The sequence below is a fragment of the Lepisma saccharinum genome, chromosome 7 (genome assembly GCF_977018435.1).
Source record: "Lepisma saccharinum chromosome 7, izLepSacc3.1, whole genome shotgun sequence".
In the NCBI taxonomy this organism is placed as follows: domain Eukaryota; kingdom Metazoa; phylum Arthropoda; class Insecta; order Zygentoma; family Lepismatidae; genus Lepisma; species Lepisma saccharinum.
The window spans coordinates 19728933-19873111 of NC_139235.1; the positions used below are offsets into that span (position 1 = coordinate 19728933).

Consider the following 144179-nt stretch of genomic DNA (forward strand, 5'->3'; position numbering starts at 1 on the left):
GTGCTGCATAGCGTGGCTGCTTTGCAGGTCCAGCATTAACAGGTGCTTCATGCTTCCTTTTCAGACCAGATGTAGATGGTTGTGTTGATGACTGTGCAGAGCAAGTATCTTTATGTGTATATGTGAAGTATTGCATGCTATATTTTTTATGGCATTTGGGGCATATTTTTGTGGGAGTTCTGTATTTGTCTGGGTCACAAATCTTTTGGTGCTTGGCCCAATTGGAGCTGGATATATTCTTATTGCATTCATTACAATGTTTTTGATTCGGCATTTTTGTTGTTGTTTATTATATACAATTTCTTGGGTTTCAAATCAAAACTCTATGCTGGATAAAAATATCAGTTAGGTTCAGCACTGTGCTTTGTGTGTGTGTGTATGTGTGTATGTGTGTATGTGTGTATACACTTAATATTTTTGGCTTTGGTATTTATATACAATTTCTTGGGTTTCAAATCAAAACTCTATGCTGGATAAAAATATCAGTTAGGTTCAGCACTGTGCTTTGTGTGTGTGTGTATGTGTGTATGTGTGTATACACTTAATATTTTTGGCTTTGGTATTTATATACAATTTCTTGGGTTTCAAATCAAAATTCTATGCTGGATAAAAATATCAGTTGGGTTCAACACTGTGCTTTGTGTGTGTGTGTATGTGTGTATGTGTGTATGTGTGTATACACTTAATATTTTTGGCTTTGGTATTTATATACAATTTCTTGGGTTTCAAATCAAAATTCTATGCTGGATAAAAATATCAGTTGGGTTCAACACTGTGCTTTGTGTGTGTGTGTATGTGTGTATGTGTGTATGTGTGTATACACTTAATATTTTTGGCTTTGGTATTTATATACAATTTCTTGGGTTTCAAATCAAAACTCTATGCTGGATAAAAATATCAGTTAGGTTCAGCACTGTGCTTTGTGTGTGTGTGTATGTGTGTATGTGTGTATACACTTAATATTTTTGGCTTTGGTATTTATATACAATTTCTTGGGTTTCAAATCAAAACTCTATGCTGGATAAAAATATCAGTTAGGTTCAGCACTGTGCTTTGTGTGTGTGTGTATGTGTGTATGTGTGTGTGTGTGTGTGTGTGTGTATGTGTATGTGTGTGTGTGTATGTGTATGTGTGTGTGTGTGTGTGTGTATGTGTATGTGTATGTGTGTGTATGTGTATGTGTGTTGATATTTTTGGCATTGGTATTTATATACAATTTCTTGGGGTTCAAATCAAAACTCTATACTGGATAAAAATATCAGAAATAGGCCACAACTTGGCCACAAGTGGACCGGAAGTAGGCAAACCGGAAGTGGACCGGAAGTGAACCGGAAGTGGACCGGAAGTGGACCGGAAGTAGACCGGAAGTGGACCGGAAGTGAACCGGAAGTGGACCGGAAGTGGACCGGAAGTGGACCGGAAGTAAATATGTGTGGGTGGGTGTGGGTGGGGGTGGGTGTGGGTGGGTGTGTGTGTGGCTCTTATGAGCATTTTTGGCTTAGTTTTAAGTGTGGGCAAAAAAAATATGAAGAGGGGCATATTTTTAACACGTTTATGGACAACAATCTGACAGAAGTGCCTTTTATAAGTGTAGGCAAATCAATCTGAGGGGGGTCATACTTTCCGGAAAATTCCCGAGAGCATTTTTTACAAAAATCTTGGATTAGACAGGGTTCCACACTTGAGCAAAAAGCTCATATGGGCATGTTGAGCTTGTTTTAAGTATAGCCAAATCTGCTTGAGGGGGGTTCATACTTTCCGGCACTGGTTGTAGGGCCAATTACACTACAATTTGCAATAAATTTGACCATATGATACCCCGTCCGAAAATGAGTCGTTTTCGAGAAAATCGAGTTTCTTTTGTTTCTTTAAAAAATGACAATTTTCCACATAAAAAGATGAATTAAGAAAAAACTGCTCATTGTATGGAACTTATTTCAGCGTTTTCTGATAGCTAACAAATAAGCGGTTCGCTGAAAAAAAAGTTTTTCCCAAATAAGTGAGTAAGTAACGGGTGGGACTTTTACATTTGGAGCCACATGACAAGACACAGGTAAACTCGCAAGAAGAGCTCAGGGAGAGGATCTTAACAGCTGGTCAACACATCAAGGACACCATCACATCAGGAGTTAAGAGACCAAATGTCCTTAAAAACCTGCGTGCCTGCATTCGTAACGGAGGTGCCCACTTTGAGCAAGACGTGTAATGTTCTTTAATTGTTTAGTTCATTGATTCCATTCACATGAAGATGAATGAAGTATTATTTCTTGTACACAAATGTGAATGTTAGCAACATTTGTACCTTGTTGGATAGCAGATGTCACAAGGAAGTAATTTAAGTAATTTGTACGCTTCGTGTCATACCATCTTTGTTATTAATACGTTGCCAAGTAAACTAAGAGTGCAATTTTTTATCATCACTTGTAAGTTTAGACCCACCCGTTACTTACATGTGATTGTTATTTGGGAAAAACTTTTTTTCAGCGAACCGCTTATTTGTTAGCTATCAGAAAACGCTGAAATAAGTTCCATACAGTGAGCAGTTTTTTTCTCAATTCATCTTTTTATGTGGAAAATTGTCATTTTTTAAAGAAACAAAAGACACTCGATTATCTCGAAAACTACTAATTTTCGGACGGGGTATCATATGGTCAAATTTATTGCAATTTGTCTCTACTTTAACCCCTTTCAGGGAATACATCTAATTACCAGTCACCCTGTATATATTAACTTCTGAAATGTTTTGAAGTTTTTCCGATTGTGCTTTTGGCGTTGAATTATTGCTGGCCAGCTCCTCGAACGATATCGATACAATAGAGTAATGTTGCAAATAAAAGCCTCAATGCTCAGAAAAATAATTATAACAATACTCATAAAAGAAACAATAAGCATGCTGTGACTCAATTGATTCTAGCGCCCCGTGAGTTGCATATGACTCAAGCACAAAAAATAATTAAAAATAACAACTTTTCATCTATTCATTAAGAAACATATTGCTTTGAACGTTTTTATTATATTCTTGTAATAAAACATTGTGACCCTCATGGATTATTTTTATTCTGTTGTGGCAGTCAATGTGATGGCATATGTTTGTTGTATGGCAACACTGCGCTAAAAGCGCTACGATGTGTACAAGATAAAGCAAACCGGATTATAACTGGAGCTGGCAGACTGGTAACCAATATCCAAATTAGATAAATGTTACATGAGGAAACATTGGAGGCTGGTGATCGATCGTACCCCCTCGAAAATTCCAACTTTTTTCTCTCCAATCTGCACATTTCGACGTTTTAAGGTGCCTGAAAGTGATTTTAACATGCGGAAACTATAAACAAGCGACACATTTATCCTCGAAATGTGACAACGGCGCGTCCAATTCTTCGCATCTCGGATCACTTTCGCCATTTATTTGAAGAAATTTTCGTCTTACACTCAAGAAATAAACGGCGGATATCTAAGGATAACTCGTAATTGCAATCACCATGAAAGAAATTGTGCATTTTTAAAAATAACGTCTGCTGCACTTCGCACATTTCTTGTTCTTCGCAACTCACGAATGGACACGCACTTTACAAAGAGGTCTACAACGCGCCTTCTCCGCTTTTTATTCAGATTTTCCCCCAACCCGAGTGCCAGTTGACAACATTTGTATCTTTTTGGAGAGCTTATGAAATGAGGAAGTTTTTTCCGTAATTTTTAAGGTGTGTTACCATTTTTTTGAGTAATCCTCTTCGATTTAAACGATAATTTCCAAATTTCTTCATGACGTGTGCTCCAATGACTGTTTCTTTCTGTGGGTATGGGAATTTTGGGCATGAATTTTTTTCCCAGTAGTCACTCATTCGTCAGCTGTTAGCAACGTGTCGATTAAGTGCCCAGGGTGTAGTAGTTTTTTCACAATTAGTAGTTTTTTGGTCGAAAGTCGGAATATGTCACGAAAATCTACAAACTGCAATAACTCGAAACCCTTTGATTTCCGACCCCCGTTGCATAGGGTCAAATTTGTTGCAAATGTGCTCTAGTATTACTCCTTTCCAGGAATAGGTCGAATTTCCAATCACCCTGTATACGTAAGTGATAACGTTACGAGCAGAAGACTGAGCATGATTGAGTCTAAACATCGCAAGAGTGGATTTTTATATTGTGAAAAGCAGACTATTTATTCTAGAGATAAAATTATGGGAAGAAGAAATAAACCCAAAGTGAACAAAAGAGGAAAAATAATTAAATTTTCTGCATTGAAAACTTGGTAACCATTTATTTATTCGTAAGCATGTAAGCAATACAAGAATTACTCGTAAACGTGGTTTGTAGATAAAACTAATATTTTCAACTAAAACTAAATTAATTCTGGTTAGCTTCTCTCAGTGGATCAATTAATTTCATAATTTAAGTGGTGAAATTCCAATCGTCTATTACAAAGTTGAATCACTTGCGTTGGACATAACGTTCAATTACCATAATCAAATTTTATACAAGTACATTTTGAGCGTATTATATATGATGCATATTTAACCCTTAACTAGTAGGGACCGTCTGAATATTTCTTTTACTTTATTTCCCGCACCATTGAAACCACAGGTGGACCCTTCTTCATACCTTTCAGTTCGTATGCTGGCTACACTTTGTCAAGGTCACGAAGTCTTACCTTTGTTCCAATATTATTGATTGATTGATTGAGTTGGTGTTTATGTCCACTTTATGCAATGTAAGGTTAATTGGGACTGGACCTACAGTTAAAGTGGGTACCGAACCACTGTGTGCCTCCGCCGGGTATCGACATTGATTACAAGACGACGGCGCTACCAATACGCCATACACCTCCATATATATATATATATATATATATATATATATACATACTTTTACGAAATGTATTATTATTATTTGTATAAAATTTGAAATCGAGGGATCAATTGCCCCTCTGTGTCCCCCTGCAGGTTTTCTTGGTCGTCTGGAAGAAATAATGCAAGAAAGACGTGAAAACTAATTTCATCTTGAGTATCCTTTTGTCCTGCTACTCTTAGATTCTGCTAGTCTTGCTTTCCTTTACATTCATGTTCCCTCCCTAAAATTGATTCCCGTCCAAGTTTGGGGGGCAATGACCCCTGCCCCCTGTGCTTGCGCCACTGCACCCCCTTTCCCCTTAGTTGCTTTGAACTTTCATCGGCTTGAAGATGCTTCGTTTTCTTTAAGAGTATAATATCGTATAATAACGGCGATAAGATTACTATATCCTAAATTTCTAGGTGAAAATATAATAATATAGGGGCATGGACGTCTGGAAGGGGACTGGAATAACTGGAATGTCAACCTAAAAGTACATTTTCACACGTATAATTTGATTTCAGTCATAATAATTTACATTAATTATTATAATGGGGATGCAGGAATGCGATAAATTCAGATTCAAATGTTGTTTTCTGAAGTGGCAACACTATTATCAGGGTAATATGCCCCATGAAAAAATACCTTGCTTGTCCCTCTGTGGAAGAAATCTGGGGATGTCCATGATTAGGGGGGCATGTCCTGTGCGCAAGCCTATGTCAGATACAGTCCGGCCAAGGGAAACGAAACTAGCTGGAAAGTACTATTCCAAACGCGAGAGGGGAAGCAGGTAGAACACCACCCTGTTGCTTTTGCTTGCTAGGGTTTGTTTGCTGTGTTTATTACTGCTTTCTGTCTCTTACACCGTTTCGAAATGGAACAAAGAAAACTGTGACGTTTTGGTTCCTGTTGCACATTCCACAAAACGACCTCGACACAATACAGAATGCCAAAAATCATTCAGTTACTACATTTTCTTTATTGTATTTATAATACTTTGCATAATAATACTATTATTTGTGAATACTATCCTGATTACTGCTGTGTACATTTGTGCTAATTATACGATTTACAAAGGAGACCAATTTAATTGAATGATCCAAAATAAAGTTCCTGGTTTACAAACAAGTTTATCTACTAATGTGACGTAATGAATACTTTCCTGACATGTTCCGTTTGCTTATATAGTATATGGATTGTTTTGTTTTTTTCACTCTGTACCCTTACATAATTGGTAAAAATCTCTACGTATTTTGGCGGCGATGTTACTACGTTTGAAACTTCTTTGTTGTTTCCACAGCAGACGATTTTCTCGAAACCCGCTTCCTGAACAAAGTGCCGTCACCCCCATTTTTCCAATGAACGCGTCCAGTTGGCGCATGCGCACTTCCGTCCATGGTCTCAGCTAAGGCAGCCAGACAGTAGACGGGTCAAATTCTGTACCTGGGCCTTCCTTCAGCACCAACAAGATCCCTCGTTCGCACAGTGCATCGCATTTTCATGTCAATGGCTATGTAAACCGTGCGAACCACCGGTACTGGGGTGATACAAACCTTCACTGGTTCGACGAGTCCAAGAAAGTCATCGGTGCGAAGGTAATGGTGTTGTGTGGCACATGGAGCACCCGTATCATCAGTCCTATATTCCTCCACACCTCGCTCACTGCTCAGCGCTACCTTGAACTGCTTCAGAAAAATAGTGTTTCCGTCCCTTCTCACAGAAGACGGCATCTTCCCCCGTTACTTCCAGCAAGATGGGGCACCACCCCACTACGAACGAGAGGTTCGTCAGTGGCTAGATTTGCAACTCCCCAGTCACTGGATTGGGTCCCGTTCAATGGCCACCAAGATATCCCGACATCACTCACCTGGACTTTTCTCAATGGGGTTACTTGAAACAGCTTGTGTACTCCGAGAAAATCCGCGACGCACACCACCTTCGCTACCGCATCATGCAGGCCTGTGAGCAAATATCTCCACAGATGCTCATGCGGGTCCACGCAGAGTGGATCTCACGCCTCGAAGAGTGGTCGGAACGATGGGAACCACATTGAGCACATCCTCTAGGACATACAAGTGGGTACCGCAGCACGCGGTTGCCACCTTTCAGTGTCAACAACTTTTGAACCGTTCCAGCTATCACAAAACGAATTGCAGCATTGCATTTCTTGGAAAATTCTAATGTGTTTTGATGACCCGCATGACCCCCTTGCCATTTGAAGAAAATTGACCTCGATCCAAAGTTGTGGACTTCAAGATAGCGACCATGTCACGGAAGCACATCACAACTTACTCCGATTCACTCAGTTGAAGTTGGATCTGCCATTACCGCATCCGTTTCACAGAAAAAAGGTGTCCTGGGACTTTTGGCTCTTTTTATCTTTTATTCTCTCTCTCTCTCTCTCTCTCTCTCTCGCCCTCACTTTTGATCATTGTCTTTTCTCTATTCTCTTCCTTTTTCGTTCTTAATGTCCCTCTCTTTCTCTCTTCCTCTGTATTTCCACACTTGACCACTTTACCAAACGATCTTTTGCCTTGAGCCTCCACTTCGTTGCTATTGCCGCTCACAACAGGACAGGTTTATAACTTGAGAGATGGACAGTATTAATGGACACACCAAATTTTATCACTAATCATGGCAGCCTAATTTTATTATCAATCATCGTATACTGGTTTGAAAATCTTCTTCACTCCATTTCTCCATTATTGTGTCACTTTGTGGCGGCATGTCAGAGTATCCTTTGCTGTAAATGCGTAGATTCAGATGTGATTTGTAATTTTGCAATAGGCTCTTTTATATTTTTTTATTCTTTGCGTCTATGTGGCCTGGGGCGTCGAGTTCACTACTCATAATTGCAACGTGCCACCACTCGTAACTCCAAAGTATGGAGATCCGAATTGGCAACACACGGAGTACCAGTTATCACCCAGGGATCGGGATTAAGACGATCCACCCTTCCTCCAGGAAGGAAACCACCGAATTGCGACACGTGACAGTAAATAAAATTCAAATACTTTATAATTAAAATGTCCAAAATCTTTAATCACGAATCGCGCGCGTAGATACTGATTCGCACAAGTTAAAATTATATTTTGTTGGGTCATGCACGCTCGTAAGCAGTGATAAGGAACTTATTTAACACGAGAGTCCGCGAACCGCCTTCACAGTTAATAGCAAGACCTCAACTGCCTACCTCAAGCGCGAGGCGCAGCATAGCAGATTGTTCTATCTTACAATAATACAAACTCATACCATAAAATAACACAAGAAAAATTGATAATTTATACAACACATCAATGTTAATTAGCGATAGTAAGCTAAAGTTCAGGTTGGCAACAATTAAAAATGCCAACGTGGAGGTTTTTACATCGCCAAGAACACGAAGCGTGGTTCCCCCAATCCTAACGTAAACAGCCAATAGGAATACGATATTTTATTGAAAACGAGGGAGATATACCTTGCTATAGTATTACAATATTTAAAAAAAAGTGCTCCCCTGTGCTTAGCACTACGCCATGAAGGCGTATAGGGGGTGTGGGGGTAACGCCCTACACTTTCTTGATCCGGTCGTGAGTGGGGGTGATGATCAGCATCACGCCCCTGACCGCCTTTACCCCCCAGGGTTTCCCCCAGGTACCTATGTTATTCGATGCTGGGTGGACGCCGGGGCCGCTTCCAACGTTAGAAAAGTTCCCGGATTTGAACCGGCCGGGGATCGAACCCGGGACCTTGAGCATAGTAGTCAGACGCGTTACCGACTTTTTTTCTCTTTTAATATTCTTTATTTTATGCAGTAGTGACTACTTACATGATCCTATGATAACATTACACATATATCAGATCTAGATTACATAATTAGGTGTACTTACAAGAAAAGGGCCTGAAAGAAATTTGCATAGAGTGTTTTGCGGTTGGCTTGGTCCATCTGGTAATAATGCTCACTGTAGTGATATTGCAGCGAAATTTGCATTGACACTAAATTATTTCCTAAAATATAATAAATATATTGAGCTACTAAAAACTGGACCGCTCTTACTTTAGTAAGAGGGAAGAACACAAAATCTGGTAACAATAAATGATCTACAGTAAATGTATCGGGCGTTGTTCTACATATAGTACCAAGTCATTTACACAAATACTTTCATTGATCTACCGTTGCGGGACATGTTACGAGGCGATGTCGTAAAGTGTCTTCAGCTTGATGACAATTGGAACATACAGCACTGTCAGTCATTTGGTATCGCCACTTTCGAGCACCGGTCGCAATGGCATCGTGAACTACTAGGTACCACAAAGATCGAACGCGGTTAGAAAGATGAGAGGCAGATATATTTCTCCATACGTTTGACCACACTACATTAGTTCGGAGAAGCACAATTCGTGGCTGGTGGTGTAACCTGCAAGTCAATTGGTTATAGAAAAATTTCACTGTCATGCCATCGACATCCATGTGAGGTGAACCGATTAGGTGATAGCAAAACTCGACAAGAGTTGTCCTCAAATAGTTGTAGTGGGAAGGGATCTTCCCTGGATAAATGGGTGTTCGCAGTTCCACTTCATCTATCAGAGTATGTAGTAATCTTGCTGTTAAACTATCAGTGTAGTGCAGAAGCAACTCAATGTTCCGTTGTAGAAACAAGGCTGAGGCTCGTCTCTCCACTTGGCGGAAGTTCAGTCCTCCTTTACTTGCTGGGAGGCATGTTTCATGTGCGACATGAAACAAATGTGCATGCCATATGAAGCGCGTTATCATCTTTCGTACTTGCACCGCGACTTTCGCAGGGACAGGCAAAACTTGCGCAGCATACCACAACTTCGATAATGCAAACATGTTCACATACTGTATTCTAGAGCGTAAGGATAATTGTCTATAACGGTTCATGTTCAACACTGCCTGGATTTTTGGGAGAATAGTTGTAAAAGTTCTGGAGACAGTCTCTGTGATGGTCGTAGTGAAGTTTATTCCCAAAATTGTCACTTGATCTACAATGGGTATAGTTACAGGTTCAGTCCACAGAGTGGGGTTACACCCTAGGGGTAAGATTTTAGATTTCTTTTGGTTCAAACTAAGTCCCGTCTGCTTTCGTAACGTTTCAAGTACTGCCTCCATACGAGTCAAGTCTAGCCGATCTTTCACGATTACGGTCACATCATCTGCGTACGCACATATTTTGTGGTCTCTCCCAAGAAACCCATAGGACGTATCTTCGGGTTTCTCCATTTGACGACGTCGGGACGGACAGCTAACGTAAAAATGGTCACTAAGGTCACAGTGACTGCAAGTACGGTCTTGCCCGCTATATGTCACCCAGTATCGTCCGCCACTGATTGTGACGTACGATGGAATCGCACGAGTTAGATTCATTTTGGCGATTTTACGGCCAGTTCTTACCGGATAAATATGATCACTGGAATACCGTTCATCGTCCAAGGATATTATCTGACCGTACGCACTCAGCACCGATCGAATAGCGTCATCGGACAGTTCACTCGGTACAACGTGCACTCTAACTATCACGTAATTTGCATCCGACCACGTAACAAGCACTGGACAGTCCCCGTCTTCGTCACTATATTTATACTTTCCGTTTGACTGCAGCAACAACTGTTCACACTACTTTCGATAGTAGTTTCAGAAAGATACAACGTCTCTAATTGTCTACTTCAATACTTACTACTTGTTCCGGTTTCAATTTCATCGTCTTGCTAATCCAATTGTGTATTTCCGTCGAAGTTGGTTTCCTTCGCACTTGACTGAAGTTCAGTTTTAGTGTATTCAATCTCTTGATTACCATGTTGGCAGCGTCGTTGTGTTTCACTTCAACCGGACTCGCGAGTAATACGCGCTACGTGACTTCGAGCTATTACAGAGACGCGCAAACACAACCGTCTCAGACCACTGCTCGAGCCAGACTGTCCGACTGAGCCACCGCGGCCACTAATTCAATATTAAACTATATAGAAATAACTAAACTGATTTTATCAAATAATTCATATTTGCCCTTGCACATAAAAAAAATGATTAAATAAAGATTTAGTTTATAACAAAGACAAATTACTTCAATCTTTTGCATTGTTGAACAAAAATCGATATTAAGAAGAAATGTATTTAACATGTGCTTAAACAACAAAATTTGCTTGAAAGATAGTAATAATCCTAGCCATTTTGGATTTGAAAAACAATGAAAACGTTGCATATATTATTTGGGATAATTATTAGCCTATAAATTCTGAATAAATGTTGCAAATAAGCGAATAATATTATAACATAGGATAAAACGTAAATATATACATGAATTATAAAAACAAATAAATTTAGTATAAATAATTTAATCCAAGTTCTTAACTTGAAAGTATACGAATAAGATAATTGCCAATATACGACTGAAATCTGCCTAACATGGCGGTCGTTACATAATGTTCGTATCGAAAGGTTCTAGGTTCGAATCCCAGACCAAGCATTACTCGTTTTCCACTTCATTACCTTATGAACTAATTGCATATTGTGTATGGAGTCAAATGTACACTTTAAAATGATATATTACGATTTTAGAATATTACAGGGGGTTGAAAACATTAAAAATAATTCAGGGGCCAGATTTGATCTTTGCAAATACGGGCTAATATTAATCAAAGTAAGATAAAGCTACATATATCAAATGCCCCATATCTCTACCACGTAATTCTGCGTTTGGGATCGAACCAAAACCTTTAGATTGTATGGGATGATGTAGTTATTCCTCATTCATCTTTCAGATGGTTATCACTCGCTTGGCCTAAATGTGATAAATGCAAGAGGTTACATTTAAAGGAATGGCGATAGAAATTAACTTAAGTTATATATGGGTTTTGTACTCTCCATGACTGAACCGATATGGATTGGTTTAGAAAAGGATATTACTTGCCTTATAATTAGATGTAGATTATTCCCACACTTGTCCTCTCAAATGTCACTTGTCTGACCTCCCTGTCAGACATCAATCTCCTCACACACCATTGTCCTAATCGTTCTCCACTTCGCTTCTCTCTCACAATCTGCAGTCCTTACTCTCTCGCCAACTGATCTCACTCCCTGTCAATTCCAACACTCACAGCCTCCTCGTCTCCCAAGTCACTCACCTAACGTTTGCCTAATTGCTTATTCCGCATTCCCTTCTCTGCTTCCTGCTATGCTAAGACTTTACACTTCTTACCCAATACCTTGGGTACGATACGGAACTTAAAACCTAATTGATTAATTAATACAAGATTGAATTAATAGTAATTCGTTTTCTAAGAGACACTTCTGGAAATAGTCATCGGTCAGCTCCCAGTCATCCTTACGAAATTGCATTGAGTGTGTCAAGACGTCCCGGGTTCGATACCCGGTGGAGGCACACAGTGGTCCGGTCTCGATTAGCCTTCATGTGCATAAAGTGGACTTGAAACAAAAAAATAACAAAACATTATGTGCGTGTATCTGATTTTCCATCAAAATACAGAAAACACACAAACAAAAACATATCCTGTACTCCGCCAGGGGTCCCAGGCTCGAGTCCCGGCTTGAGCATGGGTGTTCTTTGTTAGTGTCCCTTCATCAATTTCATCATATCATCGCTCATCCTCATCTTTGCGATTAGTTAAAAAGGCAGAAAAACGAAGCAAAATAAACTTTATCAAATCAACATACTGTACCCATTGTTTCTTTAAAAAAAGTAATGAAAATTCCCATAAGCAAACTCGAAATATGAATGAAATATTTTTAGAACTGTATTTTTCTACCCCCGAAACACACCACAAACAGTCAATATTTATGTCGAAAAGGTGCGACTTCTGAATTTTAACTTGAGACTTTTGACAGGCTTTTCCAAAATTCACCCACTTTGGCAGAAAGCAGCTAACTTTCAAGAAACAAGCGTCTCCCCGTTTCCCCCGACGCTGACAACCCAACCTTTACAGAAATAAAGAACTTGGTGACGTGCATCACTTTCATTCCCATTTCTAACCCCGCAGGTTCGTGATTGACGACCGACGCGAGCTGCATTACAGGGTGGAAGTGCAGAACAGGGTCTACAAGAGAGAGATGGCGGCTCTCGACGTGGAGATTTCTCGCCTGGAGAGGCAGCTGCTGGAATCACCTCCCCACTCGTCTTCTGCCTCCACATCCTCCATCTGCGAGTCGTCCAGGAAGGTAAGGGCTGTTGGGGGTGGGAAAGGTCACGTAAATGTCAGGGGGGAACTTGTAGAGCATAAAGTTAGCGTGAATGTGTGTGCTGGAGATAGGGCTGTGGGCTATATCGTTTCGATGTCGTTCCTTTCTCTGTAGAGTCTTCCGTGAATCGGCGGCTAGCACGCTGGGCGATAGGAGGGCGTCTGCCGGCATTCAGACCCACAGGTGTACGTTGACCTTGGCACTCGACGCGACAGTGTTGCCACATGAAGGGAAACTTCCCTTTTGCAGGAAATTCGGACCGAAATTTTAGCCAAAAGGGAATTTCGATTCAAAATACCAGAATTGCAGGGAAATTTTAAGGTCATCTGACTAAATTATTACAGTTTATGTTAATTTTGAATTTCATATCCAGATTTTTATGTTATTTATTTATTTTGCTAATCCTACTTGTTTCTGCTCTTTTAAGTCTATTGTACGTTGCTTTTATGCATTTTTGGATAAATAGTAACGATGAGGATTAATGGTTAAATGAATTCCTGACCAGAATTCAAACCTGGGACATTTGGTCAAAAGTGAGGAAACCGAAATGTGAATTTTTAAAAAATATTTTTTATTCAAACGAATAACGAATTCAACGGAATACCTAACTACGTACTACTACTGCTTCCACCACCACCACTAATAATGCTGCTACTACCACTACTACTACTAATTATTATTATTATTATTATATAATTTGCTTTGGTGAAAGAAAAAATTGGTCCAAAAGGGAAATTTTGTCCCTTGGAAAGGGAAATTGTGCCCTCATATGGTGGCAACACTGCTTCAGTATCCAGGTAGCTGGTGTCCAGTGTGCACGTGTTTGTGAAGTGTTAAGGTGTTAACAAGTGTTTTGGATTGTTTTGTTTTAGTTTACGTATTACTGGTGCTTTTCTGCAGTCTGATAATGCCACGCTATACGTACAATTTGAAACAACGAATTTTTATGTACGACCCTTACGTAATTACGAATTCTTGTTGGGAAGTTAAAATACGTTTTGCAGCAGAATTCGCCGATGTTCATGTTTTACACACAGAGACAGTGTTTGGATACTTGTGAACAGGGGTAATCAGGAGTCTGTTCTTGATAAGAAGCGAAGGGTAAAACGTTGTTTGCTTACTGGGGAGACACTAGACGACGTTGGAGCACGATTGGTACACACTTTTCAAAAATTCCTCCGGCGCTTTGCACACGAAACAGACATTTGTATGACGTCTGCATAGCGAGTTACCAAACTTTTAAACTTGAAGCCATACATTAGAAGAATTGAAAGAAAACATCAGGAGAGAATTTGAAGTATTAGGCGCATCCAGAAAGTAAGTCTCCACTCGCCCACAGGTAACAGGCCATGCGTATTGAAACCGGTTTTGCGCATGCGTGAGAGGCACATGCCATGGCTAGTGAATGTCCTAGAAGACGTCTCCTGAAAGTCCTCAGTAGCGTCGCGGCAGCGATGAAACATGGCGGCTCTTATTCCACCTCCCGCAGCGTGCGAGGTTCGTTCGGTGATCAAGTTCTTGAACGCACAAAACATACAGCCGATGGAAATTCATCGTCAGCTGTGCCAGGTGTATGAACCAGACGTCATGGGCAAGCAGATGGTGCCTCATTGGTGCAGAACATTTACTGAAGGCTGGCAAAATGTGCATGACGACGAGCGCCATAGGCAGTTATGGACGAGTTTGTGGAGCAGGTGCAGCAGCGCATATTCGAGGATCGTCGCGTCACAGTGGATCTCCATGCAGGACGAAGTTCAAACAGACTGTGTCGGCGCGAAAAGTGATGTGCACGGTGTTCTGGGGCAGACAAGGTATTCTGCTCATCGATTTTCTGCCCAGAGGTGAGACTGAACGCTAACTGTTACTGTGAAACACTGGGGACATTGCGACATTCAGAATAAGCCACGCGGTAAGCTCAGTGCCGGCGTGACCTTGCTGCACGACAATGCGAAGCCGCATATGGCTAGGCGCACTGCAACCCTTCTGGACAGGTTTGGTTGGGAGGTGTTCTATCATCCATCGTACAACCCAGATCTCGCTCCCAGTGATTACCACCTGTTCTTGCACCTGAAAAAGTTCCTGTTCGGTCAACATTTTCAGTGACGAAGAGGTTCAGACGGCTTGTCACACAGTGGTTCGGCACCCAGACGGCGGACTTCTACGATGCAGGTATACAGAAGTTGGTCCCACGCTACGACGAGTGCCTGAATTCCGGCGGGAATCATGTTGACAAGTAACTGGACAAGTTTTGTATCTGTGGCAATAAATCATTGAATGAAATAATGACGACCCCATGCAAACTTACTTTCTGGATGCGCCTAATAATTTCGGAAGAGGACCAGCGTGTGTTGCCGAAAATTTCCTAAAATTATACCATAAACATGTGGATGCAGGAGGACATCATTTCCAACACCTCTTGTAACAAGGTACGATCTTATTTTAATTGTAACTGTCGATGTAATTGTACGAGCTTATTTCATTACATAGCTAGCGGTTCCATTTACGCGGATGTTGCATCCAGTTTGCCGGCAGACGCGCTCTCGCTGGCCGGTTTAATAGCCGCCGATCCGCGGAAGACTCGACCGTGAAAGGCACTGTATAAAAATCAATCAATCGAATCGATATATCGAGTATGGAAAATATCGATCGACGATATCTATGTAACCAAATATGAGGAATGACCAAAAATAATACAAAGTCTGTAAATTCCAGAAGGTATTTATTAGGTGAATACAAATGGACTCGCGTGAAAGGATACTTCATACACTACTTCTCAACAGTGTCTCCTCCCCGGTTCAGGCATGTCTCCCAGCGCTTCACGAGGTCCATGACTTCCACAGTAAAATGTCTTAGCTTTAGATCACTCAACCTAGAACACGAATCTCTCTCCACACACACCATATGTACGGAGTTATGTAGGGAAGGGAAAGAAATAGGGAGAAAGCCGAAAGAAAGAGGCAGGGAAACGTAGTGTGAGAGAAGACGAAAAATAACAAGAAGGCGAAACAAAGAGAAAGAGACAGTGAAAGAGTAAACCAAAATATTGGCAATATAAGTGATTAGCTTCCCGGAGCTAACATCACTCTTATTTCCAAGTATGCAAAAATGACGTTAGCGCCTGTAGGAATGGAAACTTAAGAGTATCTTCTTCAATACAGTCTAAAGATTTCCAAGAAAACATTGAGAACCAGGGGGATGTAACTCCAATTTATCACATTAAGAGAAGAAAGAAATAATGTATTTTTAGGAATATGTCTTGACTCTTACAAAGAGTCAGTAATTTGAAGATTCGTGACAACCTTACTGCTAAGGATTAGAAGTCTGGTTCTCATACGAGGAGTAATAAACCATTGAACTAACTGATGGCATAAGAAAATGCATTCTACTGCATTAATTTTCATAAGTGTTGCAACATTATAATTGAAATGCTCATGTAAGCCACAAAACCTCTCTAATTTCCTTTCAAGCGTACCCAGTCAACACACTAACGTTGCCACAACGTTGTATGCATGTTGTATTTATGATGAATGTTGTATGTAGGGGAACAACGTTTACAAAAAAAAAATCCACTGAATGCGCTTTAGTTTGGATGGTCACCACCATGAGCACCACAAGCGTCAGATCGGAGTGTTTTGTTTAATCTGAATTTGTGTGTTCACTGTTCACCAATGCTTATATTTCCTACAGCGTATACTAGATGGCAGTGCGACTCAAATACAAAACAAACATAAGTTTTAGTAACAGAAATAAAGATAACTTCGATTGTAATTAGTGAAAAAATGTGTTAAATGTGTTTCTCCTCTAAATGTTATCCTTCGAAACTGTGACCATACAAACATGTTTTTTTCCTGTTACGCATATGTATTATTCGTATAAAAATGCCTTGGCAAGATTGCTAATAGCTTATCACGCGAAATAACGATATTTTAAATATGCAAAGTTGTGGCACTGTTAACCCCTTACATACAGTATGTAACATTCTTATTTGTACACACGGATTTTCAAAGAAAATGCTTTAATATCTGAAAGGAAATATATTCTTTTGAAATTGTTTCTTTACATTTCAATAACTAATATCATTAGGAACATAAAATCTTACCCAAATTCTGTATAACCAATGACAATAATAAATGAAATGAAACTGAAAGAGAAACATGCCATTTTTTATACAACTTTTCTATTCGTACACTTAATAATATAAAAGAAAAAAAGTATATTCAGAGCAAATTGACTGACAGTTCTAATACTTTGATGCGTATCCTTTGGCTTTAATTACTGCTTGACACCTGTTCTTCATAGAATTAACCAGTTTCCGACATGTTTCAGAGTTTATTTTATTCCACTCGGCTTGCACAACAGTTTTCAACTCTTGTCTGGACTTGACGCCGGCTTTATGGACTCGTCTCTTCAAAATTGCCCATAAATGCTCAATGGGATTTAAGTCTGGACTTTGAGCTGGTGTTTGTAATAGTTTGGGCACATTCGATATTAGCCAATTCATGTTAACTCGCGCCTTATGCTTACTGTCATTATCTTGTTGGAATCTGTAGATAGGCGGCATGTCCATTTTTGGGCACTCTGCTTTACATTGTTCTTCAATAGGTCCAAATAGACATATGCATCCATGATACCATCAGTAAACTGGATGGTACCAACACCTTTGGACGACATACAGCCCCAAATCATTAATGACCCACCACCGTGTTTAACTGTTGGAACTGTGTTAATGTGATCATTGTCTTTATTTGATTTTCTGCAGACCCTATTTATCCCATCTGACCCGTATATATTAATCTTGGACTCGTCTGACCATATGACACTATCCCAAAATTCCTGGTCCTTGTGGATGTGCTCTTTCGCGAATGAAAGTCTATTCCTGCGATTCACCTTATTTGCATACGGTCTCTTTCGTGGTATTCTGTCATGATATCCATGCTTCCACAAGGCACGTCGGACAGTTTGATCGGACATCATCTTGCCAGCAACATTTTCTACTAACGGTCGTAACTGAGGAACACTTAGTCGGGGGTCTTCTCGCACTCTTTTTAAAATAAAGCGTTCATCACGTTTATTCAACCGTCTCTCTTTTGGTTTTCTCGGCACATTCTGTGTTGAACCTTCCTCTCTAAATTTGTTTACTATGTATTGAACTGTGGAGTTTGATTTATTGACTGTTTGTCCAATTTTTCTTAACGAATAACCTCTAAGAGCCAAATTTATAATAACATCCTTCAGATCAGAACTAAGTTCCTTCACCTTGCCCATTTCGAACACGCTGATAGATGGACGATAGGCCTTCAACAATACCTACGCAAGCATTCCGCTTGACGGGGAGCGCGCCTGCATGTTCAAACTTGTTACGAAGTTGCAAAGTGCACGAAATCCCCCGAATAGCGGTGGCGCTGTATGCGAGGAAGATTGAAACTCGTGCCTGTGCGAATAACAATGTTGCATGAAACAGCGTGTTTTAATCTTTTCACACAAATTATATGCTCTGTTTATACACTTTGAACATACATTTTTATTGACATTTGTTGGTAAAACCTTCATTAACATTAATTTCCAGGTACATATGAAAATGATTATATTTACTAGTAAATATGACATTTTTCCCTCGGAAATTCTATGTGTACGAATAACAATGTTACATACTGTACCTAATGTTGCTACATAATGTTCAGTATATGTTGCCACAACGTTGAAATAAATGACCCTTAAACGTTGACACAATGTTTTCACAACGTTGTATCAACATACACTGAACATTGTAACAACGTTAGGTATGTTAGGGGCTAACGTTGCCACAACGTTGTGGTAACATTACCTTGTTGTCTGGGTAGTTTTATCTGAGAATGTAATGGCTGTTTCCATATCATTCTTCCAGGCTTCGGCAGAAGGTTCCGTCACCAAGGGAGAGGCCCTCATCCACCAGACAGGCCCTAGGCGCTCGTTCCTGAAGGTCTTCCCTCCCATCCCTCGAGCCAGCTGGCCGTCGGCGGATCCAGGGATGCGAAGAGACGTGAACTTCAGCTCGGAGCCGAAGCTGGAAGACGCCGGAAGGTCGTCTCCTGGGACAACAACCAACATCCTTCGCCGCCTCTTGCAGCTCGCGGCCGGGCTGGAGCGTTCCAGGGACCGTGCCAAGTTCTGGAAAGCCAAGAAGGCCTCCGCATCCCCGCCTCCAGAGACCCCACCGGTGATCGCCGGAACTATAGCCACCGCGCTGCGTTGTCATATGAACTATATGACCGGGCTGGTCCCGAGGACGCTGGACATTTCGGACATCACCTCCGACGACCAACCCCGGAGGCACGGAAGCTGTGTGGCGTTTGCTGAACCGGTCATCAGCATCACTAGAGACGATGATGAAGGGAGTAGTGACGAAGATGGTGATGATGCCAAGTTCATCAAGAACTTCTTTTCCGAAGTGAGACGGCGAGAGTCTGTGGCTTCAGGGAGGAAACTGTCGTTGTCGACCGCCAAAGATGCATCGTTGTCCTTCAGGGAAAGAGCCAAGGGTTCGCCGAGGTTTCCTCACAAGATCGTGCCGGCAAAGACCAGCATCTGCAGCCTGAACGCACTGGAAGACAGACGCGGGTCATCGGCCTCAACTTCTTGGTATCCCTCCTTGCATCTCCTCAAACCGGGCGCCGATATAGGCAAGTGTCGCTCTCTTGAGGCGAGCATCAACTTCGGCATCGCGATGGCATCCAGCTGCCCCCGGTGCGACCTCAGGCGCAGGATGAGCACCAGCGGACACGAGGACAATGCGAGGTGCACGTGCAAGACCAAGCCGCGGGCATCCAGCCTGAGTCCCAACAGTGACGTGTGGTGCGTCGATTCGGAGCAGAACAAAAGCGACGGTGCTGCCGCGGCGGCGGTTCTAAGTGACAATTCTTCAATACCTCCGGAGGGAATCCCAGTGGGGCCACTGAAAATAACTATCGACAGACCAGAGTGTTCCTAACCTATGCATGAGTGTGCGTGTGGATGTCCGTGCGAATGTGCTGCACACTTGAGTCAGCAGCTTTTGGTGTTATAATTAGTAACGAAAAGTGGTTAAACCTTCAAAAAGAATAATCTAGTCAATTACAAAACCTAACACTGTTCATTTAGGTGAAATCACACTAAAGCAAATCAACAACAGAAGAAACATGTATAAAGCACCACATTGCTTCCCTTTGTGAAAAATAAGACTTCCACATTCAGTTTCAGTAATTCTAGAACAAAGATTGACTGATGGATTTTGTTTATTTTACTTCGCTTTTCTGCCACTTTTGGCTAATCACGAAGATTAAGATGATCAATTATAACATGAAATTGATGAAGGGACACACACAAAGGTGAAGATTCGACCTCAGGACCCCTGTTGTCATATAATGCTGTGCTTACCACTTCACCAAGAAGGTTGGCTACTGTAATGTATGTAAACATCAAGTGGCTGAAAGTAGTCTTAACAGAATGAAACAGATTGAAGGTAACAACACTGTTAGTACAGTCACGGACAATGCTGGGTTGAAACGACTCCATTTACTTTAGATAGGATCGTTACAATCCAGAAGTGTCCACGACTGTTCAAGATGTTGCAACATTTTTGCACTTATTATATTGTATGTAGTTCTGGGTTTATTCAGTATTGTCTGATAAAAGACAATGTACTTCAATCTGATTTTATCAGTCACATTGTTCCAAGCCAGTAGTCTGACAACAACGAGAATCTCAAAATGGACTTTTTGGCACACAATCATTTTCTCGAAAATAAGCCTTCTAATGAAGGGGTCCAATACCTGGTAAATGCATATTCATTCAGATCCTACTTTGAACTGTAGGTACAGTCCCGATTAGTTTAAGATTTGCTTAAAGTGGACTTAAAAACTCAAACACACTGAAATAGGATATATGGACGAATTAGAAAAGCATATTTTTTCAAACGAAATATTCTTCATTCATATTTGTGAAAAATAAACATTTGAATATCAAACAGTACAACGTTATCTATATTTTTGTATGCCATACTAAGAATTGATTGATGTTTATGTTTTAAGTCCAATTTATGTACAGTAAGGCTAATTGAGACTGGATCTACAGTTTAAAGTGGGATCCGAACCACTATGTGCCTCCAACGGGTATTGAACCCAGGACCCCTTGATTACAAGGCAACGACGCCACCACTTCGCCATCGGGGAGGCCCGCCATACCAAGAAAAATGTGTGCCTCCTCGATGGCATAGTGGTAATGTCCTCACCTTGTAATCAAGGGGTTCCCAGGTTTGATACCCACTGGAGGTATAAGTGGTTTGGATCATACTTTAAACACTAGGTCCAGTCCCGATTAGTTTTCATGTAGTGAACTTAAAAAACTCAATTCAAACTAGGATTGATTGATTGATTTGGTGTTTTTTAAGTCCACTTTATGCACAGGAAGGCTAATCGGGACTGGACCTACAGTTTAAAGTGGAATCCGAAACACCATGTGCCTCCACTTTGATAAACATATTTTGTAGTCTATCTACCAAATTCTTTAAAATTACATTGCAAGATGGTGTTTTATGGGTGTTAACAACATTGAAACAATGTTCTTAGCTGTCTACATGAACAAAAGAGGGTGCTGCTCTGTTTGGTGTGTTATTTGTCCATGGAATGTAAATTTTCACAATACTCTGATTTAAAATGTTTTATTTTTTCGCACAATTGACAACATTGGTTTGAAAATAGATCTTACGCTAGTTAGTTGTTAATTTATGCAAAGCAGAACAGCACCTAACCAAATTAGTATTAATTTCAAATAGTAATGCTCTCCAAAAATTTACTGAACAACAAACGTAAACATTTCAAAAGGGACACTCTCATTCGATAGTGACGAGTCCTCTGTGTGTACAGTTCGTGTCGTGTGTGTCAATTTAGTGTCTGCCCCCGTGTCCTCTTGTGATTTCTCAGTGCGTTAATGCAGCAGCAATAAACACAATAAATTTCTGAAGAAGATTATTTTCTGCTATAATGAATTTTACGATATAAATATATACTATAGCAAGGAAGAAGTATTCGATGACACTCCCCACCTCAAGTGTTTGTGAGTACAGTAGAAACAGATATTAAATATATTAAGTAACTTTCAGTCTCCGTTATTTGCCCAAACACATTTAGATTTGTAAGATGGTTTTACTATGCAGTTTTGGTACTTCAAATTGTTAAATTTTTATTCACATAATAATTTTGATTTCCATTCATAGAGATAATTGATATGTTAATGGAATAATAAAACAAAGCTAATTGAGCTAATACTGTGGTACTGGTATTGGAAAGTGTCGGTTAGAATTTATATAGCGATATCACCTGATAGTTTGTTGGCATTTTGGTCTTTCAAGTGCCGCATGACACTTTTGCAGTCTTATCGTAACGATCTATAAAAGCATTGGAAATATTAAGCACAAGGAACTCCAAATCCTAGACATTTAGCCATCACCTATCCAGACAGGAAATAGCTAGAAGCATCTGAGGAATGCCTTGTCAGGCATTGCCAAGCTTCCTTGATGGCCATCGTTGTAAACAGGTGTAAACAATTGCAATCAAGGAAGAGACAATAGGTATCCGATTCGGCAATATTCAATAAATTTGATCGGAATAAATGTCTAGGAGGGGAGAGATGAATGGGCAGTCAGTCAGTTACGAATATAGGAGAGAGAAACGCAGAGGCAGGATTTGGGCAAGGACGTGTTGAGCGAGTTGCAAGTCAGACACTATTGTACAGTCACAACCGTAACCACTCTTCGCAGAGCTTCAGCTACTATGCAGAGACAGGTATACCTTTTCCATTAGCCATGTTGATCCAGTCTGTAGGGGTTTAAACTCAAGTGTTGTCAGTGGCGAAGCGTGACATTTTTACGTAGTCATCGCAAGACTTGTCAAACGTCAGGGTCAATCTTTCAACCCGGGAAGGGGAAGGGGGCATTCCTACATTGATAATGATGATAACAGTGTTCGTACATGACGTGTGAAGTAGAGATGGCTAAATCTATTCAAAAAAAAAAAAAAAAAGATGGAAAAATTGTGAAACTTCTCTCTCCGAAATTCGGATTGCTTCCGAAATCCAGGTAGTAGAATTTTTTAATCGAGATTTTTAGATTTTCTGGAATCCTGATATTTTTGGCCATCCCTGGTGTGAAAGTAAGATATGTTAGGGAAAAGGTTCTGTTTGAGTAAGTATGTCTATCACCTAGAGAACAAAAATCTTGTCATTTGTAATCATAGTAAACACAAAACAGCAGGAAGTACTTTGTGTTTTGTAAACCAAGAACATTTTTTCCCCAAAAAATCGATATTTGAACCGCAGGATCCAAAAAAATTAAAAGAAGAAATACTATGAAGAAAATAAAATGGATCCAGAACTGCTTTTTTTTCAGTTCTTTCTAGCACTAACCGTGGGAAATTTATGCTTTTGCTTACTTATATTTTTTCTATGCACCATTACTTTTATCATGTATTCTGTGTAAGTTGTGTTGCGATGCTCTTCAATATGTTTTTTTTTTCTCTTAAAAACAAGAGCGTTGCATGCTTTACAGTGCTGGACATTCTGAGAAGTTTCATCTTGATGTCACAAAAACCCTGCCGTGTTTGTAAACAAGGAGGCTGAAAAAAAAAGGTATCTCATAACCAGACCTTCAAAAGCGGGGGAAAAGCGGTCGAAGGACCTTGGATTCGCAGACCTGATGCGATGAGCTGGCCCGCCTGACACCATTGCACTCAACGGAAAAGCAGCGGGACGGTTGGGCACAGGGGGAGGGGGGTGTAGAACTGGGCTCTCCTTTCGATGCGCTAAACTTAGCGAATCTCTTGCATATTTCTAGCTGTTTAATGGTGTTACCATGGGCGTCCAGAAGGGGGGGCAAGGAGGCCGTGCACCCCCCCTGGAAAATTAAAGTCGACCAAAAATTATATATTTCCCACATATAATTTCATTTTAGCCACAATAATATGTGTTAATTATTGCATTAACACCATAAATTCAAATTTAAGCAATGTTTTTTAGGGAACTACACTCTTTTGGGGGAAAATGTGACTTGTTTGCCCCCCTGGAAAAAAATATTTCTTGCCCCTCCCTGGAAAAAATCCTGCGGACGTCCTTGGTGTTACTTGACTAAATTTCGCTCAAATATGCGAATATTCCGATTTTTTTCTTCTTCCCTCAAATATTTAAAAAGCAATATTTTTATTATTTTGCTGTGTCATCGCCGCATCTCCCGATGATAGGATGCCTCGCCTCCGAGTGTTGTGTTTAGCCATCAAGTGTATAGTTGTTACCTCTCGCACCTTACCATCCAGCCTACCATAAACAGCGAGTACGCCAATAATCAGGATGAATGAGCTACATCACCCAAGCGTTCGATCCAGGGGCGCCAACTTGTCAAAATTATTGGGGGGGCTCTGATCACTGAAATAAATGAATGAACGACTCACTCCCTCCCTTTTTTAAAAATAAAAATTACGTCTTCGTATAGCAGTTTTTAAGCAGCTATTATATTTCTCATGCAAATGAAATGTAACATGAAAAACGTTTAGAAAATGTTTCAAAGTCTCTTTGTTTTTGTGTCTGCTCATTTGTATTTTAGATAACAATTAACATTTTTTATTGAAAAGTATGTATTTGCATTAAGAGGCCAACCTAACAGTGTTATGCCGGCCTCGGTAGCCGGCCGTGTTGGGTGGTCGACTCAACTCGCTTTGATCCGGAGGTCTCGGGTTCGAGTCCCAGTGAGGGCATGGGTGTGTTTTAATGTCTCCAACAGACCTGTAATGAAAGAACATGTGACGGGTGCAAATAACCTTAGTGTTGACGTACCCATAAAAATATCGAATATTTACAATATTTAACAGTTTTATTTAATTACTTACATAAATGCTAACACAAATCGCAGGAAAATAGTTTTACTTTTTTGTTCTTGCTACAATATTTTACTTTTTAAATGTAATCTTACAATAATAACAAAACGCATAGCATGTACACTAAGATATAAAGTGACATACACAAGAAAGACATATGTACATGATTTCAAAATAAAGCAAAAGTTGCTCTACGCACTGGGTTATTCTTTATGAACTCATTAACGAGCGGTCTCAGGTCCAAATTATCAAGCACAGTTTGATGTATGTGGAGTACCGCTAAGCTGCTTAGTCTCTTCTGCCCCATTGTAGATCTTAAATATGTCTTCAGTCGGCGAAGAGCACTGAATGACCTTTCGGCTGTGGCTGTCGTCACTGGTACAGTGCGGAGGAGCATCATGAATTTGGCAACTTCAGGCAGAAGCTCCTGGAGGGTGCTGTCTTCCAAAAGAAATTTCCTTGTCACGCATGGTAGTTAGAACAACTTTCTTCTGTTTGGCGATATCACCAAGCATGGACAGGTGTAAGGAGAGCCTATCGGGATCCAAATCTTGTCGAAAGAATTCTCGCGTTTGCTCAAAGTTTGTTGTGCAACTGTTCACAGCTGAGATGCATTCTTTCTCTACGGCTGTTACTTTTTGTAGTCCTGTAGATTCATATCTTTGTTTAACACATGATTTTACTGTGTCACACACGTCAGTGTATATTGATTTATAATACTCTTTTGGAGTGGAGAACTTGTGAGGTTTGGCAGCATCAGGATTTTCAAGTCTCTTAGGAACGTGACGTTGCCGGGGCAATTCTGGATCATCAACGAGGCTGGGTTTGCCCTCTGTGCATTTCTGCCAGAACTGCTCAAAACACATTCGCTTTTCTTGAAAGATGTCAGTCAAGTATTTTAGTTTTGATTCCACTTCTGTAGCACCAATCCGTGGAGACTGAATCTTACAGTTTATCTCTTCTATTGGACCCATCACATGGCAGTAGAGGGAGAGAAAGAAAAATGTCTTGAAGTGAAGCATTGTCTCCAGGTATCCAGCACATTTTGATGCTGTGTCAGTAGAATCTTCTTCAGAAAATTTCTCAAAAAAATTGAGAAGGTTTTCATAGTTCTTTAAGATCTGTTGGATACTGGAGGCTCTCAACGTCCACCGATGAGGGCAAAGTGGTCGCAGTCCAGTATGGCCAGTCTTCTCGTTCACGTCAATAATATTCCTAAATATTTGCATTCTTTTAGGGGATTCCCTAACAGTCTTTAGCAAGTCGTTGGCTAAATTCATTATGTCTCTGATACAGGAAATGTGACGCAAGCTGTCCTCAACTGCCAAGTTCAAGCAATGAGCTGCACAATGTACATAAATAGCCTGTTGCTGCAGATCTGTAACTAACTTTTGCAGCCCTTTAAATCTTCCCCTCATACAAGAGGCACCATCGTAACACTGTCCCCTCAGATTCTGTATGGGCAAGTCCAGACGCACCAGAATGTCTTTTACAACGTCAAAAAGAGTTTTGGCCTCAGTGTTCGGAATCTCGTAAAAGCCCATGAATTCCTCAAAAATATCAAAATTTTCATTCACAGTTCGAATGCAGAATGTTAATTGTTCACGATGGATATGTCACAAGTTTCGTCAACCATAATAGCAAAATATTCCCGACTTTTAATATCTGCTACCACGGAGCGCAAAACAGATCTCCCTAATATATCAATGATCTCGTTCTGAATGTCATGTGAGAGCCATCTGTAGCCCGAACGTCCCATCCACTCCCCTAGTTCATGCACATCGTCTTTTCGTAAGTGCAGCAGCTGCTGAAAATTTGAACTTAGGTCTTCATGTCCGCGGATTGCTAATCCCTGGCGACAAAAGAATCTCAACGTTGTGAAAATAGCCATAAGGGCCGAGCGTGCATTATTCATGTCACTGTTCAACTGCTCGTTTAACTGTACTGCTACACTTGGTTTGGAGAAAGTCGCCAGCTTCATTAAACCTTCCTTATGGGCTTTGGTATTTTCATGCGCCCGAATTTTTTCAAGGGCCTTTTTCCAGTTACAAAACCCAACAGAAATAAAAACATCCTCCTTCTTAGTGCTAAATTGTAGTAGTCCATTGGCGTCTGCTTCTTTGCATGTCTTGCAAAATACCTTGTCAATGGAGGAATCCCATTGCATCCAGGCGAATGACGCCATCCATGATTGTCCTACCCTTACTAGAGTCGTTTTCACGTTCAGAAGACACAATGGGCTCTTATGGGCAATGCTTTTCTTATGGGAAATACGAGCGCGCTGTTGTGAAATTTCTGGATTTACAAATTTAGCTTAAGTAAAATCGGTACCTGCAGTTTTGCAGGAAATTTTGTAGAGAATACGATGGTGAACACAAAAAACTGGTAACTTGCTTACATAATTTTAGATAAATTAAAAACGCAAATTTTCCGTGAAAACACAATTTTTACATTGTTTTCATTCCTAACGTTGAAACATGCCGTAAAATTGAAGCATTCATTATTAAAAAATTGACACTGTTTTTTAATTGTCATAGGTGACGGTGGTACTCAGAATTTATCAATACTTTAAAGCATATTCGCATTAAAAAATATTCAAATAAAGTATGTGGAGATTTTTTATATTCGTGCAGTAGAAAATGTCGTCGCTGGCCATTTTTTGTTCTGTAATTCCAAGTAAAAACTTCCAGCGACAAAGTTGTGGAGAAAATAATGAAATTATTTTTTATAACCACTCAAAGGTTCCCAGAAATATTACTTCCATGCATTTGGAGTTTCTTTTTAACCCGAACCGCACGCGAAGTAAGGAGACGTTGTCTGGCCATCTTGAGCCGACTCACCGCAGCATTCCGGCCAATCACCACCAAGTTTTCGAGTTGTTATTTTATTTCCATTCAGTAAAAATATGAACTTCATGCAGTTTGTTATAATAGAATTGAAATTACTTAAATTTAATAATTGACAATTATTTCCAATGCTGCTGTTGTGAGCAACTTTAGTGCTGTCGCAAATACACGTTGTTTTTGTTTACATTACTGTCGACATTAATACTGAAATGAAGATCACCTTTCAGTTTCCAACTTACACATAAATTCATAGACATCATATTAACCTTTGAAAGGCTTTCCAACACGTGACAAAATATGGGGCTTCAAGATAGAAATACGACATGCCTTGCTTGAGTCATTCACGTCTTATCAGTTCACGTGGGCCATAACTCATTTGTTTGTTTGGGTTGCAACTTGAATGTAACCCATGTGCCAGGTTCCCCTTACTTGAGTGAGAGATCTGCTTTGGTCTGTTTAGACTTTTCCCTCTCTCGAAAATGTGTTTTCAGTTGTGTGAGCGCTCAGTGATTTTTACTTCTTAAGTGATTTCTGAAGTGTCATATTCGTGCATTACACTCGCGTGTGTAGTGATCGCAATGGATCATAGTAAAAAGGGTAACTATAACGTTCACAGTACATGCGCGCCGACTACGTGGGTGCTCCGGGGCTAGAGCACCCACATAAATAATCTTGTGGGTGCGCCGCACCCACAAGATTTTTAGTTTCATAAAAACAAAATAAAATATTTCTCACTTGCCATTATCAAAAAATAATAAGCAATTAAAACATAGAGGTGGAAGTTAAAATGTCTAACCTCCAAAACATAATTGTTTCAAATGTGTTTGTGCAAAGGCAACCAAGCAACATATCCCCCCTTCCTTGCCTGTCTCTGGCCAAGTCAAAGGCAGTCCCCACAATAACAATGAAAGTATATTGTATTGTGAATAGAATTCCGTCTTTTCGGCTTGCTTTGATGTTTCCTTACAAGTGACACACTACAATACGCCCACTCCATTCGCCAACAATTGTTTTAAAATAACTACTTGCCGATATTGAGCACTAATAAGAATAATCCGAAACACAAGGAAGCCGATTGTGACCGACTACCTCAATAGTTGATTTGATAGTTGAATTGAACATTGATGAACCAGTTTTGCCTAGAAAAAGGAAGATGCCAAAACCCTACGACGAAGGTAGTGATCCTCATACGTATCAAACGCCGGAGGAAATGTACAGACAAATATTTTTTGAAATAATTGATGTGGCTGTGGATTCGCTAAATCGTAGATTTCAAACAAATATTTTGGAACTTATTTCACAACTTGAAGCTTTTGCTGATTGGTGCTGATCGAATTCTGCAGTTCTATGGGACAGACTTTGATAAAGACAAGCTAACATTGCACAGGGACATGTTTCTAGATGTTCAGAACGAACAAAGAAAAAGTGGCCTACTTGTCAGACATTACAAATATTTTAAGTAGAGAAAACAGTGGTCCCATGCGTGAAATGCCCACAGAATTTGTGAAGTTTGTACGGGTGATTTTAACTGTTACTTCTTGTACCTCTGAGCGGTCATTTTTAGCACTTAGACGATTGAAAACGTTTTTGCGGTCACCAATGACCCAAAAAAAGATTGAATGATTTGGCAATTTTGCATGTTCTTAAAGAAATAACTAAAAATATTGACATTACCAAAATTGCAAACAAATTCATAAGTGCAAATGACGTAAGAAGGAATGCGTTTTATATTGAAAGTTAACATGTCATGATTATTATTATTATTTGGTACATAAAGTTAGTCATTTCGTAGTTTCTGTTCACAACAAAATCCTTGCATAGTTCTTTCTGCAATACAATTAAAATTATTTGCATTTATGAAGATTTTTAAATTTTAATTTGTATGAATGTGGTATTTTCTTTTAGTAACGTGTTGATAATATCATTGTCTCTTGCAATCATTATGCATGTAAGTTGTTTAAAGTATACAATACTTGATAATTACAGATCTAACCGCCATTGTGCACCCACAGAAATTTTGGAAAGTCGGCGCCCTTGTCACAGTATAATATTAATATTAATAATTACACATAATTATCATTATATATACAAAACATGTAACACCTTCATTGTGAAGGAAGGTCATCATTTCCCGGCGACATGAGCTAGCGCTGTATTGGCAACACTGTGCGGTTTCTCCATAAGCGCCGTTGTCTCTTCTGAACGTGAAAACGACTCTATACCTGCCGCAAAATTAGTTTGGTATTGAGAGCTGAAGGAACACGCGTCACGGTGTTGCCATATCATGCGGTACAGTACGCACTGCAGCCGTCTGACGCCGTGTCGAGGAAAACGTGTTATGAAAAGGAACAACAATGATGAAATGTGTTATTGTTTTTCGAGGAAAATTGAATAACAATAATGACAACAATGATGAGTGTGTTATTGTTTTTTTCTATTCATTTCCATCTTCCTTACAACATGAACGAATTAACAAAACGAGCATTGTTTACAGGTTGCCTTTTCAATCCATTCTGTATATACACTTTCAATAATCATTTCTTTCCGAAGTCGCCGTTAAAGTCTGCCCGTCTTTCAATTACACCGCAACTGAAGTGCACAAAGTCCAGTTGGTGGGGCGTCTGACTTTCACGCGTGGGACCCGCGGTGGTTTGTGGAACTTTTTCCAATATCCCGAGCGGCTCCGGGGTCGACTCAGCCCAAGTGAGTACCTGGGGCAAACCTGTGGTAAAGCGGTTGGTTAACCACATCACCGCATCACCTCCATAATATGGCCTAGGTCGAGGTCGAGAATGTGTGGAGCTCTACCTCCACATCTCCATCCATTATTTTTTTTTGTATGAGAATCCCAGATATTTTATGACTGTCCTTAAAGATGTTTCCCCACTTTGAAAAAATGCCGAATCTTTCAACGAAACGCGCAGTTTCCCAACAGTGGGATGATCTTTCCTCCTATAATAAGAGTAAATATGGCGAGAATAGCATCTTGCTGAAAAGTATCTAAATTTGTCACGCATTTACTGATATTCCTATTCTTTCCTGGGGTTTCCAATTTTGAAGCCTCGCATTTATTTATTTCTACCACATTATATTTTTCTTTCCCTATGGTAACAATAGTGTTCTTAGACACGCCGAAAGCAGCAGCAGTCCTGTCCAGAACTTTGTTTACAGAAATGATTCGACCCCCCATTGTTTTTCTCTTGCTCAAATTATTTGCGCTCAGAACAAACCATCTCCCGCGTTTGTCCTTTGAGAAGAATTCCTTTTTCTTTTAGTGCATGGCCTCTTTTGTACATTGTCATCTCGAGTATTGCCTCCCGTGCTTGACATTCTTCACACAAGCACACGACACACTCAAGCAGAACACAGAAAATTATGTACAAAAAATAACACACTAAAACAACACGCTATATACAACAAAGAATACTCTAAATTCAATAAACACTAAACAAACGGACTGGTTAAAATATCACAGTAACGCAACGCAACAAACAAACAACACGTCCTCTCCCAACAACATGTAGAATCGCCCGATAAGCGGCAACACCGAGAAAAACGTTTTCTGTTGCTAGGTAACCAGGGCCTGGGTGAAGCACTGGGAAGATTTTGATTGGCTGGCATGCCAGCAACCCACCCTCCTGCAGTGACGTAGACCCGATTTCAACACGTGGTTCTCAAGTGTCAATACCAAACTAATTTTGCGGCAGGTATAGTAAATGTCTTCTTACCTGATTCTGAGCCGCTTGCAGTGGAGGTCGAAGCTGACAACGCGGGAAGAGCCGGGGAGGCTTCTACCTTCTTATCCTCAGGCAATACCAAGCGTGGTTTTTTAACAATATATTTATCCATCACGAAAGTTTTCTGTTAACACATAAGCAAGAAACATGTAAGAAGAACAACGCATGAAAATGCTCTGTGCGTTCTAAACTAGAGAACGATCAGTCAGTTGTGCCAGTACGTTCTCGTAGATATCATGCAATGCACAAAAGTCGGTCCTCAGTCGGCATGGGATGAATGGTGGAAGCGATTTAATTATTGAAACACTAGCTTTGCAACCGGCGGCATACTTTTTAGATTGAAACAATGAACCCCACCCCGCCTACTAAGTGTTGCGGTTCTCTGTCGATAAGCACAACAAATAGCGGCAAATTGTTTTTCATTCAAATGTGTTCGCCGTGCTTTAGCAATAATGCCTTTGATCATAGCCGTTTCCGCTTTCTCAATACAGACTTCTCATAAGCTTTGATTGCGTACTTTACTACAAGCCAGTGTTAAATAAACTCAAAGGCTAGAATTATTTTCCCCTTATTCTTTGGACTAGAGGAAGAGATTTCGAGGATAACTAAATATCGTACATATCAATATTGCCTGAAAGTCGTGTTTATGACCTCAAATTGTTCAGAATTCACTAACCAACATACTGGTATAATTGTCATATCACCTCGTTATTTTGAAACCCTTTATAGTAAAAATGTTAACAATACTCATAATTATATACTTAGTATATAGTAATAAGTTATGTGTTTTGCTGTCTCCGGTCATAGCCCCCCAAAGTTGATGGTTTAGCAGTCTCAGCCCTCCAAAGTTAATGGTCTAGAACATTTCAAATGTGTATTTAAAGTTAAGTTCATGTGGCACAAGTCAGAGTAAACTTTAGAAGAGAAGCAAAATAATACATTAGATCTTCTTAAGCAAAATTATTTTGGGGGGCTCTGCCCCCACATCGTTAACATTGGGGGGGGCTCGAGCCCCCCCAAGCCCCATGGAGTCGGCGCCTATGGTTCGATCCCACATACCGTAGGGTATGTTACATGGAAATTACACAAAATTCAAACTTTATTTTTATTTGCATCAATTTTGCATGAAAAACTGGATTTTGTAATATTTTGATGTAATTCTTGAATATTTTAAAGCAATTTTTTTGGTAAATTCATGCATTTAATAGGAGAAGAATACTTATATACTAATATTGAACAATTATGAACAAATCTTAATTATTACAATTTTGAAGTATTGGTATCAGTTAATTGATTGGTTTTAAGTTGCCTTTTATGCACAGATAGGCTAATCGGGACTGGACCTAAAGTTTAAAGTGGGATCCGAACCACTGTGTGTCTCCATCGAGTATCAAGGTGATTGCATTACCACTACACTATTGGGAAGCCCCAGTATCAATATCGTTGAGAATCTGTGAGAGTATGGCTATGTGATTTAAATTTTAGATTTAATTATTTAGTATTACATCAACAACAGTATTTTGTTATAAATGACTTCATGACTGCTACAATTCTGGTGTGTTCGGAAAAAGGCACAAGTCTGAAACTGTGATTTTCCTGTTGGTTTCATTTGTCACACTGAATAAATCACAGGAAATATTATCAATATAATTTTGTGTAAAGATTCTAAACAGTGATTATCCAACATGCATACGAAGATCCTTTTACCTTAGCATCCAGAGAAGACACATAGTTGGAAACAAAGTTGCCAAATTTAGCTCTTTGCCCATGTTACAAAAGTAACTGTAAAAACAACTGTTGACAACATTACTTCAATTGCAACAAGTAACTCTGTTAGAGGTACACCTACTTATTTTTCAAAGTAACTATTTGTAGTTAGAATTCCTCAAAAAGTAACTATTACTTGTAATGCATTACAGTACCTAGTTACTTCCATACACTGGATACAACCATCACTGAACTAAGTTTCAACATGAATAACATTCACGGCAATAAATATATCCTTGCACTCAACGGAAGAAATGGCACAGGAAACTGATGTGCACCGCATTACAAAATGATGGATTTTTATTTTCAACTTGCAGTTCTTATCACTATACGTGAAAGGTTTCTATACATGTGTTAATAACATATATTTTTCCATAATGTGTTGATTTCAACTTTTCTGTGTGTCAATCGCTTATATCAATTTTCTGTTGTATGTCAGTCATGTATATAAATTTTCCAATGTGTGTCAATTGCAATGTTCCTCTCGGCAAGTCAGCTGTGCTTGTAACAATGTCCTATCACAACAGAGTTTCGTAAGGTATGTACATTCGTAGCTTGTTCAATAAGTTTTACCTCCTGGTAAATTAATTGCGCGAGGGAAGTTTATGATTTTACATTCAAATGAAAGTTTGGAATATCCTCTTTTAAAAGGTAACATCACTTTTCGATGTAGTTCCCACCAGGGCCAATACCCTTCTGCATTCCATCAAAGATAAATGAGGTTGGATACCATTTGTCAGCTGACAAAGGGACCCACCTGGATCACACTTTTCTGAACCTAATGTCGTCCTTGATGATGTGATTCACTGTTCCAATTGACATGCACAAAATATCTAAGATATCCTTCTGCTTAATGCGGTGATTCATGAATTAGTTCATCAACATGCTTCACAGTCACAGTGTGAATGCAGAGACAGTGCACCATTGCGGTGTTTGTCTTTAAAGTGGCCGTGGATGGGTTGTCCTGTGTGTATATTCCGCACCAATCTCCTGATCATGCTTCCCCACATACAGCATACATCCAACGGTGGATTTCGATAGGTGGAACATCTTCCGCAGACAGAAATTCAATCACAGCACGCTGCTTGAACCGTATGTTCACGTAGTCCAGCATCTTTCAAGCTACTGCTCAGACCTCAGTGACACTAGTTCAAACTGAAAACATCCTCAAGGGCAAACATTCCAAATTTTTATTTAAATGTAAAATCATAAACTTACCTCTCAATAAAGAAGTTCTAGGCCAGGAGGCAAAACTTATTGAACATCCCTAGTATATATTTTTCACTATCCCATGTAACACATCACAAGAGACATCCTATATACCATACTAACTGTTGCACATTTTAATGTAATTGGATTCTCTTTATACTTGGTTGAACTTGTAATTATCACTGGTGAATGACTTTTGTCATTGTCTGGTTTTTTTTGGCATATATGAGAGAATATGTAAAATAAGAATGAGAACTAAATTCTTTAATGTAACCATCATAAATGTCTATGCACCTACAGAAGAAAAAGAACAATTAATAAAAGATGACTTCTATGATAAATTAGAAAAGACAATAGACGGAGTACTATTCAGCCATGCAAAGATGATAATGGGGGACCTGAACGCACAAATAGGCGAAGAGGAAATTTACAAAGAAACAATTGGAAAGCACAGTTGGAAATTCTAACAATAATGGTCAAAGACTCATTGACCTGGCAATTAGTAAAAATATGATAACAACATCCACAATGTTCCCCAGAAAACAAATCCATAAATATACATGGAGATCACGTGATGGAAGAACCAACAATCAAATAAACCATGTTTTGATAGATCGAAGGAGAGCAACAAGCATTATAAATGTACGATCATGCAGAGGGGCCAGTTGCAGGACAGATCATTACCTAATCAAAGTAGTCTTCAGAGAACGAAAAACAAAATCACAAAGAAACAAAACAGAAACGAATCAGAAGTATGATATTAGGAAACTGACAGAAAAGATACATAGTGAGAGGTTTAATTAAGAATTATCACACAAACTAGAACAAGTAGGCACAAACAGCATGCAAATAACAGAAGAAGCAGAAGTGGAAGAAATATGGAATAAGATAAAATCAAATATTGAGGATACAGCAAAGATGGTGTTAGGACCAATGCAGTACAACGAAGTGAAGGAATGGTTTGATGAAGAATACAAAAGGGCCATCCAAGAAAGAGATACAGCATATCAGTCATATCTAGATAGACCAATAAGAGCAAAGAAACAACAACTGGAAGAGCTAGGAAAAAGAGTATACAACATATGTCGTAGGAAGAAAAGAAAACATGTAACAGAGAAAATAAATAAAATCAATCAAGACTTTAAACAAAGAAATACATACATGGAGTACAAGGAAATAAAGAATATAAGGGATGGATTTAAACCAAGAACAAACATCTGCAAAGATAAAGAGGGAAAACTACTGGAGAATGAAAGGCAAATATTAAATAGATGGGCTGAATATTTTGAAAAGTTACTGAACAACACGGAACCCCAAAATGAGACGAAGGAGGGAAGAAGAGTCAGAAGAACCAGAACAGCCACTCACACTAGCAAAAATTTGAAAAGCTATTCGGAACCTAAAAAAAAAAACAAAGCACCAGGGAAAGACAGGATACCAGCAGAAATATGGAGGGAAGAACTTGTTAGAATCCCTGCACTTACTCCTATGCAAAGTCTGGAGCCTAAAACATGTGCCAGATGACTGGAAAGAGAGTATAATTTGCCCCATATTCAAGAAAGGGGCAGATGCCCTGGGAGACATTGCGCTTTTCGGCGACCTCTCTATTGTCTGGCAAGACCCTGTGAATGGAACAGCACAGTGTACGAGCGACGCATGGTTTATTGAAACTTTCATCTGTGGTTTAAACCTGAAACAACATAATTTGTTCAACACCAGGAAGGACAGCAACCTGGATTATGTTCTGCCCACCCTACACGATATTAGTATCATGCCACGTAAGAACCTCCTGACCTCCGACCACGACAGTTTGGATGTTTCTATTCTCATCCCCCCACCCCCTAGAAGAGGTCATCGCCCCTCCATCCAGAACAAACGCTACCTGTGGAACCGAGCGCCGTGGGAGGAGATAAGACTTTCCCTCGACTCCTTCCCCTGGGGCTTTTTGGAAGATGGGACCGTCGATGAGGCAGCTGACCTATTTACAGGTGTTATTCAAGCAGCAGTGACGGACCACGTGCCTACAGGGAAAATATCTTCTCATAAATTTCCATGTTGGTTAGACTCCGAAGTGCGGTATGTACTGGCCAACAAGACACGAGCATGGCAACTTTGGAAGGACTTTCCGAGTGAACACACGCACAATACCTTTGCTGCTCTGCGACGACACTCAAAGTATCTCCTTCGAAAAAAATATAAGGAACATATAGACAATATGACTGCAACAATCCCGGAAAACCCAAAAAACTTTTTTAATCTAATAAACTCAAGAAAAAATAACAGTAGGATTCCAGCTGAAATTAGACATGATAGTGAAAGTGTGATAGGCGACCGAAGGGCAGAACTCTTCAACGCTTATTTTCATGGTAACTTCTGCGTGCCGTCTTCCCTTGCAGTGTTGCCAAATGTAAGACCAGTCTGTTCCTCCTCTCTAACAACGCTTCTCACTACACCCGATGAGGTGAAGAATCTATTGTCATCTCTTTCAGCTCACCGTGCCCTAGGACCGGACGATATCAACACCATGTTCCTCAGGAAAACTGTGCAATCCCTGTGCTATCCCCTCCCCATTCTCTTGAACAGATGTTTTTCGGAAGGCATCTTTCCTCACGCTTGAAAACAAGCTAACATCTCACCGATTCACAAAAGTGGTAACAAAAATCTTGTTTCATCTTACAGATCAATCTCCTTACTCTCTCCTCTGTCCATCATCTGTGAAAAAGTAATCAAAGACAGACTGTACAAATTTGTTTCTCCGTACTTAAGCTCTAAGCAACATGGTTTTCTTCCTGGTAGCTCCTGTCTTACAAACCTGTCTGTTTTACTCTCACATGCTATGAAATGCATTTCAAATAATTCACAATTAGATGTAATATAATTTGATCTGGTCAAAGCCTTTGATACTGTTAGTCATCATCTTGATTCACAAATTATGCAATAGATTCAACATTCATGGCAAATTTCTAACCCTTCTCACAGATTATCTTAGTGATCGCCAACAACGTGTCGTTCTCCCAGGAACTGTTTCTAACTTTCTTCCTGTCCTCTCTGAAGTTCTACAGGGTAGTGTTCTAGGACCTCTCTTGTTCATATTATTCGTCGATGACCTTGCCGACCATCTCACAGCTCCCTCTAGTAATTACCTTCTTTTCGCAGATGACTGTAAAATTTTCAGAGAAATCTCCACTTCCGATGATACTCATCTTCTTCAGAATGACATAACAACATTTACTTCCTGGTGCCTGACATTGGACCTTACATTACATCCTATTTACTTCCTGGTGCCTGACATGGGACCTTACATTACATCCTGACAAGTGTACTACTCTCATTATCTCTCTCAAGAAGAATCTATTAGTCATCTTACTCCATCTCTGGCAATAACATCAAAGCAGTATCCTCTCACAAAGACCTAGACATTGTTTTCGACCAAAAGCTCACATTTGAGGAACGTATTTTATGCACTACAAAAAAGGCCATGCATCTCTTAGGTTTACTCTACCGTTTCGCTGAAATTAGTGACATCTCAGCCCATACCTTGTACTTCAAATCATTCATTCCCCCAATAATAGAATACTGCTCTCCCGTCTGGTCCATGGCATGTCCCACTCATCTCTCCAGAATCGATTCAGTCTTTCACTTCTTCCTAGCTATTGTCCGTCACAGGGTTCCCTCATTACACAATTAATCATCTCCGCATCTGTTGTCTTTTCTAAACGTACAAACTGCTTATCAGCGACATTTGCAGAATGATTTCAGTTATTTATACAAAATTGTGAATGGCAAAATCCGCTGCAACACACTCCTTGAGGAATTCCACTTTCGAGTACCTATGCACGCAACATGCAACACAAGATTATTTTATACAAAAAAACCTAGACTAGATATTCAAAAAGGATCTCTCTTTTACAGACTTGCAGCACAATTCAATGATCTTTCCTCAAGTATCGATATATTTTCCTCCGAGTTTGCTTTTCGGTCTTCTATCAGAAGAAATGCTTGTAATTAATATCACATAGTGCCATCTTTTACTTATTTTTTTTGTTCATTTGCTATTCACTTTTAGGTTGTTTTGTTACTCTTAATTATTTTTTATTTTTATTTTATTTCTATTTTTTTGCTTATTATTATTATTGCTTTCTCATTGTTGACAATTTCAGTGTAATTACGTTTTTGCTGTATCTGGAATTTTTTCAATTAATAAATAAATAAATAAACAAATGTGTGAAAATTTCAGGGGAATATCGTTGTTGTGTGTAGCATACAAGATATTGACAAGCATATTTAGGGAAAGAGTACAACCATATGCAGAAGAAGCATTAGGAGAGTACCAAGCCGACTTCAGAGGTCTACAATAGATCAAACACACACAGTCAGACAGGTACTGGAGAAGTGTTGGGAAGGGAACATAGAAATAACACAAGTTTTTGTCGATTTTAAACAAGCACATGACTCCATTGATAGAACTAACATTGGAAACATATTGAGTACATTCGGAATACCCACAAAATTAATTCGATTGGTAGAAATGACGATGCAGAACACCAAAGCCCGTGTGAAGATACGAGCAAATATAGGAGAGAGCTTTTCCAGTTAAACAAGGTCTCAAACAAGGAGATGGCTTGGCACCACTCCTGTTCAAATTGTCTCTGGAATATGTGATAAGGAAACTAATGATAGATACCAGAAGAACATTTGAATATAAGTCAGCCCAAATAGATGGGTATGCAGATGACATCAATATCATAGGAAGATCAATAAGATCAATTAATGAAGTAGTGGAAACACCAGACGAGAAAGGGAAGGAAATTGGATTACAAATTAACACGAATAAAACAAAAATATTAGTCCAAAGAAAGAAAACAAAGTCAAAGGTAAATCATATGAAGATTGGAGAACATGAACTGGAAGTTGTATCAAGTTTTCCTTATCTAGGAGTATTCATCACAGACAAAAATGATGAGATGATAGAAGTAAGAAATAGATTACAAAGAGCCAATAAAGCATACTTCTCATTACTACCATTGATTAAATATCATTGAGTAAACCATAGAGCCAGTTACTGTGTATAAAACCCTAATTTGCAGCAGTTATATACGGGAGTGAAACATGGACACTTAATCAAAGCGCAGTTGAAATGGTGGACTTGTTTGAACGGAAAATACTGAGGAAAATATTTGGGCCAATAAAAGTGCAAGATATTTGGAGAATAAGAACCAATCAGGAATTACTTGAACTTTACAAAGATGTATTCATCTCAACTTATATAAGACCTAAAAGGTTAGAGTGGGCAGGACACGTAACCAGGATGGACGACAGCCAAATCCCCAAGAAGGTGATGCAAGCAAGTTTTGGAGGGAAAAGATCAGTGGGGAGCAACAGAAACAGATGGGAAGAAGCGGTTGGAGCAGATGCAGTACAACTGCTGAGAAATAGGAACTGGAAGAGATCAGCCTTGTATAGGATGGGATTGAAGAGCAAGATTAGGGAGGCCATGGACCGAATACGGACCGGAGCTCCATAGTAGAAGAAGAACCCCCGATGCAAGGGTAGATCAAAACAGGCATTCATTTTCTAAAACTTGACTTCGCTTGAAAATGGCAGCTCATGGCTTGTGGCATTTTTGGCCTTTAGCAGACAGTTGAGATAATTATGATAACTCAGCTATGAAAAATGATAGAAAGCTGGGGTAAAGAATTGTTACCAGTACATTTCAAGCTACATTTTATGTTCTGTACCTTCTTTCACCATCTCTAATACAAATAGCTGAAAATTAGAGCCAAAACTGACAAATCAATGTTTAGCATTTTTTTGTACGTAATATATCAGAGCTATATTTTTTTGTGTAGGAAACATTTACATCCAAAGGTTTAGCAGAAAATATTTGAGCTCTTGTTACTGGTTTCTCTTTGAAAATGCTCATTTTTCATTTTATTCAAAATTTGGGCCACAATATCTCTGGTGGGAGACCAAATAAAAATTGAATATTTACAGCATAATGAGAGTTGCCTGTAAAATAAAAATCTAGATTAATATTCCATAGACAACAAAGTTACAACAGGGGGAAGTTGGGTAAAAGCAGGCAAATTTATGTTGTTCATTACAAATAAATATTTACTTTTAATGAACTATCATGCAACTAAAATTATTGTATTTATTAATGACATCATACAAATGGCATAGTAAGCCCATTAATAGCTATTATGAATGAAGAGGTGTGTGAGGCAGAGATTTGTCAAAAGAGGTTAACAGGTTAGTCTGACAAAAAATATTAATTTGGAAATTCACTGCACTTCAAACAATTCAGATCAGTCAAAGGGCTACAGGAGTAGTTGCAGCTTTCACCTAGTGGTTTTCCACTTTCATGTCTTAACCTATTCAGAGAAACATCTGCTTCACATACCTTTTCATTCATAATATTTACTGACAGTCTCACTATGCTGTAAATAAAGATATTGGGGCCCAAATTTTGAATAAAATAAAAATGAACAATTTCAAAGAGAAACCAGTAACAAGAGCTCAAATATTTTCTGCTAAACCTTTGGATGTAAATGTTTCCTACACAAAAAAATATAGCTCTGATATTACATTACTTCCTTACAAAAAATGCTAAACATTGATTTCTCTTCAAAATTGAATGTCAGTTTTGGCTCTAAATTTCAGCCATTTGTATTAGAGATGGTGAAAGAAGGTACGGAATATAAAATGTAGCTTGAAATGAACTGAAAACATTTTTTTTACCCCAGCTTTCATTTTTCGTGGCCGAGGTATCATAATTATTACAACTGTCTGCAAAGGCCAAAAATGCCACAAGTCATGAGACAAAAATGGCTGCCAAATTCAAACGAAGTCAAGTTTTAGAAAATGAATGCCTGTTTTGATCTACCCTTGGATAGCGGTTAAAACAACAAAAATATGTTATTCTATTCTAAATGGTCGAGCGACCAGTGCTAAGTTATTTGGTGTGGACTGACCCTGAAAGTTTCTATAATGTCCAAAAAATTTAAAATTTCTGTTACAAAAAACATAAATTTCATTATTTGTAGAGAAAGAGCAGGTCTTTGCAATGATTTTCAACATCAAAAACTTTTGATTACATCATGCCCACATGCTGAAAAATCAGGTTTTCGTAACCTAGTTTTCCACCCCAAATATTACGTTACAAGTCCATTATTGTCATTTTTTTTTTAGTGCTGGAAAAGAAATAAAATGTAAGCAAGGGTATCTTGTGTCGAGGGTCTCAAGTGTGACAGACAACACAGATTTGACATTTCGAAGTGCTGTAAAATTAAAACCATTTGAAATAGAGTGAAAATATTTTAGGGCGAAGGGTGCATACCCAATTTCATCGTAATCCGAGATGGTGGGTGATAAAATTTTAGTTTTTTTGCGTTAGTTTGATGTGGAATGACCCTAATGTTTATTGCCAGTGTTAAAGATTTAAAAGGAAATCAAGCTTAAGAAACAATCCAAATCCCTTTAAAGGTCAAGGTCAGACAAGCGCCGCTCTGTTGATGCCTTATGAATGCAATGTGTGCTATTGCTGCTACTTTCTGCCTTTGAGACTGACACTCTTCCCCTTGAAACCTACCATTAACAACTTTTTCTCGAGAAATCCTAGTAATAAGTATTGGTCTCCCTTTTCTCCATCGAATAAAATATCTACCCCTCCCACTCTCCTTACACTATGTCTCACGGTTACAACATCAACCCTCAATGATGCATGGAGTCATGGTGGTTCAGTCAGTAGCTATATGACAGCCACAAGGGAGACCCAGGTTCCACCATTAGTGATCTAGGAAGGAATTTGTTCCCACCTTGTCCTGCATAAGTAAAGGCAGCTGGAACATGATGCTGATCACATCATCTCCAAAAAAAATGTTCAAGTTCACGAAAGTGGGAACCTCCACATTCCCGAATATACCATCAGCACAATGAAAACACGGAACTTTAATTATCTTTTTTTCCAAAAAAGTTTATTTTGAATTAAATATGGTATTTTTCATGTTTGTGAAGAAATCTCATGCAGAATTCACACATAATTCATATTACCAAAAATTCATGCATCCTGGGTTTCAAGGAATTCTCTGTTAGTAGACTCCACGGAGGTTGAAAAAGGTGACGCTGAACCCCAGTAATTGTGTTTCTATTATGATCCTATGCTTAAAAGTTTTGTCGTGAATCTCATCAAGCTTTCCTTGTGAGACAATGTTGAATTGTTAAACTGCTTGGGTTTTTGCTGCTTTTTGTGGCGTTTCTTACATGGTAAGAACATATGTAACTTTTATATGAAAAGCGTTCAACATATGTAACTTTTATATGAAAAGCGTTCAACATATGTAACTTTTATATGAAAAGCGATAGATATTGTTTTAAAACATTAAACAAGATAATGATTCTCTACATGGATGGTCAGTATGGGAGAAAGGTACTAAGGCAGGGCTCGAAAAATTTCAGTCGCCAGGTGGCCACGGCAACTAAAAATTTCAGCCTGGCGACTGTGATCTTTTGCTGTAATATGTACAAAATTTTGATGATTCTAAGTTCAAATTGCAGTACATCGTAAGTTAGCAAATTTTTTTTTTATCAACGTTGTGAACATTCCAGAGAGTCCGTAACAATTTCTTACCCTTTGTCCCCAAACACCCCATTTCCTGCTTTCTCAAATAATTTAACGATGTTTTGAATATCGTGATGCTCAGTATCTTATACAGTGTGTTTCAAAAGTCGCACAACCCAAACTTTGGAAATATATATCATGCAAACTGTAAGAGATATATACACCGGGTTTTCTGCATTATAAAGCCTCATCCATTGAGATATTTTTCATTGCTTAAAATTATCAGTTCACTCCGTACAGAAAATTATATAAATTTATAACTGACGGAAAGAAACATTCAAATTTTTCCAGAAATGAACTTCTGAGTTAGAGAAATATGTAAGAAATTATCGAAGGGTCATAATTAGACTTTTGATGACTGGTGCCATGTCAGTATGTCATTTGCAACCAATATTGGTCATGTGCAACATTTGATGAATTTTTGACTGGCGATTTTATGGGTAAGTGAAAAGTGCCGTTTTTGGGACATATCTCTGTATATGGCAACACTAGCAGGTCGAAATATTGCCAACAGTCGCATGCAACATGTGTCTAAGTATTTGCTATACATTGATGTGAAAAATCGTAAATCAAGGTTTTGTGCCGAAATTGAACTCGAGAGAGAATCCTAGACTGCCCCTGGTTAAATTGAATTATCTTCGCTCACTTTCACAGCTACTGTGCTTGTTTTTTTTAATTGATTCAGCATGGCGTATTTATTGGAGCAGTGCGTGTGCAGTGCTGAAGAGTATTTTACTACTCATTCTTCCACTCATGTGCAAGAGGTTTTCCAATAAAAATGCCCTGCTTCTGCTGTACCTCACAAAGCAAGTGTTTTAAAACCAACATATGATCCACAAATTGTTTAAGAGTTGGTATTTATTGTTGAAAATCAGTTCTCCAACATTTTCAGGAAATTAACAATGTTTTTTTTAAAATAATGTAATTGCTTCTATTTAGATAAATGCTTACATAAATTTATGAACCCAGTGATAGCCTACAGGATTCGTGTAGTGCAGAAAACCCGGTGTAAATCTCTCTTACGATTTTCATGATATACATTTTCAAAGTTTGGATTGCGTGACTTTTGAAACATACTGTAGTATGCACAATTGCTAATAGGTGGTTTCCTGGCGCCTGATTTTCAGAGCTGGGTCCTAGCTATGAAGAAAATTTTTCGAGCACTGTACTAAGGTGTAAAAAAGATTTTGTACGAAGCAAAGAAAAACATGGATAAAATACACTTGCAATGATAAATTATTATGCATTGCAGACAATTTATGGAGTGAATTATGAAAAATTCATAAAAATGTATGTTTTCTAAAATTTTGAGCTCGTGTCAGAGGGCAGTGTCAGGTGCGGCCGACATATAGCTATGTTATTGAATCAATGCCCTGAAGAAAGAAAAAGAGTTGAAATTTATTGTACGAAAGCCTAACCTACCTATATTTTTGCTCGTGCAAAGAATTGTGTACTTGTTTGATGTTTAAAAAATATCTATTAGAAAAAGTTAATACTCAGTGCAAGATTCATGTCTATTGCTTTTTGTACAAAAATTATGTGATTCAAAATCTCAGTTGCATAACTTTTTTGACACCCTGTAGCAGCTTCCTCTTCTTCTTTTTTTTAATTCGATTATTTCCTATAGCTAGATAAGTTTGATTTAAACACTACTTTTGGACCAGTGTTTTATGTGGATTCACTGAAAAATTATGGCACTTTCAGACCAGTGACAGGCTGAAACAGTCAGTAAAAGAGCTTGTTCGAGTGGCTCATGCTCAAGCGTGCTATGCTCGAGCATTTCAAATTTAATATAATTTTAATGTGACAATAATCATATGTAAAAATATCCATCCTGGCAGTTCGTCTGCAATCGTCTATTTCATTTTCATTATATTTGGTAACAGTTTCATACATCGGAGACACATTTCTTCAATTTTACACAACAAACTACTTACAGAAATGAGTTTCTCCAAAATATAAAAAAGGAAAGTTAAAAATTGTACTTACGTATGTGAGTATATTGTTCCTACTGTAGAACGACGTTTCAGAGATTGACTATCTCCTTCTTCAGGTTCATAAAAAAAAAAAAAACTAGGTACTTGGCATAGTACTGCGTCAAAAATGTAATATGAGGATTGTTGTTAAGGGTTGGTTTGGATACATTTAAAATATTATGTTTTTGTTATTAGAAGTACGTAAAAAGCATGTCGTTCCCTAAAAAATCTTGTACAATAGACCTATTCACAGGTAAAAAAGTTAAAAAAGTGAAAATCTAAAGAACCTGCTTGAAAAACAATGCAACATGCAGGTTCGGCCATTCCTACCCAACTGTGCATCCTGATCCACATTAAGGTCAATTCTCCACGAGTGTTTCCCCTCCCCTTAATTTTCTCGTTTCTCCTTATTACGTCACAAATCCAACGTAAATTCACGTTCCTCCTGTGCAGCTTGCATAACTTCCGGAGTAACGTGGAAACCGATATTGGGTTCAATCTTCCATGCTTTGTCCAATTTTTTGAGGAAATTGATCCACCCTTCCAAATTTCTTTCGTCCCTATTATGATTATTCTTCCCCCCCCCCAACAAATATTCGCTGTTTCTTCCTAACTTCCTCCTTTCTTTTCTAATTATCTCTTTTTTTGCGATTCTATGCCCACTTTCCAAAATGTGTTCTGAGAGACCCGTTTTGGGAATTTTTTCCCTTATATTATTTTCATGCTCGCTCCATCTTTTACCCATATTTCGACCCGTCTGTCCTATGTATTAATAAGATTAGAAGAGAGATCAAGAAAGGGATAGAGACAAGCATTACATTGGGCACAAGCGAAAAAAAAATCCTTATTAAGGAAACTAAAGATGGCAACATAACAATTGCCTTCGGAATACCTAAGACACACAAACAAGGCATACCACTTAGGCCTATTATACCAACATACGAACATCCAGGATATGGGCTGGCAAAAATGCTGGTAAAAAGAATAAAGAAGATAAATGAGAACACCCAATATAGCGTTAGGAATGCCGTAGAAGTTAAAGAATGTATAGAAAATTTGGAAATTGATGACGAGGATACAATAAGTAGTTTTGATGTCATTAACTTATACCCAAGTGTACCGAGGGAGCAGGCGGGAGATTGTTTACTAAGGTGGCTGTTAGAAAAAGGAATAGACATCCTAACTGCTTGGGAGTATGTACGATGGTACAACCTTGTGACGGAATATAACTTCTTCTACGTCAATGACAATATTTATAGACGAAAAGAAGGTTTGGCGATGGGAAACCCCATTTCCGGTATAGTAGCGAGCATTTTTATGCACTTCATTGAGAAGGCAGCTTTGGAAAAAACGAGAATAGGTATTAAATATTATGGGAGATACGTTGATGATATCCTGATTATTGGAAAGGAGGTAGCACTGAATAAGGTATTTGAAGAATTGGAAAAACAAGACGAAAGAATAAACTTCACTTAGGAAAACTTAAACGATGGAAAAATCAATTTTCTGGATCTTAGTATTTTGAAAGAAGGGAATAGGATTAGAACAAGAGTACATCATAAACTCCTATCGGGGAACTTATATATTAACAAGGAATCAGCGCACCCCGAAAAAACAAAGAAAAACGTATTCCTAAACTTTTTTATTAGGGCCGGTAGACTATGCAATAATGGAAAAGAAAAAGACAACGATATTCGGTGGATAAGAAAAACAGGATTAAAAAATGGATATACAAATAGAGAAATGGATAAGATCGCGGGGAGAGCACAGAAAATTATTAGGAAAGAAACCAAAAAAGAGGAAGGGGATCAAAAAGAAGGGGAAAAAATCGAAAATAGGAAGGTAAAGTACGTTGGCATCCCTTACCGTCAATTCGTATAGGAAAAAATCGGAAAAGTAACGAGAGATTTCGGAATCGTTTGCGGGATGAATGCACCAAAGAATGTAGAAAAATACTTTACCGATTATAAGAAAGGAAAGACAACTAGGGAAATACCGGAAAAACAGAAGGGGGTTTATCGAATAGAATGTCAATGCGGGAAGGAGTACATAGGACAGACGGGTCGCAATATGGGTAAAAGATGGAGCGAGCATGAAAATGATATAAGGGAAAAAATTCCCAAAACGGGTCTCTCAGAACACATTTTGGAAAGTGGGCATAGAATCACAAAAAAAGAGATAATTAGAAAAGAAAGGAGGAAGTTAGGAAGAAACAGCGAATATTTGTGGGGGGGGAGAATAATCATAATAGGGACGAAGGAATTTTGGAAGAAGGGTGGATCAATTTCCTCAAAAAATTGGACAAAGCATGGAAGATTAAACCCAATATCGGTTTCCACGTTACTCCGGAAGTTATGCAAGCTGCACAGGAGGAACGTGAATTTACGTTGGATTTGTGATGTAATAAGGGGAAACGAGAAAATTAAGGGGAGGGGAAACACTCGTGGAGAATTGACCTTAATGTGGATCAGGATGCACAGTTGGGTAGGAATGGCCGAACCTGCATGTTGCATTGTTTTTCAAGCAGGTTCTTTAGATTTTCACTTTTTTAACTTTTTTACCTGTGAATAGGTCTATTGTACAAGATTTTTTAGGGAACGACATGCTTTTTACGTACTTCTAATAACAAAAACATAATATTTTAAATGTATCCAAACCAACCCTTAACCACAATCCTCATATTACAATTTTGATGCAGTACTATGCCAAGTACCTAGTTTTTTTTTATTTATTTTTTTTATGAACCTGAAGAAGGAGATAGTCAATCTCTGAAACGTCGTTCTACAGTAGGAACAATATACTCACATACGTAAGTACAATTTTTAACTTTCCTTTTTTATATTTTGGATTTGTGAGTAACACGCGACTAACCTACAAAATGCTAGAGTTTCTCCAAGGTTTACAACGTTCGTCGAGGTATTTTCTTTCATCGTGGAATATATTTGACCGGGAAATCATGTATTTTTCAAGAGAAATATCCCACCGACGCACAATTGCCATTGCTTTCATTTGCTTGCCCTACGAGAACCGGGTGCTGCGTACGTTTCATGACGTAAGCCCCTGTCAGTGTTTCAATCCCCCTTTTTTTACTATGCTTGCCTAACGTAACCAAACCTAACCTAACTTTATTGGAAATGGTTCGTGGGGCAATCGGTCAGCTACCGTGCATAATGGTTCGTGGGGCTATACGTCAGCTACCCGTGCATAATGTATAATTTCCACCGGTGACAAACACGATAGTAGGTATTTTTCGGTGAAGAAGGTTGAAACACTGCATACGCACAACATGAGCCAAGATACGCCCGCCACATTGTGTGTTCCAGAAGCGAAGAAAGGAATAAAAAAAGCACTCAGAACATGAAAAATTGAGTTTGACACCTTGAACTATGTTCCGCAATACACAATTGGTAACACCATTAAGCCTTGTTTCCATGATTATGAAAAACTAAATATGCTGACCAAGGCAGTAATTTAATTTTATTAAAAACATAAACTAAAACGTAACGTTTCAACCTTCTAGCAAGGTCTTCATCAGACTCTGTATCAAGTACAAAAGTAACAAGATACACCAAAAAGGGCATTATATATACACAAACATTACTCCCTCCAGACTATTAGAAAGTTGTTAGGAACTTTCTAGCAGGTGGCTTTCACTTTCCAACTGAACTTTCACCTAAAAGGCTAAACATAATTACTTTCATATAGAAAGTGAAGAGATATTCATATAGAATATCTCACGCTCTTTTTCCTTCATTTTTCTCCCTTCTCCTCTCCTCTTTCTCTCTTGTCCTTTCCACTCTTTCTAACACCTTCTTCCATTCTTTGTTTAACTTCAGTCCCCCATTCCAGTTCATTGTGTCTTCTTCACCTTCCTTCTCTATTTCCTTGGCTTCCTTCCATTTTCTCACTAGCATTCTCTTCTCCCTTCCTATCTGCTTAGCCTCATCCCACTCTATGTCATGTCCTGTTTCTCTCGTGTGTTTAAATATCGCATTCCTCTCTCTCTTAAGTCGTACATCATCCCTATGTTGTTTCATCCTGTCTTTCAGCCTTTTTTTCCGTTTCTCCTATGTACACACACTGACATTCTTTACATTTCACTTCGTATATAATCCCTTCCTCTTCCTCTTCTCTGTTCTCCTTTTTCTTGCTTGCATTCTTTGCTATTCCTAAGATGCTTCTCCCTCCCTTCCTGTAAGTTTTAATTCCTGCTTTCCTAAGTACTTTGCATATCTTTTCTGTGGTCTTCCCCATACTCTTTATTCCAAACCTTCTCTCCTCTTTTTCTTTCTCTTCCAATTCTCCCCTTCCTCTTTTCTTCCTTCTTCTGTTTATGTCCAGTCTATCCTGCTTCTCATAGCCATTCTTTTCCAGCTGTTTCCATAGGCTATTTATTTTGCCTTCTTTTTCACATTCTTTCATGCATATTTTCTTGATTCTGTCCTCCATATTCTTTATAAAATTTATTTTTGTCACCTCACTTACATCACTTCTTTTGTGGCAGAATACCCCTGCTGCACACTTCTTCTGATGCCAAGTGGTTTCAATTTCTTGTCCTCTCTTCCTTTGCATCAATATATCTAGGTAGCTTAATTTGTCTTCTTCTTCTATTTCAAGTTCCAATAATATCCCTCTTTCTTCATCTTGTATTTCTTTGGCAAAAATGTCGAGCTGCCTCTTCGTTCCCTTCCATATGCCAAAACAATCGTCCACATATCTGCAAAACAGAATTATTTTGTCACCTCCTTTTTCTATCACTTTCTTTTCCCATTCATTCATAACCAATTCAGCCAATGCTGGGCTTAGGCTAGAACCTATATTTAGTCCTTCACTCATTAACATTATTTTATCTCCCATTATACTGTAACCGTTATTCCAAATGGTTTCCAGCCCATTCACTACCCTTTCACTATCCCATTCTCCTATAATTTCTTGTCCTATTCTCTTTTTAATAATGTCCAAAACGTGTCCCCTCTTGATGCTCGGGAACATACTTTTCACGTCTAAGTTAAACATTGTCGTCTTCATCTCTTTTAACTTAAGTCCTTTTATGAGGTCTACTACTTGTTCACTGTTCTTAACTGCTCTGCTTTCTTGCTGTGTTACTAACACTTCAATAACTTTCTTTAATTTCTTTTCCAAAGATTCCAAAATATTGTTTCTGCAGTTCATTACTGGTCTTAACTTTATCTCCTCTTTGTGGATCTTTGGAAAGCCTTTCAAACTAGGTAGTCTTCCTGTCTCCTCTATGCATTTCTTGAATCCTCTCCTCCTACAGTCTTTTATGACCCTTTCTTTTATAGTTTGTTCTTCTCCTGTTCCACAAATCTTCTCATATCCGTTTTCTTTTAGGTCTTCAAACTTCCTCTCGTACCATTCTCTTTGCATCACCACAATTGCTCCTCCTTTATCTGCCTGCTCTATCACCACATCTTTTCTTGTCTTCATTTTCTTCATCCCTTCCCTTTCTTTTTGACTCAAAGACATTTTTGCCAAAGAAATACAAGATGAAGAAAGAGGGATATTATTGGAACTTGAAATAGAAGAAGAAGACAAATTAAGCTACCTAGATATATTGATGCAAAGGAAGAGAGGACAAGAAATTGAAACCACTTGGCATCAGAAGAAGTGTGCAGCAGGGGTATTCTGCCACAAAAGAAGTGATGTAAGTGAGGTGACAAAAATAAATTTTATAAAGAATATGGAGGACAGAATCAAGAAAATATGCATGAAAGAATGTGAAAAAGAAGGCAAAATAAATAGCCTATGGAAACAGCTGGAAAAGAATGGCTATGAGAAGCAGGATAGACTGGACATAAACAGAAGAAGGAAGAAAAGAGGAAGGGGAGAATTGGAAGAGAAAGAAAAAGAGGAGAGAAGGTTTGGAATAAAGAGTATGGGGAAGACCACAGAAAAGATATGCAAAGTACTTAGGAAAGCAGGAATTAAAACTTACAGGAAGGGAGGGAGAAGCATCTTAGGAATAGCAAAGAATGCAAGCAAGAAAAAGGAGAACAGAGAAGAGGAAGAGGAAGGGATTATCTACGAAGTGAAATGTAAAGAATGTCAGTGTGTGTGTACATAGGAAAAACGGAAAAAAAGGCTGAAAGACAGGATGAAACAACATAGGGATGATGTACGACTTAAGAGGCCATATCATGGGCAGCGGAAAAACAGACCTTCATTCAGAACACTTATACTCAAAAACTATTTGAGGCATTTGAATATGCTTTGTGGTGAATTGATCAGAAAGGATGAATCTTAACAGTGATTATCGAAATTTTTTTATCACTTCCATATTTTAATAGATATTAGCTGTCAAATATCTCAGTTTTTGGATCGGTGTATAGAGCCCGATTCTAAGTTACTGTAAAAATTTAACCTTGCAAGCCTTTCTTGCATCCTTCCTGAGTAAACTGATTTTTTTATTTTTCAAATTGAGAGGCCCATTGTGACAATACGCCATTGCAAACATTGATATGCATTTTCAAACACCTTTGAGAATGGCTTTATTCGAGCCATAGCGGGGCTGGCCATCGGCTGGCGGGGTTATGTTCAAGTCCTACAAGTTCAGCCGTCTGCCGATAGATGACTCTGACCAGGTTTTACTACTGTGGGCGTGGCTTGGATTACTTCTTCTTCTACCCTTGGCATTGTCTTTTCCCTTGGGGGCAGCTTTTGACCGTGCTCCGACCATTTCGGAAAATCCAAAGTTGATTTCCTTCACCCGGCTGTTTTTTCATTGTGTTTCATTTGTCTTATTTCTATTTTCCAAAAGAATAAATACATTAATACAGAGACTGTCCCAATTGAATTTTACATAAATTATAGCAAAATTAAATTTGTTTTAAGTCAATTACATGCTCAAATAGGATAATCGGGACTGGGGCTACAGGATACAGTGGGATCCAGACCACTGTGTAGTTCTACCACGGATCAAACCTGAGACCCCTTGAATACAAGGCGAGATAATTACTACTAATTTCATCGAGGAAACTCGAGGACTTATTTGGGGAGGGGTCCGCAAGTGAAAAAATTAAATAATGAAAATATATTTGTGTAGCATTTATTACATAATCGATGGTTATAATTTCCTTTGAACTTATTGATTGATTTGTTGTTTCTAAGTCCACTTTTTGCACAGAAAGGCTAATCGGGACTGGACTTGCAGCTTAAAGTGAGATTCGAACCACTACTTGCATCCACCGGGTATCCAACCCGGGATTCCTTGATTACAAGGCAACGACGATACCACTGCGACATCGAGGAGGCCCATTCTTTGAATTTATTGGAAGAAAGATTGGAAGTAGGGGGCTTAGAAGGACAGTACCAATTACCAAAGATTTATGCTTGCACGCTACTATTTATAACAATATGCATAAAATATTAATCAGGAACTTTACTTTTCGCTAACCGGATCTAACATTCTCTTTTATTCAATAAATATTCAATTCTTCATCAATTTGAAATGAATTTCTTTGCCAGGGCAGTTGTTTTTTATGCAAATTATGCCGATCTTAACTACAGGTAAGCTAGATAATGAATACTTGCTGTTATCCGATCTTTTTACCTATTTATGTGATAATAATATAATTTTAACTTAAACATCATATTATTATTATTATTCCTGACAATTGGTTCGGTGTATTTCTAGATACGTGCCTTGGGAGGCCCTACAGAAATTACAGCGAAAGGAAGTGAGACAGTCGGGTACTCTTTCAAACTCTAAATCTTGTTCTTGTCCCAAGTTATGTAAACGCTCTCTCGTTTTCGTCTCGATCTCTGAATATAATTTCAATTATAGTCACATTAACTTCAACTCATTTCAAAAATACAATTTGTGTCTATACAAAGAACACGCTTGGGCAATACATTCACATTTAGAGAACACCGATCTATTTCATAAAGAGATAAGACAACTATGCTGAAGGTAGATATTTAAATTTTAAATATAATTCACTGCACATTCAATTATACTATATGTAATGTTATGTTATAATAATGGAACCTACATCTTGCAATTTTTTTAATTCTAGTTTCATTAATATTTTACTTTGGATATTATGTGAATACATTAATCGTGATGGAGAGAGAAAACACATGGGAACGACAAGTGACCAGCGACACGTGTCGCTTGAGAATTTCACCAATCGAGCGTAGGCATGTGCGTCCTGTCATGCCGCTACAGTGCGAAACGTTGCTGCTGATTGGCTCGTTCCCAAGCAACATATGTTGCTTGTCGCTTCGGTGTGAGTTCTCCCTAAGAGGGCGAGTGACAATGAATTCAATTACATCTTCATAGCTTGTTCATGACTGAAAGAAGCTACTCGTGTCGCATGTCGCTCGGACTGGGACTTTCTCTCAATATCGTGTATCATGTCGACTCGGTTTGTTGTTCGTGCATGTTTTGCTTTAAACTGTATAGGCTCTTGTTGCTTGATGTGAATGTTCCGTGTCGCTTGGGAACGAGCCAGGTCAACAGCAACGTTTCTCAATGTAGCTGCAGACCGAAGTGATAAACGACACATACCTCTAGAGAACAATCCAATCAACAGCAACGTCTCACACAGCTGAAGAATAACATGTCACACAAGCCTGCGTTCAATTGGTGAAATCCTCAAGCGACACAGATATTTCACACCATCTAAAGCAAAATATTCACTGTGCATGCGCGAACAACAGGCCAGGGCGACACGATGGACGGTATGAAAAAGAACTCAGTCCTAGGGACACACAAGCAACAGACAACACAAGCTGAATGGTTGATTGCGTTTATTACTGAGAGCCAGTTACCAAGAGACACGTGTCGCTTGTCGCGTGTTGCTTCGATATCAAATATCCCTAAAAGTAAGCAGCTTTTGAAGCACAGTATGAATAGTTAGTAGGTAAACAGAAGTGACAAAACATATGATTGATAGATAGATAGATAGATAGATAGATAGATAGATAGAAAAAATTGACTATAAATCCGCACCCTAATCATAACTTATTAAACATATCAAAACATATTTTTCATTCATCAATTTTTTACGCTTACAATAACCTCTAATTATTACTAAATCAATTTTTGTATTTTCCATCTAATATCTTATTATATTTAGCTCTTGCCAGTAGGCACTTCATCTTCTTATGTATATATATTTTTTGGCCTCCATCTCATCAGACTTATCATTTATTAATTTCCTCAATTATCTCATCCAACTCGTTTGTATTTCCACCCTTCTACACAAGAGTTGTAGCTTTCCTGGCGACGTCAATCGACGTTAGCTTCCATCGTATACATTGCTCTCGTCTTCAGGGATGAGATGTTGTTGCTATGTATGTGCTCGAAACGTTGGAAGATAACGACGATTTAATCTGGCTGGTACACCTGTTCAAACCCTTCTACATGCTAAATTGAAACAACAATATTTCGTAATCATTAAACAGGATGGAATAAATAGCGGGGAGGCTTTTGTAATATTAATAATTTGAATTACTTCCCCATTTAAAATTGAGCATCCTCATTGGCTCAGTGGTAGCGTCGTCGCCTTGTAATCAAGGGATCCCGGGTTCCATGCCTGGCTCAGTCCCGATTAGCCTTACTGTGCATAAAGTGGACTTAAAACACGAAATCAATAAATCATTAAGAATTAATTTTAAAATTTTATAATGAATTTCGGGTGAAAGATTCAATATACTAACCTCCATTATTAATTCAATGCCTAGAGAATTATAAAAAATGGGGGGGGGTTGTATTTATATACACGAACGCTCGGGAGCCAATATAAGTTTACAACCTGCAAATCGGGTTTTCTCTACCGATTCAATCAATTCAATATCTCCCATGTTGTTTGTGTTGCACCTGATTCAAAATCGGTCATAATTTATTTCGGAAATTAGTTTTTGGAGGATAAAGACCATCGATAGGAGAGCTTGCCTGCCGTTCGATTCCCGGAGGAGAGGGTGAGGAAAGTGGCCCCTTCCACTGCATGAGGTGCATCTACGTACAATGACTCTACTATATAACTACGTGGGAGCATAGAGACGATTTGCATCGCCTCTATAAATAAGCGAGACTGTGAATATGTAAAGAGACACCACCACCCACCCACCAATATGCCTTCAAAACACATTGCATAATGCAGGTTGGTGGCTTTACCAATTTCTTTCAAATACAAGTAGTTAATTATAGTAACAAAACATCTTTTTATATATAATTGGATTTCTTAAAATTACAATAAAATAACAAAGCAACCAATTTTGTTGTAATTATATAAAGAATAAGTTAACATAGGCCAGAATCGGTAAACTTCCCGTTCGGACAAATGTCGCAGTTGAAGTAGTGGTCTAAACAGGCAAAAAAATTGCTTACTGACATGTAATCTGACTTAAATTTGGCATAAAGCAGAAGTCTATTTTTTAGTTTGAAAGACCTTGTGACATTTGTCGAGCCGGGATGAAGTTCTTCATAACTAATGGGATAAAGAAGAAGGAAAATTTAATTCGTAACACTACTAACGGACTTATTACGCCATTCGCATGATGTAATTAATAAACACAATAATTCTAATTACATGATTATTAAAAAGCAAACATTTCTTTGTAAATAATAATGTAAAATGTCTGTTTTTGACTAATCCCTCCCCTGTTGTAGGTTTGTTATCCATGAAATATCAATCTGGAATTTTTTGTTTCACAGGTACCTGTCATAGAGTAATCTTTACGCTGTAAATATCAATTTTTTTAGCTCCCCGATCGGAGACATCTGGCTCAAAATTTTGAAAAAAGAGAATCAAGAAATGATCAAAGAGCTATAACAGTAATTCAGCCGAAATACTCTGATATTACGTAACTTCCCTACCAAAAATTTCCTAAACTTTGAATTTTGGTCAAAATCAATATGTTGAAAAAATACGCGAAACATACAATGTAGCTTGAAATGTGCTGAAAACAATGTTTTTTACCCAAGCTATCATTTTTCTTAGATGAGTTATCATAATTACCGCAACTGTCTACAAAGGCTAAAAATGCTGCAATTTTTAAACGAAGTCATGTAAAGGAAAATACTACCCTTGCATAGGGGTTACAACAACAAAAATATAGGCTATATAAATAGAAAAAGTTGACCATTTTCTCAATTATTATCTTTTTGGACCACATGATATTAAATGGCCATATTTTGCTTTAGACCTAATATTAATTAAAATATGCAAGTTTGATTAAATTAGTGCATACATTGTGTATCAGTGAAAGTTTTATAAAAATAGATCAAATACATTCACAGAGTTGGTTTTATGCAAGGATAATGTTGGAAAATTTTTCGCTTGAAATCATTCTCACTGAGAATCGAACCTGGGTTTACTACGTGGCAGTCCGATGTCATATTTTCTCTGCTTTCTCATATATCAGTATTTACTCAGTTCCATATTTTTTAACATTCACATTCAGAACATAAACATCCATGTCTTACTCGGGATTCGAACCCGGGACCCCTGCTGTCGTAGCACGCTGTGCTAACTACCTCGCCCCGGAGGTCAAATAGTAGACTACTGGGACTCCTTACTCGTTGAAGAGAAGCTTCCACAATTATGTATGTTACAAGCCACATATTGTTGCTGCAGGACTCTATTTTATCGTCTGGAATTTTGACACGAAATGGTAAGATCAGCTTTTGGCAATGAAGACCCGAACAGCAAAACCTAGGACATGTCTGAGGAAAGAAATGCCAAGGGTTTTACGACCTGTCAATCACTAACTGCCCGTGTACAGGAGGAGGCGTGTTCTTGAGGGCCTCGCGAAGCGGGCCTGGACAAAACATCTGGTGGTGTAAACGCTGTGCGTGCTCTATCGGCAGAAGGAAGGCGAATTCGGAAAAGGCCTTTCCATGATATACAGTCTTAAGAGAGAGAGGAATGTGATATTTAAACACACGAGAGAAACAGGACATGACATAGAGTGGGATGAGGTTAAGCAGATAGGAAGGGAGAAGAGAATGCTAGTGAGAAAATGGAAGGAAGCCAAGGAAATAGAGAAGGAAGGTGAAGAAGACACAATGAACTGGAATGGGGGACTGAAGTTAAACAAAGAATGGAAGAAGGTGTTAGAAAGAGTGGAAAGGACAAGAGAGAAAGAGGAGAGGAGAAGGGAGAAAAATGAAGGAAAAAGAGCATGAGATATTCTATATGAATATCTCTTCACTTTCTATATGAAAGTAATTATGTTTAGCCTTTTAGGTGAAAGTTCAGTTGGAAAGTGAAAGCCACCTGCTAGAAAGTTCCTAACAACTTTCTAATAGTCTGGAGGGAGTAATGTTTGTGTATATATAATACCCTTTTTGGTGTATCTTGTTACTTTTGTACTTGATACAGAGTCTGATGAAGACCTTGCTAGAAGGTTGAAACGTTACGTTTTAGTTTATGTTTTTAATAAAATTAAATTACTGCCTTGGTCAGCATATTTAGTTTTTCACAATTGGTAAGTACAAACCGTGCGAAACACAAAATATCCGATTTTAATGTGTCTCCGATCTATGAAACTGTTACCTTATATTTTAACATGGAGATGATGATTATGTTCACTTAAGTTTCAATTTCACTGCATCTTTCACTTCACGATCCATATTTGAGATCCTACTTCCACAGATAAATTACAGTTATATGTGTACTACTCAGCTTCGAGAGTATACCACTCGTTTTGCCCATTTGAGCATTATTTGCTCAAGCGAAGAAGCTCCATTCCGTACGCTATCTAGCAGCGAAATTCTCTCACTGCATCACTCTACTGTGCATCTAGGACCAACAGAACAAGGGAACATAATGCTTACTATTGAGAAAACTGACCAGTCTAAGTGACATACAAGCAACATGAGCTGCTTGTTGCGACACTTTGATATGGAAGGTTGCATTTATTTCTGAAGGTTCCTTTCTAAGTGACCTGTTACAAGCTCCCAAAAACATATATATCTTGGAAAAGTTTCACACTGACTTTGAAAAGAGAACACCACCAGATGTGTTTGCCAAGAAAAGAATTTTACAATAGTGTCTTGATAATCCATATAATCAGAGGCAAAAAAATATGAGTTTCCTTCTAATAAGTGCTCAAATAAGTGGGTTTATAAACAGAAATGATTCAACGTCCTGAAACAGAAGACACTTGACTATTTCTTTAAAGTGTAAGTTCAATGTTGTTTAACTATTTTTTCCTAACATCATTGCTACAACTGTACTAAGCAATTGTAAGTACAATATTCACAAGACTGTACAGGGTAATTAATAATTCTTCCAGGGTTTCAAACCTTTGTAGTACAAGAACTATACCACATACAGCAAAAAGATGCATGTCCATACATAAAGAATCTATCAAAGTTTGGTATGTACTTTACAGGTGTTTGATATGTGCACCCCTGATAATGCGGAAGATATCAATTCTGAAAACAAGTTCCTGCCACACACGTCCCAACATATCCTGATGGATGTGTTGCACCACAACATGAGGATTTTCCGTACCCCAAATGCATACATTTTGACTGTTCACATTTTCAAACAAATTAAACATGACCTAGTCACTAAAAATAACTTGCTCATCAAAACCATCTTCCTCTTGGTTCGTTTGGAAATCCAGCCAGAACTGGAAACGACGATTGTGATCCTGGAGACTCAGCATCTGCAACGGCTGCACCCGGGATGATTTCACATTAAAACATTTGCATAGAGTATGCCACACAGTTGGCTGTGATGCCTGCAATTCCCAATTCTCATGAAGTGTTAGCCTTTTAGGGTTCCTGTAAAATATTTCTTGCACAAGGTTCACGTTCTCAGCAAATGGTCCCACCCAGCCTGTTTGTTTTGCATCGTACAGGCAGCCAGTCTTCTCGAACTTGTTGTACCATGCATGAACTGTCTTGTCCGTAGGTACTTCTGTTTTACATTTTGTACAAAATCTCCATTGTACCCTGCTGTACCAGTGTATGCCATGTTTGAGGTACACTGCCACCTAGCAGCTAAATCTACAAATATGTGATGGGGCCTATTACAAGTGCAAACTTGGAGAGATTCTATATGTACTGATATGCACCTTTTTTGCCATATGTGCTATAATTCTTGTACTATAAACATTTGAAACCCCAGAAGGAATTATCAATCACCTGTATATCACATTTTCCACATACTGTAGTTTCTTGTTATTTTGTTTTTGCCTCTTCTGATTTTACCTAGTTTATTCCATATAGTCCAAGCTTTTTTGTAATTTGAGGTAGTTTGATTTAGTCACAGTTTGCAATTTTTTTTAAAAAAATGTGTAAAACTGCATGTATGTGTTTTTTTTTGGCACAGTAAATATAGATTATATATGGATGTGAAAAGTGTTTTATGGTAAACCACTTTCAAGCAAAAAAAAAATTGTATGTAAGTATTCAATTTTCTGTTTCTGATAGTGCATATATGAACGTACTTTGGAAAAGTTCGTTGAGTGTGTTAATGAAACTATATAATAATTTCAGTAACATTTCTTCCAGTAAAAATAAAACATTTTCCATGTACTATATAATTGCAAAGTAAAATATTTTTTACAGTCTTTGCAGCTGAAATTTGGAATTTTTTAAATAATAGTTTGCAAAATATTATCAGCTGCCATGTTAATTTATAGCTCAATGATAATTACACTATTTACTGTTTAACATGATTGGTGCAGGTGCGACTTACTCACGTAGTATAAATTATCTGTACAATATAAAGGGAAAAGTCTTTTATAAGATCCCTAAAAGTACTTACGTTGGTTGAGTATATGATTTCCGTGAAACTACTCCCTTCATCAGGTAGATATGCTATGCCAATTTAATTATACCATTGGCTGTGGTAATATCCATAAGTACATATAGGTATTTTATAAAGGATTTTTTCTTTTTATATTCTACTGATAATTTAATGTGTCTAATGTCTAATGTGTTTCTATTTGTCTTGTGTAGTATCGGTGGTGTGTATGTATGTGTCTTGTGTTGCAGTTGTGCTGTCTAGTATGTTTGTGTAGTAGTTGTGCTGTCTAGTATGTTTGTTTTGCGTAGTAGTAATTTGTTTGTGTTTGTCTTGTGTAGTAGTTGTGGTGTGTTTGTGTTTATATTGTGTTATAGTTGTGATGTGTTTGTGTATGTCTTGTGTAGTAGTTGTGCTCTCTAATGTGTTTGTGTATGTCTTGTGTAGTAGTTGTGCTCTCTAATGTGTTTGTGTTTGTCTTCTGTAGTAGTTCCTCCATTCATATTGGGGGTTAGGCGTAGAGCTGACAACTCTGCACTGTAAAAAGACATGTCAAGAATCAGCAATATAAGGCCATGGATGTTCCCAAGGTAAAATATTCCGGAGGTAAAATAGTCCCCCGTTCGGATCTCCGGGTGGGGACTACTTTGGGAGGTCCCTGGACTAAGGATAAGATCTACTTTAGGAATAAGGATATTAAATTAGGCACCTGGAATGTTCTGAGCCTTTACCGGCCTGGGGCATTTCAGTGTACAGTTAATGAGATAGTTAGGTATAAATTAGATGTAGTAGCTGTCCAGGAAGTTAGGTGGCCAGGAGAAGGGAATTGTAAAACTAAAAATTATACTTTTTTCTATGGTGGTACTGAAAATCATAATTTTGGAACAGGCTTTTTCATAAATAATAGAATTATCTCGGCTCTTAAAACAGTAGAATTTATTAATGATAGGATATCATATGCAGTTTTACAGGGTAGGTGGTGTAAAATTATTTTAATAAACATACATGCACCAACGGAAGATAAAGATGATAATACTAAAGATGATTTTTATACAGAGTTAGAACAGGTCTTTGATAAATTTTCTCAGTATGATATGAAAATTCTGTTAGGTGACTGTAATGCACAGATTGGCAAAGAAGACACATTTAAACCCACAATTGGTAAAGAAAGTCTTCATGAATTAAGTAATGATAATGGTATAAGATTGATTACTTTTGCAACCTCAAAGAATTTAATTGTGAAAAGTACCACTTTTAAACATAAAGATATCCATAAATATACCTGGTCTTCTCCAGATGGTAAAACTCATAATCAGATAGATCATATTCTCATTGATAAGAGAAGGCATACTAGTATAATTGACGTTCGTACACATAGAGGTGCTGACTGTGCCAGTGACCATTATTTAGTAATTGCTAAATTAAGAGAAAGACTCTCAGTGATAAATCATAAGCAACAAAATCTAAAAATTCTAAAATTTGATACAGGAAAGTTTACTGATGAAAGAATTAAGAAAGATTACCAAATTAAACTGTCAAATAGATTTGATGTTTTGCAGGATTTAAATGATGATGAAAATATAAATGAAACAGACGTAAATAAGAATTGGGAGCACATACGTAATGCAATAGAATCAGCAGCTAAAGAAAGTATAGGATACCATAAACCGAGAAAAAGTAAGCCATGGTTTGATAATGAATGTCATAATCTAATAGAAATAAGAAATCAGGCTAGACTTAGGTGGTTAAATAACTCTGATGATACAAATCTAAACAATTATAATAGAATAAAGCGAGAAGTTAACCGCACGTTTAGAAGTAAAAAACGAGATTACTTGAAAAGCAAAATTAACGAAATTGAAACAAACAGCAAAAATAAAAATATCAGAGATTTATATAAAGGTGTAAATGAGTTTAGAAAGGGGTGGCAACCTAAAGTAAACTTGATAAAAGATAAAGACGGTGATTTTCTAGCTGACCCAAGCGATATTCTAAATAGATGGAAGAACTACTTTAATGACCTTTTAAATGTCCATGTAGGAGATAAATCAGAAGTAAATGAAGTCCACACAGCAGAACCTTTAGTTCCAGAACCTAACTTGACTGAAGTTAAAGATGCTATTAAAAGGCTAAAGAATAACAAAGCACCTGGCATTGATTTAATACCAGCTGAGTTAATTAAATATGGTGGAAATTCATTAATATGTCAAATTCATAAATTAATTTGTTTAATATGGAATAAAGAAGAAATCCCTCAACAGTGGAAAGAATCCATAATTGTTCCTGTGTTTAAAAAAGGTGATAAAATGAACTGCAATAATTACCGTGGAATTTCTCTACTCTCAACAACATATAAAATATTATCTAACATTCTTTTAACAAGACTAACCCCATATGCTAATGAAATTATAGGTGATTATCAATGTGGATTTAAACGCAACAGATCAACTACAGATCAAATTTTTCACATCAGACAGACACTCGAAAAAAAGTGGGAATATAATCAAAATGTCCATCAGCTATTCGTTGATTTCAAAAAAGCATATGATTCGGTCAAAAGAGATAAATTATATAATATATTAGTAGAGTTTGGAATACCTAAGAAGCTTGTTAATATGATAAAAGTATGCACCAGTGAAACAGAAAGTAAAATTCGTGTGGGTATTAATATGTCTGACAAATTTACAATTCATGATGGGTTAAAACAAGGAGATGCATTATCTCCAGTGCTCTTTAATTTTGCCTTAGAATATGCTGTTAGGAAGGTAAACGAAACTAAAGAAGGACTAAAATTAAATGGTGTGACTCAGTTGTTAGCATATGCAGATGATGTAGACTTACTGGGGGATGATGTGAATACAATTAAGAATAATGCTAAAATATTTTTCAAAACTGCTAAAGAGATAGGTTTGGAAGTTAACAAAGAGAAAACTAAATATATGCTTACAGACCGAAACCAAGTGTTAGATAATAATCAAAATCTAATTATTGGTAACAACTCGTTTGAAACAGTTTCCAAATTCAAATACTTAGGAGTAATATTAACAAATGAAAATTATATTAAAGAGGAAATAAAAAGTAGGCTTAATTCAGGAAATGCATGTTACTTCTCTCTTCATAAACTTTTGTCTTCTCGTTTAATATCTAAGAAACTAAAAGTTAAAATATACAAAACAGTAATTTTGCCTGTAGTATTATATGGGTGTGAAACTTGGTCTCTTACATTGAAAGAGGAACATAAATTGAGAGTATTTGAAAATAGGATCCTTAGGAAAATCTTTGGACCTAAAAGGGATGAGGAGACAGGTGAGTGGAGAAGGTTACATAATTTAGAACTACATAATTTGTATTCATGTCCAGACATTATTAGAATAATTAAATCAAGAAGACTTAGGTGGGCAGGCCATATGGCACGAATGGGAGAGGAAAGAGGAGTTTACAGGATTCTTGTTGGGAAACCTGATGGTAAGAGACCAGTAGGAAGGCCAAGACGAAGATGGAGGGACAACGTTGAGATGGACCTAAGGGAAATCGGTAGGGATGGAAAAGAGTATATAGATCTTGCACAAGATAGGGACAGATGGAAGGCCTGTGTTGCTGCAGCCATGAACCTTCGGGTTTAAGAAGGCTAGAGAGTTAGTTAGTTAGTTAGTTCAGGTCCTGTCCAAATCCATTGAATTATTGGGATGCTACTGTACTGTCTGTTACATGTAATTTATGACTTTTTATTATTTTGAAAAGTATCAATCACTCCCTCTCACCCTTAATATATTTTATGATTAAAAATTTTCTAATAAATACGTATTTCTGAAATGTTCAATATATCTTCAAGTTTGTGGATGAAATTCTTCAAAGTCCCAGGACTTAGTTTTGTGATAAATTAATGGAACAACATGCTACACTAATAATGTACAAAACTTTTAATATTTACAGCATTGTTAACTATTGATTACAGCTTCCTCTGTACAGAAGAGATACAACTTCTTTGGCAGTAATGTTACTTTTATAGGTTTTACTTCATAACCTTCGCTGTCAATGGAGACCCACTGCTCTTGTGGCTGAAAACAAGAAAACAGAGTCAAGTTAACATACTTTTAGCCTGGCTCAAGTTAACAATATAGGGATGTTTTAAATGCCTCAATAGACATACCTAGTATGGTAGATGATCTAAGTGAAAAAGTTATGCAAAGTCTCGAAAAGTTCGATCTGTCTAGCACAGACTGATGACAAAACGTTATGTGTGTCCCATCAACTTAATCATTCATCTTCGTCGTCATTATTAACCAAAGAGGAAAGTGATTTAAAAATAACCTAAATAAAAAGGAAGTTCAAAATAGCACAACTAAAACTAAACTCCTTAGTGCAACAGACCTCCACGGTCTAGGGTCTGCTAGATAGTTTTTTTCAATGGGTTACACTTGGTCAGAGCATGAAGTCCCATCCCCTTTGTTTTCTGGCTTTTGAGACCGACACCAATTGTCCTCATGACACTACATCAATGCCAAAAATGTTGCCTGCTCCAACCAGGAATCGAACCCGGGATCGCTCACACTATTTGCCTACGCAGGGGTCCCAAAATAGCACAAACCCAGTTGAGATTCAATCAATGCACAAATACATAAAAATTCCATGTAATTTTCACAAAAAAAACTAATCTATTCATCTACCGATTTTGGTTATTGATTGATTGATTTGGTTTATTTTACTTTGCATATCTGCCACTTTTGGCTAATGAGGATGAGTGATGATATGGTGATATTGATGAAGGGACACTCACAAAGAACAACAATGCCCACGTGGCTGGGATTCGAACCTGGGACCCCTGGCATTGTACTGCGGTCTGTTAACCACTCCACCATGGAGGTCGGCTGATTATAGTGGCTTATTGCCGTAAACCACTTAACCTTTTTCTGATCGAAACAAGTTATCTCTGCACCTACTTTTAGCCGATTCTTGTGTTTACAGCAAAGTGCTGGGATACCGGGAGCCTTAGAAATACATATCAACTTAGTAGCACTAAGTTTGATCTTTCAGAAGCTCAGACTGTTCGACTTTCTTACAACTACAATATACATCTGAATTAGGTATCTATCTATTCCATAAAAGTTACCCTAACACAGAGACATCTGCTGGGTTGTTGCTAAACTACCATATTTCACATAATCATCGCATAATGATCACACCCTGTCTTTTCAGTCCAAAAATTGATTTATAACTTTTAATCTTGTAATGATTGCATCGGTGAGTCAGAGCATTAGACAATGCAACTAATGATAACAGTGCAGAATCTTCGGACACAGATGATTAAATTTTGTAATTTCATATTTCTCGACAGTGTAGTAAATTTTCTCAAGTGTAATATTTCGACTATAATGCCCAAGACATTAACAACTTATGTTTTAGCTTTTATCTGACTAGAGGGCCTCTCCGATGGCACAATGGGTGTGTCATTGCCTTGTAATCAAGCTAGCCCAGGTTTGATACCCGGTGGAGGCACATAGTGGTTCGGATCCCACTTTAAACTGTAGGTCAAGTTCTGATTAGCCTTACTGTGCACAAAGTGGACTTAAAACACAAAATCAACACAATCAATTATCTGACTGGAAAAATGTCCATTAAATTGTCACGAGAAAATTATGTGCATGGTTTATTTAATTTTAACATATAAACATGAGTATTCTGTGCACCCTAATCTTACACCAAAGGCAGTTTAGTAATAAATTACTTTTAAGTACCAGTAATACCGGCACAACTTTAAAAAAAAATCACAAATATTCCACATGCAACTGAGCAGTCTTACTCTTTCTATAGTCTTTGATGTAACCATTTGAATTGGCCTATCAATTCCACCGTAACCTCTACAATTACAGCTCTCACATCCTCATACAACCTCACATTCATGTACCTTTTTTAGACTTCTAGGCTTCAACAGCAACTCCCTGGCTAACAGTTTCTTTTCAACTGATGGAGAATTTCCATTCTGCCGCCGCCACCCTTCAGAGATGAAATCTGTGACACCAATCTCTTTAGGACCTGCAAGAGAGAAAGAGAGAGGCATCAAAAATGGGTCCACTGACTTATCTATCATAACAACACACTAAATCAGTTTGGCTTATATTGCAGTTCTTGCACTTGCCAAACATTGATCTTTTTTCTATCTACTGTCAACCCTGCAAAAATGCATGCACATCATGCTAACCACTTGTCGAGGAAGACCTATCAGCACCAGAGAGAGCAACGTGCAGAAGATTCTTCATTGTTTCATTCAGCAGGAAAGATGTAGGAAATAGATGACAAACTATGAAACCAGCAAGGCTCCGATAAAAATCATCAAGCTAACACAGGAAGGAACTGACCCAGAGAATAGACGTAATAATCCTGAAACATTGTAAATACATCAGATTAAAAACAGCTCAAAATCTCAAACAGTAGCTATCATTTTCCAGACAGGAACTTGACAATCAGGAATGCAGTGTCAGACATTACCTAACCTCTTCCTGGTCACCAACAGCGTAAACATGTAAACAGGTGAAACCCAGGAAGAGGATACAGTTGACTGACTCCGCATTACTTAGTAAAATCTATGACACTAAATATGGGGGACAAGAGAGGTTATGAGCCAGTTTTAGAACGTACTTTGAGAGGGACAGAACGAGGATTGAGCGAGGAAACGAAGGGAGTTGCAAGTCCAACTCTGGAGATATCGTACAGTCACGACCATAATCGCTCATTGCTGAACTTCCATTATGACGGTATCAGAATGAGTACCATCATAATGTGAAAAATAAAATAATTTTATTTCTCGAATTTTACGATTTGAGCTCGTATTTGGTGATTTATATTTGTACAAAATTAATTAGCATCACTTTGGCTTTGATATAACTGAAGTACATATGTAAATTGCACGTATTTAAAAATGTTTTATATCTCAGCGATGTAATTTGGTTAATGAAGTATCATGAAAAATTGCCAATTTATTCATAATCGCACATATGTTTGGTTTCAGCAGCTTTTATTTGCTCATTCATTAACATATGGGTACGGACATGTATTTAAAATGTATTATTAGCATGTACAAACCATTTGAAATTAATTTTGGTTGATTTTCGACAATAAACTTACGATTTGCTATAAGGAGCGCCTTGAAGAGTAATCCAAAAGTTGTGAAGTAATCCTAAAATTGTGAAACATAGCCAACTCACATAAAGGGAAAAATCTAAGTGGCGCGTAAATAACCTTTTTCCCACCAAAATTGTAAAACTTAAAATTACTGAAAAAGGTAAAAAGAAAATACATAAACATGTGATAGAATATTGTAATATCTATTTTATTGTATCTAATTTATTTTACATGCGTTTTCATGCATAATATCTGTACAATTCAAAAATTGTCATTTGAAAAGTATTCGCAAGTTTGTATTCTGTGCTGAAAGTTGTAACAGTGTGAGTTTGGAGACACTGCTTCATCTTTAAGATCACGGACGACGAGAATGGAGTCACTAAATATTTCGGAGAACTAAATTGGAAATATTTTATGTAAAACAACAAGATTTGTCCAGGAAGGGTGACAAAAATGTCACAAAAAGAGCAGTAACGGTTTTTCAATCTTCAGAAAGGCCGTGAAGAACCTAAAAAGTGAATAGGACATTAAAAAGTGACCGGTCCATAGGACGTTAAAATGGCAGCCATCTTATCTTCATAACGAGCCAACAGATAAGTATTGTGGATATATATATGTAGCTACATAAATGAAAGGCCTAGTTTGTTAATATACATAAAGTGTGCACTCTGAATGTGGAAAGTCTGTTGAACGTATAAATACACATAATTCGTCTTGGATTCTACTGTTCATAAACGAGCATTTTGGTGCAGATTTTATCGGTAAAATCTACGCAAGATCGGAAGCAAATATACTTGGCATTAAATTGACTTGAAGCGATAAATGTGAAGACAAACGTGTAATATGTGAAAAAGTTAACGTAATGCAATATTTATGCTTCATTATATATATATATATGAATGTGTACTGAATTTATGTATGAACTTGAAAACTCAGTTGTTTTATTTGTTTAAATACATCGTTCGTTAACACTTGATTTTGGTAATTTTCCTTATATTTTCAAAAGTGAATAAATTATTGTGCCAGTAATTTTACAATATATATAAAATTTTAAACTTGTATTTCTCGTAACTTATGATGTAAAGACTTAAAACCATTTTCATTATTCCTTTTAAAAATATATGACCGTGTCATTCTATAAGCCGAGGAAGAGTGTCATACATATCAGATTATGAGACTCATTTATGTCTCTTAAGTGATAGGAGGAAGTGAAATATGTAAATTGTTCAATTTCTATATCTATATAAATAATTACCAAGTCTGTTTTCATGTCTTAACAATGACACAAGCTGTTGAAGGAAATTTCACATTGGCGGATATTGTAGGGTTAATTAATGCACAAAGTAGTAAACTAGACACTGCTTTGCAAGTACATAATAGTAAACTGGATACTGCTTTGCAAGTGCAAGCAGAACGTAATACCAAAATTGACACTGCTTTGCAGGTGCAAGCAGAGCATAATACCAAGATAGACACAGCTTTGCATGCACTAACCGAAGCAAGTAAGGCTCATACTAATGAGTTTAAAGATCTCAAAATTGATATAGGTCAATTTAGAAATGAATGTATGCTTAGGTATGAGAAAGTAGTGAAAGATTTGCATGCTCTAGACAAGAAAGTGAATGTAGAATTGGTATTGTTAGCAAATGATGTCGATAGCAAAATCGAGAGTGCTTTAGACGACCTGTCAAGGCAATTTGACATGAAGCTTGAGAAATGTTTTAAGGCTTGTGAGGAGAATGATTTGTCTTTATGTACTGTCAGGAAGGATTTGGGATATGTACATACTGCGTTAGATCGGTTGCAAGTTAATAGACCATTAGTGAATAAGATAACTAAGGGTGATCAGCTTGATAAGAGCGATGTTGATTACGAATCAGATGTCGTAAGTCACGTCATTCAGTCATCCAAACTTCCACCTAATGATAATAATCGTAGTGAAGATGATGTTAGTCTACAATATGTTAAGGTTGCTCCAAATAGTGACATGTTGAATGATGGTGCAGTTTCTTATTTAAATGTTAACATTAGAAAGGCTATGTCACTGATCGAGTCTAGTTTAACAACCATGGTCAATCATGTACTGACTCCTGTTACGGTCAGAATAAATATGACATCAAAGAATGGAAATGTGATTTCAAAGCAGGGTGTTTTTCATGAGCTTGATTCTAAACAGGTTGATCTAAATCATGAAAGCCATGAAGGGGTAAGTCGACCTAGTGTTGGTTACATTCCGCATGACTATGGTAAAAGTAGACACCTTTCGGGTGCAATTTCTGATTCGGAAACTGATTGTGATGTCAACTCAGTTCATGATAGTACATGCATAGATGATGGTCCTTATTGTAATACTAGACTTGCTAAAAAGCGAAACAAATCAAAGGGTGACAAGTTAACTAGTAGGGTTAGGCAGGATGTAAGTAATACTCCACAGATGTCTTGTCCAACAAATGTTCCAAATGTTAAACATTCGGAAGTTGATCCGTCAAGAGATACATTAAAGGTTAGGTATAAGCCAATAATTAAACCACAAGATTTGAGGCATTTTACCTCATTTTGATGGTGTTTCTTCTGATATAATACCATCTGAATTTATAGAAAAGGTAGAGGAAAACCTGGAAATTTACAATATTCATGAGAGTGAATATTTGAATTATTTACCTAAATTACTCACAGATTGTGCGCGTACCTGGTACATTGAAAATAAATCAAAGTTTAAGTCTTATTCTGAGTTTAAGGCAGATTTCTTATCCCATTATCAAAATGATAGATGGAAATCTGTAAATTTGACTAAAGTTTTAAATTCTCCTTATGATAAAGACAGCAAGGAGAACTTATTGCAGTTTGCGAATAAGAATTACAAAAAACTAAAATCTATACAACCACATGCTGACGAAGCTCATCTTATAGCTCAGTTATCTTCATTGTTACCTTACAAAATTAGTGAACACTTGGTGGTGAATAACATTCATACACTGAGGCAAACTCTGCAGGCCATAGAAAATTTTCAATCTTTAAAAAATACTCCAATTAGGTATATGGATTCTAATAAAACTTATGGTAACCAAAAGAATAAATCTAAGATAGCTAATGTGTCTATGTTTAAGGAGCAAAATGACCAAAGTACGTCTAACAGAAATGGGTTAAGAAGCTTAAGGTGTAATAATAATGTTGGATCTGCTCGTAAATCCTATGCTAATGGTAGGACATGGGTAAATAATGATCAAATTTCTAGAAGAGTAAATCTTGGTTCGAGGCAGGAAAACTCTTAGATGCTCCTGATACAGGAGGTGTCTTGAGCATCAAAGCGGTTGAAAATCCTCCTTTTCCTAAAGCTCAATATAATGTTCACTCAAGTGAAATAAATAATAATCATCATCGTGATATAGGTGAGTTCTTTCCTAAGTTAGGAGATCATCAATTACTTGGTGACAGTATGCTAGTACGATACGCTAACAGTATCTTAGGTTATAGATGGAATATGAATGAATCTGCTTCCAGATTCATAGGTTTGTGTGTTTCGGGACAAACTATTGATGATCTGCATAGGCGTGTATCAAATGCTAAGAATATCTCAGACAAAATATTGGTCATGATAGGTACCAATGATTTAATTAGGAAACGTAGCTTTGAACAAATGCAGTTATCTTTCAGTAAACTCTTGAATACATTGAAAAGTAAATGTGCTGAAATTTTGATACTGTGTTTGCCACCTCTTCTTAAATATATGTCATTTCCTGATGAACATTTGTGGCAGACATGGAATAATTTCAATCTATATTTGATGTCACTGCACGATGAGTTTAAAGTAAAAGTATACAATATAGCGCCTTTATTCTTCTTAGAGAATGATTGCATAGATAACTCATTGTACCAGAAATTCCTTGGTCACCCGTCCAGAGGTAGAGTAGATATGGTACATTGGAATTATGCAGGAATGACTAAGGTTAGACAATTTTTGTACAGTATGGGTTTTGGCTGTACACCTTGTACATCTAATGATAAAGTGGATAGAGATATAAAAGTGCAAGCTACCGTACACAATGTCAATGTTGGTCATTTTAGGGATGCAAACAGCATTGAATGTTATCCCGATGAGGATAACATTTTGTCCTTGCGGGAAAACTAACAAGCGACCTTTGTTTTCAAGTGGGTGATGAAGGTCAAGTTAATAATCCCACTACTGATTGCATTAATTTAGGGAAATGGGAAGAATTTCATAATAGTGAAGACTATGAATCAAAAGAAATTCCTACACCAATTAATGCTCTCGGCAGTAACACACTTACTGCAAAATTAAAAGTTTTAATTTTTGATAAATTTTATACTGCTCTCTGCGACACTGGCGCAGAAATTAGTCTGCTTTCTAATACTATTTGGAAAGAAATTAATATTAAGGCCAGTAGACCCAGGCTCACACCTGCGGATAATGTGAGATTGATAGATTTTTCTGGTAATAAGAAGACCAAAGTATTAGGTATGGTTAAACTGATCATTCAAATAAGTAATTTGCAATGTTACGTTCAGTTTTTGGTGGTTCACAATTTACAAGTGGATATAATTTTAGGATTAGATGTGTTATATGCACTTCAAGCATCATTAAATTTTAAAGATCAAACAATAACATGTGGCTCCGATGAAGAACGCACTTTCGCGCGCTTCATGCCTATAATTGAAGATGGCAATAATTTGTCTTATTTTGAGTGTTCTCATGTCAATAAATATATTGGCTTTGAGGAAAAATCCATTAAGTTTAAAGATTGTATGAATAAGGTTGATTCGCTTACAAACGAACAAAAAACATTGTTCATGGAGTTACTACTCGAATATCAAGAAATATTTTCTAATAAGCCTGGTTTGTGTAACGATTATGTTCACAAAATGGTTTTAGATACAGATCTACCTATTGTAGGCAAAAATTATCCTATACCTTTTGCTTATAGAGATCAAGTACGTGAACAGATAAAAATCATGCTTGATTGGGATGTTATTGAGTTGTCTAATTCAGAATATCTGTCTCCACTTTTAGTAGTTCCTAAATGTGGGGGAGGTATACGCTTATGTGTAGACCTCAAAAGAGTAAACCAACATGTTAAGCTTATTCAGGTGCATCCCATAAAAATACAAGACTTATTGGTAGAATTCCAAAATTGTAAATACTTCACTTCGGTGGATCTTTTGAATGCTTTTTGGCAAATTAATCTGCATCCTGACAGCAGAAAATATACTGCGTTTATGTTCGAAGGTATCTTATATCATTTTAAAAGAGTTGTATTTGGTTCAGTAAATGGTACAGCTGTATTCGTTGATGCGTTAAATCGTGTGCTTAAGGACTGTAGAGATTTCGTTGTAGTTTATGTTGACGATGTTATCATAAAGTCTCAAGATTTTGCATCTCACATAATGCATGTAAGAACAGTTCTTGAAAAATTGAAGCAGGCAGGCATGACATTGAAACTTGAAAAATGTGAGTTTTGTAGACCGGAAATTAAATTTTTGGGTCACATTATAACTTCGCAGGGGTATAAGAAAGATCCTAAGTATGTAGATTCTATTGTAAATCTGCCTGTTCCCAATTCAGTTAAGCAACTGCAAAAAATCTTAGGTTGTTTTAATTGGTTGAGCAAATACATAAAAAATTATGCCATCATAGCACAACCTATGTATGACTTGTTGAAGGCCGGTAAGAAATGGCAATGGAATGACCAAGCTTCTACAGCTTTTAAAACACTAAAAGATAAAGTTAGTGAACAAGTACTTTTATCTTTTCCTAACTTTTTACACACTTTTTATGTACAAACTGATGCATCAATAATAGGTGTTGCAGGATACTGCTATCAGCTGATTGATGGTAACATCAAACCACTCGGTTTCGTGAGTAGATTGCTCAGAAGTTATGAAAAATCATATACTTCTACAGAATTGGAGGTTTTAGCCATATTGTTTACAATTGATAAGTTCTGTTCACTGTTAAAAGGCAGACATTTTATTATCATAACTGACCATAAGGCACTTACCTGGTTGGAAACTGCGCACACATGGAATGCACGTTTAACTCGTTGGTTTGTACAATTGCAACAGTATTCCTTTCAAGTACAATACTGTAAAGGGTCGGATAATATAATTGCTGATGTTCTAAGTAGAACATTTCCGATGCAAGAAGACCTCTTGTATCATGTAAATTCTTTGCAGTTTAAGGAAATAGTAGAGCCTTTCATTGATATAGAAGATTTGATAATAGCTCAAGAAAAGGATGAAGAATTGAGAGAGATTAAGCAATATATTTTGCACTCTTCAATTCTTAACGATAATCCAAGAAGTAGAACTTGGAACGAGCGTTATCTTCTAAGGGACAATATTTTGTGTGTTAGAGACTTTCATAACGTGCAAAAGATAAGAATTTGTATTCCAATTACATTAGTAGGTTCAATATTGAACAAATTTCATGACTTATCGGGACACTTTGGTGCTAGTCGTACACTTTCTCAAATATATAGATACTTCCAATGGAAAGGTATGAAGAAAGATGTACAACAATATGTAGCAGACTGTGATTTATGCATTCGCACTAAGCCGAATAAGCATCCGTCTAAACATTTAGCCAAAGTACACATTACTGACAAGCCTGGGAAAATATTGTTCATTGATTTACAAGGTCCTTTCACCATGGGTCCTAAACGTGAACGCTTCTTATTTACCATATTGGATGCAGCATCCAGGTATTTGGTGGCATATCCAGTGACAAACAGTAATGCTGTTACGGTACTGAACAAATTGTGCCATGTATATTTTGTACATCTGGGTATTCCAGAAAAAATAATTTCGGATAATGGACCGCAGTTTCGTTCATGTCTTTTTAATACTAAAATGAAAGAATATGGTGTCAAACTTATGTTTACTCCACCTTACCATCCTTCATACAACATGGTTGAACGGTATCATTCGGAACTTAACCGTTTGATGAGAATATTGTGCATGGATAACCATGCAAAATGGCCCCAGCAACTAACCATGGCTTTGCATTGGTTAAACAATGCTATCTCCTCACAAACTGGTTTCGCTCCAATAGAATTAAGGTTAAATAAAGAACCTAACCTACAAGTAGGAAATGTCATGTATGATGATAGTACACATCAGTCATGGAATGACAAACTGCTTATGGCTCAAATTAAAAGTCATGCAGCTAGATCCAAAAAATTAAGCAATTTAAATAGTAAGCAACAAAATAAAATATCAATTTCTTCTGGAAATCTTGTTTTTATCAGAAATAGACAAAGAGATTTGGATGATAATCCAATTAAAAAATATTGTTTTCTGTATGAAGGTCCATACTTGTGTATAAAAAACTTTGGTGACTCTCGTATATCTGCCTTACGTTGCAGTGATGGGATTCTTCTGGAAAACATTGCTATTGAACATGTAAAATTATGGAAATGTTCAAAAGACAAGAAAATTTCTTGGTTGTACACTTTGCAAAATGCAAGTAGCACACATAACGATGTGGTGCAAAATATACTTGATCAAACAATGCAAGAAAAAAGTGTTATTTCTTCATCTGTCATGACAGATGTGTGTACAGTTTGTTCTTGAAACAAACTTACCTTTAGTGAGGTTAGCCTAAGTTGGTAGTATACCTCGTGCAAGAAATAATTATTTATTTCGTAACTCTGGTAGTTATTCCACGCTTTCAAAGGTTGGCCCATAAGTGGTAGTATACCTTGTGCATGAAATAAAAATATTTTAAGGTTGATGACTCTAGTGGTTATCCAGTGTTAAATCAGAGTAATAATTTAGATTTAGTTGTTAGGATTTACCTCATGGACTGTGAGATACTTAATAATAAATGTAAAACAATTTAATGCATTAATTTCACATTTCAGCAATAATTGTTGGTTGAACTGTCTTAGCATACAATTTCACATATATTTGTCCAAAGAACAAGTTACTCAAGTTTTAGACTATGACACCTAGGGAATGGTACCAAAAATCCAAATGCTAATTTTAATGTGAATTATTTTGAGTAATTTGATTTCATAAGCTGAATCAAATACTCACATTATGTTGCAAAAGGTAAGCAAAGTGATCCATGAGTTGATCCGAGCTTGTTGCACATGCTGACATGCCATTAAGCATGAAAACTTGGGGTAGGTTCACGTAAAAGGCAATAAGTAAGTCCTATAGTGCCACTCAAGAAACTTAATATGAAAAGAACTTGGGGTAGGTTCACGTAAAAGGCAATAAGTAAGTCCTATAGTGCCACTCAAGAAACTTAATGTGAAAAATGTGATAATGTGAATTATTTTAAGAATGTGATTATATTTTATTAGCATAGGATATTGGATGGTACATTTTCTTCACAAGTTGAAACCTTACTAAAGCAATTTCTTTTTGTATGGTTGGGTTAGGTGAGTAAGACATTATTTGTACTGGGCAAACGAGATGTACTGAAACGTCAAGATTGACTCCATGAAATGTCTCGCATGCTTAATAGTACCTGGCTTTTTCTGATGTTGTTTGTTTAAATTAGTAACATTTACATCTGGTAAATGGTCATGCTCCTTCAGATGGTAGTGCATACAATTTTCACTTTAAGTAAGCTCTAAAATACTGGTTTAAAATTTCAATCGAAAGTTTTCTCACGTCCACAGCAGTGTGAATTTCCTCTCAACAAAGTTTTCGTTCAGAATGGTATAGAAATGATTGTTGTTTTTGTTGTCAATGTTATTGAGCAGTAACCATGTTGTAAATGGTGAAGATTGACAAAAAATTAATTGAGCAGTAGCCATATTATGAGTGGTGAAGTTTGTGAATATTGTCTCATATAAACAATAGGTTGTAATAATTTTATGTTTTGTATTCATTTAACTAAAGTGTAGATGTATAATTTTTTGTAGCTCACTCTACTAGTAATGATCTAACTACAAATGTGTTAATGTATTAATCTTTGCTTCTGTTTGTTATTTGACATGTAATATTAGATATGCTATTGAACTTCACCGTAACTTTGAAGTTTGAGTTTCATTTTTCATGCAATTTAATGTGACATGATACCATTGTCTTTAAAATTATTTTAGCTCCAAAGAGTTTTAAAGTTTATTAATATATAGGTTATAAGCATGTTGCCATATAATGTTGGTATTGTATTGGTACTCTTTTCTTTTAGCAATTTTGTTTTCTTGCAAATAACAAATCATATTTTGATCTCATGTGCTGTTGCAAGTTTAGTAAATTGTAAACAATAGTTTGGCGTGGGTAAGCCCATTGGGCGCCAGTATGACGGTATCAGAATGAGTACCATCATAATGTGAAAAATAAAATAATTTTATTACTCGAATTTTACGATTTGAGCTCGTATTTGGTGATTTATATTTGTACAAAATTAATTAGCATCACTTTGGCTTTGATATAACTGAAGTACATATGTAAATTGCACGTATTTAAAAATGTTTTATATCTCAGCGATGTAATTTGGTTAATGAAGTATCATGAAAAATTGCCAATTTATTCATAATCGCACATATGTTTGGTTTCAGCAGCTTTTATTTGCTCATTCATTAACATATGGGTACGAACATGTATTTAAAATGTATTATTAGCATGTACAAACCATTTGAAATTAATTTTGGTTGATTTTCGACAATAAACTTACGATTTGCTATAAGGAGCACCTTGAAGAGTAATCCTAAAGTTGTGAAGTAATCCTAAAATTGTGAAACATAGCCAACTCACATAAAGGGAAAAATCTAAGTGGCGCGTAAATAACCTTTTTCCCACCAAAATTGTAAAACTTAAAATTACTGAAAAAGGTAAAAAGAAAATACATAAACATGTGATAGAATATTGTAATATCTATTTTATTGTATCTAATTTATTTTACATGCGTTTTCATGCATAATATCTGTACAATTCAAAAATTGTCATTTGAAAAGTATTCGCAAGTTTGTATTCTGTGCTGAAAGTTGTAACAGTGTGAGTTTGGAGACACTGCTTCATCTTTAAGATCACGGACGACGAGAATGGAGTCACTAAATATTTCGGAGAACTAAATTGGAAATATTTTATGTAAAACAACAAGATTTGTCCAGGAAGGGTGACAAAAATGTCACAAAAAGAGCAGTAACGGTTTTTCAATCTTCAGAAAGGCCGTGAAGAACCTAAAAAGTGAATAGGACATTAAAAAGTGACCGGTCCATAGGACGTTAAAATGGCAGCCATCTTATCTTCATAACGAGCCAACAGATAAGTATTGTGGATATATATATGTAGCTACATAAATGAAAGGCCTAGTTTGTTAATATACATAAAGTGTGCACTCTGAATGTGGAAAGTCTGTTGAACGTATAAATACACATAATTCGTCTTGGATTCTACTGTTCATAAACGAGCATTTTGGTGCAGATTTTATCGGTAAAATCTACGCAAGATCGGAAGCAAATATACTTGGCATTAAATTGACTTGAAGCGATAAATGTGAAGACAAACGTGTAATATGTGAAAAAGTTAACGTAATGCAATATTTATGCTTCATTATATATATATATATGAATGTGTACTGAATTTATGTATGAACTTGAAAACTCAGTTGTTTTATTTGTTTAAATACATCGTTCGTTAACACTTGATTTTGGTAATTTTCCTTATATTTTCAAAAGTGAATAAATTATTGTGCCAGTAATTTTACAATATATATAAAATTTTAAACTTGTATTTCTCGTAACTTATGATGTAAAGACTTAAAACCATTTTCATTATTCCTTTTAAAAATATATGACCGTGTCATTCACTAAGCCGAGGAAGAGTGTCATACCATCTCCAGGCAGACCCAGGTATATCTTTCCATTCTTCTATGCTGATCCTTTCTTCAAGGGTATAAAACTCAAGTGTTGTGTTTTGCCATTTATGTGTAAATGTTACCTCTCGCACGTTACCATTAAGCTATCCATGAGCAGCGGGTATGCCTTCATCGAGGATGAATACGCTACACTACCCAGAATTCGATCCCAGTTCCTTAGGGAACGTTACGTAATATTCCAACCTCTAAAAGATAACACTTCCGACACCACGTAATACTTTTTACAAGACACCCTCCTGCATGTATCCAGGAATTCCTATTCCTCTGGCCTCCAGGACAATCTTCTTGTACTGATGTCCTCCAATACCAAACTCTCCTACTGCGATACCTGTAACACCTTCTTCCTTTCTTTTTCCCTTCATTCGTCTTGTATTTACTAACTTCTAGACTTCTTACTAGCCCCTTTGCAAACTTTTGTTAATGTATGACTGAATTGTTATAAATTAACAACTACTGTAGGCTTATACACTACCTACTGCATCCAATTAGTAACCTTTGTTGGTCAAGAGAAGATAAAATCTTACATTTACTAGTACTTGTATAGGGGGTGTATGTAAGTAAGTACAGTGCAAATAGGGGTGAGTCAACAAAGATTAATGATACTTTCTAATTGACTCAAATAAACAGATACATGTACTGACTGAGATTGTTTATGTCATGTTAAGATAGTACTAGCTAGATCTTGAATTCCACTGTGAACAGTAGGAATTAACTGGTGTTCTATTGGTATCAGCCCATATGGGTAAAACTGCTGATACTTTAAAGATCCAATTTACCTATAATCTGTAATTTAATGCAAAATTCTACCATTTTGATGTTATATTTATGAATACAAAGATACAATTCATATACACATGTTTTCTAAAGTAAAGGTAAAAAAAAAAAGGTAAAGTGCTCCCCTGTGCATAGCACCACGCCATGAAGGCGTATAGGGGGTGTGGGGGTAACGCCCCACACTTTCTTGATCCAGTCGTGAGTAGGGGTGATGTGATCAGCATAATGCCCCTGACTGCCTTTACCCCCCAGGGTTTCCCCCAGGTACCCATGTTATTCGACGCTGGGTGGGCACCGGGGCCGCTTCCATTGTTAGAAAAGTTCCCGGATTTGAACCGGCCAGGGATCGAACCCGGGACCTTTAGCATGGTAGTCAGACGCATTACCGACTGAGCCACCGCGGTCTTCTAAAGTACAGTTTCTTTTTTAAAAATATACAGTTTCCTTTTTCTGATGAATACAGGAACATCCAACAGGTTGTGACATCCATTCTTCAAGTAATACAACATGAAGACTTGAAGATATCGTTTCAATCGTTGGTCAACGTGCAAATTGCTGTATCGATGCAGGAGGGATATACTTTGAGTAATAAACAGGCAATACATACAGGTAAACAAGTTACTTTTTCCACGACACAGGGGCCACCGAAATTAAGAAAACCTTTGAAAGTAAGTCTCACGGAAAAAGTTAGAAACTTGTTTATGTGTATTTATTATACAACCATGTCTCTTATTCCCCAAACATGAAAACAGGCAACGTTCAAATATTTTGTTTCCTTTTCATTTTTATAATGACTGTCTCATTACTTAATTGTCAGACTGTGTATAAAGTTCTCATATACAGCCTATATATATATATACTCCCTGATAATAAATTAGTAAAAACTGCAACTTTTGTACACCAATTGTATAGCTATCTAACAAATACAAGTCTAATAAAATTGTACTTACCCATCATTATTTCTAAATGAGGTGGACCATTTCGTTTGCAGTTTGGGGCTACATTTTCTGTAGTTATAGTGAAATCAACAGTAGACACATCCGTTCCGTACCATTTTCCACATTCTGGATTATCCACTTTGCTATAATCAACCTTCTTTCTTCTATCCATTGCTGTGAAAGGGGAAAAAATATTACAAAATGGCATACTTGAGTTCTTTGAGGAAATTTATTTTATTGTTATTATTATTAAAGTAAAGACTGAACATAAAATTCACTATCAATGATGATGTTTAGAGACCATTTCTTTTGTATCCTTATACCTAATGCAATCAGAATAAAAGACACAAGGAAGAGCAAAAATTGCTTGGTTTGATGTTTCTCTGAATCAGTGCACTTATATTAAAAACTAGCTATAAAATTATACTGTATTTGGTTTTCAATACATTCGCTATTTTACTCCCATGTAAGATTAATATGGGTAGAGGTATTCTGGCTCAGGCATACACAACCTAACAGCAAGGGCGTACTTATACAAGTACAAGCAGTACTTATACAATGAAACTTGTCAATAATGTTAGGTTGTTGAACTTAATTGTGAAACAAGAATATTTTTTATAAGTATTATTAATATTTTAACTGAAGATGAAATTTTAATTATGGTTATTTTGTTAAATATATTACATGATTATAACTGTAACACTATTGAAACCAAAAACAATTAATGATGAAAGGAGCATGCGTTCTGAAACATTTCAAAATTTCACAATTTTTTACTATCAATATTTTGTCATATTTCCACGAGCATCTACAACTTCTTGTAATCTTCTGGGCATTGAATCTGCCAAATGAAAATAAGTTTTTTTCCATTGTCACCCATAACTTCTTCAGCAGCTCTTGTAACTCTGTGATGGTAGATGGCTGTTTTCATGAACCTCTTTCTTTAATTGATTCCATGCATTCTCAATTGGGTTTAAGTCAGATGAGTTACCAGGCCATTCAAGAACTGGTATGTTATTGTCATTCAACCACTTTCGAACCGATTTCTTCCTGTGAGCTGGCGCACCATCATGCATAAAGTACTGACATTCATGAATTGGCAAGAATTTCAACATATGTTCTTCCAATACTTTTATGTAATGGTAACCTGTCATGATTAATTTCTTGGGGAGAAAATATAGTCCCCCTCTACCATACGTAGCACTGAATTCACCCCATACCATCACACTAGCCGGATGTTTAAGAGTTTTAATAGTGTACCTCGGATCATACTGCGACACATTTTTCGGTCTTCACACAATTTTTGATACTGATCTAATAAGTGTAAACGTGCTTTCGTCAGAAAACATTACATTTCACCAGTCTTCTGATGTCCAGTGTCGATATTTTCTGTAGACATTTAGCCTTTTCGACTTCATAATTGAGGTTAGAAGCGGTTTCTTGGCAGCACGACAAGCTGGTAAGTGAAGGTCTTTCTGTAGTTGATGTTGTATGGTGCGAATGGATACATCACTTAGCAGATCTGGATGCTTCTTCTTCAACTGTGCGGTTGTGATCCATGGATTTGATACAACTTCACTTTCAAAATCTTGTCGGTTCGTGGCGACGTTTTTCTGGTATCCCCAGAGCCTACTTTCGGGTTATGTGTTACCACGCCAAGTGGTAGACATGCAGCTGCTTTTTTGAGGTCGTAAATAGCCTGTCTTGAAACTTGCAAATCAGCTGCAACACGAATCACAGACATACCTTGTTGAAGCAAAGCCAAGGCACAAGTCTTCTCTTCCATTGTCAACTTCTTCCCCCCCCCCCCATTGTTTTCTTAGGCAGAAACAATGAAATGATGAAACTGCACACTTCTGTAACACAGAGAAATTGTTTGCAATGGATACCACTACCGGGACAACTTTTCTCTGGTTCCTTTGTAAAGACCATTAGTCAGAGCATAACCACAACACTGTCAGCTGTTGTTCACTGAACAATCACAAGATTATAGACTCCTCCCACATTGTTTATTTTGGAGTAAAACAATGGCACAGTTGGCACACGCGATAACTAGGGAGACAAATTTATGGTGAATAAAACTGAGGAGAGTGGTAAATAAAATGTAAGATCAGCGGTATATACCAGCGGTGGGAAAAAAAATTTCACACAATTTTTCATTATGAGAGGAAACAACATACAAAAGAGCTATAAATTAATAAACTACTTCATTTTTATATACTGTACACATACACAAGTACTTAGCTGTCCAACCAAAAAGAAAACATCAACACAAAATCACTTCATTTCTAAATTGCATTTCTCAAGTGATTTATTCATTGTATGTATTTGTTGCTGTCCAACAAACAAAATAATCACTACTGCACATACACAAACACATGTTGAAAATCACATGATGATAAAGAAAATTCATTCATGACTGAACACAAATGACACCATTGTTCCCCTTGATGTGCGGGAACAGACTAATCTTATCGCTGTTACAGCTAGCAAGTTCAATGAAACTGGAAGTTGAGTAGACATTCGGGGGAAGAAAGGAATGCAGCTTGACAGGGAGCGAAGTTTTTGAACTGAGATTATGTGCATGGGAAATCCAAATTTGCAGCGTCTTCCTGATGTGATCGAAGATAAAACGTTCTTCGGCTGCAAGTGGTAGAAAACTTTAGGCAAACATATCGTTACAAATCGACAGTTTGTGCGCACAACCTCGATTGCCGGTTTTTGCATGTTTTCTACTTAATTTGATGATATTTCACGGTTATTTCGCGAAAAATAGTTCATTTCGTGGAAAAGCACACATTTCGCATTACTTCGCGAATAAAACCCATGCATATTTCATCATTGGGGGTGTAGTTACATGCAGAATGTTCAAAATTGCATCTTTTTTTCACATTTCGCGATTTCGAGCATCGCAAAAATGCATATTTCATCATTGGGGGTGTAGTTACGTGCAGAATGTTCAAAATTGCATCTTTTTTTCACATTTCGCGATTTCGAGCATCGCAAAAATTCAATGTCCCTAGCGATAACCATGTAAAGATTTCAATTGCATTCAAATGTAAAGATTTCCATTGGGGCCACTGTAATTTCACATAAGATAATTAATCACAAAAGTAATTTCAACCAGCAATGTTGTTGCCAAACTAATGAAAATTACACAGTTTGCAGTACTCAGACAAAAGAAAGATGCAGGCAGTGGAGATGAAATGTTTAAGGAGTATATTGGGGAAGACTAGAAGGGATAGAATAAGAAATGAGGAGATCTGACAGACAGTGGGGGTAGTGAAGCTTCAGAACAGAATAGATCGGACACATGACGATGAGATGGTTCGGACACATGAAGAGGATGGGTGCAGACAGACTGCCAGTAAGAGCTTACAATGCACAAGGAGTGGGAGTAAGGCCAAAGGGGAGACCAAGATGTCAGTGGAAAGAGCAGATAGTGGAGAGAAGAGGACAAGATTGGAACACCGTGGAAAGAGAGAAAGAAGATCAGAAGAAAATAGAGGCTTGACTTCTATGCTGACTCAGCCAGAGGCAGGAAATGCCGAAGGATGATGATGATGACACAGTTTGCAGGATATTTAGATCCTGCAATCATATTTTTGAAAACTCTGCTTGATTCCCAGATTCTGGAATACTCAACATTGGTGTCAGTTCAACCGTAAATTATGTTCTTGTACGTATTAATGTTGCATGGAAGGAACCTTACATTAGGTGAAATTGATGAAGTGACGCTTACAAAAGGAACGTCCAAGACAGGACTTGAAGTCAAAGTTTCGGTGACCAGATTGTGAGTCAATTGCTCAATGCAGTGTTTGGGCTTCCAAGGTGACAGGTAAGGCATGAATGTTAATTATGTTCTTACATACATGTCACAATAAATCTTGTGCTACAAATGTAAGACAGGAAATCAAGAAACAAGACCTCAAACTCAAGAATCACAGACTTAAGGTATAAATAATTTTAGTGAGATTGTATGTTTCAAATCTGATTCTTAGCAGATAGGAGGGGGTGATCAGCCCCCAAATGAAACCATGCTTGTGTATCAATAAAAATTGTGAATAAATCTTCTTATATTGTATTTTTTGTTATTTTAACTTTTAACAGACAGTAGCCTCACCTGCCTGTAAGCCTCTATGGACAGGTTTCCAGGTGCATGTTCCTCAAATGTGAAGTCATGTATGAAAAAATCTTAGTAGAACTATCTGCCAAAGAAAGGTGAGATTTGATTTCTTTCCTGGCCTTTCAAGGGAGCTGAAATTTATACATTTTCTCTACCCCCCCCAAAAAAAAATTAATAATTTTACACAAAAATTATTATTCTTCTCTATGGCCACTGCAATGAACTCAAGTGAATGAAAAAAAACTGATATGTATCACTCTTGCCTCCCTATAAGTCGTGTTGATAATCGTTAACAACTTAACGAAACATGGAACATTTCTTTCTGGAAATAAAGCTACTTTCTCAAGATTCATGCATTACAAATAGAAATAATACCCGTTATGTTTTGTAACTCGAGTATGTCATACCTTCGCATGTCTACAATGAACAGAACTGAAATAAAATGTGTAGTTTCGGAGAAATGACACTAATTGCTGCCATGTGGTCGATTTTATGAACTGATGAAGAAATGTAGAATCTTGAATAAACTAATTGCAACACAATTATTTTACCTGCATTACTAATCTGCTTTGGAATGAACACATGCCACCACCGTGAATGCCTATGTTCTTCCCGCTTGACGTAGCAGCTCGAGCAGCCTTCACATGGCAACACATACTCCAGCTCTGCATCACAATTCCACGTTATGTCCTTGTATGAAGAGAATACATATGTCACGTATGAACGGAGAGATCCCCAGTACCAGTACTTGTCCTTTCTATCTTCCGCATCTCTGAAGGCTCCCCAGTTGACACGACCAACTGCGTAAACAGGTTTTCCTGGGATTTCACTTTCAGTCTGTAATGGGGAAGCAGTTATTATTATGTTTATTGTTTTTGTTGTTATTATTATGTACATACACATATCCTTTCAAATCCAACAAACAAAATCGCTATCAGAATTAAAAATTAATGCTAACATATGTAGTTAAACACCAAAGCTATTTTTTAATATTGTCTCACAAGATATTAACACAATGAATATAATGTTAATCACAAAATATAAATAAGAAATTTAGCAGTTGTACTGTTACACTGCTATGCGGTAAGTCAAATGATACAAATTCATGGTGTCCCGTGTTGGGGAAAGCATAAGTGTCTCAAAAATGTGAATTGAGAAAAAAAGTGAATGTTTACACATTTTCTAGGTATCATAATTTGAAGCAACTTTTATGCAAATATTTTCTTGGAATTTCAATGCATTTAACATCATAATGTACTTACATACAAGTGAAAAGGATAAGGAATGCAATTCAATTATGAGTTTGAAAAATAGGGAATGTTCAAATATATGAATTCTTACTACAATGGAATGCACTTTTGTTGTAAATACTTTGCACATGATATCAGGTAACAACTGCAACATAATTACTTTGCAACTAATATAGGATGTCTTCACACTTGTCATTTTTGCAATGGTCTCATCAGTGGTGTATACTGGGTAAATAATCTGGACTATCTCACTATATCACAATGTTCAAATGGGCAAAAAATTTGATTGTAGAGAGGGAGAGGCAGTTCTTGTTCATTTTAAGGGATTTTGAAATATTGCGAAATATTAATGTAGGCCTAGACGAGAGAATACATAACAAACTTCTTAGCTTGTATATTCTTTTGGAGTGTCCGAGACCTACATATCTTCACGATTTGAAGCTTGGGGTCTCCTCGTTGGCGTAGTGGCAACTTCGTCGCCTTGAAACAAAGGGATCCCAGGTACGATACCCGGTGGAGACATACAGTGGTTCGGATCCCACATTAAACTATAGGTCCAGTCCTCTCTCTGTGTACAAAGTGGACTAAAAACAAAACATTAGCAGCGGATTTGAAGCGTATCTTGATACGTAATCCGAGTAAATTGCTTGTTAATTAAGTCATTAATTTATTTCACTACACAACACAGCACATATCATTCACAGTATAATCCACGCACTGAACCCTACTCTATACAGTGACCTGCCTTGAAAGAAAAAAGTTCCGCACACCAAGGAAATGAACCCAATGCGCTTCCACTTGAACTACAGAACAAGAGTAGCTGGCAGCTTGGCACTGTCCTTTGTCAGTTCGATTATTTTTAGGTGCGGCCATAAGCATAAACCATAAACGGACACCCAACAAACTCCCCAACTTCACCTCACCCCCGCATCTACTCTGGGTTGTTTGAAGAGATCAGCAGCTGAGTCCCGTGAGCTTAGCATGACAAGACATTTAGCATGAATTCCATCAGTGTTGCGAACCCCCTGTTCCCAGCGTGGAATCTTCACAGGAACGGGGAATTTTGGAGAAAGGAAAAGGGTTGCTTGTGACAGAGAAATTCCCCCTCATGGGACTCCTTCTGCATTCAAAGAAAGAGGACAAGATTGCCAACTCCTAAGGAATTAGTGTATCAACTTCTAAGAAATAAGTGTGCCATCTCCTGAAACGCCATCATCTTCTTATTAAAATTAACAATTTCATGCACATTTTCCGATCGATTTTTCTCCTCTTATGAGCCTGGGCTTCACAGATAGCCTAGAATATACGCCTCTGGGTCTCATTTTTATTATCTAGTAAACAAGGATGGATACGGAGACACTTAAACACTAGACTTAGCTAATTTAATTTTAATTATTGTTTGTCTCATTTAACTACCCTTATTTGTGTAAATCGTGGTAAGGAAGATGAAAGGATGAATGAGAGAGAAAGAGAAGTAATTGGGAGGAAACATTCAAGGCGAAGTTTTCTGTTTTTTTACTTAGGTTTTTTCTAAGTGCACTTTATGCTCAGACAGGCTAATCAGAACTGGACCTACAGTTTAACACCTTAGGTGAAGATGGCATACATATACACCATCTGCAATGTGCTGTTGCAGTGCAGAAGACGTATAGATACACCATGTGTTTGCTTCGACTGCAGATGGCGTATACAGTGGAACCTCGATTTTTACGTTTTTCAGGGGACCAAGCCAGAAAAAACTTAAAATGCAAGAAAAATGTAAATTCGAGGAAAATTTTGTAATATTTTGCTATGTTGGGACCATCAAGATTGAATGTATAATGCGGGAAAATGTAAAATCGAGGAACATAAAATCAGGGTTGCACTGTATATTCACCCAGACAGGTACACAATATTCACGTTGGGTGAAATTGTTCTAGCTGTAGTAAAAACAAAAACAATAGCAGAAGAAGAAGACAAAATGAAGAAGAGGAAAAAGAAGAAGATAAAAAAGAAGACAGTAAATGTACGTTAAACTTAAGAAAAGTTGTCTGCTCTCATGTGGTGTATAATAGAACAACGAAATATGGCTCAAAAATGAAGTTTATGTTTCAAAGACTTCCACACCAGAAATATTCATTATGCATAAACCTGAACTACATACATGTCGACAAGTTATATATAATTGCATTTTTGTATTATTGTATAATTGTATTATTTACATTTGTTGTGAAACATGAAAGCAATTCTACAAAGAAATACAATATAAAAGAATAAGGCAGGCAAACACTGGTGCTTTATTTAAGTTAATTTTGTTCAATGGAATTCTGCTAAAAAAAAACTACATTTTCCAGTAGCAACTTGTTCAGAAAATTCCACACTCAAGGTGTTAAAGCAGGATCCAAACCTTTGCAATGTGGCTCTACAGAAATCGAACCCAGGACACCTTAAACCTTAAAGGACAGGCCATGACACAGGTGTCACAGCAGGTATTTCCCTTAACGATGGCTTGCAACAACGATGTCACAAGCAGCTGTTTCTCGTAGTATGTTACTTTTCTAACACACTGTAACTTGGATAATGATTCGGAGATACATGTTTTGAGTTCTGCATGAGTCTAGAGGTAAGTAATCAACAATTAGTAAAGTTTAATTTTCATTGTTACTATTTTGGAGGGGGGGGGTTTAAAAATTGTGCATCTTTTGCGATAAAAGTAAGATAACAAATTATTTTTGTAGCTTTAAATTTTTTTGCTCAATATTGAAAAATATTATTTTTCTCCAAAAGTATTACAAATAAGTGCGTACCTTTTTCCACATCAATGGCAAACATACCAGGCATTATGCAGGTACCTTTTGGAGATTCACGTCCTGGCATAATCTGCACGGGGGTCCGATGAATTTCAAATGTCATGTAAAATAATAGTTAGTTTCACTTTTTTCTTCTTCTTCTTTTAACTGATTACGGAAAATTTATTTTTTTCCCATCAGGATTATAGCCCAAAGTATACTGAACAAAACAAGGTATCATTTGTACCTCTAGCATTCTTAGTTCCGGAAATATAAAATTTCATTTAGAAGCATGCAGAATTTCAAATTTCCCACTGAAAACACACTTGGGATTACTGCAAATACCTGGAAAATCTGACTCAGCATCTAAGGGTTATTTACAAGACAACAGTGTTAGCAACAACATCATTGGATGGTCTCAAAGCATCCAAGTTGCTTGTTGAAATCTAACATCACTGTATCTTAACTAACCTAGCCATGTGAAAATTGAAGTTCAAACAGAGATTGATCCTTTGGTCTTAGGTTTGAGATTTGTTTAAGTTTACTTCATGCACAGAGAGGTTACTCGAGACTGGACATACAGTATAGGATCTGAACCAATATGTACCTCCACTGGGTAGTGAACCCAGGACCCCTTGATTACAAAGCAATGACATTACAACTATGGTATCAGTAGGGGAATGCATATTTTGTTTTTGATGAAAACAACGAAATGTGAAATACATTGTAGTGTTAATTTTTCATGTTTCTGAAAGGTGTGAGGTGCATTTTGCTACCATGTTTTGTCACAAAATAATGCGAAATGAACTGCAAAATGCAAAATAGACTCTTAACCCTTATCCAGGCAAGCTATTTTTGTAACGTGTCTGGGCAAGCAGTGTCTGTCGGACACTGCATTGTTTTAAATGGATCTTGCCCGTCTAATGCAAAATTTTTGTTTCATCGCTGTGGAAACAAGCGAGTAACATGATATTTAACCTAATCATCATTGATATGTCCATAATTCTTGTATGCTTGTATTAATCATCATCATCATCGTAATTGCATTTCTTACAAAGTGAAAAATATCATGTTCGCAGGAAGTATCATTTGGAGTGTGACAAAAAATATAAGCAACAGTGTCTGATAGACACTAGTTGCCTGGTTAAGGGTTAAACATGAAATTTAGTGTTTATTTACTGATGCAACACCTTCTGAGGTCTGAATTATCCTGTGAGTTATGCAAATCATGGAAAATTGATTAATTCTGCTGTAAATATTTCAGAAGCAAAAATGGACTCCTTTACGCAGGAATAAACTTAACACTCTGATAACTATATAAATGTGCAATTAGAAGCAAAATGTTAATTTTGTGCAATAAGTATAGTTTTTAAATCAAATTTAGGTTTTTATTCACCATTTTAACACCAAAATACCATTTTATACAGCACTTTTTATCCTGAAATGTGCCAAGCTTTTGTACTGAAATCCCTTTCAAATGAAATTTCCCTTCTGGGAAGAACCCGCCACGTGAATTCAATTTTAGAACGAGGTTAAACACTGACAGTCATTTCTTCAATAAATGAATCGTGTCGATCTCTTTTGAATCGAACTTTCACCAGCTAGACTAGAAATGACAGATCTCATAGCGCTTCAGGTAGTTCTTTTTGAACAAAAGAAGTGTTGTTCAGTTTATATTGCATATTTGGCTGCATTTTTCGCGTTCAAGTGCAAAATTCGGTGTTATTCTGAAAAATGGCATAATTCGCGTTATTTCAAGATTCCAAAACACCGAAAACTTGCCTCCTTTGTCTACCCAAATGCATTTTAAAAACTTTATTTTGCTTTCCTCAACTTTTCGGTGTTATCATTAAAACGAAAAACTTCACGTCCCTACGTACATCTTGATCCTCAAAATAGATACAATTACAGGAACTTAATAATGACATGGCATGATATCTAAATCTGATTTGTAAGTAATTCTTCTCAGTTATACATATTATTTTCTCTTCACCTTGACATATGTATAACTCAGGTTCAACTGTATTGTACTAAACATGTACAGTACAATAAAAAAAAATTACAATGAATATGACACAATGAACAACAAACTATAAAATAGCATCACACTGTAGTTAAGAGTATAGCTGTATTTATATATGATTTTTTTAAAAAAACATTTTTAATATTTATACACTGTACTGAATAATGTTGTTATGGGGTAAGGCTTGCAGTTACATACAAAAAAGGGGGGAACCCCTAACGAGAATGCCTCCACCCGCATACATTCAGGGGATGTGCTTTTTACCCTGGTGCCTTTTAATAAAAAGCAGGGCGTCAATTTTCTCTGAATTGTGGTTCCCCTGTTTATCTGTTGATAAATTTTATTTGAGTTTACATGTAAGTAACTACAATATGTTACAAAGGCTTGTATTTGCAGAGTATAACTCTGTTACATTCATGTAAAAACAGCAGATGATAGTTTTAGGGTATGTCAACAAAAAACAACCGCCATGGCTAACAAGTAGGGGTATGCATATTTCGTTTTTTGACGAAAAAACAAAATGTCAAAAAACACATTGTAGTGTTCACTTTTCATGTTTTTGAAAGGTGGGAGATGCATATTGCTACCATGTTTTGTCACAAAATAATGCAAAATGAACTGCAAAATGCGAAATTAATGAGTGATATATACAATTTCTAGTCAATATTGGTCTCCTAAATATGAAAATGTAGTTAAAAATCGCAATTGACTAATTATAATTGAGTTACAGGGCATTGTTGATTTGGAGAAGTTCCCTATATATATGGTATTGCATAGCTGTAAGAAGTAAATGTTGAGTTTTTCTTTTCTTATCTTATTTTTTTATTATTTGTTGTAAGGAAAGGGGGAACTGTTAAAGACCAGCCACAAAACCTCTTTATTCATTGTTTTGTGAGGTGTTAATTTGTGCAGGCGTGATTGTGGCTTTATAAAACTAGGTTGAGTGTGTGTGTGCATTTATCGAAGATCGTGTTTGCGTATTACGTGGTCTTTTTATGGTAAGGTTGACATTTAATTAAATTGCTGAGTGATGTTAAAAAATGCCACGTAAATGCATTATCAATGCTAACAATGTCTGTTATGTTTGTGGTCAAATTATGTTTTCTGGACAGCAGAGAAATATTACCCCTGCTGTAAGAACAGCCTACAATCTATATTTCGGTAAATACTGCAAATTTGGAGATGAAGATAAATACTTGGGCTCAACATTTCCGTTGTAAGACCTGCTACACGAATCTGCTGGACTGGACGAATCACAGAAGACCATTGATACCATTTGCTATTCCCATGATTTGGCTGGAGCCCACAAATCATACAGACGATTGCTTATTTTTTTGTATGGTCCCATCAATACAACGTTATGTCCAATACTAAAAATAAGACAATTGTATTTCCAAATATTCGTTCTGCTTCTCGTCCTGTGGTGCATATTAATGAACTACACAAGGTTAGCCAAGGCAGAGCTATTAGCCTCCAAAGTTCAACAATGGAATTTTCTGGCTAGTAATGTGAATTATTTTCCTGTAGTTTACGGTTATTACAAGCATAAGAAAACAGTTTTTTTCCTTTGTGACGTTTCAGGAGAACACACGCTCCTTTCATCAGACATTTATTTTCATTTTGACTCTGATGAAAGGAGCGTGTGTTCTCCTGAAACGTCACAAAGAAAAAAACTGTTTTCTTATGCTTGTAATAACCGTAAACTACAGGAAAATAATTCTATCATGCAAGCAATGCGTACATACAAGAAAAACTAGTAATGTGAAGGTGTCATTTTAGCGTGAAGGTCAAAAAATGTTGGAAGAATACTTTTCATTGGGGCTATGGGCATTAAGCACATCTGCAAAGAGTGGCGGTTGTTCATAGATGCATCGGTATAAAGTTTAAAAGCTGTACTGCTTCATAACAGCAATCAATTGACGTCTATCCTTATTGGTTATTCTGTGTAAAACAAAGAATCGTATGACAGCCTAAAATTCCTCCTTCAATCAATTAAATACAACAACTAGGTACATACCTATGGAAAATATGTGCAGATTTGAAAGTCATTGCTATTTTAACTGAACTTCAACAAGGCTATACCAAATATTGCAGTTTCCTCTGCGAATGGAATAGCAGAGACAGAGCTTCTCATTTTATTAAAAAGGATTGGCCATTACGTCAAAGTATGGAAACTGGAAATATGAATGTACCTAATGAACCTCTCGTTGAATCTGAAAATATTATACTTCCTGCACTTCATATAAAGCTTGGACTGATCAAAAACTTTGTCAAAAAGTTGGATCGATACTCTTTGGTATTCAAATATCTACTTAACAAATTTCCAAAAATCAGTGAACAGAAAATTAAGGAAGGAATTTTTGTGGGCCCTCAAATTCGTCAACTTCACCAGGACGAGATCTTCGAACACCTGCTAAGTGATGTTCGAGAAAGGTGAATGGAGTTCTTTCGGAGAAGTCTCCAACAATAATTTGGGAAACAAACATGCTGAAGACTACGAAAAACTTGTAAATAATTTGGTTTCATCGTATCAAAAAATGGGTTGCAATGTGTTTCTTAAATTGCATTTTCTACTCATCTCAATTTCTTCCCGAAAAGTTGTGGGGAGGTAAGTGACGAATACAGTGAGCGTTTCCACCAACAAATATCTGTAATGGAGAAAAGATACCAAGGGAAATGGAGTAGAGGAATGCTTGCCAACTATTGCTGGACAGTAACCAGGGATGATCCTGAACTTCACTACAAGAGGGAAGCAAAGAGGAAGCGGATTTAATCCCACGTAAGTAGTAAAGAACACACCGTACAGTAGTATAGTAGAAAATATTTATTTTGTGATTAATGTAAAAACTATGATTCATGAATTTACTTGGAAAGACAGATGGAAATGTACCCACGTTTTGTACTGTTCGCATAATACAGTTCAAGCGTAAAAGTCACATGCACACCAAGCATACGTCATTCCACTACGTTAGAACATTGGGAAACCCGACTTTTCGACAATACCTCGTATAATTCTTAAACCGGAAGTCGAGTGGCATTTTCATTGTCAGTTTCGTGTTCAGCATCATGGATTGATAAAGAAAAGTGAATTTTCATCCATGTCGCAAAAAAAAAAAAAATTTGTTGACCAGTGTTATCTGCCACTTTTGGCTAATATGAGGATGAGTGATGATATGATGAAATTGGTTATTGGACACTCACAAGGATTCGAACCCGGGACCCCTGGCATCGTAGACCAGTTCCCAATTCTGTCCTCTGCTTAATTTTGATTGGTATGGCTCGTTGTCCGCAACATGGCAGTGCAGTCTAAAGTGTGCTAGTTCGAGTCCCCGTGGGAAAGCATAACAAATATACAACAATGACTGGGAGTTCCTTATGCTGACCACACATCACCTGTCACTGGTTGGCTGATCGCTCACCTCTGCTGAGGCATGTGGGACTGTGGCTGATAGTCCATAGGTTCCCTTTTGGTGCAGGTTTCTATTTTTTGTGGGTTGTTGCTATGGCTTTTGCATGGAACAATGAATAAATTGTGTAGAATACAGTTTTTAGTATATACCTGAAATCAAAAACAAATATCTTAGTAGCTCAGTGGTAGAGTCAGATTTTTTACATAAATTTTCAAGAAGCTAGCCAGCCCTGTATTTGCCTGACTCACTCAGAAATACTCAATGAATAAACTTCAGTTGGGATGGTCAACCATCTAATTTCAACCCCCTTTTTCCTCAAAGTTCATTGTAAGAGGCAGTAAACATTTATTTTTAATACAAGCCAGCCAACGTTAACCTCGGTGGCTGTGCGATCTAAGGTACTGTGCTTTGGGCTCTGACTGTGGGATGGCATGAGTTCGAGTCTGCCTGGGTTCAGTCTCTGGGTTCTCGGCCATTGGGAGGAAATTGGGGAGTTACGAGTGAGCAGCGGAACCCAATCATAAAAATCTCCTATAACGGCTGGGGGTTCGACGTGCTGACCCCACGTGACCCCATTACTGGTTGAAGATCTCCACACCTCTAGGTAGAATTGTGGGAGGGAGACCAAGGCCCTCCTTACGGGCTGTAGAGCCACGGGTTATTACAAGCCAGCCAACACTTTGTTCATCCAGAAATATACTAACCTCTAACGCCTCAATTTTCATAACATCCACTGGCCTCAGAACTTCCCTTACAATGGCCATGGCAGCTTCTGCAAGAGACTTCACGTAATCAGAATCCTTTGTAAAGAGAGCTTTGCCGACTGTATTGGTTCTCCCCAGGGGTAGAAATCCTATCGGGAATTTCCTTATTGCCTCTTCGTTGTCAGGTCTTCTCAGGAGCCCAGTAACTGCCTGCAAAATATTATTATTATTATTATACCAACCTGTTAAGACCATTCCAAAATGATAATTTGCTGCCACTTCACATAATGTTGTGGTCGAGTTTTTGTTCTGATCTACTCCGCAAAATTAGATATATTGAGGAGTATGTACAATGCCACAAGCACGAAACCATCAAGCAATGCTCAGCAAGGCAGATATTCACTCATTGAGAAGACTGATCATTTACTTGACAGCTTTAGTGTGTTTTGCTCATTGAAGAACCAACAGTACCACACATGCATATTTTTTTACACCAATATTTCCTTACGACACAAGTTAAACATGTAATACACCTTGTTAGTTGAATTTCTCCAGAAATCATATTGAATTTGACACTGTTAAGGCTCACCTGCACCTTTGGCCAATATCAGTGATACCATTTTCAAAATTATATCTGCTTAGAATTCATTCTAGAGCATTCACATGAATCTGTGTGGTTTGATTTCATAGTTGTCCAGCTATTCACAATAGTTTACAGAGTTCCCACGTGAATTAAAAATGTATTTTCCCGAGTTTTCCAGAATCGTCCAAGTTTTTCCAGAGTACTCAATTTATTTAATTTATTTTACAATACACTACATTTCCCCTCATAGCCATACCATCCTCACCTTTTTTCAGTTACTATTATTAGATTGTTATTTAGCATAGCTTTTCAGCAACTTTTTAATGAATGAATGAATTGTTGTTTTAAGTCCACTTTATGCACAGATAGGCTAATAGGGACTGGACCTACAGTAAGTGGGAACCGAACCACTAAGTGCCTCCAATGGGTATCGAACCTGGCACCCCTTGATTACAAGGCAACAAAGCCACCACTGCACCACCGGGGATGCCCTCAGCGACTTTTGATTAATCACGATAATGAGGATGAGTGATGATAGGACAAAATTTACAAAGAGATTCACAAAGAACACCCATGTCCAGCCCAATATTCAAACCCGGGACCTCTGGATATTATTACAGAGTGGCCACTCTACGACCATTATAAAATTCAAGTATAATTCCCAGTTTTTCAAGGCGAAATTTAAAAAAATTCAAGGGTCAAAGCAAATGTTTTCTCCTTATTTCAAAATTACAAGTATTATCGCCTCTCACCATCCACACACACAAATAATTAACAGTATAAAGGGTCTGTATGATTCCAATGTATCCAAAAATTCTAATTCAATTCAATTTAACAATATATATACTATTTAAAATATTCGATTTAAGGTACGGAGTTTACATTTGTCATTTCAGACTTGAAGTACATCTACAAACCCAAGCCACAAATGTTACGGGATATAATGATCAAATCTAATTCTAGGATAATTTTGTTTTATTTTCCAAGCAACTTCCTTTCTCCTTCCTCAATAGAAATAAAAGCTAAACTGTGAAGAACTTGCCTCAGGGCATTTGTAATGTATGAATTCATTTGATTAATAAAAGTTGAAATTTTTCACGTCTATGTTGAAAAATTCATGTAGAATTCACGCATAATTCCCGGAGCCAATAATTCATGCATAATTCCTGGAATTCCCAGTCAGTAGCCACCCTGTATTATTATTAGAGATGGGACAGCTTAATTGTTACTGTATTGGTATCAGTGTATCAGTAATAGAGTGAGATTACTTTCGTAACATCTCTGGCTGTTTTGCATTGGCAGCTTTGGAGCGAGTCATAAGTCCCGGAGCAGCCAATCAACAAACGAACCGCTGGCGTCATCTCTACCCAGCACCTATCGCTATCCCTGTTGCACGCGCTCTGGACTGTTGGTAGGCTCACTAACTGGACTCGCGTGGTCAGCTGGAGTTGTTATGAAAAATAATCTGACTCTACCTACTAGTGATAATTTTACCAATCTGATATATTTATAAGTAGTCTGTAATTTAGTGTAGTATTCTGCCATTTTGTTATTATTCTTATTATACAATTTTTATGTCATAGTTTTGTAAAGTAATGTCTAAATACATAGTTCCTTATTAACTCTAGACCACTAACCCATCCTAATTTTAACGAGCTTAATTGTCTTACACAAATAAAGTACAGTAGGACGTAATGTAATTTCAAATTAAGATCTAACTGATAATAATAAATACTTTACATTTTGAATATTGGAGAACATTTTTGGCACTTTTATTATTACAAAGAAAAAGTTTAATTTGCAAAATATTATTTTTAAATCAATTATCTGATGCAATATTTCAGACACTAAATTTTGCATTTCCAAGACTGTTAAGTAACAACAACTGTAAATAAAATAAAAAGGTAAATGAGAAACTAAGAAAATTACATTTTTAGACTCGCAATACTATGTACGAATGAGAAAAAAATAATAGTTTTGATAATCACAAATGGTTTTGTAGATGGTTTTGTCAGTGAACATGTTCCTCCCAGTAAGGGTTTGTGTTCAAGGGTTAAAGACAAAACCCCTTGAAACTAATTGAGGAGGTAAAAGAACAAGTTGATTTTTGGTTCTCTGAAAAAAATGCATATCAGTTGACTTTGTCATACTAATAACAAAACTAATTCAAGAATAAAATGGCAATGTGTGAATATAATTTAAGGACTAAGGTTGTAGATATTTGTGGGGTAACCATTCTGAATGTTGAATGATTTTTCGCAAGTTTTATAGGACTATTTGGAAGTACTTTAGAATACCGGAAATGGTTGTGAGAGTAAGTTTGAAAGTTGGACAAGCTAATTAACACAGTTATCAGTTTCACTAAGTAGTATTTACCGGAGAAATTATGATTTGAATAGTAGCTTACGTGAGCATCGGAACTTTGCATCGACCAGCCACTCTTGATGTCTGGTTGTCTCAGAGACGGAGTTTTAGCAGATTTCATGCGAGACTCGAAGGCGGTTTTGGGCTTGGAACCAGATTTTTTACGTGCTCAGGTGTTGGAAGCATTTATGGATGTTTTATAAATGCCACGAGACCCAAATCTATCCTGCCTAACCTAACACATTTAGCAATGCAATACTTCTTCGCACCCTATGCATGTGAAGCAGATGACAGCAGCAGTCTGTACCCAAGACAAGTGTGAACAAACAGCTGATTGGGAACAAAAAATCATACACATAAGTATGGAAGGGAAAAATTATTGTCAAGATGCAGTAAATAATCACTAAAACTGTAAAGTATGTCTTAACAGATATAAATAGAATGTGAACCATGTAAAAAATGCCTGTGTACCATGATTAATTCTGAATTATACAATTGGGACTTGGATGCAAATATTTTCACACATCTGAGTAACAGAAGTTTACACATGGACACAATAGTAATAAATATGTAATGCAAAGTAAACATATATCTAAAGCCTATAGCTTCAAACCAGCTTGTGTAAAGCAAATTAATGAAGTTGTAATTATTGGTGTATATTGAAAGTGTTTATGATCAACAGGCAGGAGCATATTCTAGCCCTTCAGATGTACTTCATAGGGACTCATTGCTCAATTAGATGATTTTACCTGAGTATTTTAAATTTTTGAAATTCCCTGAGATTTCCAGGTTCTCCAGGTATCGAACCTTGGTTCAACAGGTGTAGGTAGCACAAAACTATTGTAAATATCTAACAATTTGTGTGGTTTAATTTATAACCAGCCATCTGCTAGAGTTTAAAAACCTTAATAGGGGTTAAAAGGTATGATTGATTTGCTTTATTTTACTTCGCTTCTTGTGCCACTTTTAGCTAATTTGCGAAGATGGAGATGAGTGATGATATGATGAATGGACACTCACAAACATCCATGCACAGGACAGGATTCGAACCCAGGACCCCTGGTGTCGTAGCGCGATGCTAACTAGGACAGCCCTTGTTGAATGATCATCTTAATTAGCACCGCCAAAGAACACTACGCCGAAACCCTTTTTAATTAATTTATTGGACTATATTATGTAACCCCTGGAAACACATACCTGGCTGGTGTAATGGCCTGAGGTGGTGTCCTGCCTAGGACTGTTGACGCTCACTCACACACACACACGTGTTTACTAAACTTCAATGTCTGCCTTGTTCATCCACTAAGTTCTCTCTATCGCAATCACAAAGCTGTGCATCGCAACTATCACAAAACCTCTCGCAACTCTCTATCAACCGTCTATCATAACTGTTCCGTATAAACTGCTTTTTCTTCTCCCCCGACCGCACTATATATTTCTTACCAATATCCTGTTCGCGGAAGTCGGGGGACAGGCACCTTTAGTAAAATGCTTAGTTTTCCCTAGGCAGGAAACAACTCAACGGAACCTTGGCAGGCCATATACACCACAGTATGCATTACGAGTTGTACATGTGACTTTGACTCAGTTTCTAATATGTTGATGACACATGCACAAAATATCACATTTTTAAATGAATTATGTGGTTTAATTTTTTTCAGCAAAACATTCAGGCTTGAACGTGCATCTCTGATATACTGTGCCATAGCTCTATCAACTAAGCTACAAGTCAGCACTAATTTTGCCTCATTTTTCACTTTCAGTGTTTTATTTGTGTCAATTTGTCTCTGTCAGTGATACTGCAACAGGATCAGTTGCCTTTGAAACATGGGCAATATCGATGCGATGATGCAACAAATGCTGTTGCAGTATCACTGCTTGACTCTATTTCACATAGACAAAGCAGATGAAGTGAAAGTTTAGGTGAAAGCAGGAATGTCTCAGTAACTCAGTTCGTAATGCCAGAGACTTTTCTTTGAGTTCTCATTAAGCCTACATTGTTCGATTAAATTTCTACGTAGTACAGTTCCGTGCAAATTAATAGGAACACAGCAATTACATCCAAAAATTTACATTTATTGTCTTACAACATAGAATACTTCAACTTTTTCAAACATATTTGTACATATATTCATTTTTCACATAAGGTACAAACAGATTATCATTTCTAATAGTTAATATGTCCTCCTTTTTGTTTTATAACTTCAATTACACATTTTGGCAGAGATTCTACAAGCTTTGAACATATTGCATTAAGTTCATTGTCATTGAACCAAACACGAACAAGAGACTCAATCACTGCTTGCTTTGTGGAACAGTTCAGTTTTGATATTCGTAGTTTGCAAATAGCCCACAAATTCTCGATTGGATTTAGATCCGGGGAGTTCCCTCGCCACTTTAACACTCGAATATTGTGCTCACTCATAAAATTCTGTACTTTTTTGGCAGAGAGACAAGAAGCCAAATCTTGCTGGAAAATGCCTTAGCCATTTGGAAACTTCTCCTGGAGCACTGGAATAATTTTCCTTCTCAGAACATGTATGTATTTGTCAGCATTCATCATACCATCAATTGGCACTAATGATCCTGGTCCTTCATGGGTGAAGAATCCCCAAAACATTTTCTTGTCAGGGTGTTTTACGGTCTGTTGCAGATGTGCTGACGTTACAGATTCATTACTCGACCGACGCACGTATTGAACCCTCTGTCCCTGGACCTCAAAATGTGTTTCATCTGAGAACACAACTTTCTTCCAGTCGTCTTCTGTCCAACTTCGTTGAGCACGGGTCCACAAGAGACGTTTCTTGCACATTGCAGCCGAAAGAAATTGTTTTTTCAATGGTTTCCTGGCTTTCCATCCAGCTGCAAGAAGTCTACGTCATACATTGGAAACGTCCAAATGCACTCCTTTGTCCCTCAATTCCCGTGTCAATTCCACTGCAGTTAGAGCCGGGTTTTGTTTACTTTTCCTGAGAAGAAATCGGTCATCATATGGCGATGTCTTCTTCTTCCTCCCACATTGCCCCTTTTTATTAGGTGAAATGGAACCAGTTTGTCTGTACTGCTTGATAATTCGATTTACGGTAGCTACACCAACAGAGAATTTTGCAGCTATCTCCCTTTGCGTCATAGACGTATTTTGCGAAAAAGTCACAATCGCAGAACGTTTCCTAGGTGTCATATCCATTGGCAGAATCTCACCGACATCTCCGCCACAATTAGCCTACTGATTATATGGAACAAAATACACTTACGAATGCATAGATATGTACACAAATGCAAAGGGTCAACGCACGAGACGCCTGACTGTGTCAACAATGCTCAAGTTAATGCATAGAAAACGCAGGAGATAAAAATAGCCACAGCGTGTACATTGCTGCCACCTACTGTGCAAATGCTGACAATTCAGACAAAAAAGGAGCTTGCTCCGATTTATTCGCACGGGACTGTATATCATCTCCTGTGTGTGCAAAATTATAAGTTTAAACTTTTTGTCTCCGTTCTTAACTACAGTTTTGCATGTACAAAAGCAAATTTTGTGTTTCTAAAACCAGTCGCAAGACTGAAAAGCTACAGAATCAAAGAAAAGATGCACACACAATAAGGATTTAACAATTTCTAAGTACAAATTAACAAACAACATGCTCTGTAAAGAAAAATGAACTGCACATACAAGAAACCTGAAAATAACATGCAATAATAGAATTGTTTGTATTTCTCACAAGTAAAGGGTCACTTATGTTGAAACAAGTTGCCCGGTAATGCATATATTTTTGGAAAGTACTCATCTTAACTAAGGTACAGGTGAAGTATTAGGGGCAATGGGTCGGTGGTTAAGGAGATAAGGGATCTCAAAGTTAACATGGGAGTCTACGGGAAGACCCTAAAATCCGTCGCCGACTGACGCTAAAGCACTAGTGTTTCACCCCAAATATAGTATGATGAGATTTTTAGACGAAATGAATGTCCAACAACTGAACACAACCAAATAATAACACATTTTGTTATGAAATTTGAAAGTAATTTGTTATTTGGAAGCAGAAAACATGGTAATTGGATTCAAAGAGTGATACAATAATGTGAAGTTCAGAAAGAAGTGTGTGGCTCATACAAATGCTCATCTCGCAGTGAGCCACACTTTACAAAATGCAATGTCGTCGCACTTGAAGGTTCCGATCAAGTTGAAGCAGAAGTCACTATTTCCCTGACTTGTTCTACCACATAAAGCCAAACTTTTAGATAAACAAGTCAGAGTTACTATGGCTAATGAATGGGTTGTGTTCTGTAGTTGGACATTCATTTCCTATAAAACTCTCATCACTCTATGTTGCCGACGGATTTTAGGGCCTTCCCGTAAACTCCCATGTTAACTTTGAGACCCCTTATCTCCTTAACATCGAACCCATTGCCCCTAATACTTCACCTGTACCTTAGTTAAGATGAGTACTTTCCACAAATATATGCATTACTGGTCAACTTGCTTCACCGTAAGTGACCCTTCACTTGTCAGACACATATACAATGTAAAGTAGGCAGTACCTCTGACAGAGAACCATCCCCTCCAGCAATAACCACAGCATCTGTGTTGTCCATGACCTCCATTAGTCCCCTCGCTTGTCCTTCATATTCCGTCTGAATTATACTAACATTGATGCCAGCTAAGAACAGCAAAGGGGCACAGTATTTCTCAAACTGTGCCTTTGCCTTCCTGAAAATGAACATACATATGTACTAACATATACATATCTTTATTTCTCTTAAGAGTTACACTTAGTGAAATTATCTAAAAACAGTTCAGTTCGGAGCGAATTAAAAATACAGAGAATGTATACAATTTCGTTAATTTTTGGTATACTAACTAAATTTGGCCTTCTAATCACGAATCTGTTCTTAAAATGTGAGGGTCATGTCTGGAAATAGGGAAAAGAGCCCATATAAGTTCAGTTTTTTTTAAAAAAAAAAAAAAGCTGTATCGCATTGTTTTACGAACAAAATTTTAACTAAGCTTACCTAACCTAACCTTACTGGAAATGGTTCGTGGGGCTATCCGTGAATGGTTCCTGGGACTCTCTGTCAATGGTTTGTGGGGCTACCTGTGCATGGTTCATGCGGCTACCGATGTACCGATGTACCGATCAGAAGGCCAAAATTAGTTAATGTACCGATCAGAAGGCCAAAATTAGTTAATGTACCAAATATTAATGAAAATCAAGATGCTTGCTTTCTTACCCTAATCTTACATCAAATAGTTTCGTGGGGATATCAGTTAAATCTTTTCCCAAGGAGCACATATTGTCACGTAACGAAGCAACAACTAATGCTCTGCAAGTAACGAAGTAACAGTGTGGCAACGCAGTAGACAGTGCAACAAATGCCGAACGTCACTTGTTCATATCATCAAACATGGTTGTTATGTTTATGTATGGAGAATGATTGCGGTAATGAAGAACGTAATTTTTGCAACATATATATTGTAAGTGTACAATTTTTTTCACGTAACCCCCAAATCTTAACTCCAGATATGTTACCAGGACTGCATATTTAGTGTTCAGATACGTTACCAGGACTGCATATTTAGTGAGTATAGGAAGTAGGAAAAAATGGGAGACATTCTCTGTATTCTTAATTCTTACCTTCAGTTCTTTTACATAAAATAAGGGAACTGTTGCTATGAACTGTATACTCTTTTACCATAAAGTTCCTGATCATATCACAAAATTTGATATTGTGGTATGTGATCCCCATGATTCACCTGGGTGCTCTATGAACATTTTTAAAAACAATCAAATTTTTCAAAAGTATGATTGATTGATATGCTTTATTTTACTTCACTTTTTGTGCCACTTTTGGCTAATTTACAAAGATGGGGATGAGTGATGATATGATGAAATTGATGAATGGACACACAAACATCCATGCCCAGGCCAGGATTCGAACCTGGGACCCCTGGCGTAGTAGTACAAAGTGCTAACCACTCCACCACGGGTGCCGGCTTCAAAAGTATGAGAAAAAGCTTTCACTGTTTAGACATGACTTCCCTATGCTGGATAATTTTTGCAGGGTGTACAAGGAAAGCATTTGTACGAAAAATTTATTTGAGAACACAATTTCAACATTTGCCGCTAAAATTATTAAGTTTTAAGATACTTACTCCAAACAAGTATGTTGCAGTTTCTATGCTTGTAAAATGCAGTCAGAACCTTTTCCACATTTAAAAAAGCATTCTGTATGCACACAGGAGTGGAAAGAAACTTCAGATATACTAATGCAACCAAACCAAAGCAACCTAGAATACTCAGAGGAAAAAAAAAACCAACTGGCATATCCCATTTACAAAAAGCATCCAGCAATGTGATGTTTGACCATTGTTCACAATTAGACAAAATATTTTTAAACTGCATCATATTCAATTGATTTTATACTAGTTTACATACTCTTGACCCTTGTACCCCTAAGAGAAAGTTAAATATTTTGCATGGTTTATGAATATTACGTTCTTTATGAACGTTTTCAGTTCTTTATAGCTTGCGGAAATGTGTTATTGTGAAGTAAAGTACATCTGTTACCTTAGCATTTACCTTACCATGAAACAGAACAGCCCGAAGGCTTTGCACAAATGAATATAGGCTAGCACCCAACACGGAATTCCACAACAGCAACTACAATTTTACGTCGTTAGATTAGGAGTGTTAGGTTTGGAGCTGACAGCTATTTTACTGTGCATACAAACGTTTCTTAATAATATAAAGTGACTAAAGTACTCAGGATGACAGGTTTTTACTTACGCAGGCCATCCTTTGGGATCAAATATCTCCATTATCACGTGCTGAAACCAACCTTCTATTAAGTAACACATACAAATCTGTTGATTAAAAAAAAAACATAATTCTCAAGAGGGTACAGTGGGTCAACAACCCCCAATATTGTTTTCAGCTATTACCTACTGTGATTTTTAAATTAATATACAAAGGCACAAATGCCATTACTAACCCCTTCTGAGCAGCAGGATTTAAAATAACAGTCAATCTTCGTGGCTTTATGCCAATTGGAAGTGGCATGTCTCCATATTTTATGGCTTCCTGACAATAACTTCGCATTAACTGGAATGAACTGAAATAAAATTACAGGTTTCAGTCACATTTTCTTCTGACATTTTTAAAATACAACATTCACATATTACAGCTTTATGATCTGAAATTCTACCTTCAGAAATGATGTTTCACAAATAACAGATAGAATAGAATATTTCAGCCTTGTTGCCAGCTCTTACCATAGGTGGAGTTCTGGAGGGGCCAGGGGGGGAAGCCTGCCCCCCCAACTTAAAAAATACTAAAAAAATAACACATAATTAAGTTCTGTTACTACATTTTTGTTATGAAGCCATATCGCAAATCTTGACGTTTGGCATGATGGCATCTGCGGTAATTGCGCTGCAATAGCAGGTAGTTCTTACAAGTGGGCACTTGTGAGAGGACATTTTCTGCTATGAGGCGAATCCACATCTGGTTACGTTCCACAATGGGTCAAGAGAAATTGAACAATTTAATGATCTTATACTCTGAATCAGATGTTGTTAAAAAAATTAACTTAGATGATTTGATTGATGTGAAGAAAGAAAAATGTGAAATGACTTTGTGTTGAGTCAACAGTTACTGTTGAGGCATCAAAAGAACCTTTCAATTTATTTTTTCTAAAATTTCTGAAGCTTACTATTGTACCGTAACTTTTTTAAAGTAATACGAGTATCAAAAAGAAAATAATCAAATGCAAAATGCAAGATCATACTGTTTTGCTTCTTCTAAAACTTACAACCAATATACTAATTAATATTTGTTTACTTAAGGGAGGAAATTTAATATTTTCAAATCTAAAACTCTGTGTTTTTAAGTTGTTTTCTTTTTAATTTCCGGGGCAAGGCCTCCGGACCTCATATAAACTAGGGGATATTCAATAACCCTCAGGTACATCATATGCTTCCCCCAGAGTCTGGCCCCCCCAAAAGCAAAACCTCAAACTCCGCCCATGGCTCTTACAATAAATCCTTATCACAAATTAAATGAATTAGAAAATCAAAATAATGTAATAAAAACAACAAATAAATAGATGTTATAGAAACACACCAGCTTATTTTTAACATTTATAAAGTTGTATTAATAACACTAGATGTACAAACTTCCTGCACACATTTAAACTGTTTATCATCATTGCCAATAAAAATTATGAATAGTGAGATGATAGTAAGTTCCATCCCTTTAATGCGCAAACAAGAAATGGTTTGTTACTAATATGACTTTTGTGCAATGGGATTTTATTGTTATGTTTAATTATGTAAGTCTTGCAAGAACAAATTATCTCAAATAAGTATTTTGAAGTGGCAGTTGTTAGGATCTTGTGCAACTTTTGACACCAGATATTACGTGATGGTTGGAAACATTTAGGGACATTACCTTAACCCTAGAAAGCAAACGTGTCCTGTGCCAAACAATCATCTGCTGGATTACTGATTTCTTCAGAATTAAAACACAGCCTACAATTTGCAAAAACTATTTTATATACTACAAAAGTATTTACTTCCAAAATACATGAATAACATGGCATGAATGCAAAATTACATTTTATAAGTCTTGTGTGCACTCAAAACAACACAACACCGCACATAGCTTTGGAGCAATGGCAGGAGAAGAATCTGGTCATCCTCTTTTTGCTTGAGGGGTAGAATGCACAATTTTCTTCCTTGTTGTTGAGCAACTGCATTAGCCTAATTTTTTGCATTTCCATATTCAGGATAGCATATTGGTTATGTGCGTGTTACTCACTATCTATAAACAAAAATTCGTTAGAGTATTGAAATTGGTCTACTTACGTACGTGAGTGTGTATTCGTATGTGAACTACGTTTCGGAAGCTTTACTGCTTCCTTCTTCAGGTGGTCGTATTTTAGGCTCAGAACTTCAAGCCACGTCAGAGAAGTGTCATGCGAGGATACTAGGTGAAAGGTTTGGGTTAAAAACACTTCATAGTGCTTGACATATACAGAAATAAAACTACCCTTGTTAAAAACCCTTAAAACTCTCGAGTGTCCAGTGTACTCAAGTACACCGTAGTGGTGGTTTTAACATGTTTTATTGAGAGTTTTAAGGGTTTTTAACAAAGGTAGTTTTAATTCTGTATATGTCGAGCACTATGAAGTGTTTTAACCCAAACCTTTCACCTAGTATCCTCGCATGACACTTCTCCGACGTGGCTTGAAGTTCCGAGCCTAAAATACAACCACCTACGACCACCTGAAGAAGGAAGCAGTAAAGCTTCCGAAACGTAGTTCACATACGAATACATACTCACTTACGTAAGTAGACCAATTTCAATACTCTAACATATTTTTGCATATTCAGGATGATAGCAAAATCTTACGAAGTTGTTGTGGAAGTTTTGGTGTACATAGTCACTAAGGTTTTGTCTGCCAGACAATGCAAAATTAAAAACCGTTAAAAACACACTGCTTGTAAAATGACACCAATACTTCCCTGTCAGTCTCTCTGATCCAAATGAAGGTAGACGGGTTGGGGAGCAGAAGGGGGGGGGGACAAGAAAACAGTCCCACATGGGTAGTCTGCCAGACAACATGTTAGTTTCCTAGGGTTTTAATGCTACGGTGTAAAACTTCATCGACCCCACGCACGTGAAGTACTTAAACAAATCAATTATGTAGGAGTATATGGAATGGAACAATCATTCTCCTGAAAACGGGGGTACCATTGACCCTCTGTAACCCCTTGAGAAAGTGAAAATTTTTCCATGGTTTATGAAGATTTTGTTGTTTATGAACTTTTTCACTTGATTTTAGCTTTCGAAAATATGTTATTGTGAAGTAAAGTATGTCTGTTACCTTAGCATGTTACTTTACTGTGAAGCAGAAGAGCCCGAAGGCTTCGCGCAAGTGAATATAGCACCCAAAATGACATTCGGTACTAGTTTACTATCCTTCGGACAGATTTCTTCATTTCTACAGAAGAAACTACTTACCGTAATAAGTTCCTGTAGTATTGTCTAACATCTGGAAGGTGTTTTGTGTGATGTGGGAATGTTTCATAGCGGAAATTCAACCATTGACGCATAGCCCCACGAACCATTCATACATAGCCCCACGAACCATTTCCGGTAAGGTTAGGTTAGGTAGGGTCACAATAGTTAAAAATTGGTTTCGAAAAAAATATGCATAGCCCCACACACCATTCTCACATAGCCCCACGAACCATTGACACATAGCCCCACAAACCATTTGCGGAAACGTACGTTCTTCACTTACAAAAACAGTTTTTTTTAAAAAAAAATTGATCAAAAAAATGTGAACACACGTTAAAAAATGATCCGCGAAGCAGATAGGTAAATAAAAATGTCAAAAATTGACGAAACTCAGAAGTTATAGGTGTCCAAAGGATAGTAAACATTTACCCGACATTCCACAACAGCAGCTATAATTTTATATAGTTAGGTTATGATTGTTAGGTTTGGTACTGATAGTTATTTTCTGCGTGTTCTTTCACTATTTTAGTGTACATACAAACAGTTTTTACTAACAAAAAGGGCTAGAGTCTAGTTTACGTCCTTCTTGCACACTCCTTCTTGCCCGTTTACAAAACCGTGCTAGCAGACAGCCGGCGCTCCGGCATCCATAGGGTAAGTAAGTTTTTCTTTTTACACTTTCTGTCACTAACCATTCATGGGAACGAGGTATGCCTACGAGGTTAGGTTAGGCCTGTTAGGTTAGGTTCCATTAGCACTCATTTCACCCCTGAATATGTCATCAGTACGTTGAATCACGCATATCCGGACAACATCGGTTTTTCTCGATTTTCTCCTCCAGAAAATTTTTCCTCGCCTTGAGATTTAGTTTGTTGAATTCCTTATACAATAACCTTTCCAACGATATATGACACGTATTCCTTATGAGAAGGACGTAAACTAGACTCTTACCACAAAAAGCAGCGAAAGTACTCCGAAATTGCAGGTTTTAACTTGAAAAAAAAAACTCGACGTAATTCTCGAGGGGGTACAGTGGGTAAACGGTCCCGGGAATTGAAAATGTCTGATGAAGTGACGGAATAAAAAAAAACGAAGGGCGACAATGTCAGATTTCTACAAATTTTCTGGTTATGGTATTACTGAATCAAAAATATGTGGGTGAAAATATAAACATTTATTTAGTAGGAAGGCAAAAGGACTACCCTGTCCATTACAGAACTATTACGCGTACGCAAGATACAATTAGAAATTATATACCTACAGCAAAAAACTTACTCATATTTTTCCTTAGCCACATTAGCACCGTAGGAAATAGCAATTACGCCAAAGGTAGACTTTTTCCAGTTGTTCCGAATTGTTTTCAAGAACTTCACAATTCTTGCCATTGCAGAAAACACCTGACATGCGAAAAGCGATTTTCCGTCTGCTAACAAACAAGTAACATGCTTGGAGCGTTACGCAAGTGGCTAGCTGTTAGTGTTAATAGAAGAAACAAAAGTAAAAGGAATACCAAAGATGGAAATACCATAAAGGCACTGGACTGAACTGCCGTAAAAAATCAAAACCTTCCTTTTTGGGGGAAATAGATGCCTTATGAGTTCTGAATGTTAAATTCCTGCATAGAGCCTCGGCATAGAGACTGTAATATCAAAGAGTTCGCATCACAGATTAGATATAAGTTGTTCGCATAGCTAGCACGTAGTTCGCACGCGAGCCATAGATGTCTCTGTTCATTTCTGCTTGGTAGCGTCATCTCGTGTGAACTCTAGAAACTAATATGTACCTAACCTCGTATAGTTAAAGTTCTGATTCGAAGGACACTTTACTTCAAAGAAAGTTCCGAAAGATCTGTTTCCCTATGACAACCATATGTCAAGTCCACGTGGAGCCCAGTATATACTCCCCTAAAAACTTTCTCACAAAAATAGCGTCCCTTATAGCAACTGACAGTACTTATCACGTCCACGTGGAGTAAATCAGATGTTGCTAATTCAGTTTCTTCAGAGATTTCATAACGTGAAGTTGCGGTTATCTTTAATAGGTTGTGTTATTGTGTTATGCTACTATACACACACACACACACACACACACACACACACACATATATATATATATATATATATATATATATATAATATGGAGACCTTGTGAGTATAACGTTGTCGCAGTTCGTGTTGGATGTCTAAACACTGGAGGTAAAAGTGACAACAGCGCTTCTCAGAAAAAAACAAGTGCTGGCTCGAAACCAGATACGCGTTCGGTCGACTTCATTTCGAGCTATGTCAAAGATACCGAACTGGCGTTCGAATCAGGACTTCAACTATAGCACCCTTGTACAGTGGGATGCACAAGTATTGGTTGGCAAATTGTCCCTCACTTTCTCGTTGTCGGACGCTTGTTTGATGAACTAAAGCTCTGCGTAAAATAGGGAGTCTAAACACAGTGATTGGACGGACAGTTTGCTTGGTAATTCTTATGCATTCCACTCGATCTTTTTTTCCAGATGTGGGTTCAGATGTGGTCGCTCTGTGCTTCTCCAAGCATAGAGCGATCACAAACAAAAACCTCCGGCCAGGCACGTATCTAGAAATATATTTCGGTGTGTCCGAACCATGTACCCCAGAAATAATAATAATAATAATGTTTAAATTAAAATCATTAAATTATAATTAAATATTAATTAAAATATGTAAATTTATTAATATTACATTTTTTTATTATTACGTGAATAGTAGATGGGAATAGGAATATACCCAAATATAACAGCACTTGTACTTAAGATCGCCAAATTTGTAGAATTGATTGATTGGTTGTTTTAGGTTCACTTTATGCACAGAAAGGCTAATCGAGACTGGACCTACAGTTTAAAGTGGATCCGAACCACTATGTGCATCCACCGGGTATCGAACCCGGGACCCCTTGATTACAAGGCGATGACGCTACAACTGCGCCATCGGGAAGGTCAGTATTTGTATAAAACCAAGGAAATTAATGTCAAATCGATATAGAATTGAATATTTATTGAATAATGAGAAAATGATGTTCCTGACTAATATTTTATGCATAGTTTCATAAGTAGAAGTGTGCATAACAGCGGCGTATACTCTGGGTAATCGCAGATGACCCGGCTGTATTTCTTTTTTAAATATATATATATATATATATATATATATATATATATACACACACATTTCTTCGCAATATTCTTCCAAACCAAATTCGATGCATGCATTTCTTTGCTTGCAGCGCGCGAATGCTTCCAACCGTTTTCCGCCGAATGTCCGGGAACCTTTCTCCAGCAGGTAGAATGACTTCAGGGAATCTCACCCTGACGTCATTCCTCCCGCTTTTCCGCTTCCCTTACAACCATTGACGAGGAGGGAGGAGAGAGGAAAGAGGGGGAGGAAACACTGCTTCTCAGGCGCTGTGATTCCGTGCCCAGGGTAACCTCCTTCTTGTGAGAGTCCACCGGTCGCACTCTCAACCTTCAGAGCCTTTACCGTTCCCTCCGCTGAACTAGGGAAAACATACCTGGTAGAGTGCGAGGAACAGGAAAATTGAATAACATGGGCAAACCAATTCTACGCTAATTTTCACTTTACATTTGCTTCTGTCTTGATGATTTCTGTTACTTGAACATAAATTTATCAAAAGAAAAAAGCTTAAATATTGAAGATGAAGCAAACTAAATTAAAATTCAAAGCTTAAGCAATTAAAGCACCTATATGCTGACTCTCCCCATCCTTGTATTTACAAAAATAGTGATTGTTTCTCCTCTCTAATCTTCAAAAGCAGCGAGAATACTTCTTTCACGGAACTGAATATTTTTTAAAGGGAAAGATATCAAAAATAAATTATATATATATATATATATATATATATTAGTTAATTTAAGTTGCTATATTCCACCTCTTTAGATTAATAGTGATGAAGATGAACGAATTAAACATAAAACGAAATAAACATATCAGGCACGTAGCCAGGTGGAGGACTCGGGGGGCTGAAACCCACCTCCCCGAAATCCTACAAATATCTAATTTAAAAAGTGTATAGTGGTAATTAATTTTACTTCATTAGCAGGATTAAACACCTTGCATAATACGTTGTAATAATCTGAGATTCATCTTCAGGACTTCTAACCCCTCTGTTTCAACTTTATGTGTCGGCTGATAATAAGCGATGATCCCCATCCCGAAATAAAATTCTGGCTCTGGCCTGCAATGATTCGAACTTTTAAAACCTGTCATTTCGAGCTCATTCATAGAGAATTTCATTCTGAGCCAGGAACACAACAACAGAAGTTTGGCGCGTGAAACTGAATGCGTGTAGTCGTTGGCTTCGTGCTGTGCTTCGTGTTTATTATTTATTTAGGTGTTAGTGTTTGTCGTGATAGTGCTGTGTTAAAGGGTAATGGATGTGATACGAGATTTGCTGGTGAAACCTTTTGGAACAAGATCTTTTCAGGAGAAGTTGCAAATTGTTAATACAGGTAGGTCAGTGTCATCGCTTGAACTTATTTCTACACACATAAGACAAAACTCGGGAATATGTGAGGCATTTTCGCAAGCAAATTATGACAAAACACCATGGTTGACAGGAAGTATAAGTGTTAATAAGCTTTGCTTTTTTGTTGGCCGTGCTTACTTTTCAGGGCTGAAAAGAATGTATGGACGCGTGGCGGATACTGTAATCTTTGCAACGCTTGTGCCAAACATGAAAAATCCAAAAGTCACATAACTTCCTTTGTTAAGCTGCAATCTTTCGCACAGACACGTATTGACGTGCAACTGGGCAAACAGAGTGCTTTGGATGTGGTACAGCACAAGTAATCGAGTCCTAATCGGGAGTAAGTTGAATTTTGCACTTAAATTAATATTGCGGGTTTTTGTTTCACTAGTGCACGTATTTCATTTTATATTTCACAGGTTGTTTTTTTATAGCTTTATAATACTGTCTTGTTTTATTATTTGAAATTCTACACGTATATTAAACTGCAATAACGAGAATTAATTGATTGTGTGGTCGTAGCAATAAGACAAACATTCCGACATAATATTCCTAAATCCAATATGGATCCTGACATAAATTGCACGGAAACTTTTGGAGTTTGAGGATCAAGGGTCGGAGATTACCCACTCGTTAAATATTCTTTAGTACTATCCTTCAAAGCAGCATCCCAACATAATAATCATTGTTATCCAAGTTCATAGGAAATAAATAACTATCGATTAACAAATGCCAAGAAGTATATTTTCATTATTTTATTTTAGTACTTAGTAAGTATTTCTGGGGGGGTCCGGACAAACTGGACACCCCTCCTAAATACGTCCTTGCCTCCGGCCAAAATCCTTGGCGTACTTTCCCCTTCATCCATTCAACTCGGGCCACAAGGAACACTCTGCCCCTCCCCTCCTCGCAGGAGTCGTGGCTCTGCGCAGGTTCTTTCGGTTCCATGGACCAGGGGTGCCCATCCCACCTAAGACCCTGGACGCAGTCCCCCCCAAATTAGTTCATCATAATCCCCCCCCCAAATTATATTGATAAATATATAGTAACTGATCTTAATTTGAATGCAATAGCTTGTCAAATGGTCGAGAGATTTAAATTTAAATTTAGAATTGACTGTAAATTTTCGACACGCAGAAAGCTAGAATATTGATTGGTTAAATAATTTTGAAATGTTAGAAAACTAATTACGTATAAACAGTGTTTTTGGACGGGGAATAAATGTTAAAAAGCCCGCATTTTAATTATAAAATTGAAAAATCGAACTGAACAGCACACCAAGCACATATCTAGAAATTCCTTTCGGAGGGCGGGCGGGGGGTGGGGGCTGAACAACATATTTTTAAGGGGTATAGATAGAACCTCACAAGTGTATGTTTAAGGCCAGTGGTGGGCTTTCGGTGCCAAAACGGGGGGGGGGGGATATTTACTTTCTCTTGGTAGACAAGGCCTAGTACTACCATTAAGAGGCCATAGTGCGGAGGTAAAAAAATGGGAAGCAACTGTTCCCTAAATCCTAGCCACCGTTTAAGGCTGCCGTTTTTATCACAGCGTGTTAGTCCGTGTCTTCTCATCAAACATCAAAACATCTATGGTGTCTTTGAGTGTTTTTATGAAGCTGTTACACACGCACGGGATGGATAATCCACTCGACAACACGAGATTCAAACTGTGGGCTGCGAAATGGACGCAGACAGCTGTCGGAGTTTTGCTCTCTGATTCGAGCCTGAACACCACTGCTGTGTCCTATCCTCCCATGTTTGCAGCTCTTATCAAAGCCGAAACCGACGAAATTGTTTATATTCCGGCCTAACCACTTGCAAATCTTCAAAATTGTCTGTCACAGCTTCAGCAGTCTTGTGCCTATTGGAACAAATTCTCCTCCTTTGCTTTGAATATTTCATAGTCAAAATTTTCTGGATTGTATCTCAAGTGCAAAATGCACTTCCTGTGACAAGTTTCATTATTTTTCTGTTGTATTGGGTTATTTACAATGCGTTATTAGTACATGTGGTAAAATTGTTACAGTACATGGAATAGACAATGCAGTAATATTTCTAATGGAACAGCATTGTTAAATTATTCACCTTCAGGAAGAAATCGCAAGGGTCAAGTCCTGTGAATAGGCTGGATGAGGAATAAATTCGAAGCAAAATTCGTGCAACTTTGCCATTGCGACGCTCGATTTGTCGGACGGCGCGTTTTTCCGTTGAAGAAGCACTTTTTGAGCTGTTGGAAAAGTGATCTATTCACATAATGAACTGCGGCATCATCTCCAGAAAATTTACTTAAATATTCAAACAAGCTGTAGTAGTATAATCCTTCAGAAACATCTCATCAAGACGTCAAACATATGAGTGTTTCTTTGCAAACTTACAAGAATATTAATTTCATTTAATTGGCGTCAATACTTTCACCGGGCGCCAAAAACGAAAAGAGAGCATCGCTAATAAAGTGGTACAATATCAAGCAAATGGTAAGACAATCAAGAACTCTTAATTACTTTTTTCGTATACTCGTAAAATATTATCACAAAGTGTGAACCATGAAAATTATCTACCGTTACCTGAAAAAACAAACAAAAAAACACAGGTTTTCAGCAGAGGCCACTTCCAGCGCCCTTTGATCCTCTCTTGTACGTACACTGTGAGTGGTATTGCGAGCGAAGGGAGCAAGAACATTTATTTCAAAACTCAATTCTTCCTCTTTCAGCTCCTTCAACACCCATTTATTTTGCCTCTTGCCTTCCGCTGTAGCTACTGCTGTGTCTAACCATCCTCATCACTCATCCTCATTATCCTAAAGTGTCAGAAAGCAACGTAAAATAACGAATAATTACCCGTGAACTTCTTGTTTAGTAGTCAGTTATATGTTTTACTTCACTACTTTATCATGTATCCGAAGTTTCAGGAGAGTCATGACACCCACAGCCACTCCGCTTAGCGGATAATTAAGAAAGAGTAAATTTCACTTGATACCATACGACTTCCAAATGGAACAGAAAAATGACAGCCTAAATAATAATGATCATACGAAATTTATACCAAAGCGCAAAGTACTCCCCCCCCCCCTCCGAACTTTCATATTCGATCTCCCCAGAGGGGGCGAGCGGTTCGGTCGCCCTAGGCGCTGATGGAAGGGGGTGCCGAACGGCAAGAAGGAAAACATTGAAAATTACTTGTAATAAAGGATGCATTCGATCCCCTCGAAAGTATTGGCGCCCTATTAAAACAATATCATTGTCAGTTTACAAAGATATTGATTTCTTTGCTCGCTACGCTCGCATTGCAAATTTTTCTTTTAATCAAGTAAAAGAAAATAAATAAATATCTAATTTATATATATATTATTTGTTTGTTAGTGAGAATGTGTTTTACAAATTCTTAGTGAATAGTTCCAATAGTATATGCAGCTATAATAGTATATGCAGTCTGCATATGCAGAATGAACTTGTCCACATAGCAGGGAATCAAGTATGTCAGGCAATAATTGAGGACATTAAAAGGGCAAAATATGGCCTTTCCATGTCAAACTGTCGTGCTCAGTGCTTTGACAACGCCAGTAATATGTCGGGGAAATACTCCGGTGTTCAAGCTCGCATTTCTCAGCAGTTTCATACAGTTCGCTATTTTCCTCTTGCATCACACTCGTTAAATTTAGTTGGTGTTCATGCTGCGTCAGCAGACACAGAAACCGTCAATGGATTTGGACCAATTAAAAGAAATCATTTTAAAAAGACTTTTACTTGAATGTTTGTCAGAATTGTCACCACTTGCTGCTCTCTCATTCATTCATAAAATATCATGTATTGAGCTGTACCCAAATTTTGTCACTGTATTGACACTATATATTTTTAACTCTACCTTCGTCTATTGCATCTTGTGAAAGGAGTTTTAGTAAGCTAAAGCTTATAAAGAATTACTTGCGTTCTTCCTTGAGTCAAGAAAAGCTGACTAACCTGGCTATTTTGTCTGTTTGGAAGTACAGAGTTCAATCACTTTGCTGCTCGAAAGGCAAGAAGAGTGAAACTGTAGCTAGTATGTTCGCACAGGAGAATTGTCAAATAATCATGTACTGATTGTAGTTCTTAATAAGTTCTTGTTTTTATTGTTGTTGATTTCAGCTTATCAGTATAACATTTTGCAGTGCAAATAGGTTTTACTTTATAAACATTACATTAATACTGAATGATTTTAGCTTGTTTGTACAATGACTTTGCAGGGTATTTGAAAGGGTTTCATGTAATAAAAGAAACATTACATTACATTAATGATCTTTCTTAGAGATTTTTCTGCTGCCTAAGAAATATATATGCAATTCATAAAAAAAGGTAAAGTGCTCCCCTGTGCATAGCACCACGCCATGAAGGCGTATAGGGGATGTGGGGGTAACGCCCCACACTTTCTTGATCCGGTCATGAGTGGGGGTGATGTGATCAGCATCACGCCCCTGACTGACTTTACCCCCCAGGGTTTCCCCCAGGTACCCATGTTATTCGACGCTGGGTGGGCGCCGGGGCCGCTTCCATCGTTAGAAAAGTTCCCGGATTTGAACCGGCGGGGTAAGATTTTCTTCTGCATGGATTAGTTTCATTTCTAGGATTTTTTATCATTGAACACCGAGAGGTCAATAATGATCCTTGATTCAGAAGAATATGTGTATACGTATACAAACAATTCGATAGTTGTAATTCCTACAATGACATACAATTGCTACAATTATTACCATAAATGAAACGTCAATTTTAATGAACGACATTATTTAAGTAAGGCACAACAACAAATGCTTCTACCCCTCCCTTAAAAAAACAATGGTAGATGTTCGACAAGGCGAGTGTAGGGGGCGCCGAAATTTATTCTCGCTCGGGGCGCAGGAATATCTAGCTATGGTTCTGGATCCCCCTTACTATAGAAATTCTGTACCAATCTAAGCATTGACATCCAACATCTAGATATTCCCCCTCGAGAGTTCCCCCTCCAATTTAATGCTCAATCTCCCCCCCCAAGTAGAACATGAGACTTAACATTGATAGTCAAGAGTTCTATAGTATTCCCCCAAAAACATTAAATGCTTAATCTCCGCACAAGACTGTGCCTGACAATTTAAAACTTAATAAGAACTGGGCACTGTTTCCCAGATAATAGTTAATACCCGTCCCTTAGCAGTATATTAGCAGTATACAAAGTGATTGTTACATGTTAACGAAGGTCAACTGCTGTCAAATGCTGAAATTTTTATTGTCAAATTTCAATAACAAAAAAAGCAAATCGAAAATTCTCCCCAAAAGTTGGGTAACACGAATATTTTTCAGGTAGGGGCAAGCAAGGTATTTTTTCCAGAGGAGGAAGGGGGGCAAACATGGCATTTTTCTCCCATAATAGCCGTCTCCCCTCAGATTGAAGTTACCATGTTCCTGCAACACACTTATAATAATTTCCATAAATTACTGTGAGTAAAATGTAATCATGAGCCTGAAATATATAATTTTTAATTCACATTATTTTTACTAATTTTAAATAGTTCCAACTTGTGGGGTGGGAGAACTAAATTTGTAGTTTTTTAAAATAATTTCATCTCTAATTTTTTTATTATTATTATTATTTACTTCGAATACCAAGTTTACTTGAGCGGGGAAACAAAGCACGCGTGTTTTTAATTCAAAACTTCGATTCACCACAAAAGCGGATCCAGAATTTTTCTGGGACATGAAATTATCGTTAGAGGAAATACATGTCTCGTTTAAGACTTGTTAAATACTTGGGTGTAAAGGCCACCAAAATGTCAACTTCTGTTCCACGCAGAGGCGGCTAACGACTCTCTGGCGTCTGGACTCGCAGCAGTTGAATCCTCCCAGGTGCATGTATTGCGTAGTCCTTATGTATGTGATTGTTCCTTCACAGTGGCGGCGCCAGGATTAATCATCTAGGGTTGCTTAGGTTGCTGTGTGGTGAACTCGATGTCCTGCACATTTATATCAGATTCAAAATTGTCCGTTGAAAAGACGTTAAGATGGATTGGCTTCAGTTTCTGACGAGATGGAAATAACCCTGGTTCATTGTCTCGAAACGCGGTCACAGGGCGTGTCTTCGGTTCTCGCTAGCTTGGGCTCTAGCTGGGAATCCTTCATCCGTGAAGCTCCGATGAAAAGCAGTTTGCCCTCCCGCGGCAAATCCTCTGTTGGTCCTGACGAAAATAAGTCCATCTTTCCTCCGTGACGAGCCGCTTCGGTTGCAAACATGTCATGTACTTTGCCGTGTTGACGGTTCGTGCTGTCACTCAGAAAACCCGTCTCCCAACTCCCGATGTCTTGCTCGGATATCAATTTTACCACATATGCATTGGAAATATTAAGATTACATAAACCAAACTTCACACTTTACATTTAACCATTATATGCATCATTGAACTGTATATAACATGGAAGGACTGCTTTACGGGGCAAAAGTGAAGCCATTCTCTCGCTTAGTTACGCCAGGGAACGTGGTAAGAAAAGCTCAAGCAGACGAATTTTTCTATGGCGGCAACTGGATTTTTACGACAGATTATTTCCGAAATAAAAGCCACAATTTATGAGAAAGCATTGCATTGAGTACATTTCCTGCGTTCAGACACCACGTTCTGTGCATATTCTGGTTACTTGTGAATAAAACGTGTGCAAAATACCTTTTAAAGAATAGAAAACGACGCTTAACATGTAAAGTGATAACAAAAGGGAAATTGAATAGAAACCGACTGTTGGAAAGGGTTATTAAGGGTGAGCTTTTACGTAATACTTGGCATGTATTTAGAAGCCGCGGTAGCTCAGTAGTTAGGGCGTCATACGAGGGACCCTGGTTCGATCCCGGCGGGGGAGAACCGGGATTTTTTAAACCTGTTCAAGCTGCTCCGGCGCCCACCTAGAGTCGTATAAAGTGGGTACACATCACCCCCAGCTCGGTCGAGATCAAGAAAGTGTGGGGCCCTAACCCCACCCCTATACACCTTCATGGCGTGGTGCAAAGCACAGGGGAGCACTTTACTTTATTTTTGACATGTATTTACTTGTGATTAACGCAATCTTTATTTACATGAAATATCATAATTATAGCATAAATAGTGCATAATCACAGTAAAATTGAGTAAAAGTATCTGAATTATTCCTCATATTTACCAAACACAACCTAAAAAATTGCAAAAGAAAGTGGAAATTTCGAAACTTTACCTTTTCCTAAAGTATTTAATATACAATTTCTACTGTAAAATTCTCAGTTATACTCAGTATGTGAGATTGAAGTAGAGTTTGCCCCCAACAAATTTTAAATGTATTGCTTGTCCTTGTCCTTTTTCAAGAACATACTCTTGGTGCATTACTACGAAGACGTTGATTTTTCCACAAATACAGCAAATTTCCCTGATTTTTCTAGGATTTGCAGGCTCGTAGACACCCTGATAACATGCTCTTGGGCACACAATTAATGCACAATTAACACTTTCAGTACAAAAAAACAACTGAATCACGATCAACAAATCTCAAACAATATTTAAGACACTCATTTCGAAGATTCCACGCATTTTTTTTCCCTTCCTGTGGGCATAGGCGTAGTTTTGTCCGTCCGCTTTGGGGGGGGGGGGCTAGCTGGGGCTAACTTTATTCATGTTTTTATCCATTTCAAAAATCATCACGAACACTCTCCTTGGGAGACAGGTGATCCCCACATCGTCTTATCCAAAACAAATGGAATTTTAGAAGGAATAAATACGCTACTATAGATGGTTGCAAGTTTATTAAAGAACACATTTCTTCTTTAGAATATAGAACGTATAATTTTAATATGTGATAATATTGTTGGGTAATCCTGTGTTCATGGTACTGAGCAAATTATAATGCTGCAAGACATTCAAAAGCACAATGTACTTAGGGTAATGGAATAGTAAAAATTTAAATTTCCTTAATTTCTATACAATGAAACTTCGCATTTTCCTAAAATATGTCACATGCGTTATGGGGGCCTAATGGCTGGTTCTGAGGTAGTGGGCTTGGCCGCCCCCTAGCCCCTACCTAATTACGCCTATGCAAATACCTCTCTTTCACTTAACACTTGAACATTTGGGGGGGTACGCCTATGCTTATGCCTCTTTGAATAAGGATTTCCAATCTTGGGTTAACCAAATGTATAAACTTTGGGTACAACAATATAAAAGAAATAATTATCCATTGTTGACTCACACAGCTGTGTCTAAGTAACTTCAAAGGTCATGAATGCCTGGGGCTGTGAGTATCTGAAAGAGTTCTAATTTATAAAAGTTTCTTATTTTAAGTAGATTTTTGACCGCAGTATGTGGATAAGTGATCACAGTGAATTATTTTATAACACTGAATAGCGATGTTCTTAAAGTTTTGCAATCCAGAGGCGCAGCTGGTCCCTTTTTTTCGTTATTTGCTGGAGGGGTTCATATCCACAATATCACGTTCAAATAGCATTTATGTCTTCTAATGTATACAATTTTAAATCTTCACATTTGATAGTTTTCAGCTATTATTTGTAAAGTAAATCAGTCCACTAAAGTTTGACTTTTATATTGAATAGTGCCCTGAAACAAAAAACGTACAACTTTCAAAAATAAAATTTGTAAGGAGCTTTTGGATTTCAACATGGAAGGGGAACCATTAATTTACGTAGTACATTCAAAACTCACCTACAGGGTTTTCTTTTTCAGATTATTCTCACTGGAGAGAGAATAAAGAACGAAGGCGGCTAGAGTGATTAGAGAGTATAAAGAACCAAGGCGGCTAGAGTGATTAGAGAGTATAAAGAACCAAGGCGGCTAGAGTGATTAGAGAGTGCAAAGAACCAAGGCGGCTAGAGTGATTAGAGAGTGCAAAGAACCAAGGCGGCTAGAGTGATTAGAGAGTACAAAGAACCAAGGCGGCTAGAGTGATTAGAGAGTACAAAGAACCAAGGCGGCTAGAGTGATTAGAGAGTACAAAGAACCAAGGCGGCTAGAGTGATTAGAGAGTACAAAGAACCAAGGCGGCTAGAGTGATTAGAGAGTACAAAGAACAACCAAGGCGGCTACAGTGATTAGAGAGTACAAAGAACAACCAAGGTGGCTAGAGTGATTAGAGAGTACAAAGAACCAAGGCGGCTAGAGTGATTAGAGAGTACAAAGACCCAAGGTGGCTAGAGTGATTAGAGAGTACAAAGAACAACCAAGGCGGCTAGAGTGATTAGAGAGTACAAAGAACCAAGGCGGCTAGAGTGATTAGAGAGTACAAAGAACCAAGGCGGCTAGAGTGATTAGAGAGTACAAAGAACCAAGGCGGCTAGAGTGATTAGAGAGTACAAAGAACCAAGGTGGCTAGAGTGATTAGAGAGTACAAAGAACCAAGGCGGCTAGAGTGATTAGAGAGTACAAAGAACCAAGGCGGCTAGAGTGATTAGAGAGTACAAAGAACCAAGGCGGCTAGAGTGATTAGAGAGTACAAAGAACCAAGGTGGCTAGAGTGATTAGAGAGTATAAAGAATGAAGGCAGCTAGAGTGATTAGAGAGTATAAAGAATGACGGTCGCTAGAGTGATTAGAGAGTATAAAGAATGAAGGTGGCTAATGATTAGAGAGTATAAAGAATGAAGGTGGCTAGAGTGAGAAAGTATAAAGAATGAAGGTGGCTAGGGTGAGAAAGTATAAAGAATAAAGGTGGCTAAAGTGAGAAAGTAAACAGTAAAAACAATAAGCTTACTGCATTTCTATAACTTGCAATTAACATTGGCAATTTGCAGGAGGGGGTTCAAGGATCTGTTCAACGAAAAAGGAGAGAGGAACACACATGCCTCTTCTATGATTCGATCCCATCTTCTAAGTGTCAATATTGATGACTGCACGTGTACTACAGTCACTTACATTTCTGGCAAATAACGACCCCATTGAGGTTGTTATAACCCAGAAGTGTCCGGAATGTACATGGTTGGTTCTCCGGCGCAAGGTCGTACGGTACAAACAGCCTTGCGTCCCTCTCCAACTGAAACAAAAGAGGCCCCCACAGATGGTAGCCACGTTGATGCCGTTGTGGGGCTTTCCACCAAGAGCTACCCGTACCACTTTGCAGTCCTTGCAGTTCAGGTGAAACAGATGCATCTGCTACATACAAGGAAGCAGCCTTCCTTCTAGTGGTGAAAGCAGCATTCCTATGAGCAGCAGCGGGAGTTTGAAGGCTGATCAGGATGAGACCTAAGGTTTAAAGTGAGATCAGGACAGGACCGGCTCTAAATCTGCTACGACTGAAGAATCGCTCAGATTCCTTTGGACATGTTACGTCAAGATATGCAGGATGTGCCTCCACTACTGCAGAAATGGTTGTCATCCAATGAACGTCGTCTTCAAGTTATAAATCTACCCATCTCTTCAGCGGTATGTAACATATGTAATGGCATCCCCTATACGATCCATTTCCATGACTCAATCTCTTGCCACTAGTTTTATCTTCTCTATACCTCCGTTTTAAAATTTCCCGACTTTATTTATACCCAGGGGGCATTGCATTGTCACGGGTGAAACACGTGGACTACATTCATCATATTAAAGTAACAATTCTATTGATAGTTGAGCAACATTCATCTTACAGTTTTTGCGCAATGAAATATGAAACGTAATGCCCTTGATTAAACACCACTACCCTAAAATACTTTCCCAGATTTGTAACTATAAGTGAACAATTTTGTCACGGGTGGGACAGACAAAAACACTTCCTCTTTACTTAATAAGAAGTTTATTTTAATTTCTATGAATTGACAAATTATGAAAAATAAGTTATTTAAGGCAAAGAGAGAAGCTAATTGACCTTTTAATATTCTAATGGAGTTGAGGGAAAATGTAACAGTTAAAGGAGTAATTAATCGTGTTTTGGTGTCACGGGTGGGACACAATAGAAAACAAAAGTAAATCAACATTATAAAATAAACGAACAATATGTAAAATATCTTATATTTTCTAACTTAATTATGTACCTAGGTATAATACTTGAATTTTTATACAAATGGCAATTTTAGATTGCTCACTCACAAGATAGGATGAAGTTACAGCATTGCATGTAATTTTAAAAATTGAGATTCAGAGGAACTTTCACATGGAATGCCCCAATATATTATAAACACACACACACACACACCACTAAAATATTGTTCATGAATAAGTTGCAATATCAAATCTGCTCCATAACAATTTTTGTTCATTATATGAGCCTGTCTAATAAGAAATCACTAGAACATAATTGGTGTAAATCTCCTCACGAGCTCAAGATAAACGTTGACGTATTGATTTGGTACAACCCTCGCATATTAAGTTTTTGACGTGACCGCTTAAAGTTGTGATCGATGTTAACTGAGAATCGTTTAGCTTCTTCTGTCGGAGGTTAGCTATTCGTATCCCTCTGAAGATTTTAGTGTCAAAAATTGTATTCAGTTCTGGATAGAAAAAGTGGTACGTGTCCAAAATGAGCAACGTTGCTCAGTGCTCAGTCAATGCCTCAGTAGAGTCAATAATTCAATAACTCTATCTCTCTTCCTTAATAACTGATATCGTGTGTCGAAAGTTCACCGCTTTTATGGCGGGGAGATGAGATCGTCGACTGAGAAACATACAAACCATGTTATAGGTAACTAGATTGACAGCTCCTTAGGACTGTTGGGATGAAAAGAAATAGCTGTTCTCTTCCTCTATTTTCATATCTCTCTCGGAGTGTGTGTGTGTCTCCCCCTAACGTCACCCTCTTTTTTTCTCCTCTTGCACACACTTCTTCCTTTCCTCTCTGTCTTTTTACCACTATTTTATATTTCCCTTACTTTCTCTTCCCATATCTATATTTCTCTTTCAATCCCTTCCTTTCCTCTTCCCTCACTTTCTATTTTTCTAACTGATCTTCCTCCTTTTCTTCCCTTTCCCCTTTCTGTTTATTTTCCCTCTCCTCTCTTTCTCTTCCCATTCCCGATCTTTCTCTTTCTATCCCTCATTCTTCCTTAAGAAATCTATATTAGTGATACGTTTGTGTAGACACATTTCGGCCTGTGCTTTAATATGGCTTTATTACCCCTTATCAATATATTATAATTATTGAAATCTCATTACATGTTGCTTTAAGTGTATAATTTTTATGAGGAATAGAAGTAGTCCATTTTCATTGTTCCATATAGTTAGTATTGGAACCTCGCTGACAGTTTTCACAAACCACCACGTGTCCTAACAGCAACCGTACATGGGACAGTAAGTGGTGGAGATCAATTGTGCCTCGTCAGATTGGATTACATCAGCAAGCTTCATACCTATTGTCCTGTGGACGGTGTAATTGTAATAGTCTTATCAATTGGGGTAGCATGTCAACATTCTTGTAATTACCCTGGAGGGTGAATTTCTTCCACATCTTCTGTTGAATCTCGCCACAATGTTGGCCTTCAGATTGCTGTAGGTCGAATAATGCTCGATTGTGTGCTTACGAATGAATTGCCTGAAGATCGAGTTGTAGAATGCCTTGCCCTTGTCGGTCTGCAGGTAATTTGGCAATCGACCTTCCTCGAAGATGATCTTGAAAGCCTCGATGACGCATGTACCGGGTCTTGGCCTTGAGTAGTAGAGAGAAGTGTACGTTTGTAAACATTTATTTTGTATTTATTCATTTTACCTCGATTTCAGCTAATTTTCCAAGGGGAAAATATCCAAAAAATCCACATTTTACTATTTTTATAGCATAAAAAATAATAGGGTTCCGTAAACATGAAAAATCGATGCAAGTGTCCAAAATCATGGACTGACCCTGTACGGTTTCATGTTGGCTGTCTGAATTATTCCGTGCATTATACGCATCACAGTTTTTGGGGGTAAAAATTTTGGAAAAAGTGCGCATTATACATGAGTAAATATGGTAATCATTTTGAACATGATTATTTGAAATATCCCAACTGCAAGGTTTACCAAAAAGTTGGAACATTGGTGGAATCATTTCCTGAAGTTGGGATCAGAATGGGAAATTTCTTCCCTGACTCTTAGGTATCCCCCCCCAATATACAGAGCTAATACGCAAGCACAGAAATCTCTAGTGGTTACTATTATTTACAAAATAAAAAATATTCAGAAATGTTTTCTTCATTTTATTGACAATTACAGTTCAACATCAATGTTTAATCAAATTGCAAATTAATTTTCAAAATAAAGGGATTACCTGATCACTTGTTTGCGCTATTGGCCAGTCAGTTAAATTTAAACAATCATAGGGTTACATATTCATTGGTACCTGATAGTGCTACAAATTTTACGAATAAACTTAACATAATAACTTTACAACCATTAGTCTTGTGCAAAATTCAGTAACAACCATGTTAACAATTATGCACAACAATACAAAAAGGCACAATTGCTCATTGATGACAAATGAGGTTAGGAGAGAGAATTTTCATGCTTGGAAAATATGGAGGTGAAGAATATTATTCCACGTAAATTTGTTTCTTAGTTTTACAATTATTTTTGCTCTAATCATTCAATTATGTATTGCTGAATATTTTATGTAAAATATATTTCTTCCTATCCATAGAAGAATAATACATGGACCAAAACAATCTGAATAATTTTTATACGAGTGTAGTTTCAAGTGAATTGAAACATGTTCAATAGGATTACAAAACTTGTACAGTGGGATCCATGAATATTACCATGCAAATTGTCCATCACCATGTTCATGCACTTTATTTGATGCAATAAGAGCTTCAAGAATTAAAAGATAGCTCAAAACAATCTGTTGACAACTTCTGCACCAGTAAACATAAAATCATCGCTTAAAAACAGTGGATCCCACTGTACACACCTAACAATAACAAACATAAAATAAAACATATTACAATGAAACAGATGTCCACCTTGAGAACAAACACTTAATGCTTTAAATGCACATTCTACTAACAATTGTGCATTAACTGTTTGTCAAATAAAACCAGAATGGTGTTAGAAAATTACATTCATTTTACAATTTCTAAATTTTGAAATGAACACATTTGTTATTTTAGGATAAGATTTGGAATGAATGAATTTATGTTAACTATATGTCAAATCACAAACCCTGACACCTTCTGTAAACAAAACCACCTGCATGCAGAAAGCATTGCAAACTCATAGAAGTAAAATAATCCACACGAAAATCCAGCGTTGTTACAGGATTCATTACGTAAGGTAAAACAATGGCAAATTTGTAGTATGGGATACGCTGCCGCAAATGACGTCTCACTTTAAACCCAATGCTCTTTCTTTTTTTACTTATTGCTTCACCATTATGGTTAACTCTTTGAACCAGTAATCATTTCCCATAAATTTGGCTTCCTTCTTTGAATATATTTTACTTGCATTTTTTAGACAAAATGATATAACATGGTAATGTATATTTCTAAGGATGATATAGATAGGAGTGTATTTGAAATTTGTTTGTACATTTTATGTAAATTGTATCTTATGTAAATAAAATATATAATGGGCATAAACAGCCATATGCATTGCTGTAAGTCCAATAAATATATTGATGATGATCAAAACAAGACAAAAAGTTCGTAAATTTATTGCGGTTGGAAACTTTGACAAGCATCCTAATAACGATTTTTGTTCCGCCAAATATAGTGCACTTCGTAAAATAACTTGGTGACATGGCAAGGCAAGATAAGTGTGAACATTTTGTAGTAATATAACTTTCAATGAGCTTAGAGATTTGTGTACATAATGATATTTTATAACATTGGTTATTTTCTAAAAATAATCATGTGAACAGCAAGGAAGTAGTGCAACTTAGAAATATTGCCTGACTTAGCCTTAGAAAAATAACATGCCGAGTTCTATGCGTGAGGGAAAGTCTCTGTGTTCCCCGAGCTTGTTTTCAAAACACCAGCAAGGACAGCCTTTGCAAAGGGGTGAGAAACAGATTCTACTCAATATTTATGTAACGTTCTGTCAGTAGTATCCTGAGAAACCAGTAAATGAAGTGGTTAAGTTGGTATCCCAGTGCAGTGGTGTGTCAGTGTCTGCAGTTTTAAGGGTTATGAAAGAGAGAATGACCGGGAGAGTAACAATGTATGCAGCTGCATATTCGTCTGATGTTTTGAGAACGGGTTCTCACTTTCAGAGGCTCTTATATAAAATGAATAGGTGCGGCGAACTATGAGTGTAACAGCAGATGATGCGGTCATGGATCAGCTGACGCGGAGTGATACATCGAATCGGTGAGACCGTTTGTTTACAGAAGGTCTCAGGGATGGTGATTTAGACCTTAGAATAACTTATAACACAATAATATAACTTTAATTCACTAATTATCGTATCTTTTAGTCACTGGAGCTTTCAGACTAAAATGACAAGCTACAAACGACCAGCAACATGTGTCATTTGTAGGTTACTCAGACTGGACATTTTACTCAACATTGTGTCACCTCGGTTGTCATTGTCACTTCCCTATGCCATCCAGTACCAAAAGTTATCAAGTATAAGCTTTTCAAATTTGCAGAAATAATTATTATTGGTGATGAGAGGGGGATCATGTTCTACTGCACGGGGTCCCAAACTTTTTAATTTCACGGCACCCTTAGTATTTCAAGATATTTCCACGATGCCCAAGTCAGAATGTTAGCCTATCTAACACTTGCAACGCTCAGTGCGGTCATGTTGCTTGTCTTAAGTTAAAAAATAAGCATATTTCAATTTCAGAAACACGTTATGTGTAAGAAGTACTAAATAAGCACATATTTGGAACAATCAACAATGATAATAATAATAATATGTTAAGTTTTTTCTTTGTGACTTACTATGTCCCCCACAATACACCAAAGTAAACAGAAAAATTCTAAAATGCAGTACTGTTATGGTCACCCAAAGTTATGTTCAATATAATTCAATCAATAGATCGCTAATAAAAAAATACCTAGGAAGGGCCATGACAGTTGTTAATCCTGTCCAGATGCAGTTGTCCGCATACAGGAATTTCCCATTCTCAGGCATCTGCTAGGCTCGCAGTCTGCCAAGGAGTGTTGACTGGTTCAGACATGAGTCGTGGCAGTAGAAGCGTTCATCCGAACAGGTTCCATTCAGCACATGCAGTATGTACTGCGACGATGGTCTAATGAGGACTGCCTTCAATCCATGCCTCACTAGCATAGTAGTGAGGTAGTTCCGACAATGGAGAGCCAATGACAGTACGTAGAATGAGAAGTCTCCTGACTGGAGAAGCATTAGGGTGAATATAGAGCAAGTCCATACTGCCTGCTGTGTATCCTGAATAGAACCTGTTCGGATAAATTTCTCCACTGTTGGCTAAGGTTCCATAGCAGACTGACTGCTTAAACATTGGAGATTCCTGCACATGCATACCTGCATTCGACAGGATTGTGAACTGACATCAGTAGATACAATATGCAACACCCTGTATGATGCAATGTTTGATTAAACAAAACATTTCTTCTTATTGCAGACAGTGGTGTATCACAAACCTCTCATCCATATCCTTATGACAAATAGAATTGACTATTTTTGTTGAACTGCTTCAATTCAAGGGTCTCATGAAATGAATCAAAAGCGAGAAGCTGTTTGTACTGTTAACCCCTTACGTGTGGAATTTGTTGAACAAGTCGCTACTGGAAAATGTAGGTTTTTTTTGTCACATTCAGTATACGCCCTCCACATTGTGCTGCTGTAGTTCGGAAGGTGTATATATATGCTTTATGTTTGTTTCAACTATATTCAATTTACTGTGGCGTATATAGTCACACAGATGTTTGGTGAGATAGTTCTAGCTGTAATAGAAACAAAAAATAGTAGCAAGAGAGGAAAAAGATGAAAAAGAAGATGAAAAATAGAGAAGAAGAAGGGAAAAATTAGTTTCATCTCTTTCCTCTCTTGCTACTATTTTTTTGTTTCTACTACAGCTAGAACTGTCTCGCCAAATGCCTGTGTGACTATATACGCCACAGTAAATCGAATATAGTTGAAACAAACATAAAGTGTATATATACACCTTCCGCACTACAGCAGCACAATGCGGAGGGCGTATATATACACCATCCACCCTTAAGGGGTTAAATAATGAACGAAATGTATTATCCAGTACAAGGCATAAGACAGTATTTTGTTACAATAACATGAATATTTTGTAAGTTTTTTTAATAAAGATATTAAAACAAATTGTTATTTGTCATACAAATAAGAATTAATAAAGTATTTGTTTCACAAATCATATTTGTACCTAATGCATTTATACCACAAGTTCCATTAAAGCAAGTTCTTTCTCAAATAAATTACGCAATTATTGCAATCCTTGTGTACTAGGGACGTTCAATATATAAGTTTCCCTGTGCTATAAAATATGGTATATAGCAATGCCATTAAAAAGAAGCACATTGTTGACAAGCGCCATCCTTCGTCTACAAGGAACAACAAAAGATTCGTTATCAGACGTGAAGGGGCATGCGCTCAAGGGCGAAAAGTAAATGCTTGTTCGGAAAACGCGGCTCGCGTCATAAGGAGTTCAGAAGCATGGATGCTAAGGGTGCGTTCTGCTTATGGACTTTTTGGAACGAGGAAGAACAATTAATGCTGACCGTTATTGTCAAACATTGGATAAACTGAAAAATGCAATTCGACATAAGCGACCAGGTCTCCTGTCAGCTGGTGTCATTCTTCTTGACGATAACACTCGCCCAAACTCAGCAGTGCAAACACAACACAAATTTGAAGAATTGGGGTGGAAACTGCTGCCCCACCCTCCATATAGCCCCGATTTAGCACCCAGTGATTTCTATCTTTTTCCGGTGTTAAAGTCTGAATTGCAAGGTTACCGTTTCGAAACAGACGACGAAGTGAAGCGGAATGTGAGAATAGTGCTCAATAGCCAGAGCCCTGATTTTCTTGCAAAGGGTATGGACAAATTGGTGCAACGGTGGGACAAATGCCTGAATCTCTATGGGGATTATGTGGAGAAGTGAGGAAGGATCCTCCTATACATGTATCTTAAAAATATTTTTTTTTTACAACATACGGAAACTTATATATTGAATGACCCACGTACTTATAAGTCATGAACACGTATGAATATACAAAAAAAAAAATTAATATACAAATAAGTTTAACACTGATAAAACATTACAAATAAACTATAAAAACAACAAAACTTGTCATGGGGTTTGTGGATGTCCCAGAACAATGAGCAACTCAGACAGGAAAGAAGCAAATTCATCTTCTTCAACAAAAATAAGTCTGTGGTTATTCTAGGCTAAAGGCTATGAACTGTTTAAGCAATACCTAGTAAATGAAACACATTTATCTTTAACTGGATCTGACAGAAAATAGTTAGTGCCAAGTTTGGACAAACAACTAAGAGAGAGACTAATGAATTGTTTTGTATAGCGCAGAAACATTCGCACTACAAAGAAGAGAGGAAAAGGAGTTAGAAGCTTTAGAAATGTGGCGAAACATGGAGCATATGAAATGAACAAACTAAGAAATAAAAATGTGTTGGAAAGAGTTGGTGAAAGGAGAGCAATATTGATATTGAAAGTGATCAAGAAATGGAAAAGAAATTGTCTGGGACAACTGGCTAAGAAGGACTTTCCTGATAAACACACGGAAAGAAATGGTTAGTTGGAAAGGATACAGGGAAGAAAAATATATCAGATGATAAATTAAATTAAGTAGATCCTATGCTGACACAAAACACAATTGCAAAGATTGGAAAGCCTGACCTATCCAACGAAAACCCTATCTATTAAGCCGAGGAAGATGAATGAATCAAATTTTTAAATAAAAAGTATAGAGGTTATAAAATTCAAAGAAACCCTTATGCCTGAAAATGAACATATTTTAGCAAATGTTAATTTTATTTTCTTTGTTTTGTTTGAACCAAGAAGCTATGACATGTCCAGGACGATTGTTGGAGATTATAATATTTTTGTGGCCTAATTGTTCCAAAAAAGCACACTTGAATCAAATAAAGGGACGATTCTGGTGATAAAAGAATACTTTTCTCACAATGTTACATGCTAATAATTATCAACTGGTTCATTCATTCAGGCAAGATACTACCAAAATCTGTTTGAAGGAAATTACTTACATACCAAAAAGTTAAAGAAAGTAACTGTTACTGCTAACTGCAATACAAGTAATTCGTTGCTTCCAAAGATTGCTTTATTCCTTCATAAATATGAGAAAACTGTTTCTGTAGCAGTGTTCTACGGTCACAATGGAACCTCGATTTTATGATTTTCAGGGGACCAACTGCAAAAACCTAAAATGCAAGCAACCGGGGAAATTTTGTAACATTTTTGCTATGTTGGAACAATCAAGATTGAATGTATAATGCAGGAAAAGGTAAAATACAGGATTGCAAAATCGGGGCTCCACTGTAATTATGACATAAAAACTGAATTTTTCAGCAGGTTTCTGTTAAATTGTAGTCAGTTGAGCATTGACAACAGAATCATTAAACAAAACAGCGAGTACATTGGAATCAATAACTCCTTCATCACAACAGCAAAATGTAAGACGACAATGGAAAAGAATCCAGGAATCACAATTAATTCACGATTTGTAGAAAGCTTTGTGCATCAATACTGGTAAGAGCATATAAAAGAATGCCACTTGGGAATGACACATATATCTCTCACTTTGTAAAGCATTATCTATCACAGTTCATGTACTTATGACTAGATAATTCTTATTTTCTTGGTATACTTAATGAAAAAAATGAAATTGAGCTCTCGTCAAATATATAAGGCAATGGGGATTGTCAACAATATTTATCACAATTCGTTTACAAGTCGGCTCCCAGTCAGTTGTGGGCCTTTCTTTTTCTCCTTCTTCCTTTTCTTCTTCTTTGTAGCCTGTGGGACTTCTTCATCTGGCTGACCAATATCAGGGTGTCTTCTGTATGGGTTCACATATGATGGGTCTCTTTCTGTAATGTTCAGCTCTTGAGCAACCTGATAGAATAAATAATGAAATTAATGTTTGGTTACTTTATAAGGATGGCGTATAATACACTATCTACCAAAAGTACTTGGGTACCCTGTCGTGGTACCTTATTTGACTGATGGAGCCGTCGTGACCTGAACTGTGTTGACATGTTTCAGTGTACAAGGGAAGCAGTTGTGAAGGACACATGGTGCAGAGCTGTCGGACTTTGATAAGGGTGTAATCATGGGATGCTACCTCAGCGGGTTACCCAGCAAGTTAAATGGGCCTCAACAGTGGAGGGACATTGTAGGAATGGCAAACGTTCCAGGTGACCAAAAAACCTGACCAACAGAGATGATCGAACACAGCAATGTTAAATTGTCTAAAACCAGGCATAGCCGACGTCCATCATCACACAGGAGTTTCAGGCAGCAAAAGGGATATCCATGTCCACTGGAATATTGCGAAACAGAGATACACTGGACAAACATTTCAGGTTGGTGTCCAATTACTTCTTGGCACATAGTGCCTGAAGCCAAAAGGAAACGATTGAAAGCCTTCAGAACGTGGAGCTACATGAGAATGCTTAAGATGAAATGGATAAATATGGAGAAACTAGTACTCACTTTATCCGCGAAAGTGTATGTTTCTTCTTTGTTCTATTAATTTCAGTGGCCACTGCCTCCATCCTCATTGTACTGTTGCTTGGCGTGCTTCTATTGTTCGTAGTTCTCCGGCTGCCGCTAGGTGCACTGTTGTTAACTGTACGCCTGTGTCCATGTCGTCTGCTATTTATCGGCGCTGACTGTTGTAGTAGGAGAATCCAAGTGTGGTGTGCCTGTCCGCTATGATGTTTAGCTCATGTGGGAGGTGCATTATGGCATGAGTTTCCTTCATTTTGGTGTCTACGAAGGTGTGGGTGGTGTGCTTTACTTGTACCTTTTGGATTTTATGGCTATTGCATCTTATGTGTATAGCAAGACCAGTGGTGGGTTGGGCATCACCATCAGCCGCACACTTAAATTCATAATCACTGTCTACAGAAAACCAGATGCAGGCAACCATTACATACACATTCTTTTCAGCCACCCCCCCCCCCCCCCAAACAAAAACCTAATAATGTGTGGTTGAACATTTATTGCAAAGAAGATCTGAGAAGAGATAGGCACAATCACTGAAATAGCCCTGAACCGTGGCTACACAGAAGCACAGTTTTCCACTTGGTGCAGTAAAGCAGCAATACGTTAGGCACCCTACCCATCCACAATCAACCACATATCCAAAGCCCTTCTCCCATATGGCATCAAAGTAGCGCACAAACCCAATGCCAAAATAGCTGATAAACTAAACAAACACAAAGGGTACTTCCTCACCCAGGTGTATACGACGTGGAGTGCAATTGCAAGGCACATTGCATCGGCAGGTCCATCAGGCACACCACACTTGGATTCACCTACTACAACAGTTAGCGCCGGGAAATAGCAGACGACACGGATGCAGACACCCAGTTAACAACAGCGCACCTAGCTGCAGCCGGAGAACTATGAACAATAGAAGCATGCCCAGCAACAGTACAAGAAGTTCCAACGAGAATGGTGGCAGTGGCGACTGAAATTAACAGAACAAAGAAGAAACATAACAGTTTCGCGGATAAAGTGAGTATCAGTTTGTCCGTATTTGTCTACTAGCATGTCTCTCTTTTCCTAATTATGAATGAAATGTATAAATGCCCACCAGGTAGGTTCTGGACAGGTAACCTTGGAGAAATCAAGCTCATGAAATATGAAAACGAGTTGTGTGTGAGCTATGCCGAGCCACTACCACAGGTAACCCTCAAAATCCCTCCCTTGAGCACTAAAGAACGTACATGAATGAAAAAATAAAAAACTCACCAGCATATTACACAACACAACAAGAGCATTAGTCTACTCTTTTAGTTGTATGTATGCATTGCTTGCATTGTAGAATTATTTTCTTGTAGTTTACGGTTATTAAAACAAAATTACAACAATGTAACATTGACAACATCCATTATATAATGGATTCTCTTTGTTTAAAAAATTGCTAACCATTGTTATAACTATATCTTTAGTCAAAATAAATGTCTGATGAAGGGAGCGTGTGTTCTCCCGAAATGTCACAACGAAAAAATGTTTTCTTATTCTTGTAATAACCGGAAACTACAAGAAAATAATTAATCTACTCACTCACCAAATTTATCAAAGTAGTCGTCGGCGCATCTAGAAGTCCTGTCTCATTACAGAAACCAAGGCTCCATCCAAACATAACTTCCCACTCGTGATGTGAATGAAGGATCTCATGCGTCATTTCAGGCAGCCTCAACAGGATGTCTCCAAAAATAGCAGTGTTTTCCAAGATATTCGATAAGGCTATAACAGAGAATCATAAAGTACTAATGAAAAAAAATTCTTTCTGTTGGTGCATTGTAACTAGTAAACACAGACAATTCAACAATTGTGCACACATTTTCATGCATTCACCGGGTCTCCCCGATGACACAGTGGTAGCGTCGTCACCTTGTAATCAAGGGATCCCGGGTTCGATACCCAGTGGAGGCAAATGGTGGTTCGTATCCCACTTTAAACTGTAGGTCCAGTCCCGATTAACCTTACTGTGCATAAAGTGGATTTAAAGCACAAATTCATGCATTCACCATAAAACACATATCAAGGTAATATATTTTATGCCCTTTCAAGAATCAGAGGAATATCTTAACATAGTGAATAATATACGTGGGTGTACCAAAAAGAAACCAAACTAATTTTGTGGTGGGCAGAGATTTTGTAGTACAACGTCTTGCCGCTAGGAGCGCATAGAGCGTACATTCCTGAGCCCGTAAGCCGAGTGCTGTTGCTGAAGCAGGTCAGGACACGTTTCGGCGGAGTTTAGTGACAGCTGTTTTGTGTGATCGTAGTTTTTGCAATAGGTGATTTTCGGGAACAGCGTGCAGCGGTGAAATTCTGCTTTTTGCTCGGAAAGAGTGGAACAGAAACTCTTGAAATGTTAAAAACGGTGTACAAGGACGATGCTACGGGGAAAACTCAAGTGTTTGAGTGGTTTTCCCATTTCAAAAATGGTGAAATGTCAATTGATGACAAACCTCGTTCTGGTCATCCTTCCACGGCCCGAACACATGACAATGTTGAAAAAATTTGTGAAATCATCAACGAAGATCAACGATGGACCATTGAACAAATTATGGCGCTGTCGGGAGTGACTTGGAGTTCAGTGCAGCGAAGTTTTGAAACGATTGCGCAACAGAGTGCGGCGGATTGTGGCAGTCGGGTGACTGGTTTTTTCATCATGACAATGCCCCGGCTCACACAGCCCTGTCTGTACGACAATTCTTGACTAAAAATTGTATAACCTCTGTTCCTCAACCCCCCCCCCTCCCCCAATACTCACCCGACCTTGCCCCATGCGACTTTTTTTTGTTTCCTAGAATGAAAGGAGACATGAAAGGAAAGCGTTTTGCTGATGTTGCTGAGGTGAAGAAAAAAACGATGGAGGCGCTGTCACGCATCACAAAAGATGACTAAGAAATGTTCTGAAAAATGGAATCAAAGATTGGACAAGTGTCTTAATGCAAGTGGAGAGTACTTTGAAGGGGATTGAAGGTTTGTACTTAAATTGTGAATAAATAAGTTCACAAAAAAATTAGTTCGGTTTCTTTTGGGTACGCCCACGTATATTTGTTCCTCTCAATAATCAAAATTCATAAGATATGTAGGTGCTCATGTTTTGAGGAATGAAAGATGTAGGAGCAAATCAATATGCAGGGTGTATACAATGAACCTCCAGTTTTATAATAATGTTTGAAGAACCAGGTAGCATATGTAGGATCAGGTCATTCTAGATGAATGTGGTAAATGCAGTTTAAGTATTACGTACCTGAGGTTTTGTGTTTCCATGTTGCAGAATTGGATAGTTTTTTTAGATTAATTTTGAAGGCTCACTGGCTTCTTTCAAGAAAGAAGTGACATGCTACCATCTCCGTTCCAGATACCATACACTTAGTGAATGAAGGTAGCGAGCCTTCGAAATTAAGCAGGAAAAAACTATCCAATTCTGCAACGTGGAAACATGAAACTTCACTTCTGTAATCAGGTCATTGTTCTTTAGTTTCATATACTCTTAAAGTTTATGCTCTAGGTTTTTTCATAGACGACATGAATCTTGTGAGGCAGCACTCTTGTAAACATGGTGTCAGTACAACAAAAAGCACAAACCGTGATTAGTTTGCAGAAACACGTACTAGTTGAAGTGGCCTGGACTATTCCAAGGGAAGTTATTGGAGCAGTGAGGTTCGTAATGTGTTAGATATAACTTTACTAAGTAGGTAGACCAGGCCACTTCATTCTCCTGATATTGATTGATTGTTTTCATACTTCGCTTTTCTGCCACTTTTGGCTAATTGCGAAGATGGGAATGAGTGATGATATGATGAAATTGGTGAATGGGCACTCACAAACACCCAGGCCAGGATTCAAACCTGAGACCCCCTGGCTTAGTAGCACGATGTGATAACCACTCCACCACAGAAACGCCTAATGAGGCTGAAAGGCAATGTTAGATGAGAACAATACAAACACCCCCCCCAAATAAAAGCATATGTAAGTAAGAATGTAATATTGTTTCACTATTCTTTTTCTTTTTATGTTTGTAATGCTGAAGTACCAACATGACAGGTGTTCCAATATCATAGTGGTTCATTCTATCTTCATAATCCAGGGGTTCCCAAACTTTTTCGCTTCACGGTGCCCTTAGTGTTTCAAGAGGTCCTGGGTTTGATACCTGGTGGAGACACATTGCACAGTGGTTCATATCCCACTTTAAACTGTAGGTCCTGTCCCGATTAGCCTCTGTGCATAAAGTGGACTTAAAACATCAATTCAAACTCAATGCCAAGAATGAGTCTCAAAATTGGCACCTTCAGTAGCAAGACTGTGATTCTAACAATCAACATGCTCTTCAGCCTAAGCATAATGAAGGTATAATTTTTAGGTATATTCGGCAGAAAAGTGTGCTAAAATAAGAATGGAAATTTTGGGAAAAATAACACCAAAAAGTGGGGAAAAAAACATAAAAAATCAAATCTCTATCCATAATGTAAAAGAAAAGGGAATTTACTAATTACAAATTTATATTGGATTGATTGATTTAGTTTATTTTACTTTGCGTTTTGTGCCTCTTGGCTAATTTGCGAAGATGGGGATGAGTGATGCCGCAGTGCGATGTGCTAACAACTCGGCCGCAGGGTCCGGCACAAATTTATATTGTTAAGGCATATTTATGGTAATTTAAAGTCATAACTGCATTTTTTATTTGGCACATGTTGGCGAGTTTTAAGTTGCGAGAATTCTAGTCCAGTTCATATGCAATAGTACAGGATCAGGTAACTGAACCTGACGGTTTTTGATTACAAATAAAAACAAAGCTCTTTCACGCAACGAAGTCAATTTAATACATGTTGTACTACATCTCAAAGCATTTCAGGGAAATTGCATGAGGGACAGTTACATGCAATTTCTTGACAAGAACAGGTCATCTTTTGAATGACCTGAACTCGTTTGATGCTCTCGGGATTTCAAACATCACGATGTCCACCAGGTGTTCTCTTCATTGCTGATTCCACCTCCTTGAAGTTCCTTACCCACAGTAATATAGTATTCTGACTGGTATCATGCAAATAACGGTGAAAGTCGTTACCTCGAGTAACTTATGTTTAGTGTTGATATAAAAACCACCAGTTTCAGGTGCCACGCCTCACAGGTGTAAAAAAATTAACTGCCCTTCTCAAAAAAATTGCATGAAACTGTATCTCATGCAATTTTCCTGAAATGCTTTGAGATGTAATACAACATGTATTAAATTGATTTCGTTGCATGAAAGTTTTGTTTTCATTTGTAATTAAAAACAGTCAGGTTTAGTTGACCGGACCCTTTACATTCATACAAATTAATCTACATTTCTTTTGCTTATTATGAGACACCAAGATGATGGTTCTCGGTACCACCTACCATCCCGGACACTGTCTTCCTTTGGAAATCTGCTCCCTGGAACATAGCCGGAACTTTCAAGGATAACTCTGCTGTTGTGTATAACCTGCGAAGACAAAGATACTGCATAAGTACTCCACTGTGAAATACTTGAAATAGCAACAAAATATGAATTAGTAGTTTCTTGCTTATTTTATACACTGTTAGGTTTCACAGGATTTTATCAAATTTTAACATTTTAATGCAAAATATATATATATATATATATATATATATATATCTTCTACAGAGCAACCACAATGAAAAGAATCTTCGACCAAAAGTCTCAGCACACCTTCCCCTCGATCTGTTAAACTTGGGCCATAAGGAAGCATGCTCCACTCAGCTCCTCCTCTCCACACGGGAGTGCGATGAACAGGAGTCACGGGTCTATGCAAACTCTTTTCCTTGTCGTTCCACTATACCACAGTGGTAGGCAGGGGGTGGGGGTTGAGGCCCATGTATGGAGTCAATGGGGACAGAAAAATCATTGTGCACATAACAGTGCAAGTAGGTCTGTTCAATTTGTGCTTACAGTCATCCACAGAATTCAACTCATGTACAAAGTATCAGTAACACAATCAGAACTTGGGTCAAGTAAAACGTAGGCTAATAGAACGCTAGAAAATATATCATTCTTGCACTTTCTGCCTGAATCTAACTTCAAACTTGAAAAGACGTCAAGTTCTAAATACTGATTATTTTAAAAAAAGGGGAAAGACAGAAGAAATGTTATACGTTCATTTTGCTTGTAATATGCTCTTTGTTTTATGTCTAGTTTCATTAAAAAATATTTTTTACCAGAAGATTACACACATCAGACCTTTATTTTATAACTTGTTTCAACATAATTTAGTATTGAATCTTTCAAGAAAAAGTCGACACGGCAGTGTTGTATCTAACAGACCTCATTCTCTTGTAAAAGACAAGACAGAAACAAGTGAATACTTACACTGAATACTTTCTCTGCAACCATATTAACCATTTTAAACTGTCTCTCATAATGATCCAGTCTCAGGAGGCCTTTTGCAGCTTCGAGCTGTTCTGCTCTTCTCTTCTTAAATAGACGTTTAACTAGTTTCCAGTTAAGGATATTTAGTTTTAAAAATTCAAAAAGCACTTTATTAAGTACCCCTCTTTAAAGTGTCTACTTATTGGTGATCATAGATAAAAGTTCAAGATGAATTACAATTATTTTTTTTGGGGGGGGGGATTTAATCAGCTTAAACAACTAGTATAAATTTTATTGTTTATTATGAGCCTACTACACATCAATTACAGATTTGTAGAAATTTTGATTATGTGGAAATGTGTTTTATTTGGAGTTCATAGATATTTTTCATGACCTGAACAATTATGAGTGTGCATTGGTTGTGCCACTTGTTATAGTCAGTATATTTCACTATCACAGTGACCTATGGCTGGTGCACCAAATTTTATAAAAATTCATCTGAAAAACCACCAACATATTCACCACTCCTTTAATTTTAAAATAAAAAGTAGAAACTGGCTTTCTTGAGATATTCCCATTTTTAGACAGTAATATCACTTCACTCCTTATGTCAGGTGACGTGGTATAAATATAGCAGCAGTATGTATCTAAAGTGGAAGTAAATGAATGGATGCTAGCAAACACACACACACACAGGAGTAAACAGAGTGGGAATATCATTGCTCAGAAAACATGCAGTAAACAATCATGAAGTTCCTGAAGTAGGCTATATGTGAGCAGACACAAATAATAATCAAACCTTGTAAATGGCAGCCCCGTTTAGTTCGCTGCACTTTTTGACACTCGGTGCAGTGAAGGTGTATCCAGTGTCAGAGTGGTGCAAGGAAATGACATTCAAACAACTAGATGGAAAGAGGTGTTCAAGTTCAGTAGATTCAACAAATGCCTGTCTGCTGCTATAAACGGTCATTTGTTTAGTTACTACTCCGCACATACACCAGTCCGGAAGGTAGTGCAAACAATGCAGACACCAAATACACTACTTGACTCCAAATCAACGAACTAGATGACTCAGTGTTGCACCCTGTAGCTAACTAGATGCTTTGGTGCAAAGAGAATCAAAAAGTGTAGGGAACTAGCTAATGTATTTGTACCAGATTAGTTCTGAATTAAACAAAATGAATTTGGGCCTAGTGGAATGCTTAAACATTACAAGGCAAATTGTCCCCTATTATTTTATTTAGTTTTATTCTTACATCCTACATGTTCTCACAGAATGGAATTGTAGTGATCCTAGAAGAGTATTTGGTTTCAATACTTGAAATGTGCACTGCGAAAACTAAAGTGAATGGACTTCGCGATGCACAATTTGCCTTGATAATACTTACGCAACACACCCTGCAAAAAATATTTTAGTACCCAGCAATCAGAAGTTCTGCCTTACATCATAAATACATGTATATATTACGAGGGCCACTATTTATATTTTGAGCCTTGGCAACACTGATTGAAGTTAGGCGTGATTTGACGTTTGCACGGAATCGTCTGGCATTATTGACCATAACGTACTTCAAATGTTTTGTCAATAGCTTCATTTGTGTTGTTTATGTTGCCTTCGAGATTCGTGACAACAATAAAATGGAATTAACTCGTGCAATGATTTTTTACGATTTTCGACGTAGATTATCAAGACAAGAGTGCATCGATCAAATTACTTCCACATTTGGCGATGAAGCCCCATCCTTTGCCACTGTGAAACGCTGGTATAACGAATTTAATCGTGGCCGCCATTTGCTCACCGACGAGATTCGCGAAGGTAGTCCAAAATCAGTTGTTGTTCAAGAAAACATTGATGCTGTGCAAAACCTAATACTGCAAGATCGTCATGTGACATACTGTGAGATTGAGGCAACCATAGGCATTAGTTCCACCAGCATATATAAAATATTACATGATCATTTAGCTGTGAGAAAGGTATGTTCTCGTTGGATCCCACACAATTTGACAAAAACTCAAAAAGACGCTCGCGTCAATTGGTGCAAACAAATGCTCAATAAATACAATCGTGGTGCTTCAAAAGACGTATATAAGATTGTAACAGGTGACGAATCATGGATATATGCATATGAGCCGGAATGTAAACAGCAGTCGACTGTATGGGTGTTTCAAGATGAACCAACTCCAACAAAAGTTGTTCGCGCTCGAAGCACATCGAAACAAATGGTCGCCTGTTTTTTTCGGGAAAACTGGTCATGTGGGAACTGTGCCTTTAGAGGAACGTAGAACGGTCAACTCTGAATGGTACACAACAATTTGTTTGCCAGGGGTCTTCGGTCAAATACGGAAAACAAACAAACGCCGTCGGATCATTCTTCATCAAGACAATGCCATCTGTCACACATTTCGTCTAACAACCGACTTTATGAACAGTCAAAAAATCGAATTGATGGGTCATCCACCGTACCGTCCTGATTCGGCACCCAATGACTTCTTCTTGTTCCCGAATGTCAAGAATAAATTGCGAGGACAACGATTTTCGTCGGCAGAAGACGCCGTTGATGCATTCAAAAACCATATTATGGAGGTGTCTCAAGAAGATTGGAAAAACTGCTTTGACAAATGGTTCAAACGAATGCAAAAGTGTATTGACCATAAAGGAGAATACTTCGAAAAACAATAAAGCAGTTTTCAATGCCAAATTCCTGTTTTTTTCATTGTTAGGCTCCAAATATGGCTAGAATGTACAATATAGAGAAAGTCTCCAATTTTGTTAATTTTCGGTATACTAACTAATTTTGGCCTCCTAATCACTAATCTGTTGTAAAAAACCGGGGGTCACGTCTGGAAATTGTACATTTTGATGAAAAATTGTTCGTTAGCACCAAAAACCATCCACGGATAGCCCCACAAACCATTGACGTTAGCCCTAAAAACCATCCACGGGTAGCCCCACAAACCATTGACGTTAGCCCCAAAAACCATCCACGGGTAGCCCCACGAACCATTCACACGAGGTTAGGTTAGGCCTGTTAGGTTAGGTTCCATTAGCACTCATTTCACCTCTACATTCATCGAATAAATAGGGATCCTACTAGAATTGAACATCATAAATCATTTTCTTGTAAAACAACGGCGTGGTTGGACACAATGACAGGATATTACATTTTTGTTCGTAAAACTACGCATATACACCTATATATATAAAAAATTCAATCGGCTCTTTTTCAAATTTTCAGACGTGACCCCCGGTTTCTTTCAACAGATTCGTGATTAGGAGGTCAAAATTAGTTAGTATACCGAAAATTAACAAAATTGGAGACTTTCTCTATATTGTAAATTCGCTCCCAAAATATAAATAGTGACCCTCGTATTTCCACAAAATATATTTGTACAATTCCATGGGACTATGAATAAATTTCAATTATATGCTACTTCCTCTCTATTTACAAAGCAGTTTGAAGTTAAAACAGAGTGTTTTTCTTCTTTTACAATACCAGAGGGATAAGTATTACATGCTATTCAATTTATGCTAATAAGCTCTAAAAGATACAGAGTTCCTCTGCCGGGTCTCGGTCCACATTGTCTTCATTTTGCTTTACTGTTTCCAACCTATCTCTCTTTTCACTTGCTGCAATAATGGGAGAATAAATAATCACACTTGTCACGAATAACAGCCAGGCAGCTAAAATCCAATCCCTCATATTGACTGCTGCAAGAGATAAACTTTCGATTTGTACTTTTTAATACTGAAATGTCATGAAATTATAACAGAGAGCAAAAGCGAAAGTATTTTATGCCAAAAACAGCAATACAAATGCTTATATCTCGCAAAGATACTTCGGACACGAAGGCAAATTAGTAAATTATGCAATTTCAAGCAGAAATGCTGTTTGTATGACTTCTTTCACCGGCTTTGAGGTTCTGTAACATGAGCAATTACACATTACATCAACATACCACTTGATGTCTCTCGTCTCAACACTGGCAGAGAGCAAGTTGCATCATGGCAGTGATGTGCCGTAGACTATATGTTTACGGCCCGTATTCATAGTCGTTTCTCAAGAAAGGAAAGCGTCTTGAGACCTCTCTTAAGACGCCATGCTGTTTCATAAACGTATCTCAAGATACTAGCCAAGAGACGGTTTGCTTCACCATCTTGGATAAGAACAGTCTGTGCCAAGAGACACTTTTGGCGTTTCATAGTTCTCTCTCAAGATCCATCTTAAGATTTGCTGTTTCATAGACACTTCTTGGCAGCGTAAGAGCGATATTCGGTCTCTTAAGATCCTGTATTCGCCAAGAGAACGAAACAGGTCTCTTGAGATAACGAATGTTCTCTTGAGAAAATAAAAATGGACGTTGCAGTTAGAAACTATGATAAAGAGGATGCATATTTTGAAGATTTTCTCATTGCAACAGCTGTTTTGTCCAGTTTTTATGCCTCAGTTTTGCATCAGGTATGTAAATTGAACTACTCTCTACGTAATTATCTTAGTTTGAGGAAACATAAACCTTGTTAATTGGTTGTACTGCCTCTCTTTCTTCAGTTTATTGATTCATAAAGAAAAGTGTAATCCTGTATTATAATAATATTGCTTCTGCATGAACATTATTTGATTCTGAAGTAGTGCATAGATTTGTTACTCAGTGGTGTAGCAAAATAATGGAATACAATAGGATTTCGGTGCCGTTAATCCAATGTACTCCCTCGAGAATTGTTTTGTTTTCTTTTTAATGGACAGATTTCGATGTTTTACGTAATATTAAATTGGTTCCAACTCGCGGAAAACACAAATAACGGATGTATTTGATTCCAAAGTATGACCGGCGTAAGTTAAAACCTTCCATCTACGGTTACTTTCGCCGCCTTTTATTAGTAAAAAAACCGTTTATGTGCACACAAAAAGAGCGAAAGAACACGTCAACTCCAAACCTAACTGTGGAATGTCGTGCTGGGTGCTATATTCACTTGCAAGAAGCCCTCAGGCTGTTTCACAGTAAGGTAACAGACGTACTTTATTTCACAATGACACATCTGTGCGAGCTAAAAATAGTGAAAAACCTCAACATTTAACATAAACCATGCAAGGCATTTACTTTCTTCAGGGAGTACAGATTGTTAAGGGTACCTAGTATTTCTATTTTGGGCAACTACTGGCACAATGTGGTGAGACCAGATATATCTTTCACACATTTTCAATGTATGTATGTCAAATTACTCACACTAACTTGGGAAAATAAACAAGACAATAACAGTTAATCAAACTACCTAACCTGTGCACTATAGAAGTTTCTGATTATTTTTAGACACACAAATGGAATACCTAACTGCCCTCCCTAACATGCAGTGCAAAAGATAGAATACAAGAAAATATTTGTGTCTTAAAAATAAATTTCCACAGTGACAAATCACGAGACCTGGTGAAAATAGCCCCAAAGCTTGGTTCATCACCTGGTGAATGAAGGTAGTCGCTGATTTTATTTTATTACTACAGTATATATGATTACACAAAAATATATGATTTAACATGAACATATTTGAACAAGCATAATTGTGAAATCATGAATATTTCTCTTCTATTTTCCATTCCAAAGGTGTACACAGAAGAGGCTGTATCCCTTCAGATAATTTTTATTTGACATAAATTAATATAGGTCCAAACTCTGCTTTTGTAATTTCGATATTCTCATAGTACACACATGCATTTACATAAATCATATTCTACATGTGCCTATAAGCAAATACTGAACAGTTTTTCTGATGAGAATAATTTTACCATCCTGCTCGTGTGCACTTATGCAAGTAGTTTAGGCAGGTATGTAGCAATTGTTTAGATTTGAATAATACTGAAAAACTTTTACAAACACAGTTATTTTCATGTTATTAACTTCAGAAATGAGTATTTTCTGCATTTCAAAATGCACAAGATATGGACATTTTAATAATCAGGTATGTGTATTGGGTTAATTTGTGGTCAGGCATTAATTTATGTGGAATGAATTTTCGTTAC

General features: G+C 37.5%; 3 protein-coding genes across 4 annotated transcripts in view; 1 reads left to right on the plus strand and 2 right to left on the minus strand.

The window, feature by feature from the left end:
- Positions 1–20851, plus strand: part of GABA-B-R3 (gamma-aminobutyric acid type B receptor subunit 3) — a 168808-nt gene extending 147957 nt beyond the window's left edge. The window contains exons 13-14 of the mRNA XM_083126074.1: positions 12820–12997; positions 18903–20851. Of these exons, the coding sequence (XP_082982200.1) occupies positions 12820–12997; positions 18903–19985 (1261 nt within the window). The 3' untranslated portion in view covers positions 19986–20851. The remainder of the gene's footprint in view (positions 1–12819; positions 12998–18902) is intronic.
- Positions 20852–63681: 42830 nt separating this feature from the next.
- On the minus strand, positions 63682–108356 carry Mulk (acylglycerol kinase-like protein Mulk). The gene is made up of 8 exons (XM_083125820.1): positions 107987–108356; positions 103680–103799; positions 101229–101397; positions 93743–93952; positions 84139–84424; positions 79474–79635; positions 65684–65811; positions 63682–63836 (listed from the first exon to the last, which is right to left on the minus strand). The coding sequence occupies exons 1-8, from the start codon at positions 108094–108096 to the stop codon at positions 63717–63719; spliced, it is 1305 nt and encodes a 434-aa protein (XP_082981946.1). The 5' UTR covers positions 108097–108356; the 3' UTR covers positions 63682–63716.
- Positions 108357–128002: 19646 nt separating this feature from the next.
- LOC145989756 (coiled-coil domain-containing protein 134-like) lies at positions 128003–142054 on the minus strand. 2 transcript variants are annotated; one of them, XM_083125051.1, is made up of 5 exons: positions 141719–142054; positions 138169–138290; positions 137199–137283; positions 133365–133547; positions 128003–131183 (listed from the first exon to the last, which is right to left on the minus strand). In XM_083125051.1, the coding sequence occupies exons 1-5, from the start codon at positions 141867–141869 to the stop codon at positions 131116–131118; spliced, it is 609 nt and encodes a 202-aa protein (XP_082981177.1). In that variant the 5' UTR covers positions 141870–142054; the 3' UTR covers positions 128003–131115. The 2 variants fall into 2 exon arrangements, with proteins under 2 accessions (XP_082981177.1, XP_082981176.1); XM_083125050.1 differs by having other exon boundaries at positions 128004–131183; positions 133369–133547.
- Positions 142055–144179: the final 2125 nt, after the last annotated feature.

Coding starts and splice junctions, on each gene's coding strand:
- LOC145989756 (XM_083125050.1), bottom strand. CDS start 141,869: ATGAGGGATTGGATTTTAGCTGCCTGGCTGTTATTCGTGACAAGTGTG. Junction 137,284..138,168: donor TTGCAGAGAAAGTATTCAGT/GTAAGTATTCAC, acceptor TTGTCTTCGCAG/GTTATACACAACAGCAGAGT. Junction 131,184..133,368: donor CGACTACTTTGATAAATTTG/GTGAGTGAGTAG, acceptor TTATTCTATCAG/GTTGCTCAAGAGCTGAACAT.
- Mulk (XM_083125820.1), bottom strand. CDS start 108,096: ATGGCAAGAATTGTGAAGTTCTTGAAAACAATTCGGAACAACTGGAAA. Junction 101,398..103,679: donor AATCCTGCTGCTCAGAAGGG/GTTAGTAATGGC, acceptor GTTCATTTTCAG/GAAGGCAAAGGCACAGTTTG. Junction 63,837..65,683: donor AGCCTAGAAGTCTAAAAAAG/GTACATGAATGT, acceptor TCTTGTTTTCAG/CCACAAGAGCAGTGGGTCTC.